General features: G+C 42.3%; 6 protein-coding genes and 1 long non-coding RNA gene across 21 annotated transcripts in view; 3 read left to right on the forward strand and 4 right to left on the reverse strand.

Annotated features, from left to right (window-relative positions):
- Positions 1–2,973: 2,973 nt before the first annotated feature.
- fzd8a (frizzled class receptor 8a) lies at positions 2,974–5,660 on the forward strand. Its single transcript, XM_035412038.1, has one exon. It carries the CDS (start codon positions 3,398–3,400, stop codon positions 5,153–5,155), a length of 1,758 nt encoding a protein of 585 aa, XP_035267929.1. The 5' UTR covers positions 2,974–3,397; the 3' UTR covers positions 5,156–5,660.
- Positions 5,661–11,894: 6,234 nt separating this feature from the next.
- On the reverse strand, positions 11,895–16,069 carry LOC118226509 (gap junction delta-4 protein). Its single transcript, XM_035416213.1, has 2 exons — positions 15,867–16,069; positions 11,895–14,363 (listed from the first exon to the last, which is right to left on the reverse strand). The coding sequence occupies exons 1-2, from the start codon at positions 15,928–15,930 to the stop codon at positions 13,174–13,176; spliced, it is 1,254 nt and encodes a 417-aa protein (XP_035272104.1). The 5' UTR covers positions 15,931–16,069; the 3' UTR covers positions 11,895–13,173.
- A 3,165-nt stretch (positions 16,070–19,234) lies between these two features.
- On the reverse strand, positions 19,235–80,505 carry ccny (cyclin Y). Of its 2 annotated transcripts, XM_035414570.1 has the most exons (11): positions 79,854–80,505; positions 40,862–40,936; positions 40,085–40,105; positions 37,925–37,959; positions 36,030–36,130; positions 35,762–35,797; positions 34,414–34,471; positions 34,036–34,155; positions 27,592–27,758; positions 25,324–25,486; positions 19,235–24,041 (listed from the first exon to the last, which is right to left on the reverse strand). In XM_035414570.1, exons 1-11 carry the CDS (start codon positions 80,005–80,007, stop codon positions 23,925–23,927), a joined length of 1,047 nt encoding a protein of 348 aa, XP_035270461.1. In that variant the 5' UTR covers positions 80,008–80,505; the 3' UTR covers positions 19,235–23,924. The 2 variants fall into 2 exon arrangements, with proteins under 2 accessions (XP_035270461.1, XP_035270462.1); XM_035414571.1 differs by lacking the exon at positions 40,085–40,105.
- Positions 80,506–91,741: 11,236 nt separating this feature from the next.
- Positions 91,742–101,572, reverse strand: LOC118224733 (cAMP-responsive element modulator-like). Of its 4 annotated transcripts, XM_035412396.1 has the most exons (5): positions 101,536–101,572; positions 100,633–100,766; positions 99,738–99,926; positions 95,233–95,389; positions 91,742–93,913 (listed from the first exon to the last, which is right to left on the reverse strand). In XM_035412396.1, the coding sequence occupies exons 1-5, from the start codon at positions 101,562–101,564 to the stop codon at positions 93,769–93,771; spliced, it is 654 nt and encodes a 217-aa protein (XP_035268287.1). In that variant the 5' UTR covers positions 101,565–101,572; the 3' UTR covers positions 91,742–93,768. The 4 variants fall into 4 exon arrangements, with proteins under 4 accessions (XP_035268287.1, XP_035268284.1, XP_035268286.1 ...); XM_035412395.1 differs by lacking the exons at positions 99,738–99,926; positions 100,633–100,766; positions 101,536–101,572 and adding exons at positions 96,978–97,040; positions 97,688–98,169 and having other exon boundaries at positions 93,769–93,913; XM_035412393.1 differs by lacking the exons at positions 99,738–99,926; positions 100,633–100,766; positions 101,536–101,572 and adding an exon at positions 97,688–97,718.
- Positions 101,573–101,578: 6 nt separating this feature from the next.
- On the reverse strand, positions 101,579–105,265 carry LOC118224734. Its single transcript, XR_004764690.1, has 3 exons — positions 105,161–105,265; positions 103,355–103,433; positions 101,579–101,630 (listed from the first exon to the last, which is right to left on the reverse strand). It is a non-coding gene; the product is annotated as an uncharacterized LOC118224734 (long non-coding RNA).
- Positions 105,266–109,229: 3,964 nt separating this feature from the next.
- Positions 109,230–131,463, forward strand: cul2 (cullin 2). Of its 4 annotated transcripts, none has more exons than XM_035416029.1 (21): positions 109,230–109,363; positions 110,651–110,780; positions 111,542–111,644; positions 112,096–112,190; positions 113,745–113,850; positions 114,743–114,825; positions 117,561–117,657; positions 117,968–118,078; positions 119,170–119,332; positions 120,552–120,676; positions 121,811–121,918; positions 123,033–123,092; positions 123,369–123,497; positions 124,136–124,222; positions 126,241–126,393; positions 127,691–127,768; positions 128,200–128,266; positions 128,907–129,109; positions 129,535–129,636; positions 129,799–129,915; positions 130,751–131,463. In XM_035416029.1, the coding sequence occupies exons 2-21, from the start codon at positions 110,662–110,664 to the stop codon at positions 130,880–130,882; spliced, it is 2,238 nt and encodes a 745-aa protein (XP_035271920.1). In that variant the 5' UTR covers positions 109,230–109,363; positions 110,651–110,661; the 3' UTR covers positions 130,883–131,463. The 4 variants fall into 4 exon arrangements, with proteins under 4 accessions (XP_035271920.1, XP_035271921.1, XP_035271922.1 ...); XM_035416030.1 differs by having other exon boundaries at positions 109,248–109,363; positions 110,654–110,780; positions 130,751–130,882; XM_035416031.1 differs by lacking the exon at positions 109,230–109,363 and adding an exon at positions 109,564–109,715 and having other exon boundaries at positions 130,751–130,882.
- A 7,170-nt stretch (positions 131,464–138,633) lies between these two features.
- LOC118225438 (partitioning defective 3 homolog) overlaps positions 138,634–144,179 on the forward strand; it is a 381,373-nt gene continuing 375,827 nt past the window's right edge. For 5 of the 8 annotated variants that reach the window (XM_035413832.1, XM_035413834.1, XM_035413837.1 and 2 more), the window contains exon 1: positions 138,634–139,054. In XM_035413832.1, the coding sequence (XP_035269723.1) occupies positions 138,935–139,054 (120 nt within the window). In that variant the 5' untranslated portion in view covers positions 138,634–138,934. The remainder of the gene's footprint in view (positions 139,055–144,179) is intronic. The other 3 variants (XM_035413836.1, XM_035413838.1, XM_035413835.1) reach the window with 1 other exon arrangement.

The following is a 144,179-nucleotide window of genomic DNA, read 5'->3' on the forward strand; positions in this document are numbered from 1 at the left end:
CTACCCGAACATTCAGTAAGTTCACTCCTTAGCTATAAATCTACACAGTCTGAATAACAGGGGCTGAGAGACTATGCAAGTTTTTAAATCAGGGAATTTTACCACAGCTCCCTGTTGGTTTCCTTATTTCTACATTTTATTATACTATTGAACTCTCAGTCTTCATTGACTATTTGCAGAAGCTCAGTACCACTTCTCAAACCTGACACTCACCAAGGCACCAAGTTCAGCATACACTAATATTTACAAAAAAAAAATCAATTGCAAAAATTGTGTTGCGCAAAAAAGTGTTGGGAGATTTTAACAACAGAGCTCCTATCATAAAAACTACAAATATAACTTCTTAAAATCCCAGTAAAACAGGTAAACTTTTTTTTATTTTTCAGATGGAAAATATTTAATAATTTTCACATCCCAAAACATTCATTATGTTCTCTATTTAACCATAAATATATACAAAGTCATCATTCTGAGTGAATCATTACCTACCCTTGGAACTAAATAAATTTGTGGATGCCTTTTGGCCTGCACTGAACTCTGTGTGCGTGTGTGTGTGTGTGTGCACTCTCTCTCTCTCTCTCTCTCTCTCATGTACATAGTATTCATATATTTATATATAGATATATGTCCTGTTGTGATGATAGCCCACATAAAATACACCCCTTTAGCATGGTATTTAGTTTGGCTTAGTTTTTGCATTTTTAAGAATGCTTTCTATACTCGTCACACTGTCTATTCTGGCCAATGCTAAAAATACAAGCAAAATCCATTTCTACTGAGAAATTATAGGGTACATTTCCAGCCACACTTGAATAAACTATTCAGGTATGCATAATTATATTATTCCCATTTCCCGTGGAATTACATAACTATAGGCAGTACACTATATATATATATATATATATATATATATATATATATATATATATATATATATGATCCTGATTAAAGTCTTGATTATTTAACCGTACATATTTTCTTCTTCAGAATCTGGCTAAGCTTTTTAAGCATTTCTCTTGCACCTGTTAATCCAATTTGCATCAAGGGCAAATATAAAACATTTGTGCCAATAAACATCTGTCCATGAAGCTTATTTTAAGAAGGTGTGCATATTTAATTATACAAAGGACAGGCACAAACAGCTTAGACCGTCATGTATTTATAGAAATGGGAATGTGTCACTCAGCCGAGAGTTCCTTACACTCGGCCATTATGGAATGAGCCCCCCAATCTCCTAAGGGCTTGAATGGTGGACTGAAAATTAACTTTTAAACAGATGCAGTAATTCCATTTCCAGACCTCTCAGATTTGGAATGTGCGGGGCCTCGTGTAACCCAACCCCGGCTGTCCCCATTACGGGGGCTGGCTTCAACAGTTGGTGGCTGGAGCAGAGGCCTATCTCCCTGTTAATCAATATGGGTGCAGGGCCGGCAGACACAATCAGCGTAAGTGATGCTCATTCTAATGTGCAGCTATTATATTTGTGGCTATTATAATGGCTTGGAGACCAGACTTGGTTCATGACCTAGGAGGGGAAAGCCCCAACAAATTACGAGTCCAGTGGGTATCAGATGTACCATCCCAGTTTCAAAGACACTGAAAAAAAGCCCACAAAACGACACTTGTGGAATATAAACTAGCCCAATAACAAAAAAGGTTCCAAATTATTACTTTCCTTATTCCTAAATTTTAGATATTCTGCCTATTCAAAATAAATACACTCTTGTCTATAAATTTGTTCTGCATTGAATATTTGTGTTCAGATCAATGCCAGAATAATCAATGAGAAATACAAATTATGTTGTACATGCTGCCTACCCTACCAAAACCTTTTGTTCAATAGATACTTTTTTACAATGTTAAAGTGATGTTTAAGGTGATTTATGTCACCTGAGGACGTGGTGTGAAACACGGGAAATATTGCCCCAACTTCTGGTGTGTGTACCACATCCGTGACGAATAAAATGGCTATTTGCACACCAGAAACTATTCAATACCCCCAAACTAACACAAACAAGAAACAACAACTACTTTTAAAAGACTGAGGGGGCTGCACGTTTTCCGTCCTTTACAAACAGTTCTGCTTGTTCTCTGGACTCCAGTAATTATGGTCTCTGCACGAGCCCAGTGCGAGCGTTAAACGAGACATCAGCACCTCAATTAAAAAATAAACACTCCATTCTTGGTGGAAGACAACCCCCTGGGACGTCCTAACAAGCGTAAATTAACCTGCGGAGGGGTTTTCCCCTCCTCTCGAATTTTGTGTGGCTAAATGTAGTTTCTTGTTTAGTTCTCAATATAAACACTGTCGTTGCTCTTTCCTGTATGTTTAATAGAAATGTAATGAACGTGGACTTGTTCCCCCTTTAACCTAGATCTGACACGATTAACTGTTTATATAATTGTAATTTCCCATGCTACATTTATGGGAGATAGATTATGATAGGCAATGTTTTATTATTGGCTCCATTGTAAAGTGTAATGTGACATGTTTGTAAATGGAAAAAAATGCGCAATTTAAATACATTTTATTTATACATTTATTTATTTATTTATATGTTGTGTTTTCTTTATTTTATTATTAACTGCTAACTGGTACCAAGAATCATTACCTTAATATGCATCCGTTTTTGTTGGGTTTTTTTAACTGACCGAAGGTTAAAAAATAAAAATAAAATGTTAAAACTCTGCAGTCACCATTCTAATATTTTATTACCAAACGTTCTGGTACTGTGATGTGAGTAGCGTGTGGTCAATTTATTAAGCAATGGCAAAGTTAAGAAATACAAATAAATAATGTAGTGAATATGAGCAAATTACTTCAGAACAGAACTGAACCAATGTAACAAAACACCTTAAGAAAAATTGATTGACTTATCCTCTTACTCCGCCCCTGCCGTTCAATGATTAGACAACCAGGCGTGGGGGAGTGACTCCACCGCCTCCTCTATAAATATTCAAAGACCCGTTCTACAGCAGACCGTTTCGTTGGGAAGTAGTAAGATAGAAGCGCGCCGAGAATCTAGTGTAATTAAGCGGCGTCGGGTACCAACTTTAGACTTCCATCTCATCTGAAACGGACTAAATGAATCCACAGAAAAGCAAGCGGCTGTTCGAGGATTCTGTTTATCACACCAATTTAAAGGAAAGTAATCAGTACTCCGAGTCGCCAGCGTTTCCTCAGCCATTTTGACTGCACGCCTGGAGGCTATTTTTTCTCCTGCTCGTCCTCCGTGAGTATACACGGTTTGCAAATTTGTTGCAACTCCGTGCCAAATAAGTACAGCGAAATGGGTTCGCTGTCCAGAATCTAACTGGACTGGGCTCCTTAGCGAAACAAACAAAAGAGACTAAGCGTTGTTTCTTTGACAGAGGAGAGACCAGTCTCTCTTTAAGGATGGAGTGCTACCTGTTGGGGATATACCTGCTTCTTGCACTCGTTGTGTTACAGAGATCGAGCTGCACCACAGCCAAGGAGATAACATGCCAGGAGATATCCGTACCTCTTTGCAAAGGAATCGGCTACAACTACACCTACATGCCGAACCAGTTCAATCACGACACGCAGGACGAAGCTGGCCTGGAGGTGCATCAGTTCTGGCCTCTGGTGGAAATCCAGTGTTCTCCGGACCTGAAGTTCTTTCTCTGTAGCATGTATACTCCTATTTGCTTGGAGGACTACAAGAAGCCGCTGCCGCCTTGCCGAAGTGTGTGCGAGAGAGCTCGAGCAGGCTGTGCGCCTCTAATGAGACAGTACGGCTTTCCCTGGCCCGACAGGATGAAATGCGACTTGCTGCCAGTGCAAGGCACCCCAGACACACTTTGTATGGACTACAACAGAACCGATTCAACGACAGTTTCTCCGGTCCTGTCAAAGCCCACAAATTATCCGGTTAAGCCATTTAATCCTCACAGAAACAAAAATGAACATGGTAGACCTGGTGTACCTGGTAGTAAACACAGACCGGCGGTTTCTCCTTGTGAGCCGGGCTGCCAGTGCCGCGAGCCCATGGTACAGGTAAACAGTGACCGACACCCGCTTTACAACCGAGTGAAGACCGGACAGATTCCGAACTGCGCAATGCCGTGCCATAACCCATATTTTACCCAGGACGAAAGAACGTTCACTGTTTTCTGGATTGGACTGTGGTCTGTGTTGTGTTTTGTCTCCACGTTCGCGACAGTGGCCACTTTTTTAATCGACATGGAGAGATTCAAGTACCCGGAGAGGCCCATCATTTTTCTCTCTGCTTGCTACATGTTTGTTTCTGTTGGTTATATTGTGCGACTAATTGCCGGTCACGAAAAGGTGGCATGCAACCGAGAGTATGACGTGGAGCATATTCACTACGAGACCACTGGCCCCGCGCTTTGTACCGTTGTTTTTCTCCTGATATACTTTTTCGGCATGGCAAGTTCTATCTGGTGGGTGATTCTGTCACTGACTTGGTTCCTGGCCGCCGGTATGAAGTGGGGTAACGAGGCTATTGCAAGTTACTCTCAGTATTTTCACCTGGCTGCATGGCTTATCCCGAGCATGAAATCCATTGCGGTTTTGGCACTGAGCTCAGTGGATGGGGACCCTGTGGCTGGAATCTGCTATGTTGGCAATCAGAATTTGGACAATCTTAGAGGTTTCGTCTTGGCGCCATTGGTCATCTATTTGTTTATCGGCACAATGTTCCTTTTAGCGGGATTTGTTTCCCTGTTTAGGATCCGGAGTGTCATCAAGCAAGGAGGGACGAAAACGGACAAGCTTGAAAAACTGATGATTAGGATAGGGATTTTTACAGTGCTTTACACTGTACCTGCAACAATCATAGTTGCGTGTTACTTTTATGAACAGCACAACAGGCAGACTTGGGAGATTACACACAACTGCCACTGCCTGTTGGAACAGGGGCTCAATAAACCGGACTACGCTGTCTTCATGTTGAAGTACTTTATGTGCCTTCTCGTGGGCATCACATCGGGGGTGTGGATTTGGTCTGGGAAAACGCTGGAGTCCTGGCGAACCTTTTGCACAAGGTGTTGCTGGGGCAGCAAAGGCACGAGCGGGTCCATGTACAGTGACGTTAGTACAGGACTGACTTGGAGATCGGGTACAGCGAGCTCAGTGTCTTGCCCCAAACAGATGCCATTGTCGCAGGTTTGAAGAAAGCCCGTGGGCGGCGAATTGCGCTGAGAATTTCTGTCCTGCTAATTACCACACTAATAAACTTTCTCCAGGAGTTCTATTAGACAGGAGTATAGGAACCGGTTTGATCAATTAGCAACACTGAATTCAACCCATTTATATGCACATGACTAGCAATGGGTCGCTCATTGGAAAGTACAGGGCATTGTCATTTCCTGGCTTCGAGCACAGAAGCAGTTGTTTTTACTTGGTGTTCCTCTCAGCAAACGTGGTATTGTTTAACCCTAAAAAGTGTCAACAATCATTATCAAAGATGGTCGAATTAAGCCTTAATGTCTTAGTACCCAAATATTATACGGGTTTTTATTGCAAAATGTATTTATATAATTATTATGTACAAACTTGTAAATTGTGTATAGATTGAAATTTATAGGATATTGTAAATATGTATAAAGTGTAGATGTCACTTTGTGAGAACAAATATGACTTTATTTTGACAATAAAACCATTTTTGATAAATGTACATTCACGTGTAAATTATTTGTTTTAGACAATTCATAACTTCTGTCACATGGTTGGGTTTTTTTATTTTAAGAAGGAATTCTGCAATCTTTTGCGAGTATAACTTGTTTTTTTATCGAAAACCTTGACCTGCCTTTTTGGCGGTGGCTCAGCACTAATCGGGAGTGGTCTTTGACACGTACCATTTAGTTGACAAAAGAGAGATTATTTGGTTTAACCGTTTTATACACCAACTGTTCTCTGCAAAAATTTAATGCTCAATATTTTTATGTCCAGTCTGCGCCTTTGAACCTTCGTTAAAGTTAATTTATTAAAGGATCCGTTTGACCCATGTGTGTTTTTAGAAGTTTTCAAGGGCTACTTTCGGAAGATTTCAGCGGCTGTCTTTATATTGTCGACGGAGCTGCAAGGGTTCGGGCAGAAACAATATTGTAATGGCCATTAAAGCCCCACAGGAGGTCTGGTTCGCGTAATCCCCCTTAAGAAGAACCGTTTTGTAAGACAATTGTTTTAAAAGCTGTGGTCTTGTCCCCTAATTGTTCTGAAACACTGTGGTGCGTTTTTTATTTTATTTTTGTTTAAAACAAACACCTGTTTGCGTTTTCATCTCCTTGCATTGTACATTATCCTGGATCGTAAGGGTTCAAGTTTTAAACTGAGTAATTTGGAGGGCGGTATCTGTAGGCATGGTTATTAAGATGTCAGTCAAATGTAGTGGACAACTGCCTACCCAGTTCAAGATAATAACCCCCGTTCGGCCTGGCTACTGTTTCGAAGTCGCACGTGTCAACCACTGCACTTAAATCCCAGTAATCAAGCATGGGCAATGGCCAAAACCAATAGCCTCCAATCAAGTTTATAGTGCATCTAAAAATGTCAATAAGCTCAAACCAATAATACAAACCAATTGTAGGCTACTCAAAAAGCTTGATCCTCCTTCAGCTCTGTGTCTTTTGATTAACAAATAAATTGTTTACTGCGACATTGTCGATGGTCAGTATCTTCGTAATAGGTAGGATTATACAAGTTGATTACATTTTATTATTTTATTATTATTATTAGCCTATTATTTTTATTTTGCAGTAGCTTTATAATATTATATGTACCAGGGCTTATTAGATCTTATCCAGTTTTCATTTCGTTAGAGTAAGGTTGTCCACAGTTCTGCACATCAGAGTATTTGGAAACATTCAAACAGACTTGAAGTCCAAATCCCCACAAGCCACAATTTGCATTATCCTTTGCTTTGTGACCATGAATTTTAAACGGAATAAAATTGCAGAATCAAGGTAGAAATGTGCAATTAGTCAAGGCTATGCTTGTTTTCAACAACACATTTTTTGCAATATGCGATGACCTCTGAGAACAAAGTCGGGTGTTACTGTTTAACCAACTTGATGTGGGGGTACGAATAATTTCTGTCACGTATTTTAAGATCGCGTGTTAACGCTGATTTAGAGAACACTATGTCTTAGAATTTCTACACGCGTATTCACTTTTTGCAGTAACTTATGTTTACTTTACGTTTACTTTACTTTGCGTCCGTTACACTTGCATTTGCAATGCATTTGAGACTTGTTGGAGAATGTAAATTTTATCATTCACAATGCTGTGAAACTTTCGCAGGGGAAATGTGGAATTTAACTTGAATACCGGGGTTAATTTGCTCCCTGTGTTACAATCCAAATACATCTGTGCAGGTCGCCTTGAGGTAGCCTAGAGGCAGATTTGCTGAAAAGGTTTGAATTACTACTGCCATCTGGTGGCTACAATAAGCTGTTTGTCGTCCTATCAGGTTTTTGTTAGACAAGTTACCACGATTAAGATGGGGAAACGGAAATCGTGTAGGTATAACAATAAAAAAAATAAAAACTGCGAACGTAAGGTTCGGCATGGACATGTAATTTGTCAGGGCCAAAGTTACTGCTGGCTGGACTAAGTAAAGTGTCACCACGCCAAAGATTTAATGAACAAAGGAAATGCACGAGGATGTAAAGCACTATCCCGACCTGTGGTAAACGTGTTTTCTATTTGACGATGCCAGTCTGTACACAATCTCACGGTTGTTTATATTGGGGTCTTAAATAAACCAGTGTTGTTAATTGATTTCTTGTGTCATCAATTCCTGCAGCATTTGTATTTCACTGATGTATGTACTGTTTAATTCAGGTATGAAATGCAGGTGAATGAACACTTGGTACCCCTGTACCTTTACATCGTTTGACACACTCAAGCAGCAGTGGCTACCGTCAAAATTTATTTTAGGCTCATGATCATCCAAATGTGAGAACTTTGCTTTCTACTGTCAATACCCTTGTATTACACCATCAATAGATTGTCGATTGAGAGCTCAACTAAAGGAATTTCCCACATGTTCAACAAGCCGAAAACACTTTTTTAATATACTGGCGTGATTGACCCGCAGCAAAGTACATTCTATCCACACACTCGCGGACGAATTCTGACAGCCAACAGCCATCAAATATTAATCGGCCCGATGGAGTGAAACAAGGCAAGGCTGCCGGGCGATGGATGGGGTCATGCCTATTCATGCCATCGATCCAGCGGCAGCGTGTGGTTTTCATCCTTGCATTCGGCAACGAAAGCCAGCCCTGCCCCGTCCCTGTTCAGAAGGGGGTGCTGCTCTTAGTTCTTCGCATAGCCTGCATCTGTTCACATCCCTGCACACCCGAGACGATCCGATTCAGACCAGATTTCCCCTGAAGCAGGGCCAGATGAATAACCCTCTTTCAAGCACCCTGGAAAAGGTTATTATTCTGCATACGAGATACTGCCATTTCTACTGGTGATTGATAACAGTATGCCTGTCGCATGTCAGTTTCAGTTCATTAGTTCAGATTTTACACAGGCTAAAATGCGTGCAAGCGTCACTCCTGATTTTATCATTGGTTGTAATGGTCGATATCCAGAACAGAGCACAAATTGTCATGATTTTATGTTAATTCGTTTTTTGTGTGTGTGCATGCGTGTGTGTGTGCATGTTTCTGAAGAGAAGCTATGAAATTATTTCAGAAGCTAGCATTGCTGGAACATTATTATTCATGCATTATTTTTCATTTACACTATAATGGAGAGCAAACTGAATTTCATTAACATGACCAGTGTTCTGACTGTAGTACATCTGTAGATATAGACTTTGGGTGTTAATGTTGTAAAAGGATTGATCGAGGCCACAGAAATCAAGGATATCATCAGTCGCAAAACTTCAGTGGTCTATTTTAATACTTAGGGATATGCTTTTCATTGCAGAGGAAACTGTTTTACATTATTTTCGAGTCAATCAAATAGGGACGTGAGAAAATAAACAGAAGTAAAATGTAAAAATGTATTGCAATATAAAGCTATCACTTAAGGCATAAAAGTTTGAAACCTGTCCCTGCCTATCATGCATAGTCCCTTTATCCACACACCAGAATGTATGGGTGAGACGTAGTTAAAACACTGTCTACCCTGCACAAACCTTGCAGGCTGGTAAAGTTCTTAGCTGTTTTGTGGTGGGACCCTACACCTCTTGGGTGGGTGGTGAGTTGGGGGAGGTGAGTTGGGGGATGCTGCTGCTGGTGGTAGGCAGCGTTGGTGTTGTTGGTCAAATCAAAACTAATTGCCATCCCTGTAAACTGCTTTGTCAAGCAAATGGGTTATTAGGAACCAGTGGGGTGGTGCAAAACCAGTTGGCCTGCCAGAACAATAGCAATCTGACTGATTTCCAGGCCAATAGAATTTCCTTTGAATAAATGTCAATACAAATGACGGGCCTCCGACTGCTCGGCAACAATGAACCTGCCGTGGACAAGGGCTGAATGGTGTACTGCCTCTTTTCAGGGTTCCCATGCTATACCACATCCCTCCCCCAACCCCCCCCCCCCCCCCCCCCCCCCCCCCCCCCCCCCCCCTCCCCCCGTGCACAAGGAACACTGCGTTCTGTCTGTCTGTGGGTGACTCACTGATACAGACAAAAGAATCATGTTTCCTTTTGAGGAAGCCTTCACTTTTTATCTCCTGACTGAGCTGTTTCCCAGCCACTGCCACTGCACTTCAGGCTTTGTGACACCAGGGGGCACCGTGTGCTCTGCACTGTGTGGCGTGGGAAGGCACTCCTCTCCTCGGTGTTCCACTGTGCCCTGTAAAGTTCTCCTTTCATGACAGCTGATCTGAGATCAGTGGGGAGAAGAGTGGAGGGTCCCGAACAGAAGAGGAAAAGGAACAGTCTTAAACAGTGATTGGGCTGCCTGTTGGTTGAGGGATAGCTATCATCTATTAACAGACAATAATATGCTTATTGTTACAGTATACTTGCCATAAGGACACAAAGTGTGATGTAATTTGAACAATGTCATTTGTTTATGGTTTTATAAGAGTGCTTCAGAGCTGTAAGATTCATTTTATGAAGTGTACCATAAATTGTGTTTTCTGCTTTAGTCATGTTTAGTCCAATCTTGGGGGAAAGTGATATTGAATACAATTTTGACAAATAATGTGGATAAAATACTGGTATCTTATTGTGATCAAAGTGCTGTTGATAGGCTGTTAACAACCCTGAGTCACAGGAAGGTTACCAGTCATTCCGCCCTAAATGCTCCTTTACACAATTTTGCCACTAGAGGGCAGTGTATCTTTTTACAGGTTATTTAGTTAGTTTTGCTATTTTTCACAATTGGTAAAACATATTGCACTCAGAAACTGAGAACTATAAAAAACAGACCTTATCTATGTGTATATACATGTGTATATAAAAAAGGAAACTTAACTGTTAAATGTATTGTCTTGCATTTTACTAACATTAACAGCTATGAACACAAGACTTATATTAGTACTTGCAAAAAGAAAGTTATGGGCTCACAGACATAAAACAGAAACACTTTGGACAGCATTGGTGAATTGAGTGATTGTTCTATTGAACAGTTGAGGATGAGACTGATTTAAATTTTGTTGTTGTTGTTTTTTAATTGTTGAAGATGTTTTATATCATTGGATGACTATTGTGTACTGCCTCAGATAAGATGGCATGGGAATCTATATTTTCACAGCATTATTATTATTTTATTAAAACAGCATTATGCCTTATATTATTATAATTGTCTAACTTTATATTATTGTTGGATTTTCACAAAGTAGACCATATAAATTGCAATGCCTTTCTCAAAAAATATTAAAAATGCAACAAAGAAATTAAATATAGGTACATCACAGAAACATAAACAATCACGTATCTGTTTTATGAGCAATAGCTTGCAGTCTTATTTAGTGAATAAGCATTATATACTAGAGATAAAAAAAAGAAAAATTATAAAATAAGTTATCATACCATAATAATTCCAAAATAAACTAGAAAACATTTGAACCCAGAAAGGTCTTGCAAGATTGAAGCAAGTGTTATCATCAAGGCAGCCTGGCTCCTGTATAAATTGCTATTTAAGACAACCACCATTTTAAAAGAATTCAATGAACAAAGCATTTTCCTTCACATAATATACAGTACCGGCCAAAAGTATTAGGACATCTGGAGTTAAAAAAAAAAGTCAAACTGTAACTATAATCTTCTGGTCTAAAAGGATGTTTATCTGCAAAAAAGCCCTTGCTATGTGCTGTTAACAAAAGAAAAGTCTGCAGTTGGCCAAGAACCATCATTGTTGCTGTTTCACTGTAGTCAGGGCAACTGGTTTCTCTCTAGCTGCATTGAGTTCTTCCTGTAGTTGTGGAGCAATTTTACAATGGTTTCTTTTGTTAGACACCACAAGATATTTGTTACTGTTACTTGATCTTCTTGGTCTTCTCCTGTTTATATTACTGCTCATCAGTTGGATTTTTCTGAATGTATATGAACACTGCACCTGGACATCTTGAGCTTTTTTGCAATATCTCACAGGGAATTACCTTGCCACAACATATTTACTTGGCTAAGGCCTTCTTCTTTGTCATATTTCTTGCAGCTTTAGTGCCTATTTTACTCACACTACAGGCCAATGGTATTAGGCTACCTGTGGTAATGTAGATAAGATTTCAGTTTAATTACCCATTGTCGGACCTCCCATTATCCATTTGCAAAACGATTGGATAGACTTCCAATAATTTGTTTAATTGAAATTAAAGCCAAAGGAAGCATCAGATTATGTTTCAGTCAAACTGTTATTGTAGGTAGAAATAGAAAAAATGTTTATACTTTTTGTTATTCAATACATGCACATATATCAACTGAATTCTTCTGTACCTAAGGTTTTTTAAAAGAAAATCACTGGTGGCCCAATACTTTTGGTCTGTACTGTATATCTGATATCAAAAATTATGTTTCCACCGGTCTGAACTGACAATAAACTGAAGACAGTGAAGAGAAACAGTACTTTGGCTGCAGCATCTGAAATCTTCTAGAAAACAACTAGTATGTTAACAAAGATAATGCTTCAGTGTTTTTAGAGACCTGACATTATCATGAATATAGCCCCTGTAATCTCAGCAGATGATGGTAATCATGTTTCTGCTGTTGAAAAGTAATGGAATACACATTGATACACAGTAATAATACAACTTGCTGATGATACAACTTCAGCCAATTGCACAAAAGTCCTTCCCCACAATAACAACTGCAATTTCTCATCATTTAAAACCTTGCCATTTTTGAAAATTAAGAAATTAAAATGATTAAGCGCAAGTAAAACATCTTCTTGAAACATTCATACTAGTACAATATTCATAAAATATTCATTGCTGTTTCTTCTGACTGACACAACTTTGACTCAAATAAAAAACAAAATTGTAGGGCATTCAGAAAGGTAATTTGGCAGAGGCGAAATGAATACCACGATGTCTGGCATCCCACAGCTTGAAGGGCAGATATCGAGGCGGTCTCCCCTTACAGCTGAACGGTTGCGCTCTATTTTCGTTGTCATATATGTCTAAAGCACACTCCTTAATCCCCCTGGGTCCTTAAAATAGTGTGACAAGCCAGCTCCATAAATACTGAGCATGCTCTGGCAGTAATTGCTTAGGGAGCTGGTGTCCACCAGGAGATGGCCTGTCCTTGATGGCAAAGGGCTCTGCTCAGTTCTGCGGGGCTCTGAGGCTCTGGAACAAGCCGTCCCTCACCCAGGACGCCTGCTTTACGCGAGGCTCAGCCCAGGTTCACAGGGTTCCGTGTGCTGGCCCTCGCCCCAGGGCCCGGGCCCACAGAACCGGTATGGGGCCTGGTGTCTGGGCAACAAGGGGCCCGACCTTGCTTGCTGACCCGGTGACAGAGCTGACCCGGGCTTATGACTCAGAGAACAGCTGAGGCTCATAACAGTTGCTATGGCGAAGGTCAGGACAGCCGACTGTCACTCCAGGTAGCCATTTTCCGGGGCGTACAGTACAGGACACTGCCTCAGAGGGGAATTCACCTCACGGCGCATACTTCCGTATTACTCCAGCCTCAGCACTGCAGGTTCTGGCTCAATGCACATGTTTCAACAGCCCCCTGTTCAGTACTGAAACTCTGCATAGTACTGAGCCAGCACTGCTGCTCACACCCACTCAGACCGCTTCTCCTGCATGTCGCTGCTGTTGGACTGCAGCTCTGAGGCCAGCTCCACCAGAGTGTACTGGCCCACCCTCCGACCGCACAGCTCCGGGGTGGGCGGGGCCGCGGCCTTGTCCCGCCGGGGGGGCGGGGGCGGCTTCAGGCGGCTGTGCTTGCAGACGCGGATGGACCGCGGCGTCCCCCTGGCGTCGGTCGGGCAGAGCGGGGCGTCGCTGCCCTCGCGTTCGGGCGCATCCTCCTGGGCCTGCACGTACACGTTGTTGCCGTTGGCGTTGGCGCCGTTGCCTGGCAGCGGCAGCGGCGGCGGTGGAGGCGGGAAACCGTCGCAGGCGGCGGTCTGGCGGCCGGGCGCCTCCAGGCGGACGGACGCCGCCTCGTCGGTGCTGGACTTGCTGGCCGCCCTCTTGCGGAAGGCGGCGGAGGTCACGAGGTCGCGGGCGAGCGGGAGCGGGAGCTCCGCCCCCACGCTCCTCCCGCTCGGGGGCGAGAGGTAGTACTGCTCCTCCTCGTACGCCTTCTCCACCACCGTCTTGCTCCCGCTCCTCTGCTGGACTGACCACTCGATGGCGCAGACGAGGTCGGCGAAGTTGAGCAGGAAGGACAGGGCGCTCACCGCCAGCATGAAGTTGAGCATGACCGTCTTCTCCGTGGGCCGGGAGATGTAGCAGTCCACGGTGGTGGTGCAGGGCGCCTGCTGGCACAGGAACTGCTTGGGGATGTGGAAGCCGAACAGGTAGTAGTGCGCCACGCCGAAGCCGGCCTCCAGCACCATGCGCAGCAGCAGGTGGACCACGTAGGCGGCCGTGAAGCTGCGGGCCCCGCCCCTCTCCGTCCCGCTCGGAGAGGCGGCCTTCCCGCCAGGCTCCCGCCGGGCCTTGTACGGGGGCGCGGCTTTGGCCCTGCCGGGGGCGCGGCCCTCCGCGGCGAGGCCCCGGGACACTTTGTGGACGACGTGGACCACGAACACCAGGTAGGGCAGGCAGAGCGTGGTGAGCTGCACCAGCCAGAACCTGAACAGGGAGAGCGGGGAGAAGACGTCGTAGCACACGTTGGCGCAGCCTGGCTGGATGGTGTTGCAGACGAAGCGCTCCTGCTCGTCCTGGTAGAGGGGGTACCCCGCCAGCAGGAGCACCAGGACCCTCAGCAGGACCATCAGCACCAGCCAGATCTTCCCTATCCAACCCAATCACAAATAGAGATATTCAGGCACACTCCCATGGTCAGTCAATAACACGCACGTGGACATTCAGTTACACATTTCCCAACCTGAGCCAATCACGGACATAGAGACATTCAGGTACACTTCCCTGACTGAGCCAATCACAGTCACAGAGACATTCAGGCGCACATGCTTCACACGCTTCAGAAGCATTTTCAAGGACAGAGACAGCGGCCAGCCAGGAAGCTCTTGGTTTAATGCCCCCCCTCCCCCCCCCCATACCCTGAGGATGTACAAAATGAAAGGCAACACACTGCGCCTCCCTTGAATTTCTTTTACTGTTAGTGACATGCCCCAACATTTGCATAGAGTGCTTCCCCAGACCGCCTTCGAGACACTTCAAAGTCAAAGAGGAGTTCATTTTATCCTTTTCATGAGACCTACTTTAAAGGCAGATTCAGTCCAACAATCAGACCCCGTTGCTTTTTGTTAAATTTTAATTTCCCCCTCATTTGTGGCTGTTAAGATTGATTATGATCATGAACGTACAGAAATGATCGTTTTTGTCTCTGTTTAAACGAGTGAGTGCCCTTTAGCATAATGGCTGTTTGCCTTTGGGAACTTTTTACAATAAGCACCTTGCTGCGAGACTGCGGTTTTTTAAATGTTCCTTTGAAACAAAACACCTGACAGACTCAAACATTTTCAACTCAATATCTTGAAAGGAATGTTTCAAAAATATATGAAAGATTCTCCCTGGTGCATCACATGTTTAAAGTGGCCTTTTGAATTTTCACAGCAGACCTTTTTCAGTGGAGTCACTAAGCAATGTTTTTATGAGTATTGTAATTTTCCCTGTGTATTCTGTTAACTGAGTTTTCTTAAAATATTGATATATTTCATAGCGTCTAAAGAGAATGTTTTCTGGTAATCCTACTTTCCAAGCCTTATACATTAAAACCATTTTTGTTTATAGCTAAACTATTAAGTCCATTGAACTACCCTTTAAAATAAAAAGAGCCTTGACCTTAATCTTTAAAGTATCAACTAAGTCCAAGGATAATGGAATATTCCAAGAACTCCAAATTTCTATGCTATAGGTAGAGTATCTACTTAAGCTCAAACTTAATGCTGCACTAGGTAAGATTCAGTTTCTTTTTCACTAAAGTGATATGGCAGAAAGACCCATGTAATTTCACTCTCCTTTGGGGTGTCAGTTCAAAGCTACAACAGTCGTAATTGGGATTTTCTTTGGTGATGAGCGGGCTCATTGCAAACAGTAAATGTGTATCGTACTGACAAAAAAAGAAAGGCAAACTCATTCATGGTGCAGTATGTATACCAGAACAGAAATGCCCATACACATACGTACTAGCTATGATCAAAAGTAATTTAATGTAGTGATGCAATTATCTTATTGTGGATTTCACATAATTACTGGGTGTCAGTATGACTGTTGCAAAATTTGAAATGACAGTCTCGTTTGATGTGCAGTGGCGTGTGGTCAGAATACGCACCCACAATGGTGATGTTGTGGTTCAGAGCGAGGAAGAGGACCTCAGCGGCGCTCTGTCTCCCCATGTTGCAGGCGCAGACCTCCAGGACAGCGGTAGCCGCGCCGCGGGCTAAGCTCTTAGGTTACCGGGACGGTGGCCGCCTGGGTCGAGCGAGGAGAGGCGGCAGGCTTACGGGAGCAGGTGACAGTCAGGTGACACAAAAACCTCTGGGAACGAAAACCACGGACTCCGAGCCCTGTCGTACCGCCGCCCTTTTTTTCCGTAAGGTGCACCCTGGACTGAACCCCCAGTTCAGGAGAACGCCCCCTCCCTCCAAAAACCTGCTCCCGTCTTAGCTCTCTGCTTCTTTGTCTCCCCTCTCTTCTAGTAACAACTGCTCTCAGACAACAGAAGACAGGAGACGTGAGCCCCATTGTGGCTATTCTTACTGTCCAACGGCATGTGAGCATCCTGGCATTGCTGAGATATTTTGGGGCCTGTCGTCCTTGCAGGAGAATAGCAAGCCTCCGGATTACTCATTAAATTCAGGTATTAAGTTCTCACAGACAATGGAAAATATTCAATGCTGAATGACTCAACGAGTGTCTGACACAAGCCTCTCTGTATAATTACAATCTTCATGTCTTTTGAAATATGTCCACGCAGCATTCGATTGATCAATAACAAAATCTGAAACACGGATGGACGCTTATAATATCAAGCAAATGTTGAAAAGTCTGGTCCTTAAAACCCACACCCCAAAAAATCCAGTAATGTTTGGCAAGTTAGACACAGGCAGAGAAGTCATTAAAATGTCACTCAGCTAGTTTCATGGCTCAGGATTGGCAAACGGTATGGGCATTAAGCCATTGATATGCATTTAGCTGATGGGCACCGCAGCATCGCTAGGTTACAAGTGGACCAAGTGGCAGAGTGGGTGATTATCGGACCCAGAATTCTCTGTGGATGCCGCTTTTTGGAGAGACAACTGGGCATCCAAGTAAATATGCAGCGTGCCCCACTAATGTGTCGAGATTTATGGTTGTTGAAATGAGTAAATGCCCAGCAATAATCACTCAGAGAGCTTATAAAGGGCTCAAACAATATTACATAACCAAGCAACCTGCGCCTCTTAGCCAACGGCTGAATTGTAGGGATTGCTCATTGTGTGTAGCAGAACCTTGGTGCTAGCAGCACACGCAGCGCAACAGAAATTATTTATAAGTGAGAACTCTATTGTCACCAGGGTGAGCGCTTTTAAAGCTATGGTTGACATCGCTGAAATACACAGTGAATGAGGTCTCTTTGTGTGACACAATTACCAGTACCTTGATTGTGTAATTATGGTAGTCTAATGTGTGCATAGACTATCTGCTCAGGCTTGGTGATTTGTTGCTGATAGTCAATAGACGCAATTAGATTTGTTTTGACTAGCAGAGCCACATAGCTGTCGTGATTTACAGACCAGCATTAGAGTATGCACTGTTAAAATACGAAATATCAGTCCCGCGGTTCCGTACACAGTTACTGGGCTGCACAAGTTATATGCAAACTGACAGGTGAATAAACCTCCTGTGTTATCCTGTATGCGGAGTGTCAGATTAGCCATTCAAGGCCAGAGTGGTGCTGGAGCTGTGGGTGGCTCTGAGACAGGAGTGTTGACAGATAACAACAACAACAGCACGCAAAGAAAAATCACTTAATACGCTATCACCACCTACGCATACACAAACAATTATCCATGCATGCACACACCACACATACATCTACATCCACACACACCTATTCGGCCTTTTTTTATTAATCACTAATAGGAATGGTGCAAACTTAATATCTGGTATGTCATATTTCTAACCACACACTATACACACTTTATCTACAGAAAAGAGGTGTGAGGATGGTTTTGTTTCCATTAGACTACAAAAAATGACTCAGCCCTGTTAACAAAACAAAACGCTGGAGTTGAAAATCAACTGACGAGCAAGGTAATTACTACTTGAAATATTAAATGAAAAATCTGGGTTAATGCATCAGATTAAACATAGTCTTTAGAAATATGGGAATGTGGATATAGCTGGAGGTTTCTTTTCTTTTTCTTTTTTGCTGTGTAGGCAGATCAAATCTGTATGATAGGGGAAAAAAACAACTAAGTAAAGCATTTTCACCCCGCCAGGCACCAGTGGAATAAAGTCACTCCTTTTACAATAAGAACAGCAGTTTGGAGATGCAGGAGGGGACTACTGGGAACTCCTGTCCCAGGGAATTTAACTACATTTTACAGCAATAAGGTAAGCTTGAGGAGCACTGAATAGTGTCACATTTGGTGGCTGTGTCCGCCAAATTAATCACACAATCTACATTTCATGTTTGTATATTTGTATGAAAGGTTTTTATATACATGTAGTATTGAATTCCTTCTGGTTCCCACTGTTTAATGTTGCCTCTTCAGAAGTCCTGTTGGATTACAATGCACTGCCTATTAACAGGTGTTAACCCAGAGCTGCCTGCTAATGAAGGCCCCTCCTCCTGTTGAGCATGACGGTGAGGACATTTAGCCCCTCCTCCAGGCATGTTACCTTAAAGGTACATTTTAGAGGATGTGAGGAGCTGGAAGAGGGGGCTCTATTGGCAGTTAATCGCCTATTTAATGGGTAAATACCAGGTGAAATGGGCTTTTAAAGAAGCCTTCTACACCCAAACGCTAAAGGGCACTTCATGTGCTATTACTTGGATTCCAACCAATAAAGGTTGAACTTTTATTCTGATTTTGAATGCTTAACTCCACAAATGTTTTGTTTAATGTTCAGTTATTTCATGTTTAAAAAAAAAAAAAATTAAATTTCTATGCTTGAATTGTATTTGGGTGTATTCAAAAACAATGCATGGTGTCTCCATCTCACACATGTAAGTACACAGAATAGCTTAATATTCTCCCTAGACTCAGAAAAAAAGGTTTTGAAAGTATTTAAATTTTTGACATAATACAAGTGCCTTGAATGACAAAAACATTGTGGAAAAAACATTTTCAAAAACATTATTTTCCTTTTATTGAGTGTCCCTTGTAGTGTAGTTTTCAGCATAGTAGAATATACGGTTCTTGAGATTAAAACAAGAGATGCACGTCCCCTCCAGTGGACAAAAATGAATTGCTGGGTATTAGGATACCATAAAAAAATTAAAAGTAATGATTAGCAGCATCACTGCTCAAACAACAGTTCCCCATGATCTCTTCTTGAACACAGCCCCATATAAACATGTTTAACTGACTAAACATGCTTATCCAGACCAATCCTACACTGGAAATTACTGCCATACATAAAACATAAGACGCTCCTTCATTCGCGAGCAAGGCCGAAGGACATTCACACAAAATACAGATAGTTCTTCAATGAAAGCAGAGAAGGCCTTTTTATTGCAAGTTTGAAATGTTTATTTCTTGTGTAGTTTTCTAAACATCTTTTATGAAACTGGACTGTCAGTAAAATGATAGTTTAAAAAGGACAGCATGCAGCAACTCCGTCCCCAGTCGCAATGAAATGCAGGACCAAGACCACTATGCAAACAGACCAAGAAAGAAAGAAATAAAAGAGAGAGATACAATCAGAGAGAATACCCAAGAACCACTGCTCTGCATTTGGCAAACTGAGAACAGGAGCGGAGCGAAGGCTAGCATACAGATCGAACCCAGAGGAGTGAACAGAAAACTGAAGCAGAATAGCACAAGTAAGGATAGAAGGCTAAACAGAATCCACCTTTACAGCAGTCATTTTGTTAGCACAGGAAACCACAAATAGTATAAAGACATTAAAAATTTTAATTTGTAAATCCTAAATTTAAAAAAGAAAGGAAACGACTCTATGCAGAGGTAGAGTTCAGTGCACAATGCTATAACACCAATCACCAGTCTACCACAGGCTTAGCCCTGACGGACTGAGTTTACTTTAGTTCTGAGATTAACACCAGGCTGTATGTACACACATACGATAAATAAGATATACAATCTTCAAATAATTCAAACATTTCACAAGAATATCTCCACTTTTTCCCAAGGACAAATTCTTATGTCTTTCACAGCTTCATGCAGTTGTTTCATTTCCAGATTCTCAGTCATTCCAGATGGTGTGCAGAAAGGACCACAATGCACTGCAATTCTCCTCCACTCATTACCAGGGCCGGTCCTTCATTATATTTATACTCCAGTACAGCACCATCACTTTTTACATATTGGCAATGAACATCATATTGTGTTTGTCCTGCCACTGACATATGCATGAGCTCAACAGTGTGTTTTGAGGCTACAAACATGACTAACCAAGCTAGACCATATTTCCAGTTCCTTCAGCTTCATTAGTACAAAAAACCAGGGACTGAATTCAACTTCAGCATAAATCCTTAATATAACTTGTGCAAGGGTGTCTTAATTTCAAATGTGTGTGTGTGTGTGTGTGAGAAAGAGAGTATGGGGGGGGGGGGGGGTAGTATGTGAGAGAAAGTAAGAGAGAGAGTGTAGGTTAAGACAACATAGGGACATGAATCAACATGTGGGCAATTGAAAATGTCCCTTTACTTGGATAACAACCACAGATGTAGAAACATGAGCCAAAATGCAAATATATCACCTAATTAAGTCTCAGTGTAAGCTTCAGTAACACCACCTCAGGCTGCTGACGTATTAATGATAACATGCAGTCATTAAATCACATTGCAAATGAAGCACAAATAATTAGGCCATGATTATATGAAACAATTATATGAAACGAGTTTGAAACGATATGGCTGTCCACAATGATTTCACCATTCATTTTGTAAATGCAATTATCTTCGACTGGACAAAGCAAGTGCATCAATTTTGAGTACAAGTGGTTTCCTTGCAATGTGAACTGAACTGACAACACTACTTTGAAATAAAATAATGGCAGCGCACCATTGTAGTTCAATTATATCAGCCTGGATTTTTATTGGAAGTACTTAGCTAATCAGCTAATTGGTTATTTTGTGTCAAAATCTTGAATTCAATGTACTAAAGTAATTTCTCTATGTTATATACATTTCTTTGGTCGTGAGAATATTTTTCAATTTTTTATAACTAGTGATTTTATGATTCAGGTACAATAAGGGGCTTTATCATAATATTGCTCATTTAACAGGTGTAAGAGCAAAATGGTATCACATTATTTGTACATACTTTCCTTAGTCCTGATTCTATATTTCAATGCAAATCAGATGGTACAGTAAGTACCAATCACTGATTGTGCACGGAAGATGGGTTACAAGAATGAAAAATTGGGTTTAAAACTTAAAACACCTTTTGGACACTTTCATAAACATTTATGCATTTACTCTGAGCCAGATAATTCACCCTTCCTTATCATATTCAAGAATGTTTAGACTTACAGAAATGAAATGGGGAAATGTTCACAGAAAAATCAATGGAACCATTGCTCATAATGTGAAGTATAATAAAATACTGCTAATTCTTTTTTTTATCAAACAATAAATTACCAATATAAAACATTTTTGCTGAGTTTGTCATTTCTGTTCAATTCATTACAACTGATCCGGACTAAAATAAGGGGAAAAATGAAACCATCATCATTTTCCATCACATAAATACTGACCAGTTATTGACTATAAATATTTCAATATTTCAGCACATTTTTAAGTTATAGTCTCAAGAGATTTTATGTACACTTTACAAAATTAATTTCCAAAATACCTACTTTGTTCTATTTCATATCATTGTCTTTAATCTTAGGGGTTCGAGATTGGAGACCACTTATCTCTCTAGTGCTGCATGATGTACTCGGAAAATAAATATTTAAGAGAGCGGATGCTAATCACGTGCTCCTTGTGTTCTGTCACATATGGAAGAACAGGATGCAACGGGATCTTAGTACAGGCATCAGCGAATTCAAAAGCTAAATGAGCCTGCCATCCCGTTCTCCTACAAGCGTGATCATTTATATTCTTCCTGATAGAATAAGAAATAAAACCGCATCTCTTGAGCATTTGAAAATGGAAAATTCCACAGTCCAACAAGTCAAAAATCCAGGAACATGTACGCAAACACTCCCAGGGGTTATTATTCTCTTTTTGGACTGCCTGTACTTCCTCTTACTCTAGATGCACCACATGCTATGATAACCAACATGCATATCTTTCAAGGGACAACCAAGCTTTTGGGCGTCAGGGTCATATTTGGATGTCATGGGTTGACTGGTGGTACTGAACCTCCACTGCTAGGTGAATGGCCACACTGTGCTTTCACAGCCTCTCCACACATGCTTCTTGTGGTTTACTTGATTGGCTAATTGTTACATTGTAAACATGGTCGTTGAGGGAGTATGTTAATTACTTTGGGTGACTGGTTCGGTTTAGGCTGAGAATCAGCTCACGAGAGCCAGGTAAAGAACAAATTCATCTCCCTCCCTCATAAAAAAAAACAAAAAAATGGAATAAATAAGAAGGATTTTAAAATGCATAACAATAATCAAGGAGCAAATCATTTTTTAAAATAATTATAAAATAAAGCAATGGAAATTCAACATGACTTTTGGGCACATTGGATGGACCATTTTTTCCTTCGAAGTAGACGATTATTTCCTCTTCAAATTTAGCCTCTTTCTGTGCCTTTCGCCATCATTTGCCTTCTTTTCAAATTTACCTCTCTGACTCCACATCTCTTTTTTTATTCTCTTTCTCACCGAGTGCCCTCTCTCGTTCTGTCCGTCTGTAGCTCCTCGTCTCTCTCTCGGGTTCTCGGGGTTTCGGGTGCTGTTCCAGTGGCACCGTACGGGCGCGGCCCAGGAGAGACCCGCACTGATCAGGAACACAGGACGGCTGCCATGACCACACCCTGAGAGGGAGGCTGGTTCTGAAGGTGGTATCCCGACCCTTTAAAGGGTCACCCGAGGGAGGATAGCTATCAGAAGCAGAGGAGGAGGGAATCTAACAGACTCCATACGGTCACCCTTTCTCCCCACCGATTCTTTCACAGCAACACTCACAATTCTCTTCCTGGAAACGCGTGTTTGTAAACAACCTGAGCAGGACGAACGACTGCGAAGGAAAGCCGGTCTGTTTAGGTAGGCAATGTCAGAGCTTCTCCCTCATTACTGTCCATTCTCGTCAGTGGTCTGCCATATCTGAAGGTCCGATTCTCATAAGACAAGCCATACTCAAGTAATAAGAACATTGCAGCGATGATGAAATAATCTATACAGGAAACTGTTAGGTCCTCTTCCCTAGTCTCAAGGCCCGTGGTTCTCGGAGGTAAGAAAAGTCGCTGTCCAAAGGGCGTTCTTCGTCATCTTCCACAGAAACGCTCTCGGTTTTCTGCATTACGGCAAGAGCTCAGCTGCGCGAAGAATGGAAATAGACATTAAATATAAACTTGGCATGTTGGGGGCGTGTCAGCCCAAGAAACCGCAGCACCGTCCATTGGTCGCAGCCATTGTTTGAGAGCGGTAGAGGGAAAATATTAGGAATGTACAAAGATTCGGGAAACATTGCACATTTTATCTCATTTGTGCTTGGGAGAGGAATTTCTTCAAATCAATTAGTACTAAAACCATAGGAATGTACAAAATGTATCTGCCAAACATAAGAAACCATTGTAAATGTCTGCAAATCATTTTCTTTTCTTTTCTTTTTAAATACCAGCCATAAAAGTCAGAGAAATAGGAACAAAAGTCAGGAGAATGTTCATTGCCGCCACGGCAATTCTTTGTTGTCATTTTGCTTTTTTTCTTTTCGAATGGTGCGTGGGTCTGCAGATGCACCGTCTCCTGTCTGACTGTCCTTGGCCCAGCGACTTCACAGCCACAGATTCATACTTGTGCCAACAGGAGAGAAATCTGTACAGCAACAACAGCGGTAATAACAATGCTCAGGGACACACGCGCACAGACACACACACACACACGCACGCACACACACACACACACACACACATACACACAAATGAAAAGGTGGTCTTTTGTGCTGCAGCACACACAGGCACTGTGAAGGCATCTAGCTGAGTTTGAAAAGTTCCCCGGGGAGGACGACCCCTTCTCCTGACCCCCCCCCCAGGGCCTGTTAGGATATGATGGCGGGCGCCCATCGCACCGTGGTCAGATTGTCCGCGCTCACCGACCGCTTTTTGGCGGCTTTTCTCAAGTCCTTATATTTGTCATCACACAATCTGGAGATTGCCTGAAAAAAAAGAAGGATGAAGGCAATTATTTCACGATCCACACAAATCACAAAACTGATGACACATACCGCATGTTAAACTTTTATGAGGCCAAGCTGCCCATGTATGTAATGGCAAACTGTTCTTTTGCAAAGGGGGAGGGGTTACATTGATCAAATGAAACTGCAACTGCCAGGCCTCTGTGCCTCTTTGATGTTTCACTTCAGATAGCCCAGCAGTTTTATATACAAGACTGCAATCACTGCCAGTGCACCCAAAGATCACAGGCCCTGGTAAGACAGAAGGACATTTACTGTGTCTCTGATACAAAACTGAAGAAACATCATTATCGTTGGAGTCCAGTACAGTCTATAATTACCTATGGTACAGGCAGAACAATAGTGGGGGGTGTGGGGGGGGGGGGGGGGCGGTGGCACGCTGCTTTTGGGACATAATTATACAGAATTTATATTTTCATCTAGCACTACACTTCAGAAATGGCCTTGTTACCAAAAGGTTGCAAGTAAACAGGTCAGAAAAACTTAAATAAATATAATTTCCACTAAAATGACTGAATTCAGCATCTTTAATTTGGTCTGCGACAGCCTTAAGCAAATTGGTAGTGCAATGTCTTTTTCTGCCCATGTATTGCCACAATTTTTAACATTACATTTTAATAAAGTTTAATTCCTTCAATGCAGAAATGAAGACTTTTGTCTCCTCATTGGTCCAGAAGTGATTGCTGCAACATTTCTACAATAAACTATCTGGCTGACACCCAAGACACCTTGTGAAAGCATTTTCAGACCATGTTTAAGAGTTATAAATGGAATTACATAGTTTGGTAGTTTTCATTTTCAGATTATTATCAGCATATTCAGCCTACGTTATTCAGATTTTCATATTCAAAATAAGACCAGAACCAGGTTTTGCAGTTTGGAATAAGGCCTTTACATGGGCTGTATCGTAACCGGAATACTGCAGTATTCCAAATAAGATCGGAATAATGACGTGTATGTAAATGTGCTCAATGATGTCCCACTGCTACCACAGTATTACCCCTTAAACCTAAGCTGTGAAACTGCAGAGGTAACAGTGTACTTTGTTTTATGAAGAGAAGCCATTTTAATCCTGTCAGAGGCGAGTAAAATAATATTGTTACAGTTTGTTTTAATCGACATCACAACGCGCATACGTCACTGTTTCGACTTTACTCAAACAATATATGGCATGTCATGAGGATTGTAGCCCCCTGAGTAGTGCCGATTTGCTGTGTCAGGGCAGATGGCGTTCGGGCCACACCTCCAGTTTCTGGGCCTTCTCCCGACTGAGCGGCTCCAGGGGGAAGCTCAGGTTGTTGGCCTCGGACAGGGACCGCAGGTCAAAGTAGTATTTGGCGTAAACACTCGACGGCACGTTGATATTGAACTGCAACAGCTCAAGGAACTGCCGCTCCAGTTCATTCCTATGGAAACCAAAAGAAAAACATTGGAAAACAAATGAAATCCATCCCATTGTACTTAAAGGGGCAGTTCACCCAAAAATGAAATAAAGCATAATGTTTCCACTTAGTTTCCCTGGGATTTGACAAGTTCTAGATATCTGCTGCAGCTCACCCCGATACAATAGACCTCAAAGGGATTTTTTGTGGCACTCAAAGCACCAAAAATCTACATTTGAAAAACTCATCAGCAACATCCCTTTGCAAATATAATTACACGGTTACTCACGAACATCCACTGACCCTGTTGTGCAGTTTTATCAAAAACTACTTTCTACCAAAGTACAAAAACTGTAGGCCTATATCCACACAATCTCATCCAAAGTAAGGCAGTATTCTGGAGTGCAGTGTCAACTTTTTTTAAATTTTTTTAAAAAGTTTTTTATATCAGGGTGAGCTGCAGGTGATAACTAGAAAACTTCAAAGCTCAGCAATACTATCTGAATGGATAGACAGCACTCCGGGTAAGTGGAAGCATAGGGTTATTTCATTTTTGGATAAAATGCCCCTATAATACAAGCCTTCTCACAAAGAGCTGCAGAGCACTTTGTTGGATGCAATACATAAAATTCAGTGCAGGGTACAAGGGATATAACATGAACTGTACAAAAAAAGTAGAGCAATCATAAAATCATAATACTTACCTACCCTACTACATACAGTGACAACTACCTCACGTCTTTATGGAATATCTCATTTTTCTTGTAAGGTCCTGTACACATTATTTTATAAAACTTTATAAAACTTTGCATGTGGCATAAATTAGGTAAACGTGATGAAAAGAATATGACAAACCAATAGGCCCATATCTTTTTTCTGGACTCAGACAATACAAGCATGTGAAATCCTGAGCATCAACAAATTTTGTGATTTCATTCAGCCATTTCACTCAATAGCCAGTCATTAATAGTATTGATAAGATTTAGCAAAATCTAAACTGTATGATGTTGCATCAGCAAATCTGAACAAAATGATTCCAAGAATCTTCACAATACATTTAGGATGTCAGAATATTGCAAATCTGTCAGTTAGACACACGCAATCACCCCAGGGTTGTAGAACACAATTGTAGAGCACTGAAAGACTGTAGGATCGTCAGCAGATGCTCGCTTACAGGACTGTTGCGTTTGAAAGCCGTGATATTCATTGCAGTAGGTGAAGGTTTAAACTCCATCAACAAGGTCCACCTTTCTGCCAGAAGCCTCTTTGACTTGGAAGGTTAAACAGAGCAAGCCAGAACACAAAGCTGTTTTTCTGCCTACACAGATATTCAAATTCCTGTAGCAACAGACCAGCTAAATTTAGCCAGCAGGGGAGGCACTGAAAAAACTTCCTCCGACGGGAGAATCTCACACATTCGGTTTACTGTTGTGGTGTGTCACCCGAGCTAAGAATGCCGCGAAGACAACTGCTCCCGATGCTAACTGCACGCGCGGAGCGAGCCAAAGGGCTTGTGGGTAATGCCCTAGTCATGCTGCGCATCGCCCCTTCCAGCCGGATCATTCCTGGTTTCGATGACTCGTGCGAGCAGGAGCAGCTGGCCCATTTCCCCGGTTTGACCGCTCCCCTGGGCACCGGTGCAGATTGTTCGGAACAGCGGCGAAGGCGGAGCTTCCCGGGCCCTGCTCTGTACGCCCGGCCACACTGCTGGCAGTTGCTACGGCAACGCGGGCTGCGTTGGCAGGCTCCCCTCAGACCGCCCCGTGTCACAGCTGACTCTCGCATGGACCTCAGCCATAACGTCCAATCTACTTAGCCTAATACATATATATCCTTGTGTATGAGAATAGCATCTGTACAATCTCATAGTAAGCATTCCCATTCCACAAAATGTGTCAGTGAGCCTTAAGGCCAACGGACAGATCATGGAGGCTTGATAGAAGCAAATAATAAGAGGAGCTTCCATGGGCTGTCCACTGCTGACCTGCGAGAATTTTCATTGGTCCAAATCAGCAAGTCATCAGTAGAACCTCAGACCCCCACCCATTTTGAGTTGAGCCTTTGGCTGCAGAATCCTTGTTCCCCCATACTTGTTTGGAGCTGCTGAGGTAACTCAAACGCAGACTCACATGTCCTCCACGGTGATGTCTTTAAGGATCTGGCAGTAGTCCACGTTCCACACGGCCTGGTCGTCCCACACCTTGGAGGCCAGCAGGATGGCACCGAGGACGATCCGCTTCCAGTTGGCGGGACAGATGTCGATCTCTGCGTACGTTAAAAGCCTTTCAAGGTACACCTACGAAACGAGGCGAGAGCACGGCGTTGTTAAGGGACAAAAAAATCAATAATAAAAATCAATGCAAACCAACAGCAAACCAAGATGATTGTTTTTACAGTACAGTGAACAAGCGCCGTGTGGCAAGGTAAAAATCATGGTGCAATTTCATTTTAACATTACCTTTAACTTTTACCTTTAACTTCATTTGCAAACTCTATTCTTTTTGTACTTGGTGGAGAATACAAGGGACTGCGTAGCCAATCAGAGGCAGTTTTTTAAATAATTTGGCCAGGACCCTGGGGTGCACACCCGTATTCTTTCAGTAATAGTCCTGGGATCTTTAATGACCATGTTGAGACAAAAAACAAAAACTTCTCCCAAGTACTTTAATTTCTCGCCCAAAAGATGGCACCTTCGACAGCATAGTGCTCCCCCTTTTTTAGAGGAACCACAGAATGCCATTCATTGTCAAATAACAGCAAAATAAAGGACTGGCTACCTAGAAGATTTTAAACAAAGAGAACAGCTTAAAGTCTTCTAAAACTCTGACAATTAGGGTTGCCTTGTCTTTGAAAGTGTTTCAGATAACACCGTGCTTAACTGATTTTGCCCTTGAAAAGAGTAGAACCAGGACTATGACAAACCAATTCTTTTGTACATGAAAAATACCTTCAAGAAACATGTAGCTACAAGAATGTTTCTGAAGGGTAAATGGCTCTATTAGTAAATTACACAGAATCCTCATCTGATAGAAGTAAAGCAACAAGGTAAAAATATAGCATCTAAAATATTCATTTCTTTTCAAACGAGACTGGACTGGATTGTTTCAACGCACATAATTCTGCACTGAAAAAACTGGAAGTGCAGGGGATTAGGTGAGGTAATGGAGCAAGAGGGAAAGTGGTCAGGAGGGAAACTAAATACTGCAGAGCTGACGTAATTAGGAGCCTTTTGTGTCCTTAAAAACATAAAAGCCATTCACCACATCAATGGCAAATCTTAAGCTGAAGGAATCTTCCAAAAGGCCAGTGTAGAGCTCCACCTTTTCCACAGTGAAATAAAATAAGACACTGACACCTGTCAGAATACAACCACCGGGCTTTCACAATACCCGTGTTCAATTAAAAAAACCTCCCATTCCTGCCTACTGCTGTATTCACCCTTTCGTATGACTGCTAAACCAGAAGCTGGATTAAAAAAATAAGAAATACAAATATGAAAATAAAATGTAGAAAATAAAAATGTATTTCTTGGCTGCAGCACATGGCATTCTAATCATTGTGTTGTATTTAATCAAGACTGATTTGGAACAGGCTATGTGCGACACCAACATAGATACAGGTTTGAATGACACAACAGCTACCTCTGGCCTGATATAAAGCATTACATTACATTACAGACATTTAGCAAACGCTCCAGAGTGACTTACACAACTTTTCTTTACATTGCATCCATTTATACAGCTGGATATGTACTGAAGCAGGTTAAATACCTTGCTTAAGGGTACAATGGCAGTGTCCAAACTGGGAATCGAACCGGTGACCTTTAGGATACAAGACCAGTTCCTTACCCATTATACTACACTGCCGCACATTTCCCCTCCTTATATGTGTTACACGTATTCTGTAAGTGTGCATTAAGTGAGTGTCAGCAGGTCACGCTGTCTCCACAGGCTGCTAATAATATGCACCTGGAGCTGTGAGCCAAACCCAGTCCTCACATTCACACATCTGCTGACACGAACAAGGCTGTGTTATCCAGCTTCATTTAAATAACTGCTTATGCAACAGAGCCAGCAGGTACAACAGTGCAGTCGTTTTCCAACTTCCATCTATTGACCCATTCCTCTCCATTCCTTCTTTAGAGGGTAGTATTTACTGCACATCAGGCCTTATGGGAATGGGCCCTCCCACTGTGTAGTCCTGTTATCACCCGTCAGCTTTTCCCCTGCTGGCCCCTCTGAAAGTGAGGGACTAGTGGTGGTAGTAGGTATTACCACAAGTTAGCTGGATTAAGATACTTCAAATGCTATGCTCTCCGATAGCCCTGTGTGAATTTTATTTTACTACCTGAACTACGCCTTGCTTTAGTATCTTTTAGGGGTGCACGTTACAGAATATCAATAACCGAGATGTGCAAAGATGCCAACTTACTAAGGAAATCATATTTTATTATTATAACAAAAATTATTAAGCACAGGGCATGAGTCTAGAGAACCGAGTCTATAGCTATAGCTGCATAGCTTTGCTTATGAGTTTGACTAGTAAAAATGATTCAATAAAAAATGATAAAAATAAAAGAGGTCCAGATGAGCATGAACAGGCTACTTTTTGAGGCAAAACATTTTCACTTAATTTACAGCCTCAGCAGTGCATCACATGCATCACCCCACTGGTGTTCGAGTCGCATCATCCTATCAGCCCATCATATTATCACATCAAGACTGCTATGGAGAAACGAAACTGGTGAGCTGATTGTTTTCGCACATTGCCACAGAAAGTGATGGTGGTGGGGCGGCGGGGAGCACTCTATCCTCTGGCAGAAATTAAACTATTGTCCCAGTGTAGTGATGGAGACACTGATGGAGGCCACTGTCCTTTCTATGAGATGTTAAACCAAAGTCCTGTCACTAGCCGTTACTTATCCCCAACATATTTCCCCAAGACACCATTAGTCAACCTACCCGGATGAAACGAACCTAAATAAATATAATAGTGCATATAATCCATTTATTTACTGCATATTTCCATTGCACAATAACAAATACGTTACAGAGGGATCACACAAGTCATCACAGTACAAAGTAGGAAGTAATGCTGTATGCACTAACACGGTGAAACAACAGGAGCAATTACTTTCTTGGACAGAGAGAAATGTCAACACTAAAGAGGACAGCGTGTAGTTTGCTGCAGTTCTGTCGCAGAGGCCTGGTTACCGGTTACAGTGGCATTCGCATGCTGTTCAGCTGGTTAATTGGATGGCACACGCCAGGAACGACAGGACGTCTCTCAGCCTCTATAAATGAACATTGTGTGCGCCTTTGCTAAAGCAGCTTTTTCAGAAGCGCTGCCAGAGGAAGGCAGCAGGGGGCCTTCACACACACAAAGGCAAATTTGCCATGAGGAAAACACCCACAGCCAGCCACGTATTATTATTCAAATATAAATACAAGTAAGGCCTTATACAAGACTTCTACTGAAGTTCTACTAACTGCGCAAAGAAGTGGAATTCGCTTGTGAGCTAGATTCTGGATAACAATGTGAACACATGAAAACAAAGCAGCTGTACATTTGGTACCGAGGATTTATGGATCTCTATCATTTGTCTGGGTTTATCAGTATGGAGATCTGTCTTGAGGTGTAATATATCAGGTAAGATGTCTGTCTTCAGGTGTGTTAAGTTCATCAGGTTAGTAGATGTCTTTTAAGATGTATTGTGTTTATAAGGTAAGTAGGTCAGTCAACAGGTGTATTCTGTTTATCAAGTCCACAGGTCAGTCTGTAGATGCGTCGGATTTATTAGGCAAGCGGAGCTATCTTTAAGTGAGTTGAGTTTATCAAATGAGCTGGCTAAGAGAGCCCCGCTTTCAAATGACAGATAATAAAACGGTCAACTGAAAAGAGATACCGCAACTCTGACTTCATTTCATTTTACACTGGTATTAAAATTGCTGTTCAGGACTGCAGGATCCCTCCGGACTCATTAAGGCTTTCCTCGAACACCAAGTGATTCATTCTGGGTACATATCCAGCTGACAGTCCTGCTGTAAAGGGATCTTCGCTGTTACTAAGAGACATTAGAAAGTATTAAGCACTGTCGAGCATATAAGAACAAACCTATGGCTGAGGTGGCACTGTCCTCAACATCACTGACGTTCCAGCCCCGGCTCAGACACATGGCCTTCCAATACACATTTGGCTGTGGAGTTGCTGATTATTACCCTGAGCTAAATCTCTTTCAGGTAAATTATCTACACCAAATGACTGGGGCCTTGCTCCCAGCAATTAGCCACAATCCTTCTCTTTCTGTTATTGAGCTTCAACATACGTTTCCAACAAAGGAGTACGTTTACAAGAAGACCGTGTTTTCAAAACAGGAGTATGTTTACAAAAGCGTTTACAACAGGAGTATGTTTACAAAAGACTTCACAACAGGAATATGTTTACAATAGGAACATGTTTACAAGGAGAGTATGTTTACAATGGGAGTATGTTTAAGGAGTTTGTTTACAAGAGGAGTATGTTCACAACAAGGCTACACTTCCAACACAGTTTCTTACTTCCTAGTTTAAACTAATTTCCAAATTAAATACTAAATGTTGACAATACTGGTCCTATACCTGACTGCATTAGTGTTTGACATACATAAAAACATATTTTCTTTCAGTTTTTCAAATTTCAACATGAATATTATTCTAGATAAAACTACATCCATCTCTGGACAGCAGCAAAAAGAGGAGTTTGGCCTTGTGCAGGGGCTCCGTATGAAATGTCACGCTCCTGAATGTGCCGTGGCGACAGCGGTGGCGGGCACCAGGGAAACCGGCGGGAATCTCCACGTCACGCTGCTGCTACCCTCCCAGAGCAGCGCCGAAGTGCCCACCCAGACGGCTCCCATAACGAGGGCAGTGACAGACACGCAGCGCGAGGCGGGCTCCGCTCACGCACGAGGCGCGGCCCTCAGCACCTCCGCACTCCCCATCACCGCCACCGCCGCCCAGGGGGGACGGACCAGACGCGCTCAGGGACCTGCCAGTCTCACAAACTCATCTCCCGAATGCCAAGTCTCCCCAAAGGCAGTACACAACCACACACTGCACACCACTCGCAAAGAAAAGGTCAGCGACAGAGTGCTGGAGGGAGTGAAGGAAGTTAAAGATTTTTAACACCTCCAGGGCACACCACACAGGCATTAGATCCGCAAGCATCGATAGCAACAAACACACCAGAGGCAAACGGTGCCACTTGTCCATCCAAAGACCCATACTGAGATAGAATTCATGAAAAGCGTCAGACAAAAGAGCCATGTCGACATCCTATTATAGATAAGAATGGGAATAAGCTCTCTTCTGTCAATGAGCTGTCGTGCCATCAAATGCCGTGCAAATGCAAGTTTGGAAGGAAGAGAGGGAGATTTCTGGCACGGCAGACACGGGGCCCTAATGAGAGAGGAGGGAGGACGAACAGGAAGCCCGAAACTCGTCACTATAATTAGCCTCGGGGCGCGCGCACGTCGCCAGCATTCCCCAGCTGTATTCAATTACAGACGGCATTTGGCCACCCGGGGAGTCCCCGGGGCGCTCGGACAATACGCCGGGCCAGATTACAGCCACTCAGACACACCTGTGCATCTGTCGGGGTCGTTCCGCGGCGGTGGCCGCAGATACGCAGCCGCCTCAGCCGGGGACATCCGAGCGCGGGGCCAGCTGGAGCGGCGGCGAGGCCAGGCTCCCTCCGGACCTGCAGCTGATCTGCGACGGCGGAGGCGCTGACGCCAGGGCCCTCCGCAACGACGAGGCGCACGACCCAACAGCAGGGCGTGCGCCGCTTCCCCGCGCAGCCCAAAAGACCCCGCCCTGGGTCCCCTGCTTCTCAGAAGACTGAGGAGGAGAGCGAACTGCACACGCTCACTGCTTGGTAAAAGACCAAAACAGCCATTCAATATGAACCGGTGTGGGACAGAAGCCTTTAAATTCATAAAGTTTTTGGCTACCAAGCTTTTTCTCATCTCTCATCCTTCTCACATCCCCCGCTCTCACCCCAGCAGTTCCCTTCTTTCACTCATTACCGCTCTTCTCTGAAGACCAGGCCAGACTAACCAGACATCGCAGTGGCATAGTATGAATGAATAAATGAATGAATGAATCGTTGCATTTATGTAGCGCTTTTCCGAACACTCAGAGTGCTTTACAGTGATGAGTGGGAACTCACCATCAAGTAATCACCAGATCGTCACAGCTGTGGGACCAGAGACTCAAACTGCCCCTGCCTGGCCCGCACTGAGACCTTATCGAAGGCTTGCCATTTCCAAGCCACAGGAGAGACCTGAAGTGTGACAAATCTGGCGGCTCCAGGGAACGCTGAAGGGAAGGACCGCCGGCGGAGGAAGGCTATCGATTGATAATTACAAAACACTGACAAACTGCGCAAACAGCCGTCGGCAACTGAAGTGGCGGCTGCAGTGAGTCACTAAACACTCCTCAAGCGCTCCGTACGAAACAGGCAGACTGTCTGAGCCAGGTGCCGCAATGAGATGATAAATCTGTTCCCCCGACCCCCCCCCCCCGCTCCCTCACCAGTGTGACGATGGCACATTCCGCAGTTAGCTGGGCCGCGCTGAAGAGGGTTCGAACGAAGCGGTAGATCTGCTTCTGCTCCGGGTCGTGCTTATCGTAGTCCGATGGAACTTCAGACTTCTGAGGAACGGAGGAGGGAGGTTCGAACAGGGTTCGCGTGTGTTATCACAGCATGCGCGCAACAACAACCGTCCTTTTATATGCCCCCATACAATCCAATGCACAACACACTGGTACATCCAGAAGAGCTCATAACACTGAAAGATTGAAGGAATTACACTAATGATTCAAATATTAGTTTATTAACTAATGAAGACATCCACCAGTATTAGCCTAAGTCATCATAAACTGCAAACAGACAATGTAAAAAATATTTACCGAAAGTGGATGAAGTTTCTCATCGAAAATATCTAACAACATTCTTCCGTCTGTATCTCTGAAAAGGAAATACACAGAAAGATCAGAAAGATGTCGCCGTTGAGGCATTGCAAGCATTTACTAAGCATTTATACTGATGCAATTACAGCACTACTGCAGTAACTCTGAGCAGGCCCAGTTTTAATTAATTACACTCATTGTTGATTGAGTTGGAGGTAACAAGTCACACTGTGCAGGAAACACTGCCAAGAGTACACCCTGAGCTCTTGGGGAATGAGGCCAAACCTTGTAGAATAGAAGAGAGGGGTGCCTACCACCCAAATGGCCAAAAGCCAAGTGCTAGCTGGCACTTTTTGCTATGCTATCAGCGCCTTAAATCATCTCACCACTGGTATTGAATGGCGGACTATCGATTGTCCAGGGTTTGGTTAACCTCCATGTCAGGGTTCAAAGGAGCATGACATTTTGAACTTGGTCTGTGTGTACGTGTGTGTGTGTGTGTCTGTGTCTCAGTGTGGGGGAGAGGGGTTGCTATGGACGCGTTTGATGTCCCCCCAGCACTGCTGCCTTTTCTCCAAACTCCACGAGGCAGTGAAAACCACAGCCAGCCTTTTTCATGAGTTTAACACACGGAGGAAAATGCTACAGATGTTTCAAGAGAACACAGAATGTTCAACTGAAAATTCACAGCAACCCAAAAATAATTCAGCAAGTTTCATTTACAAATTTTACAAAAAATGCAGTCCATTTACCATTACCATTTACAAATCGAATTGATCTTCTTACAATTAGCATACATTTCAGTCCACACACACACACACACACACATACTGTTCTAATTCTATTTTGGGGACACATGACTGGCCACTATGGCTGTCAAAAGTGCCATGAAATTGAGTTTGAATATTAGCTTTTGTAATTAGTTAGAACTTAGTAAAACCAGACGAATTAGTAAAACCAGACGATCCACTTGCCCTGGGTCCAGGGCAGAACATTTTTTGTTGACAGAGGAAGTAACGTTAGCACAGGAAATGAACTTTGCGTGCATGAACATGATTCGCCGCATGAAATTAAAGCCTGCATGTTAATTTTGCGTGCATGAACATGATTCGCCGCATGAAATTAAAGCCTGCATGTTAATTACAATACACGGGATCCAAAACTAATATTCGAATGCTCAAATTTAACTTCAAACTTTAAAAAAGAAAGATTTTTGAATAGTTTTCGAAATTCAAATATTTTTTGACAGCCACCCGCACACACGCACACACACACGCACACATGGACACGCACAGACACACAGACGGCTGTCCTAACCAGTCAAGGGTTAACACAGAATATCACTTACCTCTTCTTTATGTGGTAATATATTGCAAGTGATACACTGTAAAGAGAAAAGGTTGTTAGTGACTGATTGCCGACCTCTGTATTAGTGTGCTCAACTTTGTTATGCTTCAAATTGATTCAAAAATAAAGAAAAATTATTATTATTCAATAATTATTAAAGGCAATCATTTTAAGTACAATTAAGTGAAAAGACCAACTCTCCTGAAGACACACTAAATGTAATTTTTATTTTTTTCTGGTGGCCCAAGTGTTATAGATGCAGCACTCACCACTTAATGGTGTACTTAAGGTTGGGCTGGCTGACTGTGCTGTCATCTAAGAATATGGTTGAGCAGGAGCTGTACTTCCGTCTCGTTTGCCCAGGCGGATGCTGAAACACAGGAACGTTAGACACCATTGCCCTCGCTCCATCTCACATTAAGGCTGAGAAGAGGACACTGAAAACTGGGCTACAGTGCCGTGAAAAAGTAACTGCCCCCTTCCTGTTTTCCTTGGGGATCTTACAGGTGCATTTTTGAAAATGTGAGACAGCCATTGATGTTTCTCTTGGTTAGTAGAGGTTTCTGTCTTGCTACAATCTCGCGAATCCCATTTTTGCCAAATATCTTTCATGAACACCGAGCTCAGCTGAGTCTAGAGTTGCCAGCAGTTCTTTGGATGTTCTTCTAGGATCTTTTTTGACTACCTGGATGAGTTGTCGAGGCAGCCTTGGAGGAACTTTGGCAGGCAAGCCACTCCTGAGAATATTCACCACTGTTTCAAGTGTTCTCCATTTGGAGATAATGGCTCTCACTGTGGTTCAGTGGAGTCCCGGAGCCTTAGAAATGGCTTTGTTAGTAAATAAATGAAATAATTTTTAAAACATGCTTTGTGTTTCCCTTTGTTTAATATTCCACATGGCTGAAACCATTTTGTGTGATAAATATGCAATAATGGAGGAAATCAGAAAGAGGGCAAATACTTTTTCATGACACTGTGCCTGCAGATAAATTCCACAGCTACAAGTTATTTATTGCTCTTTTAGACCTCACCTACTCCAGATGGCTTTCCAAAATTAAGTACCATCAGCAGAAATGCTCTTCCAAATGTTTTTGTTCTATAATACCTTACTATTCTGCACTTTTTATATGGCTATTTCGACTCCCAACAGCAAATCACCTGCCACAATTTATGCCCAATAATAATCTCCCTCAGCAAGGAAGTGGCAAAGCCAAGCCTGGGAGCTCTGGTAAGGTGAGGGACTTCTCACCTCTCTCCCCAGCTGGGTGATGTATAACCAGCTATGTTAGATCATTAAAGCTGAACCCCCTGGACACGGGACACCTGGTGAATCGTGGCAGCAAATTGTGATGTGCTCAGGTGGGCAGTGGCCTTCCCTTTTCACAGCCCTAATTTGTCCTGACAGTGCTGAGAGGGAGGGAGGGGCCGGGGTGAGAGTGAGAGCAAGACAAGGAGAGCGTGAGAGAGAGGGAGGGAGAGAGGGAGAGACAGGGAGGGAGAGGGAAAGGGATGGAGGGAGGGGAGACAGAGAGAGAGAGAGGGAGGATATCCCAGAAGGCAGCTACTTTCTCTATTACTCATCATTAGCTTGTCTTGGCTAAAATAAGGTTGGAAGGGGAGTGTCAGAGTGAGAGAGATTCACTCTGACAGCTCACAGTTCTCTGCTGCTCCACCACACAGCCATGATTTATTTAGGCCTGCTCTGGGAATGGAATTCCTGGCTCAGAGCTGATTTCTCAGTTCACAATGTGCTCAGGGCAGGCGCCGAATTGACAAAAGCTAGAGAACTGGATTATAATGAGCACCTGCATCCTAACCATTGCATGAACTTGCAAAAATGATATAAGGGCATACAAATGTTCATCTTTTTTTCCTAACGCACTTAAAATACTGATCATTTCAGACGGTACTGATGTTTTGTATTTCTTTATCCTTTATTTACCCAGGAAAACTCCATTGAGATTTGCACCTCATTTTCAAGGGGGACCTGACATATACACACAATTAATGAATATATTTTTTGCACAGCCATATAAAAAATAAAATGAAAATCATGACGTTATTCACAAACACGTATTTAATTAAATTCAGAAATTCAGAACTGTCAAAAAAGGATAATGGTTCATGCAATTCACACATATTAAAGTAAATACCTTGGACTTACATGGTTAATGTAGAGGCTCTTGCGTTTTTCTCTCACTGTAAAGACAGACCTGGTGTCAGTGTAACAAAATAACATGAAAAACTGAGAAAAACTGCTTTCATGCAAAACAAGAGTAGAACACAGAAACAGCAGACACAAGCGGGGGGCCATGCCAGCCCTCTCCACAAATCAGAGAAAAGAGAGGGACTGACTTCTCCAGAATGCTATGTGTAAGTCAAGCCAGCAGCATGGAAACAATCACAAAGACAAACCCTGATGATGACTCCATCTTGGCAAGGTGCAGACTCGTGCTCTTCAAGACCATGGGCAAATATCAGCGGACTATCAGCTACCTATTTCAAGGAAAAGCTTTTCTACCTCTGTTCACCCCACGAGGCTATTTCCGGACTATTGCCGATTTTCACCAGATTTAACATCCTTAACAGGAAAAATGACACACAAGCCATCTGCTCTTTCTCACCAAAGAGCTGGCCCCAGTCATATACACACCAGTCAAAATCACTCAACTACATCAATCAGCTATGACTGAATGATTAATCAAACCAATGGTACATTTTATTTTATTTTATTAATCAATACATAAAAATGTATGCTTAATTCTTCTCAAACAATGCAATAGAGGTGTATGGGTCTTATTACAACCAATGTGTACAACAGAAAATGTATAAAATGGTGTAACATTAAAAAAATTTCAGAAAAAATCTGACATTGGGCAACAACCATAGCACTGCTCTATACTAATACAAATACAATCTGGGTGCACATAATTCATTCTAAATGAATTCATTTGAGTGTTATTGTGCCAAAACACAAATGTATGGTTAATGAAATCGGTGTTACCCCATAAAACTTTTGCATTAATGGATTAAAAGGGGTTTTTTCATGTCAAAACAGACAGTATGTTTCATTCACCAGTGCACATTCACTACCTCCCAGAATCATGCTGTTACAGAATGTCAATAATTTTCCCTGGAAGTTACAGCAACACTTTTGTATTATTCATACATACAATGGCTCTGAAATAGATCTCAGAAGACAGCTGCAAATACTGCATAAAGGTGATGTCATCCGAGACATAAAATCTTACAAAACAAGTAACAGCTTGCAGGATCATTATTTACACACCCTACTGGCACCATTACGGTGGCTTTCACTGTGACCAATGCCAAGTGGTCTTAGAAAAGGCACGGACTCAGCCAATAGGCTAAGGGACAGAATAAGAGCCCGACTCCGCCCAAGGAAACGGTGTTACCTTCATTTTACCACTAGATGGCAAACAAGACACTAATGAAGCATGGGCAGTCTGAACAGGGCCTGTTCCTGTTCTTCAGGAGAGCGGCAGTGGAAGCCGGTGGACGCTTACACAGCCAGCGCTAACGTTACAGGATAATTACTCCCATTGATTGCTGAAGTCCGGGGCCACGGGCGGGCACAAATGGCAGGACTCCCTGGCACTGTGCCAGTGACGCGGCGGCGTGTAGGCATGGCAACCGGCGAGCCAACACGAGCTCAGGCACACTACCCTGACAGTCCCGCCCCTCCCCCCACCCCGTCTGACACCTTTCTGCCTCGCTCCGAAAGCGATGCGTCCGCTCGAGCATTAACAAGATTCGTGGGAACCGCGATTCCACCTACCACTAGCCGGTTAGCGCACAGTTCTGCGCAGTCGTCGGCAAATGAACTCCGACGCTACTCACGTCCACCTGTTTCTGCAGCCTAGCGAGGAAGACGAGCCACGTATCTGCTTGTCAGCGCATAATCTCCCTCATTAATAACACAGAAAATGCAGCTGAGGGCCTGGTCGCAGACACCTACACACCTGTTAATATGCACGCCGGAAACGCCTTGTGTTTAAATTCAGATCGATCGCCACACCTTTGAAAGCACGTAAAAGTTGAAAGGCCCTTCACGGAAGAACATGGCGAACTGCTAAAGCTGTGCACAAATAACATGTAAAGCGCAAACATGTACTCCAGAGCTGAGGTTCAGCCCCCTGACATGGACGCGTGACACTGGAAACACTGGACTCTGAGAAGCGGGCTGTGGGAAACAAACGGCAGTCAACGCTCACAGGAGACCGTCCACAGCTGCGGAAGCAGAGCTACCGTACGATGGGGGACCCACTCACATGGCTGCACCCACTGAAACAAAGACTCTTACCTTTCTTCTTGGGAACGGCAACTGGAAAAAGAGTTACATCTGTTTTTGCCCAGTACTTGAAATCGACACGAAAAAAAAAAAAAATCTCAGCAGGTACTGAACATCACGGTCGTTAAAGGCCTTGCACAGGTGTTCGTGTTGAAATATTGGGCAGCAGAGTCCGTGATTTAAATGATTTTTAATTAAATGAAAAATCTCTTGCAACCAGAGTAAAACCACAAATAGGAAGAGGAAGTAGGAGAGCTTAATGAGTTTCCTGCCGCCAAACAATTCAGGGCTGGCCGAACCAGGCCCGTGCGTTTTCCTGCCAAGCTGTTTTTGAGATTGTTTGCAAACTATAAATACAGCATATGTGCTAAATTGTGAAAAGTTATCAAATGCCTTGACACAGGAAATGGAGACTCAATTCTGCTTGTGATATAACAGCCAATCAGAAAGGACTGTGTTTACATCTGAACCACCTGTTTTCAATGAGGAGAAGGACAGTCATTTTTCAGTTAAGAGTTCATTGAAAATAAGTAATATTTACAAAATTTTATAAATAAGTAATAGGACATTTAAAATAAATAAACAAGCCCAGTTCTTGGGCGTGACATTAAATACTATACAAGACAACATTTCACAAAAACTAGGCAGGACTTGACGCAAAGAAATAAAAATACTTTTCTCCTGAAAATATCCGAGGTCTTATTCTCCCTTACATTTCAGACGTGATGCAGCTGGAAGCGAACGTGAGAACCATGATTCAACACCATCGTAAACTCAGGAAAAACTCACCATCGGTCTGAGACTTGCTGAGGAATATTGTGCTGGCTCGCGGGTGGTCCGAGGGGTTGTATTCCATATTCAGATCTGCGAACAAAAGCAAAAAAAAATCAGCTTCACACAGGAACTCAACAGTAAGTATGGCAGCGCCGTGAGGGAATCGGACCCCTCAATCCGATTGGGCAGAAAAACACGAGTCACGCATACATCAATAGGATTGTTCACATAAAAACCTCAGAAACTGGTGGACCTTCACCCTGACCCTTCTGTTGGAATGGTGGACATGACACGTGTCTTTCCTATAGTTCTCTCCGAGGAAAATAACAGATCACACTCAGTTTATCTGCGCTGTTACCACGGTAATGCACTCACGCGGTCAGAGCGCACCATACAATGCACCTGTGAAGGAGGCTGTACCCCACTATACAAAATGTCATGACTGACATATACACTTAGTACACACTCATACTGTCCATTGAAAATGACTTAATCCATGCTAATCCATTCTGACAAATATTATATTTTCCCTGGGAGACGGCATAGTTTAAGGGAAAAACCGTAGCTTGCCTGTTTCCCAAAGCAGTGGCTTGCACCAAAAGCCAAAGCTTCTTTGCTGCGAGTGACAATTACAGGTCAATACACAGCAAATATGTGGAACAACATTGTTAAAATGTGAATTATGGATCTGCTTTTTCACAGTACACAGTATTGAACCACAGCAGGCCAAGCACGCATGCTGGCACAACTGTATGGCACTGCTGAGGATTCAAACCAGCAGGAAGATAGAACATGTTTTCAACCAGGTGCAGTTGCGCTTTTCCAACACCAGGTGGCACATGCTCTGCTCTCTGGCTTCTGCACTGTTACAGCAAAGGTGATGGAAATATGTACTAACACAAATCTAAAGCTTATAATCTATAAGCTTATAAAAGACAGCCAATTAAATGTCCACTCTAGTTCCGGAGCAGTGTTGAGAGGTGGTATGGGTGTAGTTTGGAAAGACGGACCTCTGAAGTTAACAAGAATAGACTGTGGCGACTTCATTCTTGCTTTAATTTGTACTGGACACACAGGATTTACGTTAAAGCATCGCACTGCTATTACTTCTAAAGCACTGCAGAAGAGCTGAATTAATAAAATGCACAGTAACTGTTATAATTCTAATTATTACAATTATTAAATAAGTATTATATATTACATCAGCCAAGAACAGAATGATTAACTGAAATGTGGAACATGGTCTTGCTTTCATTTATTTAAAGGGATATAATGTGTAGAAACACATTTAACTTCACCACCACTCTTTTTCACACATGAGGGTATTTACTGTCCTAATGCCTGTGGCCTGACTATTTTAATAGCACTATATGCACGGTGCTGTATGGGCCAGGGTGCACAGCCAGTTTGGTGCAGAACCTTTGAACCTGCTTCATCCCTCGTGCCCCCAAAAAAAACCTTAGGTGTGCAGTAACGTGGTGTAATGAACACTATAAATGTCACAATAGCTTATATAACTGCATCATAGGGTGTTGCTCACAACTCAGGAACAATACGCATCGCCAGCGAGTGACAATACATCCACATTTTAAAACCTGTCCGTACAGGTCTCCTGACCGCACGCACGTGTAACTGCAAACTGATTCCCGTGCGTACGTGCGTGTGTGTGTGTGTGTGTGTGTGTGTGTCTGCACATGCGCAGATTCTCCCGTGTGCTTGTGTGCGTGCACGTGCGTACGACTGTGTGTACGCACGTCATATCTTAATCTCGGAGGACGGCGGCACCCTTCCACGGGGCGGGAGGCGGTGGATAAACAATCGAGTTTACCCTCGGCGTAAGAGAGCTCCAGACACGCGCGATTAAGAATCGGAGGAAGCCGCTGGGTCCCTGAGACAATCCCTCCCTCTGACGGGCCCTAACCTGCCCTCCCGCCATCCTGATTTACGACACTTTCCTCTGGAACGGCCCGCTTCCTCCGGCTCCTTCGCCCTGCTCCGGCACCGGCTCCCAGGGAGGGGGGAGAGCCAGAGGGGCTTGGCTTCCTCGCAATCAGGAAACTCAGCAGGAAGAGCCAGGCACCATTACGTCAGCGTCCCCACGAAAGGCGGGCAGAGTCTCCATTGTTTCTCCACGCCAACGAGAGCCGGCCCTTTTCCTCCCGGTTCAAAGTGTTCGGCTTTGGCTGCTAATCTGGAGCCATCAGACACCACTTCACAGCCAGCAGAGCAGTCACCCACCCACCGAATAGCTACTACCCCTATCACTACTGGGGATTTATGAGGCTTAGCTAACCCATCGCTAATCATACACTAATCTAACTCCCATACCTGTCTGTTTGCTGCTGTCATTCATAGTTCATTTTTCTTTTCAGCCACTGGAAGGAACTCAAAGTCCTTGGTATTAACAATAATAATAATAATAATAATAATGATGCTGTCTTTTCGCTGTGACTGTGACTAAGTGAGGCCCATGTGAAGGTGCCTCCTCTCTTCACATTGGTCTGCCATGTAGTACTGCTGCACTGGCAGCACTGCTCTGTCCTCCGTCCTCATATCACTTCATCAGCGCAGAGGCTGGCACCAGAGAGCGGCGCTGTCTGCCCGACGGCCTGGCGCTCCGCCACGGCAGCCCCGCCGCGGCCAGGGCCCATTCATCAGTGCCGCGGCCAGAGCCGCCGTCCAGGAACTCGCCGTGGGGCCTGTAAAGAGATCTGCGTGCGAGGAGGGAGACACCTCGCTCAGCACATTACACCCAAAAACTGATGGGCTCAAATGGCATTAGGAGTGTTCATGATGCGCATACGCATTCTCTCTCCTTTTCTTTCTCTCCCTTACTTCCTTCCAATCCATCTCTCTATCCAGGGATTACATGAAATGAGGACATACATTAAAAACCATATTCACCACTGAACGGTATTCACCATGAGGAACAACAGAGGATTATGGTGGAAACTGTCTTTAATGTTACCCCTCTCACCGTAACACCAATTTCACCTCCACTCCATCTCATATAATGAATCCCTGAGCTACAGTAACTTTTATAGGAAAGCTTTTGAACTTAAATGCTTTTTTAAAAGTACCGTTCAATCAGAATTGCCAGGTTCTGTATGGTTGGAAATCACAAACAGTTCTGTGTCATTGACATCTCAGTTTCAGCTACAATAAATTTGCTGTAAAAAGACGAAGATCTGGTTTTATCCAGGGAGCTCACTGTTCCTATGCATGAGTGCTATTTGTAATAGCTTCTCAGAGCTGAGAAGCAATAACACGGTTGCCTACAGCCACAGTTTCACCTCCAGTTTTCTGACACCTCTTAAAAATAAAACGATTAATGCTCACCTTCTCAAATGCCTAAATGGGAAAAAAGGAGGAATGAGGGGGCATGTTCCATCTCTAATGAATATTCACAAGTTTGCTCTTGACAGACAGCCCACTAAATGGATTCACACTAGCAGTTTGTTAGCCAGCTAGGTGAACATGGAAAACTATATGGAAAACAACACCAAAACCAACCATATAAGCGGTATAATCGAAGCAATTCAGCCAAAAGTGCATGAGCCAATAGGAGTCAACCCCAGTGATGGGAACATTGCCACTACTGAAGCTCTGAAGCTGTCGGCCTGGTAAATCAAAATGGTAACTAACCTCCACTAGCCTAACCTCCACTGTTCGTGCAGCCAGCTATCAAGGTTAGCAAGCTACCAACAGCTGGCAAATAAGTTTGCCATCAAGTCTTCTAGCAAATTTTCAGTCGAAAGACAGAGATGCTAGATAGCTCATTAAATGTCTAGTATCTGTTAACATAAAACCTTATCATCTGTTTCGATCTCTTTTTGAAGGTAATTTCACTGCTCAGACTTAGCTAGTTACTCAACTTGACCAACAATCATTCCTCTCTGCACGGCTGCTATACAACAAGTCATGATGCCCATACAGTCCCTATGGTACAGTCAGTAATGGCAAAGGGACAAGCAGGCACACCAACACATTCCTATAATGAGCCGGGTTTCTGTCACTGCTCCCTGGCGAAAAAACATTTTATGCAAATTTACTTGACAATTTAAACAAGGTCATATACTAACAAATAGCCTACTCCAGCAGTGGGCAGTGTAACAACATTTCTACTATTTCCAGGATAAAAAATCTAAATCCAAAAAGAACATCCACCCATCCATCCAACATCTATACACGCTCATTTAGTTCAGAGCGCTACAGCCTATCCCAGCATGCATTGGGCAAGAGGCAGGAATACATCCTGGACAGGTCGCCAATCTATTACAAGGCACACACACCATTCCCTCACCATTCACTCACACATCCAAACAGAATAACAACAGCATAATATCATAGTATTTATTTTATTTGTTCTTTTTTTATTTTACAGCCATTTAAAATGTATTTTGATTGCAGCACTATGGTAGAAGGACTGCATTTCTCCCTTCATCTGCCCAAAAGATTCCACATGAGAAGCAAGAGATTTACACATTTCCATCCAGTAAGACCCCATATTAGGCTCCTTCAATTACGTTTGATTGAGACAGATGAGGGTTTGATAAGATCATGTCATTTCCAAAGAGACAAGTGCTGAATCAATCCCGCGGTCACGTATCTCCGGTTTATTTCACGAAAAAATAAATGACTAACAATTTCCTTTTTCCATGACTTCAGCAAAAGACGCCTCGGTAAGTGATAAATTCATCGCTGTATGTTTTTCACTGTGGTATGAGTCCGGAGTCAAACGGTCTCGATTGAAGCCCTGTTCATGGCAAGATTAAACACACCGCCGTTCACTTCGCAATGAAGGTTTGTGTTATTGATTCGGAGAAAGTCTTACAAATAGCTGTAGCTGTCTGCGACACGAGGGTGTGAGCGATGTTTCATTTTCCCAGCGCAACCGCAGTCTGCGTGGGAACCTTTCAATGGGCAAACTGAGAGATCCAACGAATGCTGCAGCAGCGTACTGGTTTGACAGCTCGCCATGTAAAAGAAGGGGGTCAGATTTGAATGTTCCCGTCAGAGAGGAATCACTTGAGTGATTGGCCAGCCATTATGCTCGATACGCAAGCACCGCAGCACCTTTTAGACAAATAAATAATGTGGCACAGCTTCATTCAGGTATCAAACCAGCATACGAGATGATCTTAATACAAAGACGGCCATTCTGATTAACAGAAGCAACCTAAAATGAACACAAACCACAGCCAAACTGAAATGCAAGATGAAGTACCAAGTTTGTACACCCAATCAGAATATCACTGCAATGTTTTCATAGCATGCTGTTTTCCTTGTAACACTGGATATTTGATTGAATCCACAAAGTCAGCAGTATGGTGGAAATAAAAGCGAAACACGTGGACTATACAGTTGGAATTGCAGTCTAGTGTGAGATAACAAACAGAGCTCAAAGAAAAAGAGGCGTTTTTGTCAAGATTGTGGACTAGGACTGACAAGATGGTCCCTGCCCAGAACTGCGGGGTCACTCATTTGGTTAAGGCCTCACGCTGTGCATAACTGCTCCTGCTAAGTAAACAGATTTTTTAAATAGGAAAATAGCAATGGTTTATTTATTTATGATGAATTATTCTGGCTGAGTCGTTACAATTTTAGATGTGAAGTAGGCTACTCCAGGCCAGCAGGAAAGAGCACGACATGGTAGTGACGTTTAAAGCGTTGCTGCAAGAACGCAAGTGGATCTTGCAGCTGACGCATCAACTGGAGATGTGTGAAATTGGGAATTTATGTGTTGTGTGTGCCCTGCCTTGTGAAGAATTGCACATGTCGGGGAAGGTTGCTGTTCATTAATTTGGGAAACGAAGGCAAGCAATTATGTGTTTGTTTTACCGTTGCTTTTCTTGTGTAGTTCGAGTTGTATTTTTAAATCCATTAGGACTGTTTAAAAGGAGCAAAGTCTATTTTTAAAATTGCCATACATCTTTGCTAATCACATGCTAAAAACAGTCAGGGCTTATATAAAACCTAAAAAATTTTCAACAATCTGCCACAATTTCATGAAAAGGTTTGCAATGCTTTTCTTCGAACAGAATGAAATACTATTGCGTACAAATTGCCAAATTTGTGATCACTCCACAAAATGTGGCAGTTATGCAGCACAAATGCTAAGGATCTCACAAGGGAGAAACTTCAACACATTTACAACTCAAGCCCAATACGTGTGCAAGCTCTCAGGCGGAAGGGCCCGATTCTGCTTTCGTGAGCCTTTTCATTTTAAGAGCACAGTTCAGAACAGTGAGAAGTAAAGTGTGGCTTGCGACAGACGGGGCTGCTTAGTTTCGGCTGAGGGGCCGTGCGCATTCTCTCCATGCAGTGAGGCAGGGAGTCACGGGTCTGTCAGGAAGCAGCCGAAGCTGGAGGCTAATCCTGGTCGACATCACCTCCGCTGCCCCTGATGGGCCACGCCCAAGAGAAGGTCAGCGCCCAGCTCCCTAAGAACAATGGGCACCGGCACGGCTAACCGCAGGAAAAACACTTCAGCGGCGGGCGTGGTTTCTACTTCCCCAGGCCAGTATGGCTGGTCCATCTGCTGTTCAGTGTGCCACAGCTAGACCAAAATTATCAGCAGGTCATTAGCCCCACAGGTCACATGATGAACACGGTTACCATGAAAACAATGGCACTACTATCAAAAATTACAAGTTGAGTATACTCAAGATTTCTCTGAATGCATCCGGGAGTTACTGTATATTTTATCTTCAAAATGTCTGTTTTGACACGTTTTCACAAAATGCATCTTGGATGTCAGTGTACAACTAGCAGAGAAACAGATCCTTAGCTTGCATTAAATTATCCAAAATACAAAAAGCACACAAAAGAGACTATAGAATCTCTAACCATCCACTACAACAACTATGAAAATGACTGGCAGTGACAAGCTGAAATCAATTAGCACACTTCGGTTTTGACTATAAACATACTGCATGTCAATCAGATGAAAGCTGATCACTGCCATGGAGAAACGTGATTTTGCGATTGGATTCCAGAAACACGTGCTGAGAGTTAGCTAGCTACCACATTACAGAATATTTGAAAATCTAACAAGCATAAAGCTTTCCTAACTTTCCAAAATGGAGGCTTCCGCATAACTGCCAGTGTGTTCATTCTTCACCGTTACCTCATATTACTAATGCACAAAAAAGGAAATGGTTGCTGCCCTAAGCCATTCTGGTGTGTAGGCCTATTTAAAAAACTACCAAGGTCATGAACACAGTGTCCTCAATGGTAGTTTTGGTGTTGCTGACCTAAATTAGCAGATCTCAGGATATGACCAAAAACTGGTTGCTGGTCGCTGTGCTCCACAGTAGATCAGTGCAATGTTCCAGTCTAAGTTTGACATGGTTTGTGTTTCTTGAGAGGGAATATGAACATTTTAAAATCAAAAGTAAGTCTTTTTGTCAACTTGAACAGCTACTGTCATATCAACTCAAGCCGATCCATCTTTGAAGAGGTAAAATGTGCATGCTGTTTCTTAAGATTCAACCTTACTGATAAATTACTGATACATTAGTTGGATGAATACAGAATTGCATTAATTAAATTCATGAAGGAGAACCATAGGAACCTGCATAAAATAAAATAATTAACATTATTCATGAATGAGTCAGTGAATTCAGATCTTATTAGCCTATATAGTCTACATAACAAGAACAGGAGTTGTGCTTAAAAAATGATTCTGGGAGATTTGAAATAAATATTCAGTAGAAAAAGATAGGAAGGCCTAAATAAAGTATAACAAAATAACAGGCCAAGAAAAAGTTCTGTTAGATAAAAAAGGAATCTGATTATTTAGTTATAAAGATGCATTGCATTGCATATTTATATCAATAATACATGTAAAATAATGTTGTTGTTCTTAATAACATACTTTATAATGGTGGGAAGAATCTCATTGCAAGTACCACCAACAGTGTGGATAATGTACCGTCAATGACACCGTCAACCATCCCATCCTCTTGTCCTCCCTGGCAGCTATGGGGATCTGTGGCACAGCACTTGACTGGATTGAGTCCTACCTCTCCGGTCGCTCCTTCCAAGTCGCCTGGGCTGGTGCAGTATCAGCACCTCGCCCCCTTGCCACAGGAGTTCCCCAGGGCTCTGTCCTTGGTCCCCTCCTATTCTCCCTGTACACCCAATCTCTTGGTCCTGTAATCTCTGCCCATGGGTTGTCCTATCATTGTTATGCCGATGACACCCAACTCTTTCTCTCCTTCCCGCCCTCTGACACTCAGGTCTCTGCTCGCATCTCTGCTTGCCTGAGGGACATCCAGAGCTGGATGGATAACCACCATCTTAAGCTGAACCCAGGCAAGACGGAGATGATCTTCATCCCTGCTCCATCCTCTAACCTTCTCGACTTTTCTATTTCCCTGGGGGACACTGTGGTGTCATCATCACCCACCGCAAAAAACCTTGGAGTGGTGATGGACAACAGATTGTCCCTCTCCCAGAACATCACGGCGGTGAGTCGAACGTGCAGGTTCTTCCTGTACAACATCCGGAGAATCCGCCCCTTCCTCACCACCTACGCAACCCAGCTCCTGGTTCAAGCGATGGTCCTGTCCCGCTTGGACTACTGCAACTCGCTACTGGCTGGTCTGCCAGCATCCGCCATCAGACCCCTGCAGCTCATCCAGAATGCTGCAGCGCGTCTGGTCTACAACCTCCCCAGACATTCCCATGTCACCCCCCTGCTCACTGACCTCCACTGGCTGCCTGTTATGGCTCGCATCAAATTTAAGTCCTTGGTGCTTGCATACCAGGCAGCTAAGGGGTCAGCACCAGGGTACATTCAGAGGATCATCAGACCCTACACACCAGCCAGACCTCTCCGTTCTGCCACCTCTGGACGCTTGGCACCTCCCCCTCTTCGCGTCTGCACTTCCCGCTCCCGTCTGCTGTCTGTCCTGGCCCCTCGCTGGTGGAATGACCTCCCCGTGACGGTCAGAACAGCAGAGAATCTCACCACTTTCAAACGCAGACTGAAGACTCATCTCTTCAGGCTGCACCTCTCCCCACCCCTCCCTAGCCTATAGTTCAGCTCACTGTACCTAGCTAGGATAATTTGATTATGTTAGTGTATCTGGCAGGATTGTTTTTGTATGATTAGGTGTGATTCCAGTGCTAGTTTGTACTTGGTAGGATTTTTGCTTGCTGAACAAGCTTACTCTACAGGGTTGGAGTCCTGATCAATGTGGTCACTTCTGGCACTACGATCCTTACTTCACTCTAGCGTTTCTTCTGCTCCTCTACATCATGAAACCTATGCACTTGTTGTACGTCGCTCTGGATAAGAGCGTCTGCTAAATGCCTATAATGTAATGTAATGTAATGTAATGTACACTACACGGCCAAAAGTATGTGGATCACCCTTCCAATAAGTGGGTTCAGCTACTTCAGCCACACCCACTTCTAACAGGTGAATAAAATCAAGCATACAGCCATGCTATCTCCATAGGCAAACATTGGCAGCAGAATGGGCCATACTGAAGAGCTCAGCGACTTTCAACGAGGCACTGTGATAGGACGCCACCTTTTCAACAAGTCAGTTCAAAAAAAGGTCTGCCCTGCTAGAGCTGCCCCAGTACGAGTCCTGTTATTGTGAAGTGAGCAACAACAGCTCAGCCGTGAAGCGGTAGGCCACACAAGCTCGCAGAACGGGACCGCAGAGTGCTGAAGCATGTAGTGTGTTAAAATCATTTCTCCTCGGTTGAAACACTCACTACAGAATTCCAGACTACCTCTGGAAGCAATGTCAGCAGAAGAACTGTTCGTCGGGAGCTTCATCAAATGGGTTTCCATGGCCGGCTGCCACACACAAGGCTGAGATCAGTCACTGAGCTCTTCAGTATGGCCCATTCTGCTGCCAATGTTTGCCTATGGAGATAGCATGGCTGTATGCTTGATTTTGACTGCAGTGGTGTAAAGCACACCGCCATTGGACTCTGGAGCAGTGGAAACACGTTCTTTGGAGTGATGAAGCACGCTTCACTATCTGGCAGTATGGCGGATGAATCTGGGTTTGGCGAATGCCAGAACTCTATCTGACAGAATGCATAGTGCCAACTGTAAGGTTTGCTGGGACTGTTTTTCATGGTTTGGGCTAGGCCCCTTAGTTCTAGTGAAGGGAAATCTTACAATGAAATTCTAGAGAACTGAGTGCTTCCAATTTTGTGGCAATGGCATGAAATCATAAGTCAATCAAATTCATCTCCCTAGCACTGTCTTGCTTTTTAAGTGGTGTGGTTATGTAGACATAACGTCTTTCTAAGACCCTCTGAAATGGGTTTTGAATGCCAGCTAGCTTTATGATAGGTTCGCCGTCACAAGGCAGCTGCTATGTGCCGGAGTTCCAGATACTCTCTCTCTCTGCCCGTGTAACGTTAGATAGAGGCTATGAGAACTCGACATGGAGCTGACTTTTTTCCCCGAATCCGAATAATAACAAGCACCTTCGGGTAGAAGAAATATCTGTTTCCATCACATTATTCGTGCTTTCCCGAATACAGTATTCGGATTCGGATACATCTCTACTCACTAATGCTTGTGTGGATTAATGGAAGCAAATCCCCACAGCCATGTTCCAAAATCTAGTGGAAAGCCTTCCCAGGAGAGTGGAGGCTGTTATACCACCAAAAGGGGGACCAACTCCATATTAATGCCCATGGTTTTGGAATGAGATGCTCAACAAGCACAAATGAGTGTCCGCATACTTTTGGCCATGTAGCGCGTGTCCTAATTGTGAATCATGTTTCCTGTCAGCATGGATGAGCTAATGCTTCCCCCAAAGTGACGTTTCCTGGGGTGAGCTAGTCGGCTGCTCTGCAGGGCACTGAGGGCGGGGAAGCTCACAGCCACACTGCCAAAAATACCCCCACCAAACGCTGTGACACACCAGCGCATGATACTGCTCTCTGGCCTTCCTGAACCCTGATGCAGATGCGATAACCCCACCGCAAGACTAGAAGAATTACCCCAAAATGTCACTGAAACTTAAAACTAAGGCTACAAAAATGGTTCCATTCACCTTAAATTGTGGCTGTGAGGAGTCTACTGTAGTCATGAATTAACACCTTTGATTGAATTTATGAACCACCATTTCCTAAAAAGAAAGAGGATGTTGAAAGAGACCGAACAAAGTCTTTAAGAGTCCAAGAATGTCAACAGCAAAGAGCAGTAGCTTGACTGCTACTTCTTTACTTCTTTAAAGCACCATGGGAAGTCACAAGGCAACTGTATTTGGAAATAGCCTGTAGCATTATTGAGACACATCCAAAAAAATACTCATTTTTACAGAGGCAAACTGAGGACTCAAAGAAGAGGAATAACGAAAGCAGAGTGAGGACTGCACCAGAACATGATCAATTGAATGCCTCGTTCTTTGACAGAGACCTTTCTTTGATACGCTCCGGAGCTTCCCTCGAACAGCGTTCCAGGACACGCGTCTCATTCGAGGATACAGCAGCACGCCGATCCTCCGCAACGTTCTGGGTTCATTACGTACAATCGTTACGCCCGTATTTAAATCAAAACTGCGCAACTGTGTCGGGGCAGGCTTTCATTTGTGTGCACGCGTGGCTGAGTGTGATGCACTGACAGCAGTGTTATTTATAACAACGGACGCAACGCCAGGCGTACTGACACAGTGTCAACAGCAGAGAGGCAGTCGCACATCCGAGGAGAAGACTGCTGCGAATCTGAGACGCTACGGCTGAGCCAGTAAATCTGGATTAACTGAAGGGTGGCATGTAGACTTATAAAGCCACAATATGATCGCATTTTTCATCAATTAATTCTAAGCAAAAAAAAATATTATTTTTGACTGGGCCGCAACAGCGGGGCCAGCCCTACAAACGCGAATGCCTGTGAGTGACTGACTGACTGACTGACTGACTGAGTGGTGAAGTTACACCATTGGTCGGCCGGATCACATGTGTTAGGTCCAGCCAGAGGTTTCAACCTGGTCTTGTTTTTGAACATGCAGAAATAAAATAAAACATAAAATAACACAAAAGCGCACTTATGAGTTCAGCAGCCCAGAATGCCGTGAATAAATCCCTTTTTTGCCAACAGTAGCCTACTAGTTTGTTAAAAGATACCTTTCCCACTGTTTGTCATTACATTTTTTTGGAGAGATCTGATATTATCTGCATGACATGTAAAAAGGTGCAGCACTTAATCTTGAAACATTTAGTGTAATGTTTAATTAAATGTACAAAATTCAGCGCGTGTTAGTCCCCTGAGTACATTTTTTAACATTTTAATAAAATTTCAATTCATCACTAACAACTAATGCAAAAGCATAATTTACTTTTCTACTGCCATACAGAGAACCAACAGGGTAAACAAATTGATACAATTAGCCTCATAGCTAAAACAGTTAGAAGTATCCATTCACTGCTGGGTGCTGACAGCACCATGAAAATGCAGGATAATTAAGTATGCCAAAAAGGGCTCACAGACAGCAGAGTTCACAAGCAAACTGTCACAGAATCAAACTAGCTATTAAATGATTTACATTTGAGATCCAAACCACTGATGAACTGCAAACAGCCCTCCTAACATTTAAAATCATGGACTGGTTATACGTTTGGAAAAACAGAAAAAGCCCATCGACTCTAAAATAAGAGTGGTGCTTCAAACCCCTGCCCCCCCCCCCCCCCCCAAAAAAAAAGCAATGATTCACTACTAGTTTTAACCATTCACTACAGTAATGCAAAGAAAGTGCACAGAGGTCAGTGACACATTATAGCTCGACCCATTATGTTTTTCTTAGATGAAGCCAAACTTTCTAAACTTCAGTCAGGAGTTCTTTCCTTTCCTGAAGCTGGCAGGCATCTCAGGTCATCCAGCAAGTGTAACAAGGTACTTAACATTCCTAAACATTTGTAGTTTTGGACAAAAACAAGAGAATTCAAAGGTACTTCGCCAGTTTCTATCACAATTAAATTGCTTAAAAAAGAGGACAATGGGCACATTAAACACATCAACAAAACTAAAAATGAAAGGGAAAAAAAGGGTTGTTAAGCATATTGGCTCATTTCAGAGAACAGACGTATTTGTGTTTCATCCATCTGTATTTCCTGCCCCACTCCTGATATGTTTATGCTACCTGGAAAAGCTTCATTGAATGAATCAATTACACGAATGGATGGTGCAGTTTACAGATCTCTGTTCTCCAGCCAGACCCATTTCATATTTCTGTAAAGCTGTTAGAATTGAATGAATGCTAGCATTCCCTGTTGAAAAGGGTACATAAAGCTGCTGGTTGGCTCTTTCAGCTAAGGCACCACGCTGTGGTGCATGGATGAGCCCCACAGTCTCAAAACAAATCAGACCGTGGACCATGCCAGTGTCGACTGTGGCCAGTAGCCCCATAGGGCGGCTAGTAATCAGCAACTACGCTGCCCAGGGTACGGGAGGGTTCAGATGGTTAGGGGTCTCTATTTCACCGCTCTCTGGTCAGGTACGCGAGCCTGGCTGTGGGCTGGGACTGTGGCCCACTGCCAGAAAGAAATAGACCAGTGGCACCGTGTGCTTCGGAGGAGAACCATGGATGTCATTACTGTCCTGAATCAGAAGTGAAGGGTCGCGTAAGGCAGCTGCAAATAGTGACTGGATATTCCAAATTAGGCTGGGAGTTGGATACGCTCAGCCCCTTGTTGAAATACTGATAGCTCAGCTAGTCATAATAGTGACTTCAGGAATATTAAAATTCACGTACAGATCCTTTGCTACCTTTGGTTTGCTTGCCATTATATCAAACAATTATCTTGTGTTCCATTCAGAGAGCATTAGAGAAGGCTGGCTTCGCAATGAACAAAAATGTTCCATTTTCTTGTGGCCTGGGAGTAGGCTAACTGACAACTGCCTGTCTGACAGGACATGAGACTGGCCACTTCAGTGTTCTGGACTAACAGACTCAGCACTCACTATTCCAGCCCAGATCCAATTTTCTGACCGTTGTAACTAGGCAATCCGTCCAAAAAAAGCAGCAGCTTCAAAGACGTCAAGATTTTTTAAAACTTTATACGGACGCACGAGCACACGCGTATACACACAGTGACATTCCATTGGAATCTGGTTTCAACATGGCGGAGAACATGAAAAACCTGCTGTCCAAATGCACAGCCGTCTTCCTCCTCAGATGGAGATGATGTCAACAGTCTCTGGTGCCCCGAACACACGCCATGATCTAATGCCAACACAGCTCTGAGGCACAGAGGCTGCTGGGAAAAGAGCAGCCCTGTCAGTCAGTCAGCACAGCATGGGGGAGTATTACTAGGAGTGAGTGGGTGGCATGTTTTCCCAGAATGCACTGAGACTCACAACAGTGAACAGTTAAGGGTGAGGGGGGAGTTGTAATGAGGGGGTAAAGGTGCTGATACTTTTAACAGCCTGCCAATTACAGCCCCACCCTAACCATCAGACCAATAGTAAAGGAGGAATGCTTTACCAGAAACTGGCTTGAGCTAAGCACCTGCTCAGGATTTACAGGAAAGAAATCTTGTTTTCAAAGTCAGCATCAGAATGCTTAACCGGACCATGTGACATCATGCTCAGACACAAGATGAGGGTCTTGTAAGCTGTGAAAACATGTCCTTTAATGTACAAAATAATTGGGACTGGGGGAAAATGAGAACATCGGATGATCAATCGGTTAAGTTTCATCATTCATCATCACCATTTCTTCCAAACAGCCTTTGAACATGTTCCCTTATTGGGGCGTTTTCTGAGGGAGAAACAAAATTTACTCGCTTAAAATGAGGCCTAAGCACTGCAATGTGACTGGGTTCCTTGCGCAAAATAAAAACTTGAGTGCAGAGTTAAACAAAATCCGCAAGGCAATTTTTCCCCCAGTAACATGGGTGCTCCATATGTAGAAGCACAAAACATGCAACTAAATTCTGCTTTATTTACATATTCGTACAGAGCTTTTATTGGTTGGTATTCAACCAATAATTCCATTGTCATTTTCCACATTCATTCCCAATGTATTACAGTGCAAGACAGCCCTATTTTCAGATTTCCTCCCTCATATCGTCCCTTTCCCCGTATGTCCAACCTCATTTAATCATGCCCTCATCAAAAATATAAGGATTTTGTCTCTCGTGTGATTACTGATACCTTTTTAAAATGCACAACTGAATAATGGTTCATTCTCCTCTCAGGTTAAAGAGCTGTCATCTGGAAACCTATTTGTAAGCTCTAAGTGGGGGCCCCAAAACCGTTTGAATGCGAAAGCAAGTGTAAATAATGCTCGCATTCACAGCAAGCAAACAAGGGGACGCAGACAGCACAGAAACTTAATGAGGCCCCAAAACCGCCTGCGATCAAAGAAACGGCAAGGAACTCGCATCAATTTCAAACGGCCCCCAATGCCTTCAGAACCAGTCATGTAATCGGAAATGACAGCCGCATGCAGTCTGGGAGTTTTTGTCTGCCGTCACGGAAACCTGGTGTCTGATGATGGCCACTGACTTGGCCTATGTGGGTCTGCACACATTCTCTCTCTTCATCCTGTATGCGAAGGGAATGAGGCATATATCCCAATTAAGACTTTTTCACAATAATGATGGTCAAAGATATATTTTGGCCAGGGGATAGTAGTTGAGAAACAGATGCCACTGTGCACAGATTCATTGCTCCTGTACAGTTCTGCTTATACAGATCCATTGCTCCTGTACAGTTCTGCTTGCACAGATTCATTGTTCCTGTACAGTTCTGCTTGTACAGGTTCATTGCTCATGTACAGTTACGGTTGTGCAGATTCATTGCTCCTGTACAGTTCTACTTGTGCAGATTCGTTGCTCGTGGACAGTTCTGTTTAGCAGATTCATTACTGACCTACAGTTCTGCTAGTGAAAATTCATTGATTCATCAATTTGATCTGAACAAGTTTACCCCGTCATAATAAAACACATTTATTAGAGATGAATCCCAGTTAAATCAGTTCATATAAATATTAGCTAGCATGTAATATCCACACTGGCCACATATTCATGAACTACAAAGATGGCTGCATTAAGCATTTTCAAGTCTTGCCATTTCCTATGAATGTATTGTAGAGACAAACCTCCACATGTTATTGTACATGTCCACAAAAGCGGAATACAAAGAGAGTACATCATTATTTATGATTTATACAGCAGATTGGCTAAACTGTATTGCACATACTATTTGCCATCTGTATTCTGCAGTGAAACTTCAAAGGCCAGTTTGGTCATTTTTAATAAACTATTCCAAATGTATTACTTATTAAATTATTCTTATAAATGTTTAGACTCCCTTTCTGAATTGACAGGGAAACTGTGAGACACCCCAGGTCCTGCCCTTGGCTGTGACTGTTCTTTACCATCACAGCGGTCCTGGAACGGGCTGCTCTGGGCTCACGCAGTGGAGAAGACCATGTTCAGCAGAGCAGCCATCTGTGGCAGGTCCACCTCTGACTGCGTGACATTTCTCCACAGAACACTCCACGCAAGCACACACCGCCTGCACACATGCTCACAAGCACACACATACTAGCCCACACAAACATACACATACACATACACATGCACATGCACACACACACATAAGCACACACAGACATACACATATACATTCACACACACGCACATAAGCACACGCAAACATACACATATACACATGCACACACACACAAGCAGAATGACGCTTGTGACTTGGGAATGATGTCAGTGGCTGCTCTGCAAGCTGTCACTTACGTGCTAAACCATGCTGCAGACCTAAAGATATCAAAATCTGTTGGCGGCGTGAACATTTCACTTCACTTGGGTGTTGACAGGAGGCCATGCTGCCTGGCCAACACAGTGTAAATTCAAGGTAGCAGGGGGACACTGACAAGCCAGATGGAAGACTTTAATATCCTTACTGTCCCTTGCCTATGCTTCATCACCAGGCTTTGTGACTGATGTTGTGCATTCATGTTGTGTGTCTGTGGAGACAAATCTACGTTCTAAATCATGACCGGCTGGGAAATCTCGTAAAGTGGGGACCGACAGCCACGGAGTACAGAATGAGACATGGTGATACACTAGTGGAATAATTTATTTAAAGACATACTACGCAAGAGTTTTACCTTGAAAATGTGATTAAATAGCATACTAAGGCACATCTATGATGCACTGGCAATCTGTGTCTTTATGCATTTTCACCAAATCTGTGCACCTTTACCTGCATTTGTGATTCAAAAATGTGTTCGGGATTTTTCTGGGTGTTGTGCTGTTTTCTGCAAGGGGGGGGGGTGCTGCAGAGCTAGCTAGCGAAGAAGTATAGATAGATATAGAAAAGTAAAAAGACAAGCTGACAGGGCTGGTTCAAGAGCTACAGCAAACCTTGGAATTGCTTTTCCTCTGGCGTCAGCTGAACTTTGCCAAGAGGATTAAAAGCATTGCGGAGTTGGCGTGTTTTCTGTTGGACCTATAAGTGAACGTTACCGGCAGTGTGAAACTGGGGACAATAAGGACTTTATTGCCCCAGTTGGGACAATAAGGGTCTGAAATTTTCAAATTTAAAGTTCCAACAATAAAACCACCATTACGTTCAACAAAATGGAATTAATTAAGCTATAATCAAATCTGCCTTCTTACAGTTGCTCATTTAAAGGTACTAATGTTACCTCTAGCTATCCAGCTAGCTGCATTTAGGTGGGGTAACTTCCTTGGCATGAATGATGTTGAAGACAGAGGAGGAGACTTCTTTGATTGTAAACACATGCTGAGAAATCCTGCATAGTATGCCTTTAATACCCATCTAAGTAAATGTCCAACAGATTTAAAACAGGAGTAAATGTCTTTTCATTTAAATCAAGTACCATGCTGCACAATGGTATTTGAATAAAAAAAACTTGTACCTACAGTCAAAGTATCTCACTGCCCTTGCCAAATGATCTGGAGCTGCTTAATAATGCCTGAACCTAATTACAGAGAATCACCGCAACGAAAGGGAGTCAGGTTGTCTGTCAACTACATCTGTCTTCGGAACACCACTGATGGCCATCTCAAAAAATCTCACTTTATTATTTATGTATAAGTGGTATCCTGAATAGTGCACTTAAAGTGCCCTTAGGGATACCCACCACCAGTTCATCCCTCCCTACCTTATTATTTCACATACGTATTTCAGTTTTAGCTTCGAAATGCCATCCGCAGACCCATTTACAATATACAGTCAAAAAAAGGATGAGATTAAATGCAACACACCAAAAACTGCCCAAATGCGCTTGGTCTTTACTGAGCTGATCTTTCGATGTAAAATTTGTCCATTTAAAAACTTTCCCTGGGGTTTTTCTCCCTTGCTGTCCATTAACTTTGCATATTTTCAGTGGGCGCTTGAGCTCAGCTCTTACACAGAGTGGAAAGTATTCTGTCGACGTATGCAATACTGGCTAACGGCGTGCCCACCACAGCAGCTGCAGACATGATGTCATGGGAATGCTCTCTTGTGGGCAGCTAGTAGCTGAATGTAAAAGAACGCTTGTTAGATGGCCCTCTCCCCCCCCAACCCCCTCCAAAAATAAAAATAAAAGAAAAAAGACACTATGATGTCATTTCCTGTGAAAAGTCAGGGATGGGTGAGTAACATACATGGTCAGGTAAAGTTCTGCAGTGACATCATTAGCCACTCCATAGCAATGCTGTTAACTTGTCCACTGGTATATTCTGCCTTGTAGTCAAGGAAGCTCCCTACTCTATACAGCTAAGCATGCATAAGTAATTAAGAAAATAGAAAAAATTACCACAGGGAAGGATTAAAATCTGAACAGTAGATGACAAAAATTGCAGGTGGCAGCCCTGAATTTCCAAGCATATCTGCTGTTCAAAAGGAATTTAAAAAAGCCGGTCTGGTATGCAGCCCAACTAAGCCTAAAAGGTTTTATTACCATCTAATCATTTATGCTGTCTCTCTTTGCAGACGTAATCCCAGTGACTGCCATTACAATAGTCATTTGGCCTTGATTCCATCCCAATTACACCCTGCTAAATGTCTACATGTTACTGAAAAACTGAGGGAAAAATGTCAAGTTGGGTTGCACAATCAAAATAACAATCACAATCAGGAAAATAACCAATCCAGCAGGAGAGGGGAGCTGATACCTAGGCCACAGTACATCTTCCTTGGACTGTTCAACTTCACTGATTGGACCAATGGAAATTTGGTTTGAAAGAATGATGAGGTGTTGAAGAACAGCCAACACAGAGAACACAGAGGGTCTGAAGATTTCGTGAATTCCATTGCCTGGAAAGACGTGGGCACAAAGGTGCAAACCTTGTTGAAATAAACAACTGATGACAAGCCTTTCAGGGCCTTCACAGACATTGCCTGCAGTGGAGAACTTCCATCCACTCATTTGCTTTCAAATCCAAGCAAGGTAATAAATACAAACCGAAAAATAACTGTTCACACACACAACAAATTGAGCAATGAATAAACAAAGAGGCATAATGTCAGATATCCCCATTATGGTCCTACTAGCTTTGATTATCTTAATTCAAAGTGAGTTTGTTTCCATCCAGAGATGCAATATACTTGATGGACTATTTGATACTCGGCTCGCACTAATGAAACTGGAGAGCTTTTTAGAACTTGCGTATGATGTAATGACAATCAGCCCCAATGATGTCAGTGCTTCCAGGGAGTACTCTTCAGATGATTGCAGATCGAAAGCTTTACTTTCAAAAACCACCCAAGCTGTAGGAGTCCATTGTGTCACTAAATTCATCTGCAATGCACTCCTCCATCTAGACAAGAGTTGCTTCAGAAAGGGGAGAAAAGATGCTAAGAATGAAAGAAAGAAAAAAAAGATGTAGTGGGCCAAAATCAAAGCAAAATTCACTCTTTGAAAAATGAGTCCTTATCTGTCTGATTATTGAATCTCCATTCCTCCTCTTAATGATTTACAAGGACTCAATTGGAAGAATCCATGCTCCATGCTCAACAACTGTGTTTGAAATTGTGCAGGTTATTTATGGTGAGCCCTTTCTTGCACTCAGTGGCCTAATTTCAGAGACCAGAGAGAGAGAGAGCGCGCAAAGAGAGCAAGAGGGAGAAAGAGTGAGAGAGAAAGAGATTGAGTGAGGGAGAGAGTGAGAAAGAGAGGGAGTGAGAGAGTTAGGCAGTGAATGAAAGAGATAAATTGTTTTATACACTGGCAAAATATACTGTATGTACGTCATGTCAATAAAGATTACTGAGCTGAGCTAAACTGACAGAGACATAGAGTGAGAGAGAGAGAGAGAAAAAGAGAGCTAGAGTGTGAGAGATAGAGAGTGAGCAAGAGTGAGAGAGAGAGAGAGAGAGAGAGAGAGAGAGAGCCAGATGGCTTTTGTCGGCCTTTGAGGCGATACAGGAAGCGCTCTATTCTTTGCCACATGAAAAGCCTCCCAATTTCAGTGCGCCCAGCACTCCTCCAGCCTCGACTCCTTCGCCATGGGAACAATGGCATGGAAAACATCATGACAGAGCTTTTGATGCCTTGGTTGTCATCTGTTGCTTTTCATCTCATGGTTCCCTCATTAGCAACAATCTGTGGAATAAACCCGGCGCGGGTGTCAGGATTGCCTTAAGTGTACACCGCCAGGGACTTCAATAAACCACTTAAGAGTTGCAAAATGCTAAAGGTTGTGCACTCCTGTTGTTTCAGAAATGAAGCAGGCAACAAACAGATTTCAGTGGACAAGTGAGCCAGCATGGGGGAAGGACAGATACACCTCAGACTAGCAGCTTCTACAGGGGCTTCAGCAAACCCCAAGTGTTACTAGTGCTAGGCCCAGCACCCAAAAAAAACATTTAAATAACACCTTTAACACATGTCGCCTTACCCTGAAAGGTTACAGAATTTTATGGTTTAGGGGTCAAGTATTAAAGGCATCTCACCACGTTAAAATAACATTGGTTGTGAGAACAAGAGAAGTGCCTACAGTAGCATTGCTAAAAAAATGAATACAGCAAGGTTAAGTGTTCCAAGTGTGAAAGCGACTAGAGAGTAGAAAGACCATGAACTCAGGAAAGAAGAAAACAAATTAAATGTGAATCAGTGAACAATTAAACAGCTGTGCTAATTTGATTTTTTTTTTTGGAAAAATAGAAAAGAAAATGCAGAACCTAAAAGATTTTCACTAGCATGGTGAGGAAAACCACAAGAGAACCAAGTGAGAGGTTTTTCATTTAACCTCTCACTAAAATATATCAGCATGAAGTGTATTTAAAGAGCCAATTTGGTACACAGCCCAATTAAATGACTTGCAAAACTGGAAAACAGTGATTAATTAACAATTCACTGTACCACAGGGTATTCAAGAGAAGACAGGACTGGGACTTAAAGAGAACATGCATGGGACTGCAGATAAACCAGTTATGACAAATTGAATACGCTTCTACTTGTTTATTTTTTATTGCAGGGACTACTGGCATAGTTTTAAGACACTGTCTTGTTTATGTTACCTATTTGCATTTTAATTGCTCAATATTTTCATTATAACTGAATGAGTAAAATGACAAACTTTTCTTTTTTTTAAAGGAGACCATTTAAAATCCTATGATCACTGTCCACAAAAACTACACACGATGATGCAGCAATCCTGTTTACTGTGTATAGCCTATATCAAGCATAATAAACTTAGACGCACATTGGCACTCACTGGTCCATTTCAGCATCCTACAGTAGCTAGTGTAGAAGCCTTCCCAAGGAACAAATGTATGTTGGCTCAGATAGAGTGAGCCGTTGCACCCTTTAGCAAGGTGGTACTTAACCTCAACTTCTTCAGTAAATATCCAGGTGCATGAATGGGTATCCAAAATGTAAGATGTGTAGGTCACCCCAGATAGGGGCTTCCACAGAGCAAACGCATGATATGACGACCTGCTTTTCAGAGATGCGGCCCCATGTTATCAGTTGGGCGTTGATTCAGTTACTCCCAGGGATAAGTATCAAGTGAGGGCTTTTTTTAAACAGCACTATCCTAATATTTCTACACTCAAACCCTATGGGAGAACTGCAGCTGCAGCTCTGACCTGTTTTTCAGCACGCTGGGCAATCGACACGTGATTTTTAGCATCATGCAGCCTCCCACCCACCATCTACATACCCCAGAGGCTGCCGCAGCAATCGGCCACTGACAAGGTAGCCGTACTTGCAACTGGAGGTTTATAGTTTTTAATCATGGACCGGGGAGCCTGTGACTGGTTTTGACCAAAATTGCTTCAAAAATTCACCCTCCAGTACAACTAGCTCAAATGAAAGCAAACTGTACTATAATGTTCCTAAGAACAATGTGTCTGAAAACATGCAGTGCTGGTATATCAGGTGTTCTTAAACCAACAATAGTGCCAATTGCTCAACACATTAGACCTAGTTAGGTTGTCAGAACTTTAAGAGCAACTGACCTGTGTGTGTCAGGTGGCAGATCGCAGCAGTTTTGCTAGATCTCATTCACCAACAGCATTCAAGAGAGGCAGAGCTCAGGTTTCCCATATCGGCTACAGGAGCTCATTCAACAGTATATTCAGTCTAGAGGTGCTGCCAATATGCACACTTTGTTACTATACCAATCTGTAAAAATCCATCAGTGAGGCCTGTCGCTAAATACAAAGATGGTACAGCTGCAACCTTTCGGTGCTGGTTGTTCACTGGTATAAATTACACACGGGTTAATTATAATGAGATGGGTTGCTCATCTACAACGCTGCCGTCACTGTTCCTAACAGAGGCCGGCAGTAATACCTTCAGAAAAACACCAGCCTCGGCGTTTTCCGTGTTCATCGTAGCGTTCTACAAACGCTAATTAATTATGCATTAACACGCGTTAATCAACAATGAGTAACGTAAGACAGCCGTAAAGTCTACAGCCGAGTGGGTCGCGAGTGCGCCAGAGAGAATGTACAGTACAGTACACGTCTGCGTGACTGAATTTCCCAGGTCCTCTCTGAAAATAACCGCTCAACAGCCGTGTGAAAGCCGTAGAATCTCTCAAACGAATGAGAAAGAGTTTCCGTTTGTCCAATAAATAAAAGGGAGAATTCTAAATTGGTGAAAGTAGCCCGAGGTCGCTGTGACATCTCTCAGAAGGCAGCTGTCTGCGCTGCCCCGACATCGCAAAATCCCACCAATGCTTTCATGTTTCTCGCTTGGAGCGGAACACAAAGAACCGTGTCCAGACTGGCTTGATTGACCTCCTACCTGGACCTTCCCCTTGAATTGGGGGCTAATCTCTTCGATACTCAATCACACAGGGGGACTATCCTCAGTTTACAAGGTTGTTCCTGTTTCCACAAATGACCAGCATGAAGTCAGCTCCCCCTGAGGAAACCAAAAATTTGCTTAAGGTCAAAAGAGAGCCTTCTCAAGAGGTCGGGTTGATGACGAAAGGCTTCAAACAGGACAAAGCGCACAGACACAGAGACACACATATACACAGACACACACACACACAAAAACCTTCACACCTATAAACACACACAGACACAGGCAGGCAGACACACACACAAAAATATTCACACACACACACACACAAACACACACACACACAGACACCAACACACCCATACACACATACACAATGGACAGCCATGTAACTCTGGATTTCATTTCTACTTCTTGCGACGCACTTTGCGGTCTGCTTCTTCTTTATTTTTAAGGCCAAGGAAACTCATTACACTTACCACACCAAACATACCAAGGGGAACCATTGTGGGATCTAGGGCAACCCTGAATCATTACTGTAGACAATGATTCAACAGAAGTTTTCCATTGTTCTGTCAAGTATATATATGCAACTGTTCAGTTGGGAATTGCTGTTTTATGGAATACAATCAATATTGCAGTGTTTAGTTTTTATATGAAAACTGAGATATATGACTGAGCCACATCGGCAGGATTTACAGCATCAGTTTTCAAGGCATGATATACAGGAAGCCCATATCATTGCCCTAGCACACAATAAACTTGCTGGAGGCCAAGCAAAGTAAAGATGCAATTTTGCATCCAGGGACCCATTTCAAACCTTGGTCCAGTATAATACCAAGGTTTGTTTAAAAAAAAAAAAAAAACAATAATAATAATTTTTAAAAAACATTAAACCTTAAAAAAAGGCAGAAGATTTGTATTAAGTTGCTCCGAGTGTAACTGAAAATTGCATGTTTGTCAGTGATGTGGACAAGACTAGTTAAAAGCAAGCTTAGAAACAGGCTCCTCAAAGCAATTGTTTTTTGACACAGTGTTTCAATTTTCAGCTTGCAATTTACCTTGGGTTCGTACAGGTGTTTATAAACTGCATGAAAGGGTCTTAAATTTAGGTGTCTTAATTAGTTTTCACACAATTGAAACACATGTTAACATTAAGTTAGGATTCAGATCCAGAAGGTGCCCACAAGCTGTTGTACTGCTTGTGTATTAAATGTTTTTTTTTTTTTAACCCTCGACAGCCAAGTCCCCAGGGTCAGACCATCATGCCCAATAACCAAACCACTGCACAGATGCCCTTGTTAAGCATTACATTATTCTGATTACAAGCAAGAAATAAATAAAGACAGCAACGTAAAAAGCAGACAGTTTTGCAGTTTTTGCTAAGTATGTGCTGTGCTACCATAAGACGATAAGAAAAATAAAACGGGGGCATATTTCAAAGCCTGATACAATACAGTGAGTAAAAGATATTCATTTTTACCCGTTCCATTTAACTGAGTTATGAAGCAGCGGATACTTCAAGAGCAGGGTCTACTTCTGACAAATAGCTTACCACACACAGCTATTATATACGCATACATACAGTACATTTTGCTGATATTCACAAATCCTAAACCTGCCAAACTATCCTGAATGTCCTCTCCATCATATCATAAAATCAAGCTGTTTAAAACTCTGATATAGGGGGTGTAGAGATAAAACCATCAGGGATTCTTGTCAAAAGCAGACTGCATGTTTTCATGATAGTGATAAAACAAAGTTCAGTCAAAACAAAAAAAAAAACTGTTTAAATGGCGACTTAATGCGGCACGCCAGATTGCTGGTCGTCCAAACGTCCATAATTTGCTCCTGAAAACCATATCCCTAGGAACGGCCTTCAAACATCAGCTCTACTCAGGGGCTCAACATTTTTTCAGCCTGAAGTTACACATTCCTAATTATTTACACAAGAGAAATGCCCTTATCATAGAATTTGAGCTAGCATGCTAGAACTTGAGTTCTAGTGCTGACAGAAGACGTGGGACCTACAATGAGTTTGGCACACATTTTCCATCCTGCTCTAAAGGTCCTTCCCATTGACGAGAAACCAATACCATTCTGAACTTGACTGTGCAACTTATTTGGGTTCGGATTGGATACAAACTGCACAGATACAGAATGTAACACTGGATTTTACCAGAGGCAATATTCTTGCCACATCAGTGAGAGAGATATTGGAGCGTCTCTGCATGGCACACTTACGAAGTGCCTTAATAAAATGCCTGGTGCTTGAAATGATGATACCTGTTACATACACCCTATTACTGGCCAAGAGGCCAGTCAGACAAAGCAGTTTCTCTAAAAAGCGTATCTGGACATAAGACACATCACAGGTTTACTAGTTATTATTTTATATAAGTCAACGTAGCTTGGAATCGATTTGGAGTTCCGTGGAGAAATACAAGATGCATTTGCAAAATGCGCCACAGGAAGAACTCATACAGTTCAGTGCTAACAGTACACAGCAGCCCCCATCGCATGTTATAAGGACTGCGATTCGCAGTGCGCGCCGCTTCTGAAACAGGCCTCATTATTGCAGACGCCGGTCGCAGTTTTGTCAAGGCGACACTGAAAATGATCAAGGGCGGCTGCCTCGGAAGTCTCTGTGCAGAAAATAAAACCCGGCACAGAAACGTTTGGTGGGGGATGGGTCCGGCTGTCTTTTGCAAAGGTTTGCTGGCTTGTTTTTGAAAAAAAAAAAAAAAATGTTTATCTTGCGCATACAAATCACTCAAATCATCTCTTTCCGCCCTCTTGGGGGACCTCTGCAGCACGATGTTAAATATTCATGCAGCGACAGTTTACAGTCGATTGCTTTTATTTGGAAAGCTTGTGCACAAATGACTTCATTTCGTTCCGCGGAGAACACATACGCCCGAGACAGTTTCAGGCACATTTTTCCACCCCTCTACCTGATGTTATAACGAGATGGCTAATTGGTTATAATCAATTTTGCATTAGACTGCACGCAGTTGCTTGTTCCAGGCTGTAGAGTGACGATGATACGATGGTAACAACTCCCCAAGGTGCAACAGGTTATCCTTTTGGAGTCCTCAAAGGCCTATCGACATTACACGTCCTCCCAGTGCCTGTTGTGACTCTCACTCTCTCCACCTCTCACTCTCTCCGCCTCTCTCTTTCTCTGCCTCTCTCTCTCTCTCTCAAGAAGAACTCGACAAGCACTGCGATCATTAATATTCATCTCTTTCTTCCCTCCGTAAATTAGGTATGTAAAAGATTGATGCCGATTGAAGGGGTAATTGAGGTTTCCATTTAATATGCAGGGGCTCACGAAAACGAGGGGAACGGCAGCTGATAAAGTCCCATGTTGCAATGCGTGAAAAACATGCCTCAAAAAGGTGTTACAGGTCTAAAATGAGTGTGGAGGGTTGCAGGAAAGCTGCTGTCATGAGGAACAGTTTGGCACCCAATTTCCTGGGGACAATCACTGCATCTGTTTGACATTAAAGAAAACACAACACCCCCAATTTAAATAGTTGCAGCTTGAGCCCTGATGATTGGGCAAAGGCAACTAGACAGCGCCTGGTTACGAGAGAGATGGGGAGGTAAGTGGGCGTGGGTGGGTGGGTGGACTGGCATTAATATCTGGATGTAGGCATAGAAGATTAAAATGAGATCAAAGGGGTAGGGGCATGAAATCATAAAAGCAAAAACAGCACAGATGATTAGGTATTCATGAGCTTATTAAAATCCACTGAATTACAGGCCAGAAATAGAACAGTGAAGGCCTATGAAGGCTATCTACCCAAGTAAATAGCCCGAGAAATGTGTGCTTCTAACTGAATAACGTCTAAAACATCATTATGTCTATTATTATGACATCATTATGACAACAGACCCATTTTGTTCCCATGCCACCAGCATTCTACTACTGTGGGGGGGGGACTGTTATTGCAAAGGCATTCCATTCACTGTAATATAAAGATGAGAAGTCTCATCAGTAATCAGTAACACAGCATGGCAATGAACATGTGGGGCTGGTTTCCCAGACAGGGATTAAGTTTAAGGGATTAAGATTAAGATTAAAGGAAAAATTCAATCTCCATTTAAATAAAGTTTTAGTCAAGGACTAGATTTATCCAAGTATGGGAAACCAACCCATATAGTACTAACTGCTGTGGCAGTTGCTACCTGTTGATTGTAGGTTGTGTTGTAGGCTACTTACAGCACACATTATACAGCATATGTACAGGTAGTGGCAAAAAGGTGCATGCGCCAATATGACGTCATGCAAGTCTTTTTTTGATAATGACTTTCCATTGTCCATGTCGCCATCACCTTAAACACTGCCCTTTTGAAACATCAGCACAATACTCTGCTAGAGTAAAGCAGTGATCCTCTAATGTAGGCACCTCCCAGCCAATGGGTTTCTGTCGTCAAACACACAAAGCCTCATTAAACTCTCTCTCTCTCATCAGAATGAGATATGGCTCAATAATAAGTCTGAGGTCTCCTTTACTTCACCCTCCTCCCACACAGTTCACGTTCATCCATGACCTGATTCTGCATCAGGAGGATCTTCCCATCTCACATGAAAGCTTATATAGAGGATTTATTAAATGGCTCCAGAGTTTTAACAATACGGTAGCAGGTCAGTTAAAAATAGCAAGTGGTTCGACTTCTTAGTTGGAAGCTTAGGGAAAGAATTCCTTCAAAACCAGGCTTGGGCTAATCATAATGCCCGGAGAAGAGCTTTCCCTCCATTGTCAACAAGTGAAGCCGGGTCATCCTTCCTGACAGTCATCAAATGGGGCTTCACTGTGAACTCCCCAAGAGCACCAAAGGGAAGTAAACACTCTTCGCAACACAGCACATGGGACAACACCATCAAACAAGCACATCTACTGTAATCAGTTTTACTGAATAGTTAATGTGTCCTTATTCCTAAAGTGCACAGTATAGGCTTTAATTGTGTAGCCTTTATGGTTTTTTAAATCTTTTTATCCTGTATACGCTGAAAAAGAACTATAAAAGGCACACATAAAATGTTCAACATTAAATCAATTCTTCCATATGAGTCCACTATGGCCAGAGTAGACTTAGGCTATATAAACTCTGTTAGAGTTGAATTAACACTGGACATTTTACTGTGTACATATGTGTCTTGCTAAGTTTATGTAAGTCTACATTAAGGGTCCAGTTGACTTTTATATAATTGCTATTAGGCTATTTTTGTTTTTTTGTTTTATGGCCATTCACTTATGCCTTTACCCAAGGATATATGCTAATAATGCTCTTGTACTGTACATATGCATATTAATCATGCAGTATGCAAGGGACTATAAAGTAGGGTGGAAAAAAAACAGAAATGGAAGTCACAGACTGAAATTCAATCTGATCCCGTAAGACTGAAATCAAATTACAACGTAATTGCGTGACGGAGTGCTTATTGTTCAATTAGATTATTCTGCCACGTAGACATTTTAGCTAGTGGACGCCAGATTGATGGATAACACCATGTGTCCCGTGTCCAATCAGATATGATCATTAAAATTCTTGAGGGGTGCATGGGATAAATGTGCAACGCTCCAAGGAGTCCCCCTGACCTCTTTCAGAGCGACAGCCATCCCATTGCTTCAGCCCTAATGCCTAATTTGCTCCCAGTCACACGTCAGGGACATGGTTACGTGTATTATAAACTGAAACCCAATAATCCAATCCAGACAGAGCTGATGCAAATTTCACCGTGGGCCCCATTTAGACCCATTCAAAGCTTCCGATCAAGGACCGACCTCCATTTCACACTCCACGAGCGGGAAGGAGTCGTGAATAAATGAACAGTCTCCCACAGTTCGCAATCTGTCAGAAGTCCAAATCGCGCTTTCATCATTCAAAATCTGAATCACAATGCCTTATGGGAAACCCAGAGCTGTCAATCTCAACACAGGTTGTGACTTGATATCTCTTTTCAAAAAGGCTCCAGCTGAGAGGGGGAGAAGACCAAAGGGCCACTCACCTTTACAGAAAGAGGCAGGCTTGACCGCTATTTTTCCCCACAAGTGTGGAAGCTAATGTTTTTCCCCATGTGCGGAAGTCAAGCTAGCATGCTTGAGAATGGCTATGCAAAATGGATGGGTGACAATAGCAACTTTGGAAAGATGACATAGCTACAATGTGATGGGTACAGCAATCACAAAAGCACAACTGACATGTGAGTAAACAGTATACAAAAAGGGGATGCCGAAAGTATATTAGTATTTGTTTACTATGACCACAAAGCATAGCCAAGAGAGCCATTTGTTTTCAGCTTGATAAAGCTACAAGCTTTCTTTTTGTGCGGTCACATCCAGGATGAAGCTTGCAATTCTGCCATGAACACCAGAGTTAAAGTGGCTGAGGCTTCCAATTCTGCATCATGATGGCCCCTTGACTTACTTTAAGATTGTCCAACTGTTGCCTTTGTGTTTGAGTTTACCTGTAAAACCACCTTTCTCACAGAATATTAAAATTCCTCACCCTGTCCTCTTCTGAGAAGGGTAGCAATCATCCCAGTAACTCTGAGTGTCATGATAAATTGAGAAATCATAGAGGAAGGCTCTTCCCTAGTAGCTAAAACATGCTACTTGTTCATGGGGGTATTGTTGTCTCAAAAATAAATAAATAAATATATAAAACTGATCCACAAATATTTATCTGTGCATCCGCTACATTTATTTGTGGATTCACTGCATTTATTTGTGGATCGGCTGCATTTAATTGTGGATCCGCAGCATTTATTTATTTATTTATTTATTTTTGAGAGAATACCCCATACTCATTCGCTGCTGGATGTCACGTAGCTGCTGCTACTGTTATTCCTGTCCCTAGCTAGATTTTGTACCTGACGGCAAAACAGTAGAGGCCAGAGTGGATTGAGCCATTCTTCCATCCACTACAACACCTGAGTCAATAAATCATGATTGAAATTCATCATTAGTTGAATCTGTTGTTTTAGTGTTAGGGCGGAAGCAAGAGCTTGCATCCACATCAACCATTCTTAGATAAGTCTGGGCACCCCTGATTTAGAAGGTTTGCACAGCCAACCTTGATCTTATATTTTCAGATTATTCACTCTCTTAAAAAAAATTTTAAACTTGGATGTTATTTATTTTTCCAAGCAAGTTTGAAACTTGCTGAAATCCTCTGTTCAAATGCTCAAGGTAGCTCCTCTTAGTTTAAGCTCAGAACTAGTTAACATTTTAACAGCCTAAAGTATGCAATTATGATAGCTAACAAAGTAAAACATCTAAGTAATATTTCGGCACTTAAAACAATTCACACTTTAAAATAGGAGGCATAGTATTCATAGATGTTTTTTTATTTAAATAAGCATGGCAATTATGCTTACATTTGTCATATACTGACAAAAGCTGAAAATATAAGGTGAACAGATTAAATATAATTACGACGAGTTTTTATGTGCAGATATGTGGAAATGGTGTGGGTTGGCCTGCCTTGCATCAGCAGGTTTCAACATGTGACGCCACTCATGCAGCACATCAGACAATGTTCTACTGTTGCAAATGGCTAATTCCTCCATTTCTGTTAATCCTTTCTTTATAGCGCAGTCAGACACCCCTCCATCACTGCCTGCAGCGCTATGCCAGTTATTCTGCAGGCTGCTTAGCAAGTTGCTGACTGTCCATTCTGGGCAGAGCCAGTAACTTTCATCTCCGCCTTATTGCAATGCTTGATGCTGAGGCTGACAGAGAGAGCGGCTTCCCGACAGCTTTTTCTGTTGAAAATACCAGCACTCTGAGGTTCTTCAAGAGAAGCAGCCAGACACGCCTGTGCTGGTTTCCCACCCAGGAGATCAGCTGATATTAAAAAGGGCCAGAGCAGACATCACGGGAGTGAGGAATATCCATCCCTTAGCTGGAGGAAGGAGTAGTTCCAGTATTCCTAAGTACAAAAGCCAAGCACCCCAAAGCAATGGCATGATCCACCTACAGATCACATTTTTAGAGCCGTTCTGACAGTATACAAGTTTGAATGATGCATATGGGCCTTTAGCCAAGTAGAGATGCAACGATATGATCATTTATAACCGATACAGATTCCGGTTATTTGGGGGGGGGGGACATCTGCCAATACTGATTGTTTGGTGGTTCTGTTTCCACAAGTTCCATAAGTAACCATTTAAAACAACTTTAAAGTAATGCAACAAAGTAAACATTTAGGCCTATATTTTATGACCGGTCTTCACAAGCATCCAACTTGAAATGCATTCTTCCAACCGGAAGTTAATTCCTGAAATATAGGCTAAGTGTTACCCCTAGAATTTTCCAGGCTTGGTGGCACGCACTGAAAAACCCCCTAAACAGACGCACTGAAAAACCCCCTAAACAGACCCACTGAAAACCCCCTTAAACAGACGCACTGAAAACCCCCCTAAACAGTGGCACGCAGGGCAGTATATTGATGTGGTTGGATGCAGCACGCAGTCTGTAATTTATATTTGCTTTCAAATTTCTGTTTGCTCTGCATATTCAAGACTTAAAATGATCACAAGGAAAGGATAACTTAATATACTGCGTTTATTGCATAAACATAAGCTGTGTAACCTCTGCCACATTATAATGAAGACTTCAAAATTCCATACAGAGCATCTTTGGCAATGGTACACACTTGTGACAAAGAACATTCAGTAAAAAATATATTAGATTAATTAATTTGCATTATATTAAAGTGGCAGGGAGTTGGGTCAGAAGCATTGCTATTGGAGTAAAAAAAGAAATAGGGACACACCTGGCATTACTATGTAGGTTTACCCAGGTTTTATGCACCTTATGCATTAATTAGGCTAATCCTCAAACCTTTACAAAATATTAAGTACATCATGAACATGATTCAGACCAATCCTTCCAGCGTTTCTTGCATCAAAAACTGCTGTGAGGGGTAACAGCAAGAGATTCGCTGGCAGACTGGTACAGCCTTCCAGAATCACATTTACATTAAGCATCTGCTTGGCAGACGTCCGTAACCAGAGGAAACTTACTGTATACAGATCACATTTTTTAAGAATTATCCATTTGTGCCTACGGATGTCTGCTGGAGCTACATGGATTATGGACCTAACTCAAAAGTGCAATCGCCATACACCCATTCACCCAATATATTAGATTAATTAATTTGCATTATATTAAAGTGGCAGGGAGTTGGGTCAGAAGCATTGCTATTGGAGTAAAAAAAGAAATAGGGACACACCTGGCATTACTATGTAGGTTTACCCAGGTTTTATGCACCTTATGCATTAATTAGGCTAATCCTCAAACCTTTACAAAATATTAAGTACATCATGAACATGATTCAGACCAATCCTTCCAGCGTTTCTTGCATCAAAAACTGCTGTGAGGGGTAACAGCAAGAGATTCGCTGGCAGTCACATCTGTCCACAATGCAAACAAGTGAGGGATTCTTCACTGTAAGAAGAAATTTAACATTCAACCATACCAACACAATGTGGTAACACTAGGTTGACAGTGAAAACAAGAGACATAGGCTACAATGAGACTGCGGTTCCACAAGAAAATATGAAATATCAGAAACTTACTTTGACTTCGTTCAGCAGGGATAAGTAAAGTAAGGGGACTGTGACCACAGTTACAAGAAGTTATTATACAAGTTCTAATACAGTTAATTGACAGAACACTGCAGTGACGCTCTTATAGCATCAAGTTTCCCAGGCAAAAACACAGAGGTCGTCATTTTTCAGAACAGCGCCCCGCAGAGGCTCCCAAGCCAAATGATTATTGATTTCCAATTTAGTAGATAGTTGGTGTCATTTTTGGCATTATAAAAAAACATTTTGGTGCCTGGCAGCCCACCAGGTCTGTACAATTATAGGGGAAACAATGAATATGGAAAACAAAGTGAAATTACTTTGTATCTGACAGGCAAATTAAAACCACCATTTTAATTACAAATAAACAACATACTTTTGATTGACAAGTCATAATCGGAACTGACCACCAGTTATTTTCAAACTATTAGCCGATGGCCGATGACAGATTGCTAGTATTATCGGCCAATAACAATCGGTGGTCAATCAATCGGTGCCTCCCTATAGCTAAGTTTCATCAATTTGTCCTAAATGCCATCATTGTGCCTCATGACACTCCTTGCAAAACCCTCTGACAGATTCCATACAAGGCCACACCTACACAGTCCACGTGAATAAGTACTACGCAATGTTCTCATTGTGGCACTTATTCAAAGTCTCAATGACACCCAGAGATGGGCTCTGAGCAGATGCATTGTTCAGATTAACTGAGAGAAGGTGTAGAGCACAAGATAGGCTAGCTATATTTTACAGCGATATAGCCAAACCAATTTTAAGTGATTCAAGTCATTTCAGTGCACCTCTGCAGCTGTGATTCTGCACTGCAGACACAGAAGCTCCGGAACACGGATAATCCTAGCTGGATTAACCTAAAGGTAAGAACAAAAATACAACCACAGACAAGGACACCAAAACAAATATCCTCTGGGTTAAGAGATTAATCACTTAAGAGGCCAGATATGACTACAGTAAAAGCTAAAAACAAATGGCCACAGATTTTAACTTAATGGTTTGACTTTAGGTCTTCTGGCTGGCTAGGAAAGGCCTCCCACTATGATAATTACTCAGACGCATCAGTGCAGGGCTCTATGCTGACATTTTCTCCATGGAGTTGTGTGCTCCTAAATTTAAAAAATTTAGGAGCACGATAATGCATCCCAATTAGTAGATGTGCTCCTAAATTATTTTTGCAGTTAGCACATGCCAGAGTTCAGGAGCAAATTCTCCTAAAATGAAAGCACTGTAAAGCCCTGCAGAGAACATTAGTATAACAGTAAAGTGCGGCTTCATAAAACCATAAGAACCTACAACGTTCAATCAATCACCTGACTCATAACAACCAATGAAATGCCTTTGCTCCCGACATGAACAGCCATGAGTGATTTCTTCATGCCATCGAGTCGCTGAAATGTACGATAGCTTCACCAATTTTGGGGTTCTTGAAGCCACACCCCAATCAGTAGTGCATATGCCTACGCTCCACTGCGCTAATTTCTGTGTGTGGATTTGCAGTGCATTATTCAGGAGCCTGTAACCGCAGCTAACACCAAACGTACCAATAAAAAACTGACAGGCACTGCTGTGTTCAAGTTCCACGAGATTTTAACACGCCCACTTTATATCACAGCATGTCAGTGTCCCCAGCGCCGTGCGTCTTATTCTACACACAAGCTGTGAACCACGAGGGGTTTGAGCATCTCCGGGTAAAAAACAGACAGTGGGACACATCTCGACAGCGCGTGGCCAGCGCGTGGACAGTGGTTTCCAACAAACAAACAGGTTAAGGCAGAGCTGTCTAAAAGCCGCAGTGTGCACATCACTCAGTGCTCACTCAAGCAACAGCAATATAATATAGGGTTTCCTGTAACAAGCTTCTCCTTCCAGTGCTATAATCATGAGGCAGTTACTGTGACACCATCCGCATGACATGCCTCTCATAAGAGTGGGTGTACTCAGTCCGTGCAGGGAATAACAGCTGTACCAACGGATGCAGTATCTCTACCTGCTCCCAAATAATTACAATGAACCGCACCATAAGAAAATATTACCAAAAATGATTTTGTAACTAAAGAAAACAACTAAAGAAAACGGAACAAAGGTTTACTGCAAACAGTTTACATTTATGGATCAAGCAATCAAACAAAAGTCCTGTGTTTCAATACAGGGAAATAAAAGATGTTTTCCCAGTTGGACCAAGGAAATATCTGCTTGTAATAGGTTTCTGCATTTGCACTCCAGAAGGCCTGGGCCTCATGGTAAACAGATGCTACATTATTGAAACCTTGAAAGGAGAAGTTTAATAGAGAGTCTTTCTTTCCAGACAATGGTTCCTGTTATTGGGACTCCCTGTTGCGCTCACAATGACTGCGTTAATTCCCAGGGGTGACTCAGCACATGATCCAGCCCTGTCTGCCTCGGCTGGCTCCAGCTGAACACTGTGTGAACAGACCTCTGTCCAGACTGGTACAGCCTTCCAGAATCACATTTACATTAAGCATCTGCTTGGCAGACGTCCGTAACCAGAGGAAACTTACTGTATACAGATCACATTTTTTAAGAATTATCCATTTGTGCCTACGGATGTCTGCTGGAGCTACATGGATTATGGACCTAACTCAAAAGTGCAATCGCCATACACCCATTCAGAGCTTGAAACTGTAACCTGCCAGTTGAGAGGTTGCAGATTCACTGTCATCCAAGTATAAGCATCGTCCCAATTTACTGATGATAAGGTTTTCACAGACTGGCCAAAACATCTCCCAGTCGATTACGAGAAGCAAAGCTGCCTCCATGCTAGTGTGACACAAACACAAAAACAATTACTCTCCCTTTTGCTCTCTTTTTTGATCACTCCCCCTCTCCTCTCCATCTCTCTGCATTAAATTGTCAAGCACAGGGAGGTACCCATAGACACATGACACTTCACTTGTTGTTTCTCATCTTCCAGCTAAATTGAATTAGCAGAGGGGACGGCAGCACTTCTATAAAATGCTAAGTTGCTTCACAACAAGCTGCCTGCATTGAGCTCTAGATTCTAGAAGGCCAATCCGGCATGCTCCTCAAAAAGAAAGAAAAAACGCCAAATGGGATGTGACGGTTGTTGTCCTTTACCACCCAGTATGTCAGCGATGCTAAAGGATAGCGCACCTCCCTCTCAGGCTAAGACACAGATATCACCTAGTGTAGCTGTAGCAGTGCTTCTTACTTCAAAGCAATGGCCACACACTGAGGGTGTTGGATTCACACACACATTGCACACAGAGGAAACATGATTCCTCACTCCTCACTCACACATAGATGAGTTACAGCTCCACTTGGCACAGTAGAGCCTTCTGCTTTCACAAGTGCATACAACAAAATAATAACACAGTACATACCGGGACTTCAAAAGAGGAGTAAATCAAAGATACGGGGTAGGCTCCAGGCTCTTCCAAAATCTCTCGGAAATATTACCTTCTTAATTCCATTCTCTCTCCAAGACAATCTCCACAAGCTTGCTACAGTTGTGGCTGCTAAAATTCATAGTAGCGTCTGTCCTCACACACTTGATTCCAGACAGAATTAAGACAACATCTATGAGGCAGACCAGTCCGAGTCTCAAAACACTCCACTCACATTCTGAGCTCAAGCAACCCTGTCACAGGCATGCTTGTTTTGCATGTAATAGAAAAATAATTGGAAAAAAAATTGATTCAGTGTCCAAAGGAGCTATGCATAAAACCTTAAGTCCATCAAGGACTAGAAATGCATCTATGTCTTTCAGTTTCTCTCTGCTTAGCAAGTTAGCAGGTGCCAGAGCACAAGCTTTCCCAAATGGGCAGGTAAATTGAGAAATATACAAATACCAATATACCAATACCAATTTACCTTTACTTAATATCAGCGTTTCAGTTTATCAATTACTAAATTGAATGTACAACATTTTCTGGAACAATCTGACAATTATTCTAGAATGCTGCATAGCAACATAGAAATATTGTGTTCCTTATTGTTTAATTAGTTAGTCAGTAGTGTAGTACTGAAACCTGAAGTAAAGATTCCAGCTTAGAATTTTATGCGACTTTCCCTCTATTTCACAGTATGTCTTCCCAAGAGAATGCAAGATTAAAGCTTTGTTTATTTCCAGTAGAGTAGATGATACACTCTCAACAAAGTGTGCAATGATGGATTCTACTTTTATATTTAATTCCAAATCTTCTAATATCTTGAACCAGCTTGTAGTCACAAAATTATCAGTCTTCATTATTTTCATGCCCTGAACCTTGCATTTTTTTAAATAATATGTGTTAGTATGGTTGTAATTATTTAATGCATGAGTTTCTTGCTAGTAGGCTTATTTATGGAGTGTCCAATCTTATCCAAAAAAGGCCGGTGTGGGTGCAGGTCTTTGTTATAGCCCAGTACTACAACATCTGATTCAAGTAGGCTAAATGAACTAATCATGGCTTTCAATCAAGGCCTTGACAATTAGAATCAAGTGTCTTAGTACTACTAGGCTAAAACAAAAACCTGCACCCACACCGGCCCTTTTCGGATTGGCCACCCCTGGCCTATTTGATCCAAAAATGGTTCTTTCAAGCCTAGGTATTGAAACTCGGTCCTGGGGACCCTCTGTGTATGCAGTTTTTCATTCCAATCCGAATTTAAATTCCAGAATTTTAATAAGCTGTTAATTTATCTAAATTAGGTGCTTTTCGTGTTTAGAGGGATTACTTACCCGCTTAAGACACGTTATGTCATAAAAAGCTATGCATGCCATGAAGGATAAAAATCCATGTTCACATTCTGCTTATTGTGAATAACTGCATAAAAAGAAGTTACAAAATGATTTAATGGATCAAGTTAAAGACTCATGTGAATCAACAGGCTCCTAATTGGCAAAAGTGGAGCCTGTGGCCACTAAAACGAACCATTTGGTAGATAATGAATTCAAAGACAGAGCAAATGATAACAAACCAAAGCAGCATTGTGTTTATAAGTGTTAATAAGTGTAAGAGAAAATGGATGATTTTTTTTTTTGCATTATTTAGTTAAACGTGTTCAACAACCAATTAGGAGCCTATTGGTTCCCCTCAGTCCGTAATTTGATCAGTTTGTTTTAGTTCACTTTTTTATATGGAGTTGTTTGCAATATAGCACAATGTGAACACAGGACTTTTATCTTAATAGCATGCATAGCTATTTCTGGCATAGTGTGGTTTACAGTAAAATGGCATATAATCCCCAAAAACATAAAAAGCATCTAATTAAGAGAAATTAACAGCTTGTTTAAATTATGGGATTGCAATAGATAGATCGTGGTTGGAACAAAAACCAGCATCACAGAGGCTCCAGAGGACCGAGTTTGAATGCCTAGGCTAGCCCCAAATGTAGTCTGCTAATGCATTTTTTATTCAGCATCCGCGATATGCAAAAGATACCGATTACTCCATATAACCAGAGCGCATGTGCTTAAAACGCAGATACTCCAAGCACTTGAGTACACCCAAAACAACCCACTTGCTCGCCTACTATTTGCATGGCCTTTGACCACTGGACGTCGCGGGCAAATAACAGGATCAAGAATAATTGTAGCTTGGTTTACCGAAACGCACTTCTTTCCCCCCACACAGCTGTTGGACACGCCCACGAACTCCTTGCCCCTCACGTAGCCTGTGGTAATCATGCAGGCTAATGGAGGAGATTTAACCTTTCGAAAACACTTAACTAGTTGTTACTGCGTCCTTCATTTAGCCACGCTTGTCGGTACATGTTTCTATACAACATCGGGCAATCTGTACAACATAGCCTTCCCCAGGCTAAGCCGCGCATGCATTAGTGAAAATAGGGTGCAGGAATACGCTCTCTAAATTTAAGTAGCCAGCTAGTAGCTAATGCTGTTAAATAGATTTGCTTCTGTATAGCCTATGTAAGATTTTCCCCTTGGCATTTCATCTACCTTGTCTTCAGGTTTTACTAGTAAAATGTTACAATTAAAACAACAGTGCTGCAATGTCTGTGTTTTATTTAACAAACAGTGCACATTTTTGATCAGCAAAAATATATTTTTAAAATGTAGCCTATAATGTACAGTTAGTAGGCTACCGGTGTAGTGTAGCCATGGTCATCTACTGTCCCCCCACTAGTTTCACAGTTACTTCACGTTTTACATGGTTTTACTGTAACGACATCAGCGATTAATCTCTTACCGTCAATATTCTCCCTGTCGCTGATGTGCTGTAGGTTACAGCCCGTATCCTCCCTGCTCAGCTCCGGCTCAGGGCGGTAGGGCTCAAGTCTGGAATGTGCGTTTCTCCGGAGCTTGGGGCTAGAGGATACGCAGCAAGAGGTCGTGTTCCCCATCTTTCAGTTTCTTTTTTTACGCAACCTGCAATATATCCACCTTCCTTTAGCGTACACACGGAGACACGTCCAATTCCGGCTGGAACGTCGCTAGCTAAAGACTTCAGCAGTGAGAGTGGAACTGCTATACCGAATGCCCGATCGGTTATACACCCTCGTCCGGTCCTAGCTTGCAGCGGTAGTAATGCAAAGCCATTTACAAACTGAGGGGGAAAAAAAACAAATCAGAAAGGTTTCCCCCTTCTCAATCGTCTCCCGGCTCTCCCAGGCTATTAGAGAGACGCTGAAGTGTGTTCAGCCACCCCACGCAGTAAGCTGGCTGTCGTTATTTCTCATAAAATGAAAGTGAAGGAAATCTGCTATTGTGTCCCCTTCATTTTGGCCCATAAACATGGGAATGACACTAACCTTAAATGTTAACGAAACATCGTGAGCAGCACCGCTCCTGTCACTGTAGAAGAGACAGAGGCTGCACTGTGTAAGCTGTTTGATTGAAAAGGTTCCGGTTCAAGTGGGTGGTAACACACTAGTTCACAGAATGAGGCTTTTTTTTTTTTTTTTTTTTGGTCGCTATTTGGCTAAAAATTGCACCCATGGTCAGAAAATCATCATTTAGATGTGTTTTGTTTGAGGAACTGACGAGCCGATTGTTTGTTTTTCTTACAGTCTTTTAATTATAGGCCTCAATGGCTTAATGATTAAATGCTAGCTGGCTTAATCAAAAAGCCATGGCTTCATTCTGTGACCACCAAAGGCTGTATGCCATTACTGTTAATTATTTGAAGTTATTATTTTACCTTAGACATGCAGATTTATTATTATTATTATTATTATGGGTGGATTACAACTAGATTGTCAACAATTGTCAGCAGTTGGCCCTCTCAAAAATGTAGTAGCAATGATTTTTATTTATTTAATGCTTTAATACTCATGTAGAATTTTCACAAAGCATTATAAATAATTTTAGCTATTGCTAAAAAATAATGAAAGGTACTCAGTTGTGCAGTTGTTGAAGCAAACCGTCATGTACTCAATGGAAAATAATAGTTCAGGTCTAACGGTGGCCCATTTGTGCTTTGTAACACACATTGTTTTACTTTACCCTTTAAGATGTAAGATCAAAAATGTGATACGAATGTTCTCAACTGAACATTCTAATTCTGATACAACAATTGATACTTTTAAAAGAAATGGAGTTCTAAAGCACTGACTTATAATTTTGAAGAAAAAAAAAAACATTCCAAAAACTACCCTTCAAAGGATTAAACCCCAAAAAATAAAAGTGGAACATTTAGGAAGAGATGTCAAATTAAATACAGCTGAACCGTCAAAATACAGACTTCTGAGTTGTGGACTGACCGGTCAACCAGAAAGGGCACAAATTTGGATGTAGAATAAGCAATTACGTATTTTCAAGCTCAAGCTAATAAGACAATATATAGATTTTTCTTTTATCACTGATGCCCAAAAGTGAACATTATATAGAACAGAAACAAGTCACACTTTCAGTTGATAAAAACCGGGAAAACACTCTTCCCTCTTATGACATTATTAATCCATCTGAAATAAGCACATTTCAAAGCAAGTAAGTTCTTTTGTAAAATATCACACATTTTAAATATGTTGCTCAAAGTTCACTTTGACACATGTATTTTATAGCCTAATACATTGATCTTGAAGCAGGTGAAATTGAGCTGGGTTGTCTGAAGCCACTTGCTCATCAGTAGACCACTACTCTTTCTGTGTTCACTCACTGATGGCTTGTCTTTTAGGGTACAATTAGAATCATCCATCATTTGATTTGAACTCTCAGCCTGGTCTGTCACCAGCTCTTCTCTTTGTCAGTAGTTTTCTCTGCAATTGTCACATTCATTCTTCATAACATTTCAGCTTAGTTTGTCATGTTTTTCATCTTTTGGGACGGCAAAACATTTTTATAACAGCGGTCCACTACAAACAAACTATTATTCTGTGCTTTTGGAAAGTTGCCATGAAAACTCTTCTAATGACATCCTAAGAATTTTTATGTATTTCAGCTTAGTTTGTGGTGTTTGTTTTTGACAGTGCAGTGTCGTCATGAGTTTTTATCTCAGCGTCCTTATCACCATAGCACTCTCATGACCTTTCTACCAATGAAAGAACCTCCTTTTCCTCTCAGTGAAATGAGCAACACAAAATACTACTACACTACTACATATGTTCTCCATTTACTCTTGATGTCTTCAACAGGAAGGGTCGGAAGGAAGGGTGGGTTGTCTGTTCTGTAGGATGCCCAAGCGATGCATTAAGCAGGGAGTCCTGCCGGAACACTGGCACCCGACTCCAAACAGGGTTTCAGTATGGCTCTTCATCAGTGACACTAGCAGTGTTCTTACTTCCAAATCTCCCACGTGTTTTGGCTTTTTTTTCACTCCCAACAGCTGGACCTTGGGACTTCAGACAACCTCTTGGACAGACTCTGGACTTACAAGCTTCATTCTCTGACAAGCCCCTCACTTCAATGACTACTGCCTCCCCCCCCCCACCCCCCCCCCCCCCCCCCCCCCCACTGACAACTGGTTAACGGTTGAGTGTGTTTGCAGTGGGTTACCATTCCGAGAAATGACTCGATCTTGGTAAACGAGGGTGTTTGCTCATCGTAATCAATCAGGTCTTTTGCTGTGATGTCATTGATTGTGGATGCTTTTTCGAAGTCTGGAAATGCCCTCTGCGGTGATTGTGCAGGAGGCCCAGGAACTTTGCTGATGCCTAGTGCATAAAGATGTAACTTTCTTTCGGGTCCTAGTTTCAGATTCAGATGTCTGTTAGGAAAACATTATAGGACGCATAATCTGTTGCCCGCACCTGACTTATTAGCCGCTGCGTTCAGCTTCGTAGCGTTGCTACTGTGTGTCACCCTGCCCCTGTTGCTACCTCGGTACCATTTGGATGAACTGCTGGATCATCTTCATGCCCTCTCTGGACTTAAGAGCTCCTCTGTTCTTCCACTGCCTGCATGCATTTATGGGAATATCGAACCAAATCCTTTGCCTCATGCTGAGCAGTCTATCCACAGCTGATTTTAAATTAAGAAATGACCGTAGTCTTTTACAAATGAACATCAGAAGTCTCTTTCCAAAATTGGATTGAATTAATATTTAGCTCCCTACTGCTGATCCTGGTGTTCTCATCTTGCCTAGATATTGGATCAGTGAATCTACCCCCAATAATGTTATTTAAATGGTTACAGAATGTTAGATAGGCCAAGAAACATAAGAAAGCCAAGACTAATTTGGTGGTGATAAAATTTTACACAATAGCCTACTGCAATTATGTGAGCTCCTTGCCATTAAAATTAGCTTAGCAAATTCTGTTCAGTGAGTTTAATGATACTGAATTTCTCTTAATGGGCCATTTTAACTGAGATTGGTTCACCTGATCTGTGGTCTCTTCAAATGTGGCTGTAACTCCTTCAACCTCTTCCAAATTGTCAGTTTGCTCACCCAACCAAATTCCCAGATAAATCATCTCGTCTCTTGTCCCAGTGATATTAGTTACCATTGTGCCATTGTGTTACAGAGACTTGTGTGGCCAAAACAAAGTCCCACTTTAATGCATTTTAAGAATTTTATTGAACAAGCATTTCTACTATGATTGACGAGTGTGACATTCATCTAGTAAGTTTTATTCCCGATGTTCTTATTGCATGTGATTAGTTTAAAACACAATTTCCATCAGTCACTACTATACATGCTTCTATTAAGATAGAATAAAAGGAAATATAATCTGTGGTTTATCTCAGATCAGTTTTGCATGGGCTGAAGGTACCCAGTTCCATTTCCAATGGAATATATATATTTCAAAAGTTAGGAAATCAAAGTTTTATATAAACCAATTAATTGATAATCTAAATAACCCTGCTATATTTTGTAAAACTGTCCAGTCATTAGCAGCAAATAATGTGATCTTTGGCCTTCTGGAGGAATTAGATGTTTTGTTTTAGTCCTATTTCATCTGTTCTCAAAGCATAGACAAACTGAACCTAGACATCCAGATGTTTCTCGACTTTTAGTCCCTAGTCCACATAAGGCTCTAGGATTTAACTTTCAAAGCCCTCACCCACCTTTTAAACATGTCACTTTATCCAATATGATCCCTAATTACTGGAAAGTAGGCTATGTACTCCACCTATTAAAAGGTGGTGGCCCTTCCAAGCTCAAAAATCAACGTCAGATATCAAAACTTTCTATTTTGAAAGAATATGATAAGATTCTTTGGATTTTGGAATCCTGAATCAACACTCAGATTCAACTTTTTTACACAATAATAAACTTGCAAGATGTAAGCAGAGTCTTGTTTCAGATCTGGTCATAGTACAATTGTTGCAGTCTCATTAGTAGTTAATGACATTGCCCAACCCCTTCATAATAAATAGCATTGCTCTACCATTTTATTGACCTTTCCAAGTCCCTCAGTTAACCAAACCTTCTTAATTAAAAGATTAAGTGAAACTGGTTTGGGTCTGCAGCATCCAGCTGGTTTTTCAATGATCTTTGGACAGAAATCAATGTGCATATGTAGACCGACATAGGTCCCCTTTTTGGGAATTACAAAAGGGGTCTGTCAAAGGTACATGGATTAAATAACTGTGATGTCTACTTTGTGTCATTTGCATCCACATGTGATTGACACATTCCTTACTGCTGTGCCCCTACCCTTGGCCAAGGGTTCCAGAATGCTTTTAATTCTATTCAGTCTGCTCTCCTTTGATTTCATTTAGTCCTCAGTGTAGGCAAAATTAAATGGAGTATTCAAGCTCTGTGATTCATTTAAAAACACACCTTTTTATGGCAAATGCATAGAAAGAGTGTCTTCTCACAAATACTTAATCTTACAAATGATTAGGGATTGATTGAAAAATTCTAATTTAAAATCGACTTTAAAATATTTAATTGATCATTTTCTTTTCCAAGTTTAATTACTTTTAGTTTTGAGACTTGAAGAGATGACTCATGGTAGATGCATTTGGAAAGATTTCTTTTCTACACCATACAGCTGGAACAATTTACAAAAGACCTTAGAAAAGACCTACTTACCTACCTGTCCAATTGCTGTTTTTAAATACACACGTCATAACCCAACAACTAAAATATGCTCCTGCTTTCAAATCCCTGTTGTTAATTCCTGTTTACACAGCTCTCTCGTGTATGTTTATTGTCCTTTAAATTGTTGACTTTGTCTTTGTAGTCATTGTTTGATGCCAGCCCCCCCTAATAAAACAGATTTTTATCTCAATGGATTTTTTAGTGGTATTATAAAGAATTAAAAAATGATTGTTTTTGTCTTTTCCAACACTAGCATCCCATTCAAGTAATACAGCAGTGATAGGTTGCTCAGGGCCCTGTTTGATGAAGCAGGGTTACTGAGTTAGCTGGGTGGCTGCAATGAGTAAAACCCAGAACAGATTTGGGAGGGTTCCAGGTTTTACTCAGAGCAGTCATCCAGGTAACTCAGTAATCCTGCTTTGTGATACAGGGCCCTGATCACCGACTATTGATGTCATCATCATGGGAAATATTACCATACTTTTAAACAAATCTTGCACTTGCCCAGCCCTGCAGGGGTCATGCATGTTGTGTTCTTATGACTCGGGATGCTTTAAATCCTAAAGTCTGTGGTGCTGAAATAACAGGTCTGTCCCAGAAGAGCCAGGGCATTGACCTGGTGGGATAGTAGTTATGCTCCACTCTCCGGTTCAGCTGTGTAAAGTCTGTGCAGATCCCTAGCTCCTCCAGTGGCTTCCAGGCCTGGATGATGGGCAATGCCCTTGTTGTCATCTAGTCTACACTACATGACCAAAAGTCTTTGGACACCCCTCAGTCTGAGGCTGTTTTTCATGGTTTGGGCTAGGCCCCTTAGTTCCACAAAGGCAAATATTAATGCTACAGCATACAATGACATTCTAGATGATTCTGTGCTTCCCCAACAGTTTGGGGAAGACCCTTTCCTGTTTCATCATAACAATGCCCCCAGGCATGCGGCGCGGTCCATGTAGAAAGGGTTTTGTTGAGAATAGTGTGGAAGAACTTGAGCCCTGACCTCAACGCCATCTAACACCTTTGAGATCAATTGGAAAGCCAACTGCGAGCCAGGCCTAATCACCAATCAGTGCCCGACCTCACTCATGCTCTTCTGGCTGAATGGAAGCAAATCCCTGCAGCAATGCTCTAACATCTACTACTAGGATGGCAGACCAGCACAAAGGATAAATCTGGAAGGTCTTTCACCCTTGAGCCAGATCCTGTGGATGACATCTCTCAATCCCTTGCATGCTAATCTATTTTGAGAGATGATCTTGTACTAACCAATAAAATCAGTCAGTTTCTCCCTCCAGAAGTTCAACACTTCACATGACTTGGGGCGAACCTCTGATAATTCTTGTTTTCCCACGTTTGAGAGTACTCAGATTCTGCTTCCTCTTGGCAGGTTCTGGCTGCTCTGGGTAACCTTTGGAATAATATCTAGCAGCTTACTCTGGTAGTACTCCTGTTTAACAGGGGTACAACACATCATCATCATCATCATCATCTTCACTACAGCACAATCGGATGAGTTAATTTCTTCAATGGGGGCTCACCGTCCACTCCACAGTAGACACACTGTCCATCCTACTAGAGGTGGAAAAATCCAGGTTCGCAAATTAAAAGTCCTTCCCAGTGCTACTGATTGGGACTGTATTCACACTTGACTCTCAGGTAAAGGGAGGATGGAAAACCAGCAGTTATTGGACCTTGAGGGCCGTGATTTCAGTAACAGGGCACTAGATGCTTGCGCTCAGACATGAGGGGCACCCTCAGCTCCAGTACTACATTTCCCACCCTACCTGGTATCACTTCACCGGACAGGGGCGCTAACAGATGCGCTACCATGCCTTGTGAAAGCCCCTATGCTTTTGCATTCCTCTTGCCTAGATGAGACAGGCTGTCCCAAAATAAACACTGTTCTTTTCAAATGCTGAATCATATGTATAACAGCTTTAGAATCCATGGTCCTTTTTCTGTTTGACCAGGCATGAATAAAACGGGTACAGAGATTAAACAGTTCAGAAAGACAATGTTATGTTTGTTCTCTTAATATTTGGGTCATACTGTACCTTGTTGCCACCACATGAATACATTGACTCTGTTAAATAATTGTATTATTGAAGGCTATTGCACACCCTTTTGCAACAAAAATACCAACAAACATTACTTGAACTTTTGATAAGACTAAGTACTTTGTTCTCTGTCCCAGTTCTGGTTCAGCATCACTTCTCAGGAGAGACTCCTCAGCCACCACCACAAATTGTGGGCTGCATTTTAGATTTTTATCTCTTTGTAGAGGTTTACTTCAGCGGTTCATGTGGTTGTACATTTACTGATGTTATAGCAATGTTACTCATGACTTTTTTTTTTGTTGTGTCTATGTTTGCTTCATCTAGCTTTATTGTTCACATTACTTTATAAGGTGCCTAGGATATGATGTTGAATAGATGTTGATGTAAATGTTTAAACGGATCATGAAAGGGAAGGGAAATATTGGAGACAGCTGAAAAATATCCCCTCTGACTTCTGTACCTGAACTGAACACACAGCAATTTTTTAGCAGTTAACATTTCAGCAGCACACAACATTTCGCTGAATGGTTTGAGAAAGGTTTAGACTCCATCGTATCGTGAAATTAGTTTAGGTACATTCTCAGATATAATTTTAAAATAATGTTTGATATTTCCCTGTCAGATAAAACTGCAGGTGTTTAGTACAATTACTTTTTTCTTTGCATTAGACATTTTATACCTTTCTCCTGGAAGATACATGTTTCATCCATAATCAGTAACACTGGTAGTACACTGGGCACAATATCTTCAGATTAACACAATCATTTGGAGGTTAAAAGACGGTGGCAAAGTCTGTACATCCCTAACAAGCAGCCAATGCTTTGATTGCTATGGTAATTAATGTTTAAATTACAATGGTATTTTCAATGCAATAAGAAACACGTAAAAACTTCACCACATGGTGGAGACAAACACTCATATAAGTAATTTGCAAATAATAACCACACATATGAATTCTAGTTAATTTAAATGATTGCAGTGGTTACATATTTACACCAGTTCTTACTTTTAGGTAGCATATCCAGAATGGGAGTTTCAGACAGCACAAAATTAAATTTGTGTCTTGATTCACTCTGTTTATTGAACATTATTGACATAAAATGCATATAACAAAGAAGATACATGTATTTTGCGCTTGATAAGCGTTAATATGTTACGACCACTAGATGTCAGTGTTACAGAGACAAGGCCACGGATTAACATTTCTTTCTGAGGCCGCCGGCTACTAAAGGCAGCTCACCACTTGAGGGCGCACTAGCCTGAAGCGGAAAATTCCACTTCAAGAGTGTTTTGGGCCAGAAATAGATGCATCCATGCAGCAAATCAAATATTGAACAAACACCCATATTCATTTCCTCAACTTCTCCACCTTTTACAAAAGACTCGTATTGTCGTCACAGTACAAAAATAAATCTTCAATTCCATGATATAAACGTTATTTTCTCCAGAGGTTTGATAAATGTGTTGAATACCAAACATTGTCATTGTGCGAGGATAAAGCCTGCTATTCTTTACCTGGGTATGAGTTACATTGTTCATCTATGTTTTCTCTGTCCTTGACATACATGCAGATATTCAATACATCTGAAGAGGAACAATTTCAGTGTTTTTAAAGACAAGGTGATTGTTACGCAGTGTGCTTTTTCAAGGACATCAGTTATAAGCAGGCAGTGTACAGAGACTAAGCATTATATTGCACGGCAGTATTAGTCTCATCATATCTGCACTCAGCAGATAGTTCATCGCATGCAACACACTCCAGTTAAAAACTGCGCACTCTTGTCTGCCGCTGTCTGAAATACTTTCCCTACCTACCTTCTGTTTCCAGATCCTTATTATATAATATATCCAAGTAGATGTACATCTGATATAACCTACATTAAGATCTAATGAGGGACTTATTGTCTTTGTGAGTTTACGCCATTAGTTTCTATTTGTGTGTGCAGTGCTGTGTGGAAAACGCAACCAAAGCTGGCACTGTAATTGACGTAAGTGACCAGGGATTCCAGAGCTAGGGCCCAGAGCGGGAGTCGAGTTGCCTCGGGCACGTGTGTGAAAAGCAGCCTCCCGGCAGCTGCGCCCGGCCGTCTGCGCAGCCGGGGGTATGACACGCTTCAGATGGCTTCTCACTCTACGCCCATCACTGCCCAATGCAGCGTTCTGCTGCGTTACCAACAACTGAGCTTTAGAGAAATGTAGAGGTGTGTACATTGACATTATGAGTACATTTTATTTGTGCCTTCAGATTTCAGATTGTAGGTTGGGGGGGGGGGGGGGGTGGTTGGCTCTGGTGGGAGGGAGCAGTTGTAGTAGGTGCAGTTAGAATCATAGCATTTCGAGGACAGAGTGAAAATGGCCAATCAGTCATTGAACTTTCTTACATAACTTTGAGATGGTTAAGAACAGTAGTTGCTTCAGATTAAGGGGAATGTTTCTGAAAGGAAACTGGTGAGAATCACTGACTGGCATGCGCCAGTCTTAACGACTACTTGTATTTTTATTTATTTTTATTTTTCCATAGATTGCGTTGTTGCCGTTCTCGTTGTTAGTGTTAATCAGTTTAACCACCAGGGTCCAAGTTGAACTATGCGGTTGTTCCCTGTACTTGGACCGGTACTTCTCTCTAGGGGTTTCGTCATACTTGTTCCTGGTTATGGTTATACACTTTGTTGTACGTCGCTCTGGATAAGAGCGTCTGCCAAATGCCTGTAATGTAATGTAATGTACTATTGTCCAACAGATGGTTACACCCAACTGTTTTAATGAAGCAGCTGCAAGACAGTGCAGCTTGGAGGGATAATTATTTCTTGCTTAGCTACTCATTTTAAGACATAAATTTGATCTGTCCTTGATACTGATAAAATTGGACAATTCAACTTTCACTGCTTTGTCTTATCCAACACCGATCCCCAATGGATCAATATGACATTGGTTTTAATCTGTTTAGGAAATGGTATTTTTCTCATTGCAATTTGAGATATTGGCAAAATAGCCCAGTCTATTTTATTTACCTGGTTGTCCTTTGGTCCACAAAATTTCTAAAAGTATTAGGAGACCTGAACATCACACCCATATGTACTTGTTGAACCATCTCATTCCAGAACCATGGGCATTAACCAGGGCATTAATATATTAATATGGCATTGGATCAACACCCCCCCCCCCCCCCCCCATTTTTTTTTTTTTTTGTTGTAATAGCCTCTGCTCTTCTGGGAAGGCTTTCCACTAGATTTTGGCTCTGTGCAGGCCAGTCAAGTTCTTCCCCACCAAACTCAGCAAACCATTTCTTCATGGACCTTGCTTTCTGCACGGGGGCATTGTCAAGCTGAAACAGGAAAGGGCCTTTCCCAAACTGTTGCCACAATTCTCTAGAATGTCATTATATGCTGCAGCATTAAGATTTCCCTTCACTAGAACTAAGGGGCCTAGCCCAAACCACAAAAAACAGCCATTCTTAATCCTCCATCAAACTTTACAGTTGGCACTATTCAAGCCAGTACAGTTGGCACTATACATTCCGCCAAACTCAGATTCGGCCATCAGACTGCCAGAAATTTGATTCATACCTCCAGAGAACACGTTTCCACTGCTCCAGAGTCCAATGGTGGTGTGCTTTACACCACTCCAGTCGACTTTTGGCATTGTGCATGGTGATCTTAGGTTGTGTATGGCTGCTTGGCCATGGAAACTCATTTCATGAAGCTTTTGGCAAACAGTTCTTGTGCTGACGTTTCCAGAGGTTGTTGGAAATCTGTAGTGAGTGCTGCAACCGAGGACAGAGGATTTTTACACATTACATGCTTCAGCACTCCGCGGTTCTGTGAGTTTGTGTGGCCTACCGCTTCACGACTGAGCTGTTGTTGCTCCTATATGTTTCCACTTCACAATAACAGCACTTGGAGTTGACTGGGGAAGCTCTAGCAAGGCAGAAATTTGACTAACTGACTCGTTGGGAAGGTGGCATTCTATGACAGTGCCACTTGCCAATGTTTGTCTATGGAGATTACATGGCTGTATGCTTGATGTTATGCCCCTGTTAGCAATGGGTGTGGCTGCTATAGCCAAAACCATTCATTAGAAGGGGAATCCACATACTTTTGGAAAGTGAGAACTTGATCTTTCTCATTATTTTTTACAGTACATATGTGCCACTGTGCATCTCAATACACCAATCGGGATTATTCATTATCCTTTGAGGAAATAACACATTTCCCATCAGTGCACTCACCAGAAACATGCTTCCTCCTGTAATCAGATCCATTAATTAAAATATTGAACCCACCAACAGGATTCTGGAAGATTTTTAAGTTGTATTTTTAAGAGCTCACTCGTTCAGAAAAAGACCTGTTTGGGTTAATATGGAAATCATAGTAACACGGATTATCAGAGAAACCAAAATACATCTGTTTACACAAATATAGATACATTTTTCAGAAGAATTCATTATTTTCTAATTGCCCCTTTGTACAGGATTTCTGGAACTGAAAGTGTCTTTATTTTATTACTACTGAGATACTTCAAATAAACATCAAACAATACATGCTACAGGCTTCTGAGTGTATTTGCAATTACATGAATAAAGACAGGCAATGAAAAGTATTATGAGAGACATATTGTTTAATCAACATTTTTTGCTCATTTGAAAGCACAAACCATTGAAAGTGGTTAAAACGCAAATATAAGATATAAGGGACACTTACCGCATACCTTTTTTTTTTTTTTTTTGAGAGTTGTACAAATATATCTTCAGCGGTTTGTTAGAAAGCCGTGTTCTAGACTTGACGAGGCAGCATTTTGGTGTGATGAGGTGCCAGGGAAGGGCAGCAGCGAGGGGCCGGCGGGTGTGGCGGGGGCGGGAGATGAACGTTCCATCCTCCGAAGACACGCTGGTTCTGCTGCCTCGCTCAAGAAGCGATCGCACATCCAAACCATGGTGTTTTGGGTTTCATTCGGTCAGAGCCCGCGAGGGCAAACGGAGCCGGCAGAACGAGTGTCCGAGTGCAAGTCAAAACTGGAAAGTACAGCGGCAACCTTAGATTGTGCGTATTCAGACGGTTCTGCGCGGTACAAGCGTGAAACTCTGCTTACTGGCAAAAAGCAACACATGCAAAACAACTACCGATTTCAAAGATGGCTTCAAATTAAGTCAGGGCTCTTGTTATGATTTTGAGGCTTACATATTTTTTCCCAGATCTGACATTCACCTACCGAGACAAATTAATGTCAGAAATGTTCCTCACAAATATGTGAAAATAAAACCACAAAATAACACTATTGTGACATAACAGTAGAACAAAGCATTTTACATGACTACACAGGCACAATGTGATGCATTTTACACCATTTTTCTGAAAAGATTGTGTGTTTTTTTATTTTTTTATTTGTTTATTTTTTGGAAAGAACGTATAATTAATGAAATGCACTTAAACTTGGAAAACAAGGTCGTCAGTAAAAATGTGAAAATGCCGCCATCATTTAAGCAACAAGGCCACAGCAATTTCCGCACAACAAATTCACACATCTACTAAAAGCCCCGGAAGCAAATGTTCATGGAGACGTATGTGCGTAACTCCCTTTTTTCTCGTGGCCGAATGCAAACACATTTACGCACGCTGCAAACGCTCAATCTGTTCTTCCTTACAGAAATACTGTGATTTCACGTAACACCTACAGTACATACAGCATTAGCAGAGCCACTATTCTATTAATCATTAACCCAACCAAATAAATAAATGTTAAATGCATGTTAAAATAATACTTTTGAATAGAAAACTCCTCTCAGAGGTGCAATGTGCTGGTTGTTTACCATAAAGTAGAAAGATGCCATGGAAAGTTTTGCTGAGATTCCTCTACATTCTGGGGGTCCCATATAGCATGCTAACTCTAACATCCAGTGCAGTGAGGACACTGTAGTCGACTTAAGAAGCCCTTTTTGGGGTAAACTCATTTAACAAACATTTAACAAATTGTTTTCTCATATTTGTGATCATTCTGCAAGCGAAGAACATCAAGAAAATTCCTTTTGGTGCTGAAACAAAGCATATAAAGAGGGGACATTTCACAAAGTGTACTGTCTTAATTTACAGTGGGGGATTTTTGTTGTTTTTCATTTTAGCATAAGTTAAAAAATGTTTACAATCAGTGGAATGATACGTTATAGAGACCAATAGGGAAAACAGAGAGGGTGCCTGTCCGGTATTCCAATTGGACTGACCTATTCTGATTCTGAGTCACGTGCATGCCCCAAAGCTCATCTCTTAACGCCTTGTTGTGGAACTCTAGTGAGGCGAGGTGGGACTGCAGGTGGGGTACTGTAATAGCTCCTGAGGGCCGCTCGGATTGGCCGTGGGGCGCAACAGCCGGGGCGACTACGCAGTTTTTTTTCACGTGGAGACACAAGTGTGCGAGACAAGGCGCGGCATGACTGTCACACACACACGGAAGCTACGGAGCTTCAACACGTGGACCCGGGGTTCACAACGCTTCTGTTTAAAACACTGAGGCCACAAGCAGGGACATGACACAGGATTACAAGCTCTTTCTGTCCCAAATGCTATTGGCGAACTATGAAACCACACTCTTATCCGCCTTTAGCTGTCCGTTTGGCTCCCACGCCAGACCAATGGCTATTCCGTTTTGTGGCAATAGAGGTCTTTCAGTGCTTTGAGTTCCTGGATGAGAGTCTTGTTTTGGTTCTCCAGCACGGCCACCCGGTTTTCGAGACACTTGACGTATTCTTTCTTCTTCCTGCGACACTCCCTGGCAGCCTCCCTGAAACCGACGAGAGAGTAAACTTAAAACCATGAGCGAGATCTCGATCCCCAAAACTGAAGAGGTTAGTGTCCACTGGCCACGTAGGGATATGATACAAGATGAGGCTCAAGAAAATTCAACATAGGTGTAGCCACATAGCTTTCAATGTTACTTCCCAGTGTTACTTACTTCAATGTTCCTTAATTTAGCCAGCTGGCTTAGCATATGAAAAACAACAGAAATTACAACTTCATTCATTTAATTCAACTCCGGATTAATGTATGTAAGCGGGTTTTCTCTATGTTTAATCAACAGGTAGATCACACACACATTGGGGAGACAGTGTTGTGTATACAGTAGGTGTATTAGTGTGAGGTTTGTGTGAGACAGCATTGTGTATAGGTGTGTTAGTGTGAGGTTGTTGGGAGACAGTGTTGTGTATATGTATGTTAGTGTGTGGTTGGTGGGAGACAGTGTTGTGCACAGGTGTGTTAGCGTGTGGTTTGTGGGAGACAGTGTTGTGTATAGGTATGTTAGTGTGTGGTTGTTGTGAGACAGTGTTGTGTATACAGTAGGTGTATTAGTGTGAGGTTTGTGTGAGACAGCATTGTGTATAGGTGTGTTAGTGTGAGGTTGGTGATAGACAGTGTTGTGTATAGGTGTGTGGTTGGTGGGAGGCAGTGTTGTGTATACAGTAGGTGTATTAGCGTGAGGTTAGTGGAAGACAGTGTTGTGTATAGGTGTATTAGTGTGAGGTTGGTGGGAGACAGTGTTGTGTATATGTATGTTAGTGTGTGGTTGTTGGGAGACAGTGTTGTGTATATGTATGTTAGTGTGTGGTTGGTGGGAGACAGTGAGGTGTATAGGTATGTTAGTGTGTGGTTGTTGGGAGACAGTGTTGTGTATATGTATGTTAGTGTGTGGTTGGTGGAAGACAGTGAGGTGTATAGGTATGTTAGTGTGTGGTTGTTGGGAGACAGTGTTGTGTATAGGAATGTTAGTGTGTGGTTGTTGGGAGACAGTGTTGTGTATATGTATGTTAGTGTGTGGTTGGTGGGAGACAGTGAGGTGTATAGGTATGTTAGTGTGTGGTTGTTGGGAGACAGTGTTGTGTATATGTATGTTAGTGTGTGGTTGGTGGAAGACAGTGAGGTGTATAGGTATGTTAGTGTGTGGTTGTTGGGAGACAGTGTTGTGTATAGGAATGTTAGTGTGTGGTTGTTGGGAGACAGTGTTGTGTATATGTATGTTAGTGTGTGGTTGGTGGGAGACAGTGTTCTGTACAGGTGTGTTATTGTGGATTCTGGCACGGCCTGTGAGGAGGGACTGTACCGTACCTGTTCTTCAGGAGTCTGAGCTCCCGTTTCCGTGTGGCCTCCTCGGCCAGCTGCTGTGGGCTGTGCAGGGAGGCTGGCGACACCGCCATCATCACGCCCTGCGGCAGGCTGGACGTGGGGCTGCAGAGCTGGTAGGCTGACATGTCTCCCGTGGCGGCTATCAAATCAGTGTGTTCACAGTCAGTAACTGGAGCAGCGAAAGGTAGCCTGTGCAGCTAATGTGTGTCATACCTGTAATGCCAAGCGATAAACAGGGAAGACGGTGCATACATGGTGCCTTTATACCTGCTGTGTTCTAGCATTACAGAAATGTTCATTCGTCTGAAGTGGTACACTGTAAAGCTGTGCACGTATCAAAAAAATGGGATGGACTACCAGTACCCCAGTAGTGGAAAAGGAAATGAAATTAAGTCAAATGAGATACAGTCTCAAGCACCGATCTGGAAATATCTCATTTGCATTTGAGGCAGATTTGGTCAACATTTTTTTCTTCCCCTAAAATCATCTTACAAAAAAGCCATTTGTTTGAATTGTGTGTGGGTGGGTGTGTGAGGATTCTGGGAGGTGTTGCAATGAAAGCGACCAACTCCCAAAATTTTCATGAAAAGTGAACCTGTCGTTTTAAGAGCCCTGGTACGAATGACGTCAAAGCACAATGCGGTCATAGCTCTACAACATTAGAGGCTCGGCAGAGTTCAGCTGCTGGCTTACTGCAATTTCAACAGCCTCAGGAAAGACAATAGTTCCACTGAGGGAAACTAACGCGGTACATGCTGCGAGCTCAGCATTAAAGCAGCAGAAGACGCACTTTAATCGCAAGGTACAAGACGATCCCGACAGGGAAAACAAAATAATAAAAATGTGATATTCTGATACCCTGTCTGTACAGCAGACCCTTATCGCCTCACGTATAGGCATGTTGAAACGCTACATTTATATCATAAGCCAATCGAGTTGATGGAACTCAAGTAGAAGACGCGCACGTTACTAGGAAACACGGTCCGTACCGAAACCGGGCTCAGTTGTAATTCGCTTAAAGGAGGGTCGAGGGAATATTAGGAGCGCTTCTGCGCTCCCATTATCACACAGATAATCACTGATGTGCGCGATGACACGAACGAGGAAATGATCTCTTTGCCTTTTCAGCTGGGGCATGTCAGCATGACGCTTTTCCTGTTACAACAGACAATGCCTCAGCCCTCATTTTAATCTACAGCCGATTGTGACTGATAACATTTACTGAACGGTAAATATGGGGAACGGAAATATACTCAAATGCAAAAATAAACACGCATTTGCTGCGGAAATGCTAACATTTTACTGTAAATCTTTTCTTCATCAGTTTAAGCAAAAAATTGCCTTCAAAAAGAAGAATCTTTGGTTTGTGAATGACATTCAGTTAGAAGTCAAATAAACATGAGAAATCGCCAAGGACGGAAATGTACAAAATACACAATAATTCTGTAGTGTGTGATGCACATGCAACGCCCTGTGCCTTTTAAAAGGGCCAAATCAGTCAGATGTACAAATTATAAAAATCCAATTCGGGTGACAACCCCTTCAATGTCTCAGAGACTGTAGATTCAGTCACTGTATCTTCAAAGTCTGGCTTGAGACAACAGCCGCATGTGACCCTGCAAAGGATTAAGCGGACACCGTCTTGCTCCCGCAAAAGGAACTGCCTGTAATCACAGCATGACTGTGGACTGACGTCAATGTACATCTTGTTTGGCGTTCGCATTTACATTTCCCTGCTGGTGTCTGATTCCAGGAAATATCGTGACGTCAGCTCCTGCACTCTGAATGGACTGAGCATTCAAGCGTTGCGAAGAGCGAGAGAGAGAGCGAGGGAGACGGAGAGAGAGGAAAGAGCATGAGTGAGAGAGAGGAAGAGAGAGAGAGAGAGCGTGAGCGAGCAACAGAAGATCTAAGCCGAGAAACACTCTGTAAACACTACAACTGTGAATTAAATAACCCAGCCTGAGGTTGTTAGACTAGAGGTAAAGATGATTTTTAAGGGGATCCTGGCATTTTGTTTCCCGTAAATGTGCGGCTGTTTAAGCCTTCAGAAGAGCAGAAAACTGAACATGTTTTCAGGGCTTAAGCTCAACCCACTCATGCTCTCTTCTGCATGAAAAAGACTCCCAGATGACCACTAAACTACCATCTGTGGACATTCTCATGCATTTGTTTTCAACAGCTTCTAAAATATGTGGGTAAGTTATTTTTTTACTTCAACTATTTCATGTTCACCAATTGGAATTAAAAAAAAAAAAAAAAAAAAACGAATAACAATCAAAGAATAAACAGAACTAACTTTGAATATCACACTTTAGAAAGCATCACAGTTGAGTATGTATGCCACAACATTACAGCTTCTAATTCAATAACATGTTGCATTAGAATATTTTAACACTGCAACTTAAAGAGCTTCAAAAAAGACAAGCTGGCATACCTGATTCAGTCTCATCTCCTGTAACAGCCATGCCTGTTCCTGAATAATCCTGGAGAAACACTCTTTCTCTCTCTGCTATCTACATGAAATGCTCACCCATCACCAACTACGTGTGTGATTACAATTAAGGGCATTGACATCACTATGACATCATTGGCTTCCAGTCAAAAGCAGTGGCTGGTCCCGGTGCCCTCCCCCTGCACTTGTATCAGCTGCTTTTGTTTTGGCACCCTGGAGACAGCGTGGCTGGAGCACCAGCTCGCTCAGGGGTGCCTCTCAAAGGCATTTTTAACACCAAATCACACAACTGGTAATCAGTCTCATATTCACACTGCAAAAAAACAAAAAATCAGACCAACTTAATACTTAAAACTTAAGTATTTTAGTCTTATATTTAGACTAAAATCTTACTTCTTCAACTTTTTTGGGGTAAATAAGACAGAGATTTCCAATGAGGTGAGACCGTTTTACATCTTTCAAGATTTGCCAATGGGGTAAAAACCAATTTGCTTGTCAATCAAAAAGTAACTTAAGGCAAGCTAATATTTTCTACTTGAGAAAAAGTAAATGACAAGTCTAAAACACTTGTTGAGACAGACTATTTTTGCAGTGCATAGATATAACATCCAACTGTTTCATCAATGTTTGCTGTTGCAAAGAAAGACATCACAACAGACCAGTGTAATCCCCAAAGTCTGTGAATTTCCTCATGCAAAACACATTTTAATGTGAACCCCCTACTGAGTATCCAAAGCTGTGTTAAAACACTCCCTACATTTAGATGAAACAGTACGTTGTAACTTGTTCAACCCCAGTCCCGCCCGGGTTCTTGCAGAAAAAGTCACCTTCTGTTTTCAGTTCTACTGAAAATTAGCTGCATAGCGCATCAATGCAAATGTCACACTGCACACTTCCATACGTGTCTCGGGTTATGACACGCCTTAAATAATCCTGAATAGATACAATGCAGACTGAGGAACACACCCTGTGTCTGTTTGGTCACAGCATGACCTGTAATGGCACGCTGACCTGCCAACTCTGAGGCTAATAGCTGAGGGTTCCAAGTCCCATGCAGGCAAAATCCAGAACGCAACACACCTTGACCTGACGTAATGCCTACATCCGATCCCAAAATGCCATTTCAGGCATTTAAAACTGAGGATTGTCATGAAAATATGTAACCATTCTAGAAGCAAATCCATTTATTTGGCTATTTTGTTATATACTAAATTTCATATATCAGTCAAAAGGTGATATACTGTACTGTATTCATGCAAAGTCATACAATCACATTCTATGATGCCATGTTTTATTTTATATTTTCTTTTCTTTTCAGCATTGTGAATAAGCTAATAAAAATGAGCTAATGAAATACGTGTAGTCTTTTATCTCAGTATTTGATTTCCTTGTGTGAAATGCTTAAGGAAATAAGGCAATATGACAAAAAGCCTTCATGCTTAAACGTGACAGATAAAAGAATGGTTAGTTCTGTTGATAAAAAATGTTGAATTGTGTTACAGCCTTAATTTTAACAAAGAATTGCTGAAACTGAAGCAAACATAAAATCAGGTACTAAGCTTAGCAAAGACGAAGGAGACACAAACTATCAAGGCACAGATGGCTGAGGAGTCACTTGCTAAATGGACAGAAAATGCAAGAGCAAGAAATGTTTTTGTTTCAGTGAACAGTTTGCCATGTACAACCCTATACTGTACTAACTGCATTTCTTAAAAAGCTGGGTTATTTAAACAAGTGTGAAACATGTCTGTATTTTTTTAACTTTCTCAACTCAAATTTATGCTCCATTCACTTGAACGCATTCTGCCTCAAGTAATAATGCCCTTGCAATAATAAAATCAAGCAGGTTGGATGCTATTCTTACAAGCAGGCTGCACTATTGTATGAAGCAATAGAGGGTACCAGTAACACGTGTTGGACTGAGGTGAGAGATATGACTGAAAAAACTTGGCACAATGAGATTCATTGCAAGTCTCTTTAATCGCTAAGTATTTGGTCAAAAGTCCTTCCTCAGGAGAGACAGGCCGGGTACCTTGAACAACCATTTTTTTTCCTGGCATGAAATACTGATGTGCCATGTCTCCGGACTGGCCAGTGTGCTGCAGGACGGTGGCAGCAGGCGGTGACATTCCTGAATTCGGCATAGCCACAGCCTGCCGACCCTGCATGCCATCTCTCCCAGGACTGGCGAGCTGGGTGGGTCCACCTTGGTTAACAGAGACTGAAGAACACGAACAGCGTGTCACCACAACACAGACTTACACGTTCATTAGAGCCTTCACAGGTCCTGAGATGCACTTTGCAACGTTACACAGTCTAGTAAATGTCACACACAATTTCTTCATTTCAGTCATGTCCTTTGTAGCACTGCCAGCAGACATATCACCTGCTGTGTAGTCGGTTACAGATAAATGGCTGATAATGAAGCTGGGCTTGGTTAGTACTTGGATGGGAAACCAAGTGGCAAAACTAAGCTGCCGCTGCTGCTGAAAGTAGCGCCATTAGGCCATTCTTCCCTCTGAACCGGAGGGACACTGTGTTGGAGGAGATTCCATCTTCTGGATGAGACATTAAACTGAGGTTCTAAATGTAGTCTTTAAAGGAAATAAAGATAAGGGGGAGCTCTCTGATGTCCTGAAAACTTCCTAACATGGCCACCAAATCATCCACTCCATTTACTTAGTTTAATATATTTAATTCACTCCCACTCCATTTCAGCTGATGATGTCATTTATACTAGGGTAGATAAGTAAGGAAATGCTAATCTGGGGAAGCAATACATTTAACTGCAGTATAACTGTGACAAAAAGTGTTTTTTGTTTAAAACCTCCTGCCATTAAAACAACAAAGAAGGCTTGATTGGCATGTTATGGCTCATATAAAATCCAAACATATTAAATAAATAGAGAAATTCTAGTGAAACTCACTGTACTGCCCTGAGTTGGTCTGAACGATAGAAGGTGGCGCTGTTGTAAAATTCGGAGAAGCCTCCTTTTCAGTTGGTGCTTCCTCGATTTTTGTGACTGCTGGGGCATCCAAAGACAAGTCACTGAGAATTTTTCTAAAGGGAAAGACTACATTAAACATGCATACGCCAGGTTAATGCATTCTCAGATGAAGTCACAGACACGAGCAGTACACTTCCCTTCCAGCTCCAGTCTCCCTCCCCCACACTGCATATTAAACCACTCATTTTCTCACTCAGTTTCGTAAAAGCATTCCCAAAGCGACCTCTTAACAACACATTATCACTGTAACCCATAAAGTATATTTAAGTCTTTTGAAAGCCACTGGTTAATTCAATCGGAAGTTCCATTTGTTGCAAATCACTTAGACCTACATAAGAGAGAGACATTTCATTTTATGTGTGTTTAACCAGGGTGGGAACTGTTCTCTTTTGCAGTAACAACCTGGGAGTCAAAGTGGACAGGAATGCAAGGGATCGTGTAGCCAATCAGATATAGGGACCATTAGGTGGCCGGGTGTAGAGAGCCAGTTTTTGTGGGAGTTTGATTAGGACACTGATCTTTAATGACCACAGTCAGCCAGGGCTCTTAGTTTAACAGCTCATCCTCCTACAGCACTGTGCTGAAGTACTGGGTTTCTTTTTGGTCCAATGGGAAAAGTTTCCCCTATTGACCCACAAACTAGCAGCAATTTCATTTTCCCAGGAGGTCTCCCGCCCAAAGACAAACCAAGCCCAGACCTGCTTAGGTTATCCATTTAGCCATAAGAATGGTACAGGGTGACATGGCTGCTAGCAACATGGAACTCTACTTGCATGCCTGTAGTACCATTTAAAATATTGTATGGTGCAATGGCTCTCTGACCTGTATGATGGTCTTCTGGAGAGAGCCATTTTGTTTTTCTGTGAGCAAGAGATATCCTCAGTTGATTCTCCATTCTCTGCTGGTACCTATAGAAACTATTTTTCATTCTCATCAAACTACACTCAAAAAACAAGCTTATTTCTGAGGAAATGCTCTAAAAACTATAATGTGTTTGTAAAATAAAGAAATATCTACTTATAGTGTTTTTAACAGTATGGCATCTTTAAGCATTCACATAATCATGTGTTTCTTCAGCATTCCTTCATAGTGATGTAGGTACAGTCTTGTAATCCTATATAGTGTAGATTAGATACTAGATAATGTTAATGCTTGACATACAAGAAAATGTTTCATAATACATTGCTAATTGTTGACTCTAATAGCATGTTGTGCACTGAAAGAGACAAATCCTGCATGTGAAGGTGAAACTGATAAGCATAAATCTTCTTAAATCCATCCTCTCTGACAAATCCAATTAAAGCCTAAACAGCTAGTACATGTGATTTAATCATTTCCACTCCACAAGCAATGAACACTTAACCCTTTTTTCATACTTCAAACAGAAGCGCACAATCATGGCGAATATAGAACAAGTGCAGCAGGACAACTGCTTGGAAAATTCTCAGTGTGTGCTGTTGGTAATATAGATTTACCTGATTAGTTTGTGCCTTAGGTGATTGAATGACACATGGCGAAGGAAACTTGATAACTCCCTAAACCTGAGATCCTGGGCCACTGGGTAAATGCACCCTACTTACAGCTGGAGATACACTCCATGGCCGAAAGTATGTGGACACCTGACATCCAACATCTCATCCAAAATTATGGGCCTTAATATGGAGTTGGTCCACGCTTTGTTGCTATAACAACCTCCACACTTCTGGGAAGGCTTTAAACTAGATGTTGGAGTGTTGCTACAGGGATTTGCTTCCATTCAGCCCAAAGAGCATTAGTGAGTTTTGGCACTGATTGGGCAATTATGCCTGGCTCACAGTTGGCTTTCCAATTGATCCCAAAGGTGATGGATGGGTTTGAGGTCAAGACTCTGTGCAGACCAGTCAAAATCTTCCACACCAATCTTGATAAAACCATTTCTATATGGATTTTGCTGTGTGCTCAGGGGTACTGTCATGATGAAACAGGAAAGGGCCTTCCCCAAACTGTTGCCACAAAGTTGAAAGCACAAAATTGTCCATATTTGCCTTCACTGGAACTAAGGGGCCTAGCCCAAACCATGAAATACAGCCCCAGACTAAGGGGTGTCTGGATACTTTTGGTCATATAGTGTACACCTGAGACCTATAAGTGACTGTTGACTAGAGTCTATGACAATTACAATACAGTATATTAAGGATTTTAAAAAATCTTTTCAGGAATTAGATAATGACAGGAGAAACGTACTGTCTCAAACTGCGTGTTCTGCATTGTGAGTAAACCATTGGCTAGAATATTCTAAGGTTTAGGGTGGTCAATCAGAACAGTTAATGCCAGAGTGAATTTCATTTCTACATGCACATTTCAGAGTATATAACACACTGAAATGTAAATGATTTGTCACTCTACTGCCCCTAAACCAAATTCACAAATACCACTATATGTAACCGTTTTAATTCATTTTGAGATACATTCGATCTACTGTTGCTGATGATTTCTATATGCAGCCTTTGCATCAAAGTCAGACATGCTGTGGGAGTGTTTAGCCTTCATGACAAATACATGCACATCCCAGAAAGCTTGATTCCAAATAATAAAGAAAAAATAAGCAAAGACTTCTTTCTAAAATGTAGGGATCTGCTGAAGTTTCAGTGATGACATTTACCTGCATAACTGTGGAGTTTATGGACTGGTTATGAATGTGAATTTGCGGAGGAGCAACCACTGTTTCCATGGTCACTGGGCTGAAAAGAGCGAAGACAGTTATTCTACACCTAAGAGAAACCTGGCTCTAAAGCAAAGAAACAGACCTACAAGCAATATTCCAGAAAGCCAAATCAAAGATGAATAAATACCTGCATTCCTGTTTCTTTATTTTTTATTATGCAAGTATAAGCACTTAAATTCAAACCATATGTCCCAGGTGAGAGGACATCTTTACCAGAAACAATATTTTGGAAATATAATAACAGATACAGATTTTAATTTTACTGAAAGAATGACCAGTCTTTGAAAATGGAACTTATTAAATATACACCCACAAAATCACAAGCGTTTTACATTTTCCTCTGGTTTTCACATAATAGGCTACAAATACATGAGCATTAAGCATTTCCCCTTACAGTTTAATGTTGACAATATAGATTTCACTGGAAAAAAAAAATATTATGAAATAACACGTAGGCCTACTGCACATAAATATGTATAGACTGTTCATAGTAATATAATAAATTATTTGTTTTTTACTAAAGTTTTTCTTGGAAACACTGTTTCTCTGAAACTTACAGAATTCTTTGACCAGGGATAAATCAAATCATTCAAGTTTATCAATATGTTGCATCTCATCTAAAAATATAGCACTATACATGCAGGCCTTCAGATTTCAAAATGAACATGAACTTCGGAAGTAGGCTATTCATCGGTCATCTGACACTTTCTAAATAAATGTATTATACTACCTTACAACACCCAGATTCATAATATTATTCATACATTTTGGTTAGCTACGGTGATGTATTCTGATTAGCTTGTTAGTTGTGTCCACGTTAGCTAGGTAAGGATTTCTGGACACTCAAAATCTGATTTACGTTTTGATAGACAACTAGGTTTAACAGCCAAAGGGAGCCGTGTACATTAAGTCCCTGACACAGCAGCTACTGTAACTGGCTACATCCCAAGCAAAGTCGACCCATGAATCTTACGGCAACAATGTGCCAGCTTAACGTCCTGCAATTTACCAAGCCCGAGAACAGATAACGTTAATGGTTATTTTCACATTCCACTATAGCACAGCCTGCCCCCTAACATTGTCTTCATGTAGTGACTAAAAATGATTATTTTTAAATGTATTTTATCCAATACAATAAAAGGAAGGGAATTGTATACAGCCTACATCAATTACAAAGGAGTTCATATTCAAAGCACAGTTGTTCTGGGGTTTCAAAATGATAAGAGCACAACACTTGAATAAGTATTGTTTTTCTTATTGTGTATTAATCGAGGGCAGTGGTTCAAACACCTCTCCTCGGATACCCCAAGTCGGATCAAGGTATTTGATTTGTTCCACCTGAGTAGTTGGATCATGTGTGCTTGAGGTGGAACACATCAAATAGGCTACCTGGTTCTGACTGGGGGTACAAGAGGAGAGGTATGGGAACCACTGATCTAAGGATTTGATAAGGCTATTCTTTTATACAGAATTAGAAATTCTCTTTTTGTGGATGAAGCAGCCTATTTTCAGAAAGAATGAAGCAATTGACAACATACTGAAGAGAGCTATCCTTATTGGAGTAAAAGCAATTTTCATAATAAAGTTTTTGTCCAAGTGTTTGTGTCTGAAGATGTAAAATTATACTTCATCCCAAAAACAACTCAGAGCAAAATAGTGAATTATCATTCTATCTTTTACATAAGATACACACATCCTCCAAATCAAGTGATTGTAAAAACTATTTTGACTGTAAAAACTTACCAATGTTTTTACGCAGGCCCAGTGAAAGGCGTCACCGGTTACGACAGCACAGTCTGCCTCCGCTGCTGCACGCGTAGCAGAAACGTCAGCGCTGATGTTGCTGTGCTGTGTGAAATATTGACGAGCTGGTCGGCGGCGATTCCAGCTGCACTAAGAAGAAAACAATGAACCCACACAGGGGTGGAGTTAAATCTGCAGAGTATGAAGACTAATGATGCATTTACTATACAGTCTCAATAGTTCAGGAAACCAGGGGATCTATTTATGGCGGTGTCGAGCCAAGAATTTAACTGTATAACGTTGTCAGTTTGAAACGAACATGAAATTGTAGCCTACAGTATGCAAAATGGCAAAAAAATATATATATGATTGGGCAGGAAACTAAAACGGACAAACTGTCTTCGAGTTGATTTTCGAGTAATTAATGCTGCGTGCAACGTTTTTTGATTTTTGTCAACATTTTGTTTTGCTGGTTCAAAAGTAGATACACCTTACAGTATGAATAAGGTTTTTGTTATCTCTGTAGGCCTAGTTAATGATATGAATACACATATTTCTTTCAGACATGTTTAGTACTAATGATATGATTATGTGTACAGTTAAAAGCGTATATCATGATGTAGACTGTTAGTCTATCGACAAGTTGCCCATCTTTTTTGACTATGTTCCTTTGGCGCCATCTGGTGCCTGTTAAGCGAAATGCTAGTCCGCAAGAAATTGCTTCATTGATCTTTGTGTACAGCACAGTAATGAAATGTTAGTGGAGCCAAATGATAATGAGAATGACCGCCGTTAATAAGCACCCTTAAACTGTCCCCTAGAACCTAGGCACTCAAGAAGGGCCACTTAGAATAAATGTTCAGCTGTGAGGGCCATATGTAAATGACAAATGAAACGCGCTTTCCGTTTGTTGTAGTGGCCCTACACATTAAGATAATTTGGCATCTTCAGTTGGGCGGTGGAAAGTCCAGGGGCCAGAAAGTAAAAGTCCTGCCATGTGTTTCTTCTGCCCATCTCTTGGCTAAAAAAATGTGCTAATTAACAAATACATGTGATTGGAACAAAATACTGGAGAGGACTTTTACTTTCTGAAGCTGGATTATCCACCTCAGGCATCTAGAGATTCCGCAGGGATTATATAAATGTTTCATTATCTACATTTACCTTAACATAGCTACCTATATTTTGTAAAATAGTTCTATTGTTTTTATATTTTCAAGTATGATATTTAATGCTAAAAATGCAATTATTTATACAACAAAAAAAAAAACAAAAGGGTATTATGCACCTGGCTGACAACATTCCCAGACCAACAAGTATACTATGCAGGAGCACTAAGGCACGTCTACAAGTTAATTATGCTAAACAAGAAAAAACCCTAAAATATAAATTCTGAATACATACAGAATGCATCTATAACATTAGAACAGAAACATAAAACCATAATACTGCAACATCAAACCATAAAATACCATACCCTGAATTTGTATAAAAGGTACGAGTGCTAGGGGATGGGACGGGAACAAAGGTGCAGTCAGAAGAGACGGGTCTTCAGTCTACATTGGAAGGTGACAAATTATTTTGCTGCTCTGACCACCATGAGAAATTTTTTCCACCACAGGGTGGTCAGTACAGACAGGCATTTTGACTGAGAGAAGCAATCAAACAGGGAAGGGATATACCATGATATTTTGTGATATTTAAAGAACTGGCTGCAGTATAAGGTTTGAAAATTGATGTTCTAGCTGTTCTATTTGCAGCCCTGTAGGCTAATACCAGTGTTTTAAATTTGTGTGACCACTGACCCACTATTGCCTCAATACTAGTTATTGTAAAGTTGGCCAGTGTCAGATATTTAATTAAATATCTAAAATATCCTTCATCACACACAAAAACTGTGTGGGCCAATTTAAAACATTCACCAAAAGTCCTTATAGAAGCATGGTGGTTGCAGTATCATGATAAAGGAATTCTTAGCTTCCGCAGGGATTGGGAAACATCAGAAGTGAAAGTGAAATCAGGCAGCACACTTTACAAGCCAGTACTGGAGAAAAACTGTTTCAGTTTTGTTTTAGCTGTGGCAAAAAAATCACCTTTAAGCATGAAAACTATTCAAGGCACAGAGCTACATTGAATTGGCTCAAAAATAAAAAGGTGAAAGTCCTTGAGTTGTCCAGTCAAACTCCTGGCTTCAACTGCACTGAACATATTTAGAGCAAATGGAAAATTACAGTCCTTAAGCCATGACCAAGCAACTTGAGAGAGTTGGAGCAAATATGCCTAGAGAAATACACGAAAATCACCTATATCCAGCTTCTAAATTGGTAAGGACTAACCCAATAAGACTTAAAGTTGTTATAGTGGCAAAGGGTGCACTAATGGGAGAGAACTGAATACTCATGCAAGCACAATATTTCAGTTAAATTTTTATTTCACATATCTGTTGACATAAGTTGGAGCATGTCAATTTTTAATAAAAAATTACATGGATAACAAATTGAATAGTGGCCTCCAAAATTAGTTTGGGCTTCCTACTAGTAGGGGGATATTAGGTTTTTGGCCAAAAAGGCTTGGTTGTTGTTGGAGCACATGATTCCATTGCCCCTACCAAGGACTACTAGATGTAAAACAATCCCATAATATCAAAGATCCAACACCATACCGCACCATAGGCTTCAAGTCTATGTTGCGGTACGGTGTTGGATATAGGTGCCCTCCTTCTCACACTATAACCTCCATTGCTGACCATAACACCCAGATGCAATGACTAGACAGTTCAGCATTGGATATATTAAACTCATATTGTTACAATTATAGAGGTGAGCCTGTCCTAGTATTGTGTACCTGTGCGCATTTAGAAATCCACAGGGACTTGCATTGAGGCAGTGCTAAACCCAAAAACGGGACAAATGTCACAGATAGCTGTACAGGAGTTTTTCCAACAAAAGGCAAAAAAGGGAACTGTCTGGAGTCCCAAAATAGAAAACAAAACCAGAGTCAAACAAACTTACGAAAAAGCTGCCGATGTTCACTGAACATTTATTACTGTAATCAGAGTATGACACTCTGCATTTACTTCCTTCTGTTTCTTTTAAACCCTTGGGGAAAGGGGCTGGATGTTCATACTCAAGAAAAAAAAAAAAAAAAAAAAACAAGGACAGTGTACTGTTTGTGTTCCTACAACTACATATTGTACAATATAATATAGACCAAGTACAAATATTTAATTGCTGACTTTAGAGAGGAGTGTAATTCATAAACAACTGAACTTTGCAACTAACAGACAACTGACCGAGGGACAGTCAGGTGGAAGAGCAGTGGCGATATTTCCATTGCACTACTGAACTAAAAAAAAATAAAATGATTTGACACTGATTTGATTCCTGATGATTACTTCTGACAGTCGTTCAATGAAAATGGGTCATTTTGGCAAAACTGCATGACTTTCCATGTTAAAACAAATTTGACAGAAAAACTGTGTTTTTGCCTGTCAAGTCATAATCTTGAATTCAGATGCATACAATAAGAATTTACATAAAATAAAGGGTTTTAAAATATTACATTTCCACTGATTTTCAGAGGTTACACCAAATTATGCAGGATTTTATCAAAAGCATATCTAGGCTTTGAAATGTGTGTGTTCGCCTTGGACAATATTGCATTTGAACAGCAATCTTACATTTAAAAAGGTTAGTTTAGATGCTTAGTTAATAATGGTCTGTGTTACATTTTTTTTAGCTTGATAATAGTAAAATGACTATACTTTTTCTTTGCAGTCTCCACTCATGATGTCATAGACTACCTATTAGCCACACACAACCAGAACGCGAGACAAACGAGTTCTCTAAAAAGTTTGCGATGTTAGAGCTTAATGGGCACCCATAGTTTACGGTGATACCATCGAAAAATAGGGAAATCGCACTTACGTTTCTTCGGACTGTAAATACTATGATTAGCAATTATTTTACTATTTAACCATAATGTTTAATGTAGGATACTTACATGATATAGGATGACTTTTAAAAAATCCAAGGGTGTTTATTACTACACAAATGTGATTGCAATTATTTTGTATACCCCTCCAGCTGATGTAATGGTAAATTCTGTGAGGTAAGCTAATGGAAGAGGTGTAGTGAAAGATCAAGCCTGTGACAGCAGAGGAACATATCTAAGTTTTTAAGAATATAGTAACGTTTTACACAGGTAATTGCCATTCAGATCACTTCATTGGTGTTCGAGTTTATGTTTTGGTTTACCGAGTGAACTGTACCAAACCGTACCCTCTGTCAATTCTAAATACTGCGGAACCGAAGCTAGCAAGCTCGCTAACTGCCTTCTTGTATCGAAGTAGCCAGCTAGCCTACTGCTTCAGCAGTATCTTACCGATACATTCGTAGCTGACTGGCTAGCTGGATAGCTAGCTCACTAGTCATTCTCCTTATTTTGCTGTAACCGCAGCTTTACAGAACAGTTAGCTAGTTGACAAAACGATTTTATTGATAGTTTGGTTGATTGTAAACCATCGAGACGTGTGCGAAACGCCGTTTCCTCTGTGGTACCTGCTACTATTTATTGCTTTTCGACGCTAGCAACACGGCTAACTAGCTATTTAGCAATGTACTAACGTTAGTCTATGGTGATTTCAAGATTAAATGGGCTGTCTCTGTCGGGCTACGTTAACTAGGCCTATTTCTGGACTTATCAACCAAGGGCTCTTAACTGGGTAACCTTGTCTGAAATCAATGGGGAGAGTTCCTTGACAGCACATTTCCTAGTTTCGCGATAGGTATGCGCTGCTTGCCCAGAACAAGTGCTATCGATAGCTAATCTTTATAGCTTCGCTTGTTGTTAGCTCACGAGATAACGTTAGCCGGTCACCTAGAAGAGGGATCTAAGGTAGCGACAGTAGTCTAATTACTCAGCTAGTTATTATTTTCAAAACGTTTTACTGATCGTTGGCTTTAGCTACGTTATATTAGCCTGTTGGCTAACGCTTCCCTTCATTTTGAGTTCGGCTGTCCACGTTAGGTGGACAGCCGAAGACAGAGGCGACTATTTCATGAACTGTAATGAAATTAGCTAACTGTCCAAATCAATTAGTCTATATATTTCAACCAAGTTAGCAAGCTTGCAACAGTTGCTTACAACACAAGGCAACTACTTTGCCAATCAGCCAGCTCGACTGCTAAATTCGATTACATTATCGTGACACAGAATTACAATTGGGGCTTTTTGCAGGGAAGTTCTTGTTACCGTTACATTAACATTAGCTAAGGCAGAACTACACACGTTCTGTCATTATCGGGCAGTTTGTTATGACAATGAAAGCCAGATTTGTGTATGATTAGAGTTTTGCACGGTCATATTATTTACCTAGGTCTGAAGTTAATGACTATGTTAAGATGCTCCGACCTGTCGGTACCCGAAGAACTGAAACTGAACCTGTTCTTTTTTTTTTTTGTCATCTCACTCTTCACAATGTGTGTGAAGAAGTAGGTACAATGTCCCTAAAGCCGCGGGTGGTGGATTTTGACGAGACGTGGAACAAGCTTCTGACGACAATCAAAGCAGTGGTGATGCTTGATTATGTGGAGAGGGCCACCTGGAACGACCGCTTCTCGTATCCTTCTTGGGCTTTCCGTGTAAAAATCACAAACCCCAGAGAACAGTTCTAAAATGCCAATTAAAAAATTAAAATAAAATATGAACATTCATAAAAAAACATTATTTTCACTTGTTAAAAGTTTTCTCCCTATTTGTTGAGGCATGTTGATATTGGCTCACCTGTACCTTCACATGCACATGTTTCCATGCTCCTAGAAAATTATACTCTTAAATTAATAAAAAAAATAATTAAGTACTTAAAATTACATGGTTTTTGCATGAGTCCTTTTGGAATTTCTTTGACCTTGAAATTCTTAATTCTAGGGTTTATTTTAATTATGATAATTGAAAGTGATCCTGGATCACAATCTATTTTGGGGAATATTATGGCCTTCTTAAATTAAGAGACCATATTAGCCTATCCCCCAAATTGGATTCTGAGCAAGGATCCGTTTCTGTTATCTTAGCATTCTTACAAAGTGTATGATAGGTGTTACTGGGAGTATCGTGCAGTTTGTAAGAATTCTTGTGGGACATTAAAAAGACTTGAAGTGATTGAAGTGGTGGCATCTGTATGGAACCTTGTAATATGTTCTGAAAAAATTATAACATGATGAACATTGTGTTGATCGGCAGACGAGTTATGGGATGTGTTTAATACACCATGTAGTGCTTAAAAAAATCAAAATCATGGTGAACATTTATTGTACTGTAGGACATGATGTGGCTGTGTCAGCTGTACTGTTTGACTTGTATTGTCCTTAACTCACGCACCAGTGACATATATGCATTGTGTGTAGCTTACCCTGAGCCCCTGGGGGAAAGATTATACACCGAGACAAAAATATTCCTGGAAAACCATGTTCGGCAGTTGTACAAGGTAGGCATATTTTGGTCTCAAAGGGAGCTTTTAAGAGCCTGCTACATGGATTTCTCTGTGCGTAGTCATACTTCCAGGACATGGTTATGAAGGGGTGTGGCCAATTCCAGGAAACCTGTATCATGATTGCTGTAGCCGCTGCTGCACACTACGTTAAATGTGTCTAATCATTTTTTCGGTAGAGATTTTATTCCACATGTTGGCAATTGCTAAGTCATAGTTCGAGAAATAATTCACTGCCACATAATTTGAAAACATAAGGCTTTAAATGTTTGCGGCTTTTTAAAATGATCTGACTAGTTTAGATGGGGGAATTGTGTGAAGTGAAAACTATTTGGCACACTGCCCTCCAGTAATGGAGTTTGATGTCCCTGTTCCTGGAGAAGTATGAAAAGCGTTTCTGAAAATGTGGAGATGGTACATTACTATTTAAAAAAACTTTTCATTTCAGAAAGTGCTGGAGTCGGAGGAGAAGGTTCTTGGGATGTATCACAGATACTGGGAAGAGTACAGCAAAGGAGCAGACTACATGGATTGTTTGTACAGGTGATCATTATTCATGGCACCACTGTTTAATTGATTTCTGTTGGACCTGCTTCCATTGGGTAAAGGTTTACAGAAGGATATGAGCAGCACAGTAATCTTGGGTCATAAAGGAGTCTTTGGCATGGAGTTAACTGACATCATTTCCATTGAACTGGGAATTGGTTAGACCAGATTTATTTGCAGAATGAAACTATCTGGCTGCACTTTAAAATGCATTGTTGGCTTTGTTGCTCATGTCAATATCTGATGTTGCAGTAGGCGGACAATTCAACAGCCTTAGTGTCACAAATGGGTAGGGGGGAACCTTTCAGAACTCCTCTGTGGTCCTGCGGTGGTTCTGAGATTGGAGTTGTATCGCTTGATATCGCAGAGGTGCGCTTCATGCTGTCTTTAGCGCTGTCCATGTTCTGCACCCGCTGGAGACACTGTCCTGTGAATGTAAGAGCAGGTCACGCTGGTTGTTTTGTTTGAAATCGATACCTCTCCGAGGAGCACACCGTCTATTTTTACATGCGGCCCCTCTCTGGTACCTTCTGCACGGCCTTAGATGTCCCAGGGCCTCCGTGGAGCAGGAGCGCAGGGAAGCGCCTGCCCCGATTGGGCGCTTTTTTGGCCGAATTTCCCGCCTCGCGTGGCGCGCTCCGACGCTGGCGCACGCCGAGCCTGGCCCGCGGCGCCAGCTTTGCGCCGCCAGGCCGTAAGTCCTCCGCGTTGGCTAGCGTCGCGCGTGTCGCTCGGCGTCACGCGCCACAGCTTCTGAACACAAATCCAAGGCTCGGGGAGCACGTGCGCTAGAGCCACAGCACTCATTTGTTTAAGTGAGAGCGACGCAGTGCTACACAATAACCTTCCATACATTTAGCGGAGAGGGACCAGTGCAGTGTTACAGAATAACACCAGGTACGTTCACTGGGAGCGAGATTGTTATTTTGTAATATCGTGGAAAAGTCAACTGTAGGTATATCGGAGTGGGAGAAGCTCTGTTCCGCTGAATAAGAGATCAAGCAAATATGACGGAAGTGCGTGTGACTGCTTCGAAAAGCATTTTGTTTTTGACAGTCATCTTTGTTAGGCTGTGCAGGAAACGTGTCAAAAGTTTGTCTGCAGGGCGGCCAACTCAAGCGGTATACGAGTCTCCTGGGCGGGGTATTGATACCCCGCTTTAGCACATTCTGATCTGTGATCGCTTTTCTGTGTGTTACCAACTCTGCTCTCTGCCTGTCCGTCTAAAGCAAAAACATATATCTATATTAAGAACTGAGGGCAAACTGTCTACTCACTTTCAAAACAAGTAAGTACATTTTGAGTGGTGTAGTATGATAGACGTAAGCTTAGCAGAGGCCCACCTGCTTACAGTAATAAATGTTTACATATTTATGGCCGCCCTCCGTGTCTCCAAATCAAAATACGAAGTGAAGCCAGAAGATGCAGCCATTTTGTTTCAGGCCTTTATGAAGGAGCGAATCATATACAGTAGCAGGGATGCGATTGAGGTGAGATGTGTCGTTCGACTTTCACTGACGAAAAGGGCGTTGTTCTGTTCTGTGAACACAGGTACCTCAACACACAGTTCATCAAGAAAAACAAACTGACTGAGGCAGACCTGCAATACGGTTACGGAGGGGTGGACATGAACGAGCCGCTGATGGAGATAGGAGAGGTAAGGGCCTTGGGAGTGTCTGAAAATTACCTTCCCTTTGTGAAGAGTACACAAAGTACAGTCCCAAAAGCTTCTTCATTCTCCTGGGAGATGTTGCCACTTATAATGTTTTTATAGTGTTGTTTTGGTTGAATTGTTTAAAAATAGAATTTGATAGCTTATAGAATTATAGCTTATATTTCATTGTAATATAATGCATTTATAACCATTGTTTCCCCTCCTCAAAAATAACTCATGCAATTGTTTTGGCTAAATTAAAAAAGGTGGTAGTCTTGTGTATGATGTTGTAGACTTGGTTTGATGGTTTGGAATGGGAAAAATTGTTCAATTCCCTGCAATCATCAAATGGACTGATCGCCAGCATTGGAAAATGTTCTGTGGGGATCATAGTGAGCGGGATGCTCAAAGAGCTTTTGGCTGGCAACATGTAAACACGTGGTTAAGTGCAAACTGAAAACAGCTACATGCAAAAGTCAAGGTAAAACTGGGTGTAGGAAAGGAAAATAAACAGAACAGAATATAAACAGAATGACGATGTAAAACATATAAGAATAAATAAATGAATGTGTCTGTAGGAACTTATAACTGGAAACTATATATCTGTAATGTATCACAGAAAGGCGTTCACCAAGCCATTTGACCTTAAACCCCATGGCATTTCACTGAATGTTCTTTTCGCTCTTTGCCCTGACGGTGACCCCTGCAGTGAGTGCAGAGTTATTCATGGAGTCATTGACTGTTGTCATCCACTGTTAGGTGTGAAATAAAGTTTGTGTGTGTTCAACTCGAAAAGCGGTAACCGCGCTGTGCGAAATCGTGCTTGTCATGAGCGAATGACACGGCCTGTGCCCTACAGCCTGAGCCAATGTGTGTGTGTCCTGTGTCTCTCCAGCTCGCTCTGGACATGTGGAGGAAATTGATGATCGAGCCCCTGCAGGCCGTCCTGATCCGGATGCTGCTGAACGAGATCAAAAAGTAGGTTGGGTACTGTGGGCGTATTTGGGGGGTTTTCTCCATGTGCTCTAAAATGGGCTCTAAGGCCCTTCTGCTGCCAGGGCCTGTGGTGCCAATTTTGTAGAATTAGGCAGAAACTGCGCAGTCACACAGTAGAACAATAGATAATGAAATAGACTCCAAAACCAGAAGCGTCCAGGTTCAAATCACTGTCTTACCCTAACTAGACTCCAAAACCAGAAGCTTCCAGGTTCAAATCACTGTCTTACCCTAACTAGACTCTAAAACCAGGAGGTTGCAGGTTCAAATCACTGTCTTATCCTAACTAGACTCCAAAACCAGATGGTTGCAGGTTCAAATCACTGTCTTACCCTAACTAGTCTCCAAAACCAGAAGCTTCCAGGTTCAAATCACTGTCTTACCCTAACTAGACTCCGAAACCAGATGGTTGCAGGTTCAAATCGCTGTCTTACCCTTGAGCAAGGCAAATGTCCAGCTGTGTCAGTACACAATATGGAGAACACAGTCAGTGTGTGATGGGGACTAAATTCTATTGACATAACATAACATAACGTAAGACGAGAACAGGCCATTCAGCCCAACACTGCTTGTCTATTCCACTAAACTATACTTAATGCGTAGTTTACCTAAAAGCTAGATAGTATCTAGTTTTTAGGTAAACTAAGCATCTATTAAGAATGGAGAGAGTCAGAGTACAATGTTTGACTTGAAAAGTGAAAAGGCCTTTCAGTATTTATGGCTGCATTTACCTTCATAGACTTAAAAATGTCCCTTGAAACACATTTTTCAGACGTTGTCCAGCCTGTCATCAGTATGAAAGTTACTACTGTTAATGTAATCTAAAACTAACAAGGCTTGTGATACATTGCTATTAAGCCCCATTATGGCTCTAAGCACCACACTTTCAGTTAGTTAATTCATTGTTGTCTTATATTTTACTTTTAATTGGCACTTGCTGTAATAGAGTTTGCCGTGGATGTACCAAAGCAAGTTAAACGGCTGGTATTGGATGTATTTCTGACTCTTCCTGTCATTTTGTCACTGCCCCTGGGCTCTCTTCTCTTGAAGGGCAATTTTGTGTTTTCTTCACTCAGAAAGCTCTAGAAGGGTATGCTCATTCCCACGTAAACGCAGCAATAAAGAGGGGTGTACCATTTGCCCGTGCTCTACTGCCTGTAATATCTTGATGGAACAAACTTAAGTGCTCCCCCCACTCGGTGCTGATGGAGCACTCTTTCACCCGGGTGGCAGAAAACGTGTAAAAACCTGCTTTCTGGCCTGGATTACATCTTCAGACCTTTCCTGTAGATGTTTTCTTTTTTTGCATCTAGTTGTTATGGGAAATTGATCTTCCATAAAGTGCACTGAGCACTTGCGAGCGAATGTTAGGCTACGACATGTCTTTGCTTGGCAGGCACCCTTATAGAGCTGATTATCAATGCTTGCTATTTTACTTTGGCCGTTTTTACTACTAGATATTCACTGGAGCACTCTGTACCCGTGACTGATAACCGATAACCAATCGATACAGTACAGTAAATATCAGTGTAAGCTCCTCGCTCACAGGTTCCCCACCTTTGACTGGGAGTCCAGGAGTCTTCCACTCATGTTTTGGGAGCCTGTTTTCTTTTGTTTTTTTTAACAACTGTTTATTGATTTTCCAAGAACAAACAAATATAAAAAAGGAATATGATTACAATGAATGTGCAACAAAAATGGGGGGTGGGGTGGGGCTGGTTTAAACCTGCTAGGGTAATGGAAAAAAAACAAGAAAACAAAGTCACATTCATAATAAATAAAATATGCATACGGTAACCTGTTTTGAAAGGGCCTAAAGAAAACCATGATTAAAGAGAAATAATACAATTAAAAACCAACACTTGTGTGTGTTTGTACCTTGCTGTGAGTTAACAACTCAGTTAAAAAAATTTTGCCAAGTGCCTTTCAAACCAAGTCCCTCAGAGGTTTTTACTGAAAATAAAATTAAATAGTATGAATTAAATGTGGTTCATACAAGTCTTGGTAAGATTGTATGAAGAACAGATAGTCTCTTAAAGGGCCTAAAAAGTGCAGAGTCTGTTGGTCGCTTTTGTAGTCGGGGCATGTTTTCGTTACGTGTGCGAGAGTTGAGCAGGGAAGGTCAGAGAAAGGCATGTTGCGCTGTTATCAACGATACAGTAGAGATGAGACAGCCGTGATGTCGCCTTACTCGTCGAAAACAGAGAGGAGCTTCTCCAATCACGGAGCTCGTTGGTAATGACCAGTGGAGCAATACCAGTGGTGGTTGGTGGATGCTTTCTGCTTGTGCTTCCGGGATCCCTGTAGGAATTACCACATCCTGGCCAGAAGGTATCCGTCAGTCACCACCTGCATCGTCCTATTGGTTGTTACCGGCATACTCCATGATTAGTGATGCCTTTCTGTTTTCTGTTAGTAAGGTGAGATCACCATGTCTTATCACTGCTTTCTCTGGCTGTTTTGTGTGGTCTCCTTTGCCTTGTGTAGAGGCAGTGTTGTGTAGTGGTTAGGGAACTGGGCTTGCAACTCAAAGGTTGTGGGTTTGATTCCCTGCTGATTTTGCCCTTCATAAATTGACTTCTAAGAAAAAAATGTAACCTGCGTCACTTCAGATTAGAGTGTCTGCTAAATGGCAAGATGTAAATGTGGGGGCAGCCATTTGGGCCGCAGTGCCACAGGCCAGCACTGAAAGCCCTTGTTGTGTTTTGACCCTGCAGTGACCGCTGTGGTGAAGACCCGAATCAGAAAGTAATCCATGGGGTTATCAACTCCTTTGTTCATGTTGAACAGTACAAGAAAAAGTTTCCTCTCAAGGTAAGTGTGAGGGCTGTGAGAATAACCACTTTCCATTCCACTGGCCATCTCCTGTATTCCGTGGTGAAGTAATTACATTTGGATTCTGAATCTGTTGGGTCAGTAGTTCTGATATTTTTCATCTAGATATTTGCCATTCTTTCTTCGCCTTGAATGTTTAGGAATCAGTGGATTATAAGGGTGGTATTATCAATGGGGTATGATACGAACACTACCTAAAGGGACAGTTGATGCGTGCCATTTTCTTGCAATTTCACTCAGTCCTTCTCTTTTGCTTTTTTTTTTATTTTTAAAAATTTTTTTAAAACAGTTTTATCAGGAAATCTTCGAGGGGCCGTTCCTGACGAAAACAGGAGAATATTACAAACAGGAAGCTTCCAATCTACTGCAAGAGTCAAACTGCTCACAGTATATGGAAAAGGTAGGATGGAGAACGTCGCCGGGTCGCCAGCTACGACGCTGTTCAGCTGTGTGGAGTAAGCGGCCTGATTAAGGGGGCTGAGGTCACTGTGACATCACACTCCACTACTCACTGCTTGAGACCGCCCTCATTAGGAATGGCCCGCTAAGCAGCGTCGACGCGGCTCGCAAAGCGCCCCCAAAGTCCCGCCTCGGCCGAGCGAGTGAGACTCGCGCCTCGCCGACGATCGTGTCGGCACTCAGGCCGTCTGTGCCCGCCCACCTCAGCGCGACACGGCAGCCTCGTTTGTAGCGTCAGATTTGACGAGACCTGAGGGAACTGTGAGGGAACGCGGAGAGCCTGAGACGCCAGTCCCAGGTGCTCGTTATGTTGTAAAATACAGTTCACAGCTTATAAGGCGTTTATGTGTAGTAGTAGCTGCAGAAAAAACGCATGTGTTGTGAATGTACGTTCCTGCTACTCCTTTTATATTAGCCAACGCGCATAACCACTTCTCCCTGAATCGTAGCATTGCTTCTCAGCTGTAGGGAAGAGAATATTCTCCAATATCTCGAACGCAGCCAAGCTGCTGAAACAGGACAGGTTAATAGGCTTGCGGGGGAAATGGGAACAGAGTTGTACATAAATGGGCGTGGGCGGAGTCGTGTCTCCGCACCGCGGTAACGGGGGTCTGGTGAGGACGCGGTCGCCCCTGCGTGGACCCCCCGCACGGCGGCCAGCTGTAGCCTGGGCTCAAGGGCCGGCTCCCGCGCGTAGCTCGTCCGCCTGGCGCCGCCGGGGCCCCAGGAAGGCCCCGCCGGCTCCCCCAGCGTGGAGGGACGGGTCCCGCGCGTGCCGACAGACCCCGCCTCTCTCGTCCTGCGGAGAGGCGCCATGTTCTCCTGGCACGGGCTCGCCCCGCACAAACACACTGTGATGGAGAACGCGCGTCCATCTGGTGTAGCTGTGTACCGATTCTCTGCCCGGTTCGGCAGTTCATTTGAGGTACAGGTCGCTCCGACCTACGGGGACAGGCCGGGTGGCTGAACATAGGGCGCTTGCGATTGGCTCGGTGAATGTGACCCCGCCCCCTTCGCTCCCTCCCGCCCCAGGTTTTAGGCCGGTTGAAAGATGAAGAAGTGCGATGTCGGAAGTACCTGCACCCCAGCTCTTATGCCAAAGTGATTCACGAATGCCAGCAGAGGATGGTGGCCGACCACCTGCAGTTCCTGCACGGAGAGTGCCAGAACATCACCCGGCAGGAGAGGAGAGACGGTCAGTCTGGCGCCCGCCACCGCCGCTTCCCTCCTGCACACAAACCCGAGTGCATTACACACACACAGCCGTTTATGACAAGGGATTTACAATCACTGAGGTGCTTCATTAGCTGGTAATGTAATAAGGTAGTCTGCCCTATGAGGACCACCATATTTGGACACCAATGAGGAATAATGCTTAGAGTGCAGTCTTTCCCGCAGGTTGAGAATTTATTTGTGGCGTTGGACTCTGTGTATGTGCTGGTGGGTGGGGGGATTGTTTGTACTGTTTATTAAATTGTAACTATTACGGGGTTATACAATTTTACTGCACACACAGAGTTCACATTTTGTATTTTTTTAAAATTATATTTTGTGTTAGGCCGATTTTATTTATTTATTTTTACTTTGGCTGTGTCTCCAGATGAACATGAAATCTGTACGGCGCTCAGGAAATGTTCTTTTGAAGAAATGATGCATAACGATGGCTAAATTTTACTGAGTTTTACAGCCCAAATAAATGAATTGTGTGGGAAAGGCTGTACCGTACGGGGCTTGTAGCCCTAACGTGACTGTCTTGCTATTTCACCCCCAAACCAAAGCCACAAAAGAGCTCATTCGGTTAAGGCGCTACGCTGTGGTGGACGGATGTGCCCCACAGTCTCTAAACAAATCCGGACCGCGCCAGTACCAACTGTGGCCCATTGCACTGCACGGTGATGTGTGATTGGGGATTGCATCACGCAGGGTATGGAAGGGTTCAGTTGGTTAGGGGTCCGCATTTCTTTGCTATCTAGCGTACCTCGCTCCTCAGTTGGGCTTTTGTGGACTGCATCAGAAAGGTCTTCCTCCGACCCGACGAGCTTGGCTGTAGTCTGCGGTGTGAAAAGAAGCAGCTGGCCACGCTGAGGAGTTCATTGTTAATTAATGAATTAAATAAATTCAGAACTATCGCTAATCGTTCCAACACTTTAATTGAGAACGATTAGCGGTAGTTCTGAATTTATTATAAATTCCTCACAATTTCTAAATGCTTTGTTTGCATTACATCAGCGGTTCACAGTAGATATCTGTGCTGACAGACAGTAGGAAAAATAGAAATTAAAATAAGAACAGTTTTATGCAGCACAGTTTTATTTTTCCCGGATTGATTTGCATTCATTTGGAAGGCAGCGTGTGAGTGTGCTGAAGCTGCCGTACGTGCTGGTGCTGAGTGAGTGTGTCTGCTCCCCCTGCAGACATGGCCAACATGTACACACTGCTGCGGGCAGTCTCCAGCGGGCTACCTCACATGATCCAGGAGCTCCAGATACACATCCACGACGAGGGCCTCCGGGCCACCAGTAACCTCTCTCAGGAAAGCGTGAGTGTCCGCGGCCTCAGAGTCACCACAGATTTCACTAACCTCTTTCAGCCCGAGTGTTCACTAGTCTATCTCAGGAAACCCTTAGTGTTCACTAGTCTCTCTCAGGACAGCGTGAGTGTTCACTAGTCTCTCTCAGGAAACCCTGAGTGTTCACTAGTCTCTCTCAGGACAGCCTGAGTGTTCACTAGTCTCTCTCAGGACAGCCTGAGTGTTCACTAGTCTCTCTCAGGAAACCCTGAGTGTTCACTAGTCTCTCTCAGGAAACCCTGAGTGTTCACTGGTCTCTCTCAGGAAACCCTGAGTGTTCACTAGTCTCTCTCAGGACAGCCTGAGTGTTCACTAGTCTCTCTCAGGACAGCCTGAGTGTTCACTAGTCTCTCTCAGGACAGCGTGAGTGTTCACTAGTCTCTCTCAGGAAACCCTGAGTGTTCACTGGTCTCTCTCAGGAAACCCTGAGTGTTCACTAGTCTCTCTCAGGACAGCGTGAGTGTTCACTAGTCTCTCTCAGGACAGCCTGAGTGTTCACTGGTCTCTCTCAGGACAGTGTGAGTGTTCACTAGTCTCTCTCAGGACAGTGTGAGTGTTCACTAGTCTCTCTCAGGAAACCCTGAGTGTTCACTAGTCTCTCTCAGGAAACCCTGAGTGTTCACTAGTGTCTCTCAGGAAACCCTGAGTGTTCACTGGTCTCTCTCAGGACAGTGTGAGTGTTCACTAGTCTCTCTCAGGAAACCCTGAGTGTTCACTAGTCTCTCTCAGGAAACCCTTAGTGTTCACTAGTCTCTCTCAGGACAGTGTGAGTGTTCACTAGTCTCTCTCAGGACAGCCTGAGTGTTCACTGGTCTCTCTCAGGAAAGTATGTCCACTAGCCTTTCTGAAAAGTCTGCGTGTCCCCAAGATTTTCTCTTGAAAGACTTAACTTCCAACATGGTTGTTAACCTTGAAGCCACTCTGAAGAGGAGGCATCAGGTAATTTGCACTTTTCCGTTGGGTGACCCTGTGCAATAGGGCCAAGCAGTTTGATGCCAGTTGCCTTTTTTCATATTTTAAGTTCTGCTTTTCTATTCATTTTCTTCCATATCATAATGATTGTGTTACTTACACACACGTGACCTCTGTTTTTGTCTTTCCTAGATGCCAACCCAGTTTGTGGAGTCTGTGTTAGAGGTTCACAGTAAATTTGTTCAGCTCATTAACACCGTCCTGAATGGAGATCAGCACTTTATGAGCGCACTTGATAAGGTGAGACAACCAGCCTGCACACGCTCTCAGGTTCAAACAGCGTTCTCACGTTCAGCCTGCCTGACAGGGTGATTTATGAGCAAAGCCCATGGGATTTTGGCACGGGTACAGCATTAAGATGCCATAACCTGCCTCTAGAATTCACATTTCTTTCATTGACGGGGCCTGTGTATCAGTGCTGTTCACCGTTGTTGCAAGACGGCCTAGCTGATGTAAATAGGTACTATTATTCATAGTGTGTTACGTACCAGCTAGCCAGCAGTATCCTGAACAGTGTGCCTAGCATTTGTGATAGTTTGCCAGTATGTAACTCACTGTCTTAATAATTTGTTACAGCATGACCTGCGGCATTGCTCTGTAGCTTTGGCAGAAGTTTCGTACAGGAGAGCAATACACTGCACTGCTCTCCTGTATGGACCCGTATGTTGTACATTAGCACTAGTGGCCATAAGTAGCAACGAGAATACTCACTGTGGCAGTTATATTGAACAGTTATGCATTAATGTATCTACAAAGTAAGGAAGCAAACTCTTTCACCAATTTTATGCAATGCACCAGTTTTAATGCAGTGCAATGCACCAGTTTTAATGCAGTGCAGCACATTTTCAGACATTTTCATTTCTACATCAAGTAGCCCAGATAAAGGTATTTTTGACCATGTGATACTATTGAATATATTCTGCAGAAGGCTGTGTGGGAGTTTCTTTACAACATGTTTTTTTTCTGAAAATTCTCCACTTTATCAGTACAGTCCAACAGATGGCAGTAGTGAGGTGTTTGTGGAGAAGTGGAAATGAAACTGTGATAGCTTACAACATATCACCATGTTTCTCTGTCCCATTTTGTATATGGGGAAGAGACGATGATATTTTTGCTGTTTATCTTACAGACTTTTGGATATATGTATAATTTTTTATTTTATGATTAGTTTATTAAAAATTAATTTATTTACAGTTTTGACTGGAGCTTCCATTAAACAAAGTTAAACTGGCAATTGAAATTTTGAACTGGAAGGTTCAATAAAAAAGGAAAGCTATAGTTAAATGTACATTTTTGAATAGGTATTTCCTATTTTAGGGTTTTTGTGTAACAATGATGTTTGATTTTGTTCCAGGCATTGACGTCAGTGGTGAATTACAGAGAGCCAAAATCCATAAGCAAAGCCCCTGAACTGGTACGTACTTATATCTGATCCCAGTCAGTTGAAGCGCTTTCATGTGCTGGTTGTTTCTTCAAGATAAAGGAAGGGATAAACGTTGTGATTACCTTGTTTTCTTTTGCGTATTGTTTTTATTTTGGCCACCGCCGGTGAAAGCAGCTTTTTCTCTCACCCGTTCGTTCGCTGACTGACTTGCCTATGCAGTAATGATGTCTCACCACTAGTGGTCACTGTTTCGCACCTGGGCCTGTTTTTAGTGTTTTGTTTTTTTTTTTCTCCCCCTTCCTTAAGCTCGCCAAGTACTGTGACAATCTGCTAAAGAAGTCCGCTAAGGGAATGACGGAAAACGAGGTGGAGGATAAGCTGACCAGCTTCATCACAGTGTTCAAGTACATCGACGACAAGGACGTCTTTCAGAAGGTGAGAGATAATTCTGCGGACGACCCTCTGACAGCAGAGACGGGCTGGACTGACGTCTTCCGCCTTTCCAGTCACGATAATGGCTTGACAGCAAAAGCCTCCACATTTGATATCTCGCAACACGTCCTGGCATGAGTTGTTGTCGGTGGCTTTCCAAACGGAAGACTTAAAGTGTATTTTTAATTCTGCCTACAAGGCAAGTACTACCAAGGAATGAATGCTCAAACTAATGTGTTTTAAGATTCTTATTTTTTCACTTATTAATTTATATAATTTGTTAATGAAACTAATTGTCGAACTGTATTTTTTTCAGTGGTAAAAATGGGAGAAACATGATTACTGACATAAAAACTGTGATTTGCCAAATATTATGACTTGGCATTCTCTTTTTCCTATCTAAATGGAGTGTGAGGGTTGTAGTTCTGAACCTGGAAAGCTGTGGGTGTGTGTGTATGTGTGTGTGAGTGTGAGTGTGTGTGTGTGTGTGTGTCTGTGTCTGTGTCTGTGTGTGTGTGTGTGTGTGTGTGTGTCTGTGTCTGTGTGTCTGTGTGTGTGTGTGTGTGTGTGTGTGTGTGTGCGTGTGTGTGCGTGTGCATGCACGCATGTACATGTCCTAAGCCCTGCTTTGTTCTCTTCAGTTTTATGCAAGAATGCTGGCAAAGAGATTGATCCACGGCCTCTCACTCTCCATGGACTCGGAGGAAGCCATGATCAACAAACTGAAGGTAAAATGCCATGCACTGAGGATGCATGTTTTTGGCAACCGGAAGGTTCCAGAATCTTAGGTGGGACTCTGCTGTCTTTGAGCAGTAAGTTATTTGAAGTGGAGCTGCATCAAAAAAAATATGCCACCCTGAGGGTAGTTGTGGACACACCCTTTTAGGATGTGAGCGTCTTTCTTGGAAGCAGCAGCTGTTGAGCACTTAATTGCCTGTATTATTATTTGTATTATTATTATGGACAGTGACATTTAAAATGTGATCTGAAATAGTTGTGCATACAATTGAAGAAAACTTCAGCCCACTGGAATTTCTTGCAAGTTAATTGCTAAGATTTTGGTCCAGCGACCTTCATTAGAGCGCCCGTCTTACAAAACCGGTCTTACATCCCACTGACGGTTCGCTGCACTTTGGTACTAAAGCTGACCTGTAGTGCACTCAACAGAGCGGCTGTACAAGCAGATTTTTTTGTACAGAGCAGACCTGGGTCAAATACAAATTTCGTATTTGTATTTTAAAATGTAGTTAAATACTTATTTGAAGTATTTTCAAATACATTTATGCATTAAATACTTTGTATTTAATTTATTAAATTATTTTCATGAAAAACCAAATGCTTTCCCAAATGGTATTTAAAAAATACATTCCTTTAAATAAATACTTTCCTGGGAAACCACTTTTCCAGATATTATGTAGAGCCTTTTAAAAATACATTAAAATACAAATACAATTTAAAAATATTTCTGTGATAGACAACAGAAATGACTGAGCAATGTAGGCTTCGTACTGAAGGGGGTATCCCAGAGTTCTTTGTACAATCTTTGTGAGTGGCCTTCGATGTGATTTCAGCAAGTTATAATACTGAGAGCACTCCAGGGGAACTACTAGGGGCTGGGGGTTGAATTTAGATTATGGACAAGGGTAGCCTATTCTGGCAATTTTAAACAACCCATGTGCTGCCTCTAACAGACAGTAGCCTAAATGCCCGTACATGTCTTTGCATGGGGGGGATGGCAAACTCAGACTACTTGATAAGATACTTACCAGTTTATTTGTACCCATATAATCTTTTTAACTTTAATCTTTTTAAAGTTATTGGCCTTTACTTTATTTATATTTTATTTATTACCTTTTTTCTGTTGTCAGAGTGTTCAACAGCCATATGTATTCACTGCCAATTAACAGTGGAAATCAGTACAATTGGACTGGGGCCGTCAGCAGTCACATAACACATTCTCATCAAAATATGGTCCTCTAATTAGACAAAATGCTCAACTTACAGAGCTGATAGGTTCTCATATATCCAGTGCTTTTCAAGTTTTTCAACAGCTTGGTACAATTACACATGTTGCACCACTGGCCTTATGTTGTGAAAGTATTTTCAAATAATTCCATTGAATCAAATGCTTTGTATTTGAAAATTCAGTACTTTAAATGTTTTTTAAGACATATTTGAAAGTACATGCAAATTCTCCTTAAATGTATTTTGTAATTTAAATACTTAATATTTGTAAATGCTGAATTTCAAATAATTAATTTCAAGTATTTAAAAGTAATTAAAATACCTTAAATATGTATTTAAAGAGTGGCTGTACATAGTGGCTGTATAGAGCGGCTGTACAGAGTGGCTGTATAGAGCGGCTGTACAGAGCGGCTGTACATAGTGGCTGTATAGAGCGGCTGTATAGAGAGGCTGTACAGAGTGGCTGTACAGAGTGGCTGTACAGAGTGGCTGTACAGAGTGGCTGTATAGAGTGTCTGTATAGAGTGGCTGTACATAGTGGCTGTACAGAGCGGCTGTACAGAGCGGCTGTACAGAGTGGCTGTACAGAGCGGCTGTACAGAGAGGCTGTACATAGTGGCTGTACATAGTGGCTGTACAGAATGGCTGTACAGAGTGTAATAACCCGCTCTGGCAGCATTGGCGTTTAAAGGTCACTTAGCACCCCACAGGTGCAGGCTGTGTGCTCTCTCATCGCATTTTGTGGCTCAGAGGTTTGTGCCCTCCTCCTCCTCCTCCTCAGCAAGCGTGCGGGTACGAGTTCACCAGCAAACTGCACCGCATGTACACAGACATGAGCGTCAGCGCCGACCTCAACAACAAATTCAACAACTTCATCAAGACGCAAGAGACCGTCGTGGACCTGGGAATCAGCTTCCAGATCTATGTTCTACAGGTGAGCCTCCCTTTGTGTGACGGTCCAAGCGTGCGATCACGTTACCTCAAAGAGGTGTTACTGCACCGTGCTTTCTGTACGAGTAAGTGCATAATTTCAGATGAGACACTGGGGACGGTATTATTTTACCCCAGCCTATTAACTTAACAGATTGAGTTACGTAGCTGATTATCTTGATCTACATGTGATACTTCCTGAATAAAGCCCTAATTCACAAGCTAATGGGCTGTACTTGAATCCTGGTTCATGCATTAATAGGTGCATGCTGTGACAAATTCAGGTTTTCTGACAGAAGGTAGAGATGCCATTCGCTTAAAACAAAAAAATGTGACACTCTTAAAATTACGTCACATTTGAGTTTTATACATAGACTCTTATTCAGTCACAGTTTTGACTTTGTGTTACCTGCTTGTTGGGCTTCCTGCAAATTAAGGGCCCTATTCAGACTCCGAAGGCTTATGCACTTGCAAAAAAAAGTTTGGTTTGGTTGAGTATAGTGGCCATTATTTGTCCCTGCGGTTTGGTCATATGTGGGCAGAAACTATCAAGCCACAGCATAGTGGCAGGCAAACTAACCGTCACTCACTGCCAGTCATCCCTCAGCGGCAGGATCGGTGATATTACCGGCATGCTGTGCCATTCTGAGCACCACGATGGGCCCATAACCAGCAGAATAAATCTTCAAATTTCCTGTCACAAGATACAAGAATAATGTCTGCTGATTTTAAAAGTGTCCTTTTGGGGGAATGTACGTGAAGTGAAAATAATTTTTATTTATTTAAAAATAATTTAGTATTTTTTTTTAAATTATTTGAATTCTTATCTGAGATCTATAGTACTGTGCTGCATTTCTGCAAGAATAATTTCTGCCTCTTTAGCGTTCATTTCCAAAAAGACAGGATTTCCCTGTCCATTTTTCAGCGGCGAATGAGCATAACACATTTAGATGAAAGCAGAGCCAGGTTTAACAGTCATTTCTTTCTAAAACACAGACAGGGTTTTTCATTTCCAGCAACGCCGCGCTTGTAGAAAGACCTGTCTGGCCGCGTTGTCCTCAGCAGCATTAGCAGGCGAGGGTAGCGCGGGTTCGTTAGCCCCGCTGCCTCTGGCTGTGTGTTTCTGTGCAGTCGCACCTACGCGTCCTCCTCACCTGCCGTGCCCTCTGCCTGCCTGCGTGCGTGTGTGTGTGCGTGTGTGTGTGCAGTCAGACCCGTGGGTTGTGCTCGTACGCGAGCGGCGCGTGTTTTTCCCCCCTCGGGCGCTCCGACGCTGACAGGCGGCTGCTCTGTTTTTGCAGGCTGGCGCCTGGCCGCTCACGCACGTCCCGTCTTCGACCTTCGCCATCCCCCAGGAGCTGGAGAAGAGCGTTCACATGGTGAGTCACCGGGGCCGCGGGCGGGGCGTCAGGAGCTCGTTTACCGTTCGCCGGTCTCCGTAGATACGCAGGCCATGGCTTCCACCCGTCTCTGTTCATTAGCGGTTAAATTAAGATCGCATTGAATGCAAAATACATTCAAAAGAGGCACTGTGATATCTTTTCTTTTTTTCCCCCCCTCCATTTTCCTGACTTATGCCTGTGAAAACACCTGAACGGGAGCTTTATCCAATCAACATGCTGTGTTGGAAAAACCTTGTATTTGTGACCGATTGTGGTATAAATGTAATTCCAATATAAATGTAATTCTAATCTTCCCTCTCCAGTTTGAATTATTTTACAACCAGCAGTTCTTCAACATGCTGCGTTGGCAAACCCTTGTATTTGTGACCGATTGTGTTGTGAATGTAATCCCCATCTCTTCTCTCCAGTTTGAATTATTTTACAACCAGCACTTCAGTGGGAGGAAGTTGACCTGGCTGCACTATCTCTGCACTGGTGAGCGGGTCTATTACAGCCTCATTTAGCATCATCATTTAGCGACGTTAGCATCGTCTCCGGTTTGCTCTAGGTCGACAGCTGCACGTTTCTTCAGTATTTCTGCCTTGTGCAGTCCATCCCATCAAAGGATGTTACAGTTGCACAAGTATAAGTGGCAAAACTTTCTTACAGATTTGTGCGGTACTAGGCAGCATATCTGCTTGTGATTGGCCAGCTGAGATTAACCTCTGTGTAGAAAAAATACTTCAGCACATCTGTCATTGCACACTGCCTGCATATCACAGTTCTTAACTTATGGGGAAGGTAACTAGCTATCAGGATACAGCCATGACAATCAGCCAGTAAATCATGACTGGTTGCACAAATACATTGACTGACGAGATCCCTTACATAATGGCTCCCTTACCTAGCCCACACTTCCGTCACCAAGGAAACGCTCAGAAGGAGAACCGCTCGTGGTCATGTGAATGCTGATGTTGGCGTGCGGTTCCTTAGCTTAGCTTAGCTTAACGGTCATGGTGCCGGATAAAGCTCATTCTCTGCTTTTTATTTGCCGGTGTTGACATGCAGCAGGCAGTGGCAGGTTTCTCTTATGATTGGGTCTGGTGTTGGTGACACGCGTTCTTCTCTCTCCCAGGGGAGGTGAAGATGAACTATCTCTCCAAGCCCTATGTGGCCATGGTGACCACCTACCAGATGGCCGTCCTGCTGGCCTTCAACAACGGCGAGACGGTGAGCTACAAGGAGCTCCAGGACAGCACACAGATGAACGAGAAGGAGCTCCTGAAGACCATCAAGTCCCTGCTGGACGTCAAGATGGTCAACCACGACTCTGAAAAGGTTTGGGTTCCATCGCAGCATTTTTGAGCTATTAGCTTTTCTGAGCATCGGGGAATATTTTGTGAGGTCACGTGATCGTTCTCAGTGCAGTTGCTCAGAGGTGATATCTGCTTGAGTTCCTTCTTCAACTGATTGACCCCAAAAACCCCACCTCGCCCCAGCTGTGTAATAAAGCCTTTAATCCTGTATGTTTTACTACCCATTCTAAATATTGTTGCCTTATTTATGCCTGCGCTTATGTGAGAGCTGGTCCGACGGTTGTATTTACGATGCCATTACTTATTTTCTATCTGCCAGAAAAGTGTTACATTAAAGTCCAACTGCCAGTGTGACTTGATTTACACACTGTTTGATCTTCTGGATGGGACGTGATATATATTCTTTAAACTGTGTTTCATCGTTATTTTTTTCTTATGCTCATACAGGAGGACATAGAGGCAGAATCTACATTTTCTCTAAATATGACCTTCACCAGTAAAAGGACAAAGTTTAAGATCACTACATCCATGCAGAAGGACACACCACAGGTATTCAATGAGAAATAAAACGTCATGTGCTTTCAGCAACGTGTTGCCTGTCATTTCAGTCAGGCCGATAAGGGGAGGAAGTTGCCCTAGGCACTGATGTGTACGTTATGTTGATTTGCCTTGACCTCCGCTGATAAGGGAACCGCTGCGGCTGCCTTGCAGGAAATCGAGCAGACGAGGAGCGCCGTGGACGAGGACCGGAAGATGTACCTACAAGCTGCTATAGTCCGAATCATGAAGGCGCGCAAAGTATTGAGACACAACGCGCTAATACAGGAGGTGAGTCTTCAGCAGCGCGCCCGTGCGGCCCTGCTTCAGAAACAGGGAGGGGCTCTCTGTCTGTAGAACTGGCACCAAGGAACACTTCTGTCTGCAGGTTCTTCTTCCTCACTCACAGCCTCTCAGAATCTGCCTTTTTTTTTATCATTGAGTTTCCAAACCTCCTTTTGGACCAACCACCCAAGGGTGCTTTCTTTTCTCTCTCTCTCTCTCCCCCCATCCACCATCTTGCTCCCTCTCTCTCTCTCCCCCATCCACCATTTCCCTCCCTTACTCTCTCTCTCTCTCTCTCTCTCTTTCTTTCTGTCTCTCTATTTCACACACACTCCTTGTCTCTCTCTGCCATCCAGCTGCATCCATTCGACTACCCACCACTCGTGCTTTCCTAGTTGTGTCTTTTGTCTTGCCTCATGTTTATACGGCTTCACTCTCAGATTTGACGTGCGAAGCGTCCGCTGTAGCCTGGGTGAACGGCGAGCCCTGTCTTACCGTGCCGTCGCCTCTCCACGGCTGTGCGCCTCGTTATCGGAGGGGCATTCCTGCCGCGCAGCGTTCCTCTCCATTAGCCTCCTGGATTTCACACATACCCAAAAAGAGCCGGTCACTACTGCCCGGGGTAGGGCCGCCATGTTTGTGCCTCGTCCTCCGTGTCCTCCGTAATCTGCGACTGGAGACATTAGACGTGAGAATAGAGCTTTCACGTGACAGAGCGTTAAAAAAATGCTAAAGAAATGAAATGAGGCTATTTTCTCTGAGGCTCGCCCGACTCGCCGTTAGCCGGTTAGCCGTAATCGTCCGTCGGCACTGACTCGTGTTTCCCCTCCCCTCCCTGCAGGTGATAAACCAGTCCAAAGCCCGGTTCAGCCCCAGCATCAGCATGATAAAGAAGTGCATCGAGGTGCTGATCGACAAGCAGTACATCGAGCGGAGCCAGAGCTCGGCGGACGAGTACAGCTACGTGGCGTGATGCGCCCGGAGGCCCCGCTGGGCCCCACGGGGCCCCACTGGAGAACAGAGAGCATTTATTATCCGGGCTGTCTCTGGTGTGTTCCTGTTGGACGAAGCAGAACTGTGCCTCCATCTTGGGAATGTTCACAGAGTCGCTAGGCAGCCCCCTGCCCCGCCCCCCCCCCCCCCCCCCCTCCCCCCCCCAAAATCCCCACCCCGACCCCCGTTTTTACGCTGTTTACAACATCACCAGTGCCACGCCGTGTGCGTCAAAATGAAAATGCCTATAGCTACTCGATCGCTGATATTACGTTTTTAGTCTACTTAACAGGAAACCTGAGAGGCGGGTGAGCTTGCGACGGTAAACGCGATGACGGACAATAGATGGAAACCATGCTTTTCTTTTTCTCACGTTTGCAGTTGTTGTGTTTTTTTAAATGTATCAAAGTAAGAAGAACAAAAAAAAAAGAAAAGAAAAAAAAAAAAACATTGTAATAAAACCGGTATACTGATAATTGTATCTACTTTAAAATGTAAAGAAATTGAGGTGACAAAAAAGATCCTGCTGCTTGTCAAATAAATAAATAATAATTAAAAAAACTAAAGAAAACCGGCGATTTTCTTTATGTAGGTAATTCATGGAGGAATGTGTTTGTCCAGGCGGGCTCGTTGGTGATATGTGATGTGGAATTGACTCATTTGCTTAGGAAATGAAGAACGGTTCATTCTGGGCCCCAAATGCAATAGAGGGCCGAAAGGAAATGCCTGAAAGAAGCCCACAGACCCAGTACTCCGTTTGTCACATATGTAACACTCCGGTTGCCACAGACCCAATACTTTGGTTTTAATACACCTCTGATGCAGAGGATGATGATTAACATTAAAGGATTAACGTTACTTGGGAAAATTTTCAGGTAATGTTGATTAAAAACCAGCGAGATGATTTTGTAATGATAAATTTATCCAATTTCCTTGATAGAATAGTAAAGGCTTGTGGTGATAAATTTTTTATTTGAGTTTATTAACACTTGATAATGAACCTGATTCGAAATTCTACTGGTGAGATCAATCAGCTTCTATTTCCTATTTTTGTCCTTATTTCCTGTTCCACATTTTCCCTGTTAAAACTTTCATGTGATGAACGGTTTATGACTGCGAGTTCACAGTGGTGGGACACAATAGGTCTCATACCCCTGGGGGTAGGGTGAGCTTTTTCATCATGGCCATAATAATCTTACATCGAGAACAAATGAAGCCCATACTGGGAGAAAAAATCATTAGTTTCATTTTCACCACAAGGGGGCTCTCTTATCAAACTGACCAATTAATGCATTTCTTTTTTTTTATTTCAAGTGTATTGATTGTAACTAAGTTGGCTTTATTCAAGTTGACTTGCACACCTATGCCAGCTCCCTTGACATTTCAATTATACATATAATTCCTGGTGATATCATGACAGGAGATATTTTCTGCAGAAAACAGCTGTAGTGCAGACTTTCCTCTGTGGAGGATATGTGTGCATTTATTATAATGGCTTTATTTCACATCATCTTTCATATTTAAATGAACATATTAGCACCAGAAAATTTCTTTACAAAGTGTCCTATTTTTCTTTCAGCGTGAGACAAATCAAATCACAATTTATTTATATAGCGCAAAACGTTGTCACAATACACTTCACAGACAATCCTGGCCTAAACCCCCACAGGAGCAAGCTAGTGGCAAGGAAAAACTCCATGTAGCAGATAGGAAGAAACTTTCTCGAGATTCAGGGAAAAAGCCCTGCCAGCAGCGTGGAGAAGTAAATTGAAGGGGCCATTACTCCCAACAACAGGGAGTAAAGTAACAGGGGTATGAATGGGGGGATTTCAAAGTGGCCCCACCAGGAATAGTCTATGGGTGTATAGCTATTAGGACAGGGATTGAGAGCCCATGCAGTCATGAGGGGAAGACAGTCATACAGTCATATCAAGAGCCAGCCCATGTAGAGCAGGGTCACAGCTGATTGACAGGTGACAGTAAGGAAAGAATGCCACCCCACAGTACTCTATGGTCACGGGCTTCTCCCACCCTGTCTCCAGACTATAACTGATTATATATAAACCTGAGCATAAAGGTGTCTTTTTAATCGCGATTTAAATATTAAGACTGTGTCTGACTCCCTTTTTAAAAAAAAATATTATTTAACCAGGAAAACCCCCATTGAGATCGAAATCTCTTTTGCGAGTTTTGGAAGGGTGTTCCACAGTAGTGGAGCTCTGTAGGAGATAACTCTACCACCCTTCAGGTTTTTTTTGATATTCCTGAGGCTACCAAGTAGCCTGCGTCTTGTGGACTGGGTGACCTTGTGGGCTTATAAGATAAAATCAGGTTAGTTATGTACACAGTGGTGCACGTCCATGAAGAGCTTTCTTCATGAGTCAGGAGCAAAACCTTGAAATCTATCCTATGCTTAATGGGTAGCCAGTGAAGCGATGCTAGCACCGGGGTAAATATGCGCATACTTCATAGTTCTATTCGAGATGCGAGCAGCTGCATTCTGCACAAGCAGGAGATTCTTTAATGAGGTTTTAGGGCAGCCAGATGACAGGGCACTACAGTAATCTAGCCTAGATGTAACAAAAGGGCTGATGAATTTCTCTGAATCCCCCACTGACAGGAAGTGATTTTAGCTATGTTCTGTAACTGAAAGAAGTCAGCTCTGGACATGTTTTTTATGTGCGTGTCAAAGGTTCAATCTGGATCAATGGTAACACCAAGGTCTTTCAAAGCCATATTTGGTTCAGCCAAACAACCATCACAATTTAGAGTAAGAGTACCCATTTTCTCCCTTAGTATTTTGGGACCTAAAACCAACATTTCGGTCTTATCTGAGTCCAAAAGCTGAAAATTATAAAGCATCCAAACCTTGATATCTACAATACAGGCTTCTAACTGTGAAAGCAGCAGTGTATTATCCGCATAACAGTGGAACTCTATGCCATGTGCCCGGATAATATTGCCAAGGGGTAGCATATACAATGAGAAAAGTACTGGTCCTAGCACTGATCCTTATGGAATGGTATATTTTATCATTGAGTAGCATGACTTTTCTTCTTTTAATTTGTCGCATAAGTATGATCTGAACTATGCAAGTCCAACACAGGCCTGAAGTCTGGCCACAAGAATTTCATGATCTATTGTATCAAAATATGCACTCAGGTCAAGTAGTACAAGAACAGACACAGGGTTACAGTCGGCTGACAATAGTAAATCATTAATAACCTTAACAAGTGCAGTTTCAGTGCTGTGGTAGGGTCTAAACCCTGACTGGAATATTCCATGGATACCGTTTGAGCTAAGGTATACACTAAGTTGCTTAGCAATAGCTTTCTCCAATAATTTCGATAAAAATGGAAGGTTTATAGTTTTCCATTTTGTCAGGTTTGATATTTCATTGCTTCAGTAATGGCTTAATAACTGCCACTTTTAGTGACTCAGGTACATATCCTGTTACTAGGAATGTGTTAATAAGTTTTAGCATGTGCTGGCCTAGTACAGGAAAGAGTTATTTAATCAAATTAGAAGGAATTGGATTGAGCAAACAATTAGTCAGTTTTTGAGGACACAACTAGTTTAGATAGCTCCAACATGTTCATGGGCATAAAACAGTTCATTGCCACTGTTTGTACTGTTTCTTCCTGTTGTAGCCAAGCACTGGGCTGTTTATTTATACTGGCAGGAGTAATGTATGAAGTAGGAGACCGTTTGGAGGTCTGATCTCTAATAGCCTCAATCTTCTGATTGGAAAAGCTAATCAAATCATTGCTGCTAATTTTTTATTAATTTGTCCACAGTGCTAAGCAGAAATTTTGGATTATATTTGTTTTGTTTGATAAGTTTAGAGAAAAAGGCAGATCCAGATGCAAGAGCTTGCTTGTACTGAAGGAGAATACAGAAACAATACTTCTAGTTCAGTTTACTGCCATTTTCACTCCAATTTTCTTGTAAACTGCTTCAGGGTGCGAGTGGCGTCATTGTACCAGGGAGTGTGATTTTCAGACTGAAATTTCTTCTTTTTAGAGAGGTAACCATACCAAGTGTGCTTCTGACTGTAAGATTACTCAATTGTTCCAGTGATACTTCATCAGCTTTTTTTTCATTGGAGAGGAATGAAGCATATTTAGAAACTTTGGAATGACCTCAGGGTTTAATGATTGACTGTAATGTGTCTAGGCTCTGATACAGGTGGGTTGGATGTCTTGATTTCAAACATAATAAGGAAATGATCAGATAGTACAAGGTTCTGGAGTGTGACAGTAAGATTTACAACATTGTAAATGTTACGTAAATCTTAACAAAAACATGGTAATTATGGTCATTACATGGATCATACATCTTGATATAAATGTGGTAGGAGGCGATGCTTATAAAGATCTCATGGGTTTAATGATGTGTTAAATCATGATAATGCTGCAGCAACAGTACACTAAAGTAACAGCATGGATTCAGAAAAAATGGCTAAATGGATCAAATGTCCAAATCCGATTTGCAGAAATTTGCAGAACTCTTTTTAGAGCTTGAGTCTGAGTTCATGTGATTGATTGTATGTTTGTGTTTGTGCATGTATGCATGTATACGTCTAGAGAGGGTCTACAGAACCTTTCATCTGAGTATATACTGGTGCATTGTCTTTTAAAACGGCTCTTTCAGTGAAATTAATCTGGTGGCAACAGTCCTGCTGCTGATTGGATGAGCTGCTGGTCACATGGGCGTGTGAGAATCACAGCTCTTGGTCCTCTTCTTATGGGATTGCATCCCCACATCTGTGGTCTGCTGCCCGCCCACTTTAATTATGGCTCCTTATTTTTATTATAAAGCCAACTTGCATTGTAGAAATGTCTTTGATCTGTAGTTGAAATAATTTCATAACCATGATGTTCTCCCAGAAGTTTGGAGTTAGGGAAAAAAACTGCCCTTTGAGCGACTTATGGATAATGATGAAGTAACAGTTTTGCACTGACCCTAACTAAAATACGGAATTGTAAACTAATTAGCTGCCTAGCACTCAACTCTACATAGTGAATCGTAGGGATGGTTGATAATATCAGGTTCGTAGTGGTTTTGGCTGAAAATAGCCAATTAACTGAATGTATGTTAGCTGATAAACTAGGATTAAAACTGTATTAGAAGGAAATATTGAAAGTATGGCTTAATTTAGGTACTTCCTTTTATAATATTACGTTGACAAAACGTACGAGAATCAGCCGTTTTGCAGAGATTCCTTACCAGAACACTGAGCCATCACCGGTGCACAGACAACACAAGAACGAAGGGTAGATGTCCCCCAGAAACTGAGACGATGCAATTACAGGTTTCTCTTCCATAACTTAAAAACAGGAACCAGGTAAATACTATTAATTAGTCAGGTACATTAAAATTGCAACATTCAAAGAATATGAAGTGGAAAATGGAAACTTGGTGTTTTAGCAGTTATTAAGAACACCATTATCAGTTAACGTAATGCGTAATCACAGTGTTAGTCCATCCTCTTGCTCGTATGTATCAGTGTGAAAAGGCCCACATACTTACTGTAATCGGTTGGATAAACGTGTTTCCAGCTGCTCAGTTAGTGGACCGTGTGCTCGTCTGAAAGCAGTGCGGTCAGGTCTGTGTATGGTCAGCCGGTCATCTGTTACTTCACCTCGGTCAGCTCATTCCCAACAGCCGCTTTGATGCAGGCAGCAGGACCTCGTCTTCACTTTCCCAGGCACATTCTGCTTAGGCCTTGTTATTTATATTTCTTTAAAATCCTTTACATCTCCTGCCAACTTCCGGCCACAGGTCGTGCTATGGTGCCTGCAGTTTGGACTTTAGAAACAGCCAAACTCATGTATCACATTTTCCGTATCGCTTAATTTTCCAGGCCCTCTCTTTTCTCAAAGGAGGTCTGACACCTCTATTTTATATAGTATTTTCTGGCATCTTCCACCACACAAAAGTGTTTACACTGTCATACTTTACCTGAGTCAAGACTTAACCTCAGATTAATTTTAACTGCATTCCATTGTAAACAGGGAGACATGAATGCCTGTTTAATCGCATCTAATGCCATGCCCCAGGATTTATGGTTTTGTCCTAAAACAGTGCAGTTCATCTGGTACATAATCTGTCACAGAATGATAGATTATGGAAAAATGTGAACAAATAAAAAAGACATAGTTGTGAGTTTCATTGTGTGTAAAACTAAGCAGTTGGTAACAGATCAACTACCCTGCAACAAATAAACACTCCATAAGAAATAAATTTATGTGGCATTAAGAATTAAATTGACTTCAGATCTCTCTGCTCTCCATAAAATAAAAAATAAAAATAAAAAACAATATTCCACAGTTATTTGAAAGTTAAGTGAATTCATAATAAGGATGTGCTGATGATGTCTAACTAAGATTACATATACAGCATAATACAACTACATTTTGTACAAAAGGCTGATTACTTTTACACTGTTCACATCGATACCAGGAGGCAACACAATCAAATTTGATTTATTTGGAATTGAACCGCAGACTGACCAGAATGACCCCATTGTACAGCATTTAAAACCCAAAAGGAAAAACAGCACTGCCTCAGGTTGAGTCTCCATATCTCAGTGGAGACTCATTTGCCACTTAGGGTACCACAAACCTCTGCTCTTCAAAGTCCATATGGAGACCACTATGTCGAGCATGAAGAAGCACAGCAGGCCATTGGTGTGGGCCTGGCCATTGTTGTGGACCAGGCTGTTGCTATGGGTCACTCCAGCCAGGAGATCAATAGCAAGATACATGTGTAACCTACGATCTGCTTCATGCCTAAAGCCTGAAGCTCAGCCCTGGCTCATGGACTGTGGCAGACATCTTACTCTGGGTAGCATGGTTGCTTTGCAACCTCTTCATCACCAGGAACAGATTCTTGCTACACAGTTCTTTTTAAAAGGTGTCTTCCAACCATACCCAGGTGTCTTCTTTATGCTGGGTGTGATTCATCTCTCCAAAGGGATTTATTACAATAGCAAACACTGGTAGTCACAGCCTGCACTGTGTTATCATGTGTGGATGGCATTATTTACAGAGGCTTATGCTGAGGAATGGCAAGATTCCTTGGCTATATTAGATTTCTGGGCTATATTGAATGATGTTCTCTCACAGGAATAACCTGATCTCCGTTTGTTCTGTGACTGTTCCTTGAATAAAAGAGCAAATATAAATATTGATTTGTATTGTACTGTGCTGTATTGTATGCTGTGGGATGGTTTATGCTGCAACCTCTGGCCCATGAATCCCTTGAAAAACGACTTCTTTCACAATGGGACTCAAGGATAAATACAAATAAATATGTACTACACAGTAGCCTTTGAATACAGCACATTCCGCTTTTCTGTTTGAGAGTAAACTATCACCACACACGCGCGCGCGCGCGCACACACAGACACAAAGCCTGTCAGGAGCCTTCGGCCTGTCGCTGCCTGTTAACAATCACTACTTCTAATCTAATCTAATTAATACTATTATAGCTATAAATCATTAAATAGTAAACCACGAATACAATTACTTTAATTATCTGATTCACGAGACTTTACACTGCTAGAACACATTACATTATTTTTATGTGGTCCACAAAATTATCACCCCATATCTCTTCAAATGTACAGTATGTGACTGACATCAAACAACCGGGAGTGTAGCGTCCCAGCGGTGCGTCTTATCAAGTCTCCGGTGACACATAGCCTATTGTAATAAAGGAAGTTTCGGTTTGTGAGTCAGTACTCGTGGTGACCAGCGCGGGGAGACGTTCTCTCAATTCAGTGGATTCCTGGCTCCATGAAGACTGCACGTTAGAGGAGTATCGGTGAAATACTAAACAGGTGGTCGCAAACCAGACGTTCTGAAACATCCAGCATGGAGAAAAGGTGAAGGATATCGCTGTCCGTTTCTTTTTTGGGATATAAGCTTTACAACGCCAAAGACAATTCATGACAAGGGAGGCTGTGCAAAAACAATTCACCTAGGGCTTTCTTCTGGTTCCCGGGGAACACGTCGGGAGCTAAAATATGAAAGTGACAGTGTGTTTTGGACGGACAAGGGTGGTGGTTCCGTGCGGAGATGGAAATATTAAAGTCCACAATCTTATTCAGCAAGCGGTGATGAGATACAAAAAAGCAATTGCCAAGGTAAGTTCTGCTTAGTTTACAAATATACGTGGTCTTGTTCCTTTGAAAAGTAAGCAATGGAAACAGTGTTGCAATCCGAGGAATGGTGCGGCTATAACTCAACATGGCGCTTTTCTTGGGAGAAAGAGGAAAAGAGAGAGTAACTAAGAATACTGACTGGGCTCACTGATTTAATCGATTGAATGGCTATACTGTACTGAAGCCTATGATACTGCGACTGACCCAGTGTTAGAGAGTAGCGCAGTTTACCAGTTTAGTTCATGTTTTTGTCGGAACTACAGTAGTAGTACCCGGCTGTAGTAAACCCGAAAAACTTCCTATCTAAACGCTTCTTTTAAGTGGCAGCTTTCCGTATCATCCTGCTGTTCGGATTGCAGTAGAAGTGGTGAGAATTGGCTGAATATATTGCATCGATATAAAGCCACTTGTGTAGTCTATTAATCACTTTGATTAGCTTGCAAGCCGAACTAGCCTACTCCACAACATGCATGTGAAGAAGGCTACTTTATAAAAAAAACAAGAGTGTTTGGTTGCCTGTATGTGTCATGCCAGCGATTATGATTTTGGTAAAATTGTAAAAGGGCCATTCTGACAGATTGTTTTCCTCTTTACATTGTGCAAACCGGAGCGCTTTTGTTGGCGGTTTCTGTATTGCTTTGTTCTGCTAAAAATTAGCCAACTGTATAGTTGGAACTAGCCAGTCACATTACTTAGCCTACATGCAAAATACGGGGTGGGGATGCACTAGGATGTTGGTGGATTTCTATTATTATAAATGGCAAATGTGGTCTTAAAGTAAACTGATTTGTCCGTAAGGTTATGTTATAGAAGTGTGCTATGTCTTTAGTTGCTCATTTGCTTGTGGGATCGTCCTTGGAAGGTAGAAATCAAACCTAAGTTCTACCTTAGGCTTCCTGGACACACCAGACCCTGGAGGACAAGGAGGGCAACTGCAACAAAATTCCTTAATTGGAGAAAGTCTGTACTGAACACTGAACCGATTTTAAACAGACCCACTAAATTAGTGCATGAATTACGAGTGGCGAACCTGAAGGAAATGTGGCTGTTCAAAATAGAAACAAAACAGTTGCATGATGCGCTTTGCAGACGTAACTGTACCCGGTCGTTAATCTATGCGACTTTGAAAATAGTGCGTCTACAGCTGAGACTAAGTGTAGCCTACTATAACCTGGAATAGGCATAAGGTGTGGATGAACATAGGCTCGTGATGTTTAGTCTTCATAGACCTACTGTATATAGACTATTGAAAATTATGATCCCTTGATTTTGTTCCAGACAGTGAAATTGTATAGTCTGTGTGCATCAGCTGCATGGCTATCATGACTTGACCAGGAGATTTCGACTTTAGTTTCGAATAGATTTTTGAACAAAATCTTTGCAGCTTTGTTTGTAAATGGGAAATATCATGGGGTGGAAGAACCAGAGGGAAGAAACATACCTTTTGTTTTCCAGTGTATGCAAATGCCTGTGTGTGTGTGTGTGTGTGTTTGTGTGTGTGTGAAAGCTTTTACTTATTGCATGAATACTGGAAACTAATAAATTGAGAAACAACACAAGACACGATTGAAAATATCCAGCCTTTATAGAAGGTTTAACACTTTTGCGGGACATCAGTATTTTTAACATGAAGCGAAAGGCACATTTTCTTAAGCTTGATTGGTTTTGAAAAAGGCTAGCCTACAAAAAAACTATGTTTAACAGTGTCAGTTTGTTTTATATTTTATTTGCTGCTGAAACTTCTAAAAAGGTTTAATTTGTTGTAAATGCCTGAAAACCCTGCAGTTTTGACATGAACCTAACGCAAATGGCCCTCATTTTCCGGACTTAAACTGTGATGAAGCCAAAACCAGTATTGCTTGCATATTTTTAGACAGGAAGGAGTATTTGCATGGATAATGTTGAACATTTGTTTTTTTAGTAAACAGTTATAGGATGGGAATCTAGCAAAGCCAATAGTTATCCTGAATGTGAAAAACAGTCTAAACTACTACACAGCCTTGACTTTTATTTCATAAAATATGGTCTGAGTGAATACAGTCTGTAGTCACTTGCCCGTCTTAGGGAACCTCAGTTTGTACAGCTCTCTGTTACACTGGCTGAAGGGGCCTGGCATTTGCTTGCAGTGTATGCAGTGTTGATCGATGACCTATGTCTCCACAAACTGCCTGGCAGCCCCTGGAAAGAGGCTCATCTGCGGAATGGCTGCGTAAATTCATGCACGCAGCCCAAGCCAAGGAGTCCACTTTTCACTGCTTCAGCAGAACGCGGCAGCTCCTCCATTGATTGGTCCAATGCGGCTTCCCCTGTGGGGGCTTGCCAGAAAGCCCTCGTGTTCTAAGAAGGGGCCCCTGTTTCTGTCAGTGCTGATTCAGTAGGGGAGAGGGAGCCGATTGGCCTGTTATCGATTTGCGCTGTCGCGCTACGGTGGGAGAGAGGGGACTTCATTAGTAGCTGTGACGGATGCAGGAAGGGACCCGATTTGCCCTGCTAATGTTGACTCCATTGGCTTTCTGTCTAGAAAGTCATAACGGTGGGTTTTTCTGTTGTCAGAAGGATTTCAGTATTTTACTGGCCTTGGACCCACTGTCTAATTACAGCTTCACTCTTGCTCTCATTTGTTGAAAACAAATAAAGTTTTCAGTAAGAGGCTGTGATGGGGTGCTGTTTATTGTCATTTCTCACTGTCATGTTGTTTTGCCACCCACGTTTCAGGGACTGGTTTTAAGGCCCCTTGAAATTCCACTGTCTCTTGCCAAATAATTTAAAATGAACACGAAAAGCTTTCTTATAAGCTTAATAGTGAAGGGAAGGAGGCTGACCCAGATCTCCAGGAATATTGGATGGAAATCAGACATAAATTACTGGATACTTTTTAGGCTGTTGAAAAACTTTTGCAATGAATCTTACTGTTGGGTTTCTTTTAAATGTGCTTTCTGTGGCTTCTGAAGCTTTCAGTTATGCAACAGTCTTTAATTTGAATTACTGCCATACATATTAGAGTTTCCTGCCACTGCAGTGCACACTTGGCTGAATCAGGCTGAAGACAGGCAAATTTGGGGTTTCTGCATCCTGTCCTCTTTCCTAGTGAACCATGCCATACATAAGGTCACCATTCCCACGGTTGTGCTGAGACATTATCTACTTGGAAGAAAAGCAAGGCTATATGAAATGACTTGGGCACCTTTAATGCAGCCACGCTGCGCTACCCCTCTATCCTTTATTCAGAATGAAGCAGCATTTAATCACTGGCCAGGAGGACACTGGAGTCTAACATGGGTTTTTCTGTAACGCGGACGCCGGTGTGCGACTGTGGCGGTCCCACGAACAATTGATGAAAAGCAAATTATCGCTCGGAGTAAGACGCTTTAAAGTTCTGCTGAATTTGGGGTGGACTGAAAGTTCTGCTGGTGGTGGACTGAGACCTAATAATGTCAGTGCTGTTATATTTGCCTGCATGTGTACAGGCGTGTTTACCTGCCTCTTCTGTTGGAGATGGAGCAGACAGACAGCTGGAAACATGGCAGATAAAATATGGATGTATTCCAGTGTCACATGACTGAAGCTTTTGGCCAGCAACAGCAAAGGCATGCTGCCGTAGATGGTGCACCAGCCAAATCGGCACACGCCTTGGCTCTCACCGTTGCGGAGCTGCTACTGTAGCATGACTGCAAACTCGGTTCGTACATCTATTTAAATTCCGGCATAAACACACAAACGTGCTTAAAAACAGAGTGTACTGAAACGGCTTCATGCAAATATCCAGTGTAGATGAGTAATGCATGAAGGTGGTGTCATGAAAACAGATGGAAATGATCCTGATGAAATTTGAAATGGCATTTATGTATTGGCGAAGGAACTTTTGGCAAACACCCACGCGGAAACACCCAGCACCCAGTTTAGCTGGCGTGCGTAAGCGTTTGTGCAGTGCACGAATCGCAAATTTCCTCCTCTTTAAACCCGGCGAGCGGGAGGGCGGTTTACAACTTAATGACAGTTTAGTGCTTCTTGCTGAAGTGCTTCTTGAGTTTCAGTCACAAACAAGTACAGTGGTGCTCGCTGGCAGTGATTGCTGTGTGGGAGATCACAGTCCGAGGTCAGCCAGCTGCACCCGGCTGAGGAGTTCGTGTTTAGAGACGAGGGTGTTTCAGGACCTGCTGGGTCTCTTGTGGCGAACTTCCTCTGTAATTACTATGGAATGCACGATGGAGAGAGAGAAAACCGATCACCTTATGACGCAGGAAAGAGAAATGTTTTGTCAGAGTCGCGCTGAATAGTCTGTCTGTCACAAAGTGAAACGCTATCGTTCATTTTCCCCTTCCACTTTCAACAGTGAGTAGGAGGAGACGTGTTGGAGGGTGAGGGTAAGGAAAAAGGAAACAAAAAAATAAATGAAACAAAGTTTGAGTTTATTCTTTCTTGGAAATGTGAGACTTACACTTGCTCCACCCACAGACTGTCTGCTTCAGATTAGGCTATATAAGTTATATATGGCCTCCATACAGTATGTAGGTATTTAATCTATAAATAAATGCGTTCAACCTGACAATCATGGAATTGTGGGAGCTGGTTTCATGCTGTTTTCTCTGTTTTCCTTTGTATGTACGAACTTTGCCGCGTTTCAGTCTAAGTCTGAGTCTTGCCTCTCTTGATGTGGAGACGGTATGGTGTGTTTTGTGGGTTTGTGAGTGCTCTCTTTTCAGTGGTTTAGGATGTAGCATTCTCCAACGAGATCATCTCAAGCTCAAGATATTGCTGCAAAATATTTGCTCGGAACTGCAGAAAATTAAAGTTAAAACAAGCCCTTTATAAGGATACATACCCATTACTGTAGGTGTTAGCATTAAGTGCACCTGTAGGCCTAAAAACTCTGGGCGGATTTATGGCTCTCCTGACTGTCATGATTGTTAGTCACTGGAAATGCTTTTGCTTCCTATGCAGAAATCTGTCCGCCTTATGAAAGGTGTGTGGAAATGTCGGAAGTTTTCACAGCTGTCCTTCAGTCAGTTGTTTCTTAATTTGAGACCATAGTGAGTCCCTCTCTCCAGTCGTCCCTGAGAGGTGTTGCACGTGTCTCCAGATCTTTCACAAGCTGTCACTGGGGTTC

Source organism: Anguilla anguilla, chromosome 4 (assembly GCF_013347855.1).
Source record: "Anguilla anguilla isolate fAngAng1 chromosome 4, fAngAng1.pri, whole genome shotgun sequence".
Lineage (NCBI taxonomy): Eukaryota > Metazoa > Chordata > Actinopteri > Anguilliformes > Anguillidae > Anguilla > Anguilla anguilla.

Coding starts and splice junctions, on each gene's coding strand:
- ccny (XM_035414570.1), bottom strand. CDS start 80,007: ATGGGGAACACGACCTCTTGCTGCGTATCCTCTAGCCCCAAGCTCCGG. Junction 36,131..37,924: donor AGAGCCTCTACATTAACCAT/GTAAGTCCAAGG, acceptor CCTGTGTTTCAG/CATCCGCCTGGGCAAACGAG. Junction 35,798..36,029: donor CTTAAGTACACCATTAAGTG/GTGAGTGCTGCA, acceptor TTCTCTTTACAG/TGTATCACTTGCAATATATT.
- cul2 (XM_035416029.1), top strand. CDS start 110,662: ATGTCCCTAAAGCCGCGGGTGGTGGATTTTGACGAGACGTGGAACAAG. Junction 111,645..112,095: donor ATGTTCGGCAGTTGTACAAG/GTAGGCATATTT, acceptor TTTTCATTTCAG/AAAGTGCTGGAGTCGGAGGA. Junction 112,191..113,744: donor TACATGGATTGTTTGTACAG/GTGATCATTATT, acceptor CTGTGAACACAG/GTACCTCAACACACAGTTCA.
- LOC118226509 (XM_035416213.1), bottom strand. CDS start 15,930: ATGGGGAGACAGAGCGCCGCTGAGGTCCTCTTCCTCGCTCTGAACCAC. Junction 14,364..15,866: donor CCACAACATCACCATTGTGG/GTGCGTATTCTG, acceptor TGGGTTGGATAG/GGAAGATCTGGCTGGTGCTG.
- fzd8a (XM_035412038.1), top strand. CDS start 3,398: ATGGAGTGCTACCTGTTGGGGATATACCTGCTTCTTGCACTCGTTGTG.
- LOC118224733 (XM_035412396.1), bottom strand. CDS start 101,564: ATGGCTCTCTCCAGAAGACCATCATACAG. Junction 100,767..101,535: donor TCCAGAAGACCATCATACAG/GTCAGAGAGCCA, acceptor CTTTCCCTTTAG/AAAAATTCTCAGTGACTTGT. Junction 95,390..99,737: donor AAAAAAAATGGTTGTTCAAG/GTACCCGGCCTG, acceptor CTGATTTGATAG/CCGCCACGGGAGACATGTCA.